Genomic DNA, 132,744 nt, shown 5'->3' with positions numbered 1-132,744 from the left:
CCACAAGCACACTCCAAAACGTTGTGGAAAGCCTTTCCCAAAGACTGGAGGGCTGTACTAACCACAGTAATAGAACTGGATGTGTGACAAGGTCAAAACAATGCATGGTACCACCCCTAAAAAAGGTACATTTTATTATGTGACTCGTGATACCACCATTATGTCAATTTTGTAGTAAATTTTGTACTGAAAATGGTCAGTCACCTAAATAATATCTGACCTGTGATCATTTTCTGAGGAGAAGCATGTCCTGTCCAGCATTGCTGGTCTGTGTCCTCCCTCTAGTGGTGAATTGTGGGTATCTAATTGTAGAGGTTTTACTTAAGCACAACACTTTTTGTACAAGCAAAAGGCTTCCAGACTGTAAACACAAAGAAAATCCAAATGCTTTATTTCTAAGTTACATCATGAATAATGCTGTAATACATTTGAGTGTTTATTGTTTATATTATAAGTATTCTGATTCTGATTCTGATATACAATATTTACTTGCTGAACCTTGTGACTACATAAACTTAAGTCCTACTACCTAACCATAAGTAATATTTAATATTGCCTTTGTAGTGTAAAGCACATTAGCTTTGGACTCTGAAGCAGTGAAACCATTAATCTACCAAACCATCTAGATTCATTAAATGCAATGAAATGTGCATAGTGCCAACTTATGGTTGTTTGGAGGGGAAAAAAATGTCTGTTGTATCCTGGTCAGATTTGCACAACTGGATGCATTTTCTGAGGGATCAAAACAGCTCAGAAACAGGGATCAACACACTCGTTCACTAACACAAGGTGGACATTTTAGGTAGACAGTGACATGTAAAGGAAACTTACGCTGACACTTAGGGAACATGCAAAGCTTCTTACAGACAGTGGGGTGGCATGGGGTCTTAGTGGGTTGTAATGTCACCTCACAGTAAGAAGGTCCTGGGTTTGATTCCCAGGTGGAGCAGTCTGGGTCCTTACTCTGGATTTTGAATGCTCTCTCTGTGTCTGTGTGGGTTTCCTCTGGGAGCTCTGGTTTCCTCCCACGGTCCAAAATGTAAGTTAGGTGAACTGGAGATACAAAAATGCCTCTGACAATAATCTTATAGGCAGTGATATGAGACAGGTTCGAAGCCCTGGTTTACTGCTTCATCCTGAACAAAGTCACAGCTGGTAAGGTTCAACCAAGATACAGTACACTGGTTGCATGGCAGGAACAGCCTAGACAGTGTGTCAACCTATCACAGGGCTTCAGCCACATCACTGTAATTGTGTTGTGTGTCATTCCAAAGGCAACACATGAAACATTGATGTGGAAGTTTAATGAATACATTGTGGACATTCAGACCGTCCTGTCAAAATATGAGACAGATGACAAATTAAAGGAAAAACTTAAACAAATTAAATATAATGAGTGCAGCTACTGTGCTTAGAGGAAATGGTAACACACAGATGTTCATTAAATTCTTTGATAAGTAAGAATTCTAAGCTAACAAAGCCATCAGATCATGTTGCAACTGAACACGTGGAAGATTTTGGAACCATTTCAGTAGTATGGTTCCAGTAGATTGATGCTAAGGTGCATTAAAGTTGTTCTGGTGACTTCAAGCAAAACACAACACTTTATTTTAGTGTCTACTTTAATTTGTCAGCTGTCTATATAACAGAATATACATTATAGAAGAACATAACAAATTGTATTGTATTTTTTAGTCATCATGCTGCTCCAGACAAAGATGCACAAATATTTATAAATAACTTGCCACCTGCTGTCAACTGATAATAGATCTGTGTTTAGTACACAACCAAAAGTAATAAGTCGAAGAACGATTTAGAGCTACAGAAGCAGTTTGGGAGAGCCTATACAGTGCGAAGTGGGAGCAGCTCTTTGTCGTCAAGAGTCAGCAGTACCAAAAAGGCATCCAGAGAAGAGAGCGTAGAGCAGTGCCCATCGCCATGCCAGCCAACAGACCCAGAGCTATCTGCTCACCAACCCCATTATAGCAGGGCTCCCTGTGCACCCAGATATGCTGTACACCTAGAGAACAGGACAAATTAGAGAATGCAGTGAGCAATAACTGATTAAAAGTGGGGTTTACCTGAGGGGTGCGAGAGTAGTGTGTTCATTTTATTAATACGCATTTACAAATGGAATGCTGGAAAAAACCATAGGCCATCTTTTCTTTTTTAAAAGAAGTTTTAAAAGAAATTCCTACAACTAACAAACTCTCACCATTACCCATTATTTGAGGTTACAGTTTTGTATTGCTTACTTTTATGTACGGAATTATACTACTAAAATATGTTTAAATGTATACTACTTAAATGTAATACCTTAATACCTAAAACACTTTACTACACATATTCTAATGGTGTTTTTAAACTGACTTGTTTTATGGTACACTTTATTCCTTGCACTTTTAGATTACACTCATGTTTCATGTTTACAGAATTCATGTTGCAGAATTCCAATTGCTATTTTTTCATGCACACTAGATTTATGCACTTTATACGGTATACTGCACACTTTACAGTTTTATTTGTCTATTTTAAATGTATTATTATTTTAAATATATATTTGTGTATATTTGGTGTCTTCTGTTATTGTGGCCAGACAGCAGTTTACTGCTAGTTCTTCTGTGTATTACTATTTATGAACAAATAATCTTGATTTGATTTGGTAAGCCTTATGTAGATAAACTCATTGTAGTATGGTAGTATGGTAGGGGCAACAATACTGATAAGGCTCCATAAGCCTGTACACTATAGTATCCCAAAATACCCAACTTGTTAATATATATATATATTTTTTGCATTTTCTCCCTTTTTCTCCCGATTTTTAGCACGTCCAATGTTTACCCAATTACATTATGCTTCCTCTCTACAGGTGCTGACCCCCGCCCCTGACACTGACACACGTCCCCTCCGACACGTGAGCAGTAGCCGACTGCATCTTTTCACCTGCACCAGCCGAGTTCATATGCGAATCAGCCCTGTGTTCGGAGAGCCACACCCTGATCAGCATTATTCCTCTACTCTGTGCAGACGCCATCAACCAGCCAGCAGAGGTCGTAATTGCATCAGTTATGAGGTCCCTCTCCGGCTCACGAACCCTGCATGAGCAACAGGGTTGTTCATACCAAACGTTGTTCATATAGACGCCCAGCCCCCCAGCCTAGCCGGATGGCAGAGCTGAGATTTGATACGACGTATTCTAAATCTCAGCTCTGGTGTGCTAGCGTGTTTTACCGCTGCGCCACCTGAGCGGCCAACTAGTTAATAATTAAGCATACACTTCTTGGTGAAAAAATGGGCCACACCCAAAATTACACTCAACTTTAAAGGAAAAATGTTTAAACACTGAGACATGTTAGTTTAATTTTTATATAATAACATTTAAATCTTTTAATAACTTAGTGTACAAGACAAACTAGTGAATTTCCAGAAAATTACCTTGTAAATGCTTCTTAGTAATTGGAGAAGTGTACTTACAGTGTCTCATCCTTACTGTTGGCACACAGAAGTACAGATGAGCCGTTCTTTAGGTAAATCTTAGTGTACAAGAAGAACTAGTGAAGTAAATTTCCATGTCTCCTACTTTTCCGCTAACACTTCACTGCAGCAATAACCAGTGACAAGCAAATAATAACACAGGTCTCAGGAGTGCATTTTCTTACTTCTTGCTTTGCTGACCAATTATTTGTTGTTATGACCTTTAAAAAGGAATTTTGGGTTTGGTCCATTTTACCCAGGAGTGTTTAGAAATGAGTGTAAAACCCATGCATGAATAAACACACTATAAAAATTCTAAACATGTATTGTATTCAGCATTCCATCATGGTTGTATGTCTAAATTTGGTTTGATTTTTACATTTTGTATTATTACCTCCAGTGCTGCTGCCTGGCGCAACATAGACAGCATTGTGTCCATCTACAGTAACAGATTGGTAGGTGTCATCGTATGGATTATAAGTAAAGACCTGAGGAAAAAAAAGTCAGATTCACTACATAACAGCACTATTATGACTGAACCTTAAAGAGCCTTACTGTATGTTTTCACAATACAGTGGTACCTAGAAACTCAACGTCAATTGGTTTTGGGACATGCATTGAGTTTCAAGGTATTTTTTCTCATAAGGATGTATGGGAAACCTGTTAATGCATTGCATGGTCCTGTGGAATTGCATATATTTTGACACTTATACACTGAAAATAACACAAATATAATATAAAAACACTCAAGCAGAGCACTGAACAAAGCAGCTGTTCATTGTTAAATAGAAATTAAATAAAAAATATTTTTTTTAAACAAACTGAACACATTGAGTTTAAGGGAAACGTTGAGTTTAAGGGTACAAATTTCTCGACAAAGGGTGTTGAGTTTCAAAGATTTAGGTTTAGGGGACATTGATTTACAAGGTACCACTCTATACCATTCTTATACTGTATTATCTGATCCTGCAATGCTTTTGCCCCCCTCTCACAGAAAGGAAACCTCTACTATGTTAATTTACTCTCAGTTATAAGATTAAAAGGTCATAAAACTTACAGGATTTTGTTTAGCTTCCATAATTGTGAGCTTCCAAGCCCTGCATTAAGACAAAATGGAAAACCAAGATTAATGAAGATACAGGCTGAGTAAATCACTTTAAAATAGAGCTTTCTTATTGACTTCCTCTTATGCAAAGACTCGTAATTAAAGTAAAGGTCCATTTATTTAAAGCTACTCCCTTATGTCAACTAAAATGTTGTTTTTTTTAGTAGCTCTGCTACTCCGATTTCTCATAAAGCCCCTCTAGGGATTGAATATTCAGTTTGTTCAGATTGTTTATGTGACCTTGTAATATAGGCGGTCAACACTTAATGCTAACTGTTCTTTCTGCTCTACCCATAATCCATCCCTGTGCAATGCACACTTGCACAAATTCATTTAAGTTTATTTTGGAGTAGCTAATTCACCTTATCTATGGTTTTTGTTAGAGTAAGAAAACCAAAATACCTGGCAACCCACATGACCCCTGAAGCAAAACCCTTAAGACACACTAACAGGTGGTGAGGCTCAGGCTAGTAAAAAAAAAATTACCTTGTAAATGCTTCTTAGTAACTGGAGAAGTGTACTTACAGTGTCTCATCCTCACTGTTGGCACACAGAAGTACAGTGGAGCCGTCCTTCAGGTACAAGACTAAAAGATTCTCTCTGGGGTGGCTGTCAGGTGGGGACACACCTGTTTCGAAACAAACACCCACTTTATTGGCTCTGAAATAAACATTTTAATGATATATGAAATACTATAAAACATTTTTTTAAGAAATCGCCAACAAGAAGTCTGAGGGCTAGTCTCTTGGCCATAGTGGGGGTAGTGCAAGCGGCAGAGGACACGTGTGTCCCCACGTGCATCAATGAGCCTTGGTCGCCCATGAACCTGTCGCTGGTTTACCACTGTTCCCTCCTTGGACCACTTTTGATAGATACTGACCACTGCAGACTGGGAACACCCCACAACAATTGCAGTTTTAGAGATGTTATGACCCAGTAGTCTAGCCATTACAATTTGGCCCTTGTTAAACTCGCTCAAATCCTTACACTTGAAATTAAGGTTAAGTCAGTTTAGCTATTTAAACATAGCCAGGCTTGAGGGTTCTCAGGTGTTGCACCTGTAAAGTACACCAGCACACTACTACTGGATTGGCTAATCTCTGAGGGAGAGATGGCACAAACAGCCTAGCCATTAGGGGGGGCACTTGTCAGTGTGCTCCCAGTACTCATCCCAAACCCAGATAAAAATAGAAGGGTTGTGTCAGGACACGTGTAATATCTGTGCCAAGTCTGTGGCACTGTGGTGACCCTTAAATACAGAATTCGCTGTATCAACTTTCAAATGGATTATATTTTATAATTTGTATAATAATTTTAGTCATGTTTGACTAATTGGGATTCAAATATACAAATAATAGTACTTAAATATAGATAGCTAAATCAAGGGAAACATTTCTGGTTTTATGCTGGGCTGGCACACCACAACACTTTATCTGATAGCTCACCTATGCACTCCAGGCCGGACTTTACATTCACACAAGTGCTCTTCACGCTCACTCTGGTCTCATAGTCTTTTCTCGAATCTGTCTTATAGAACATCAGACTGCCATCTATCCAAAGATCACACCAATTCAGCTTCCAGCGCCTGAGCAAGGATGCTGTGGAACAGAGTTAACATAAGAACATCATCATTTACACTGGTGCACAACTTTAAACTGAGTATTTGGTGGTATGTGTTAAGAGCTGATACTGATAACAAACTTGCAAAAATGCTATTGCAGAAAGTCATAGGGAGAACATGCAAACTCCACACAGAAAGGAACCAGACTGCCCCACCTGGGGATTGAACCCAGGACCTTCTTGCTGTGAGGTGACAGTGCTACCCACTTAGCCACCGTGCCACCTGAGTGTGTGAATGTGTGTGTGTACATCTGTCCTGTGACTCACTGCAACCCTGACCAGGATAAAGCAGTGGTAAAACAGAACATAAATGAATGTATGGAACAGTATATTAAATTAATACTTAAGTTTATTGTAAATTTCCTTAGTACAAGTCTTTTGCCACTGGCACCACCCAAATGTTGGCTGTAGAGAGCCACAGACTAGCACATACCCCTTCCAATACATGTAAAGTCGCCAGATGCTTAATTAATCATTTTAAAAATTTGATCCAATACCAGTCATGGAATTTCAAATCAATATCAGCCTTGATATCAATACATAATTTAAAGTAACTGCTATGTGTATGTAAAGTGTTAGAGCAAAGGTTTTTTATAGCACCCTGTTAGCCTATTGGTAATACAGTGATTATATATTTTAAGTGTTTTGACTATTTAATAAACTAAATATTAAGACTTATTGAAATAGACCAACTTTGTATTGATATGTCTGTGCAGTTTAAAGTGAGGTGTATGAACAAGACACTCACACTGCCTCCAAAGCCAGCCAGATTTTAGCAGAGCCATAAATCCAGATTACGATAAATCCCCGATAAGTATCACAGATTTTGTAGTCGAAAAGGGTTCTGTCTTCCCTGACGTGTAAAAAAGAAGTATTAAATATTTAATAAGAAAAGTAGAGAGGAACCTTATGTCTGCGTTGGTGGGCAGCAGGTATATGTGTATAAACTCCAGTGCCTTTACTAATCTGATGTCCATGGAACAAGAGAAGGTTAACCTGACAGTAATCTGGGATTACATGCCACATTTGCTCACTTCCTATCTCTGGAATATTCTGCTTTGTTTTTGTGACTAATAAGACTAATAATCTTGGTTCTACTGATTGTCATTTATACCAATTTACCTTGGAATGTGCTATTTGTAGACCATAACAGTTTATTTTGGGATCTGACCTACAATAGTAGGCACTGTAGGAGACTGAGCATGGTTAACTGGGGTCAGGAGTATTGTACATAGATCTAGAACATGATATCCAGGCTTTCTTAAGGGCCGGGTGCCAGAGCTTGGTATGTTTTCTCCCTGTCTGTGTAGGTTTCTTTTAGATAATCTGGTTCTCTCCCACCTCCCAAAATAGGTGTGTGTAAAAAAGTAAATACCCTGCAGTGGATAAGGTCCACTGTTTCTGGGTTAGCTTAGGACCCACTACAATCTGCAGCAGTTACTAAAGATGTATTCATAAACAGAATATTTTAAAATTATAGTTCAAGTTACACCTGTACATAACAAATAGTGGCATGATGGTGCATCTGGTAGTGTAGGTGTTGCACATCTTGGGTCCTGAGGATTTGAATTTTAAAAAGTCACTGTCTGTGAGGAATCATATGTTCTTCCAGAGTTCGCAACCAATAAATAAATTGACTATTATTAATTGCCTTTCAATATGTGTAAAGTAAGAGTGCGATGCCCTGCAATGAATTGGTGCCCTGACCAAGACCAAAGTGATTTTTTGCCCAGTTTTTCTGGGTAGGCTTAAGACCCACCACAATCTGTAAGCAGTTACTTAATATGAATGAATAATTCATTTTATTCCAGTTATTTACAAAATACACACATTTAAATGTAGAGTGGGTGTCACACATCAACATGATTCTGGCGGACCTGTGTTTAATCCTCGTCTTCAGTCAATGCCTGTGACGAGTTTCATATGTTCTCCTTATGTTTGGGTTTGGTTATGTGTGGCTTTTCTCTCTGTACTTTGGTTTTCTCCAACACCCCAAACTGAGCAGAAGGGGAACCGGTTACACAAAATCCCCACTCGGTGTAAGTAAGTGAGTTAATCTATAGTAATGCTTTGACATTCTGTCTAGGGTGGTATTCCCGATTCATGGTCATTGCAGCCCTGACTAAGATTAAGTTAAGTTATTGAAAATTAATGAATGGATGGTTTGTACATTTTATAACTGCTACAATAAGAACATCAATTGTATGTACAGTGCAAAATTACATGCCCGAATTGCACACAAACTGGTAATCCTGCCCAAGGCCTTGTGTTAGTGTTTTCCTGATCTATAGTTTGAACTGTATGAATTTAATACAGTTCTAATGCATTGTCATGGTAACTGTCTATAGCAACACCCTGCAGCCAAGTATGAAGCTGTCAGCCGGTGAGCTTTTTTTAGTTACAGCTGTGTGTGCAGAAATGTAATAGAGGCTTACACAATGGTGTGTGAGCGGAATGTATAATCTCTAATGAAAAGAGATCAATGAATCAGCCATGACACTCCACACCCCTGCACTCATTTGTTCTCTCTATTCAGACATCACAATAATTGCTACAGTATGAAACTTTTTTAAAATATGTCATCTGTGCAATATAGTCACACAGAAAGGGGGTGTTCTTGCCATTTTAAACATTCCTGCCATATCAAAAACTGGTGAAATGGATCCTAACATTACACAAAGTTAGTAAGTGGAATATGTTTATTTATAATTGTTACCGTAATCAGTATATTGGTGGTATTTTGAGCATATATAAATGCAAATAATAAAACAACACAGAGTTTCTTACATTTACTTTGACTTTTATTTGATTGCAGACAGGATGAATCTGAGATATTTCATGTTTTCTCTGCTCAACTTCATTTCATTTATTAATACACATCCATTCCTGCATTTCAGGCCTGCAACACATTCCAAAAAAAGTTGGGACACTAAAGCATTTACCACTTTGTAATGCTGCCATTCCTTTTCACCACACTTAAAAGACGTTTTGGCACCGAGGATACCCAGTGATTTAGTGTTTCAGGTTTTATTTTGCCCCATTCTTCCTGCAAACACATCTTAAGATATGCAACAGTACGAGGTTGTTGTTGCATTTTTAATTTCAAAATTCTCCACACATTCTCTATTGGGGACAGGTCACACTTCCCTGGAAAAGATGACGTCTTGAAGGCAGCATAAGTTGCTCTAAGATTTCAATGTACTTTTCTGCATTAATGCTGCCATCACAGAAGTGTAAATGACCTTTGCCAAGGGCACTGACACAGCCCTATACAATGACAGACCCTGGCTTTTGGACTTTTGGACTAACAGTTTGGATGGTCCTTTTCATCTTTGGTCCGGAGTACACAGCGTCCATTTTTTTCCAAAAAAGACCTGAAATGCTGATTCATTTCACCACAATACATGTTTCCACTGTGTGATGGTCCATCCTAGATGCCTCATGGTTAACATAAGGCTTCTTTTTTGCACAGAAAAGTTTTAAGTGGCATTTGTGCATGTAACTCTGTATTGTAGAGCTTGACAAAAGTTTGCCAAAGTAATCCCTCACCCATGTGTTATATCAGATATTGTTAAGTGGCAGTTCTTGCAGTGTCGTCTGAGTGAATGAAGATCACAGGCATTCAGCTTACTCTTGCATCCTTGGCCTTTACGCACTGAAATTCCCCCAAATTCCTTGAACTGTTTCATGATATTATGCACTGTAGAGGGAGAAATATGCAAATCCCTTCCAATCTTTCTTTAAGGTTCATTGTTTTTAAACATTTCAATCATTTTCTCATTTTGACAAACTGGAGATCCTCTGATCATCTTTGCTCATCAAAGACTCAGCCTTTCCTGGATGATGCTTTTGTACCAAACCATGATTACAATCACGTGTTGACATCAGCTGTATGGAATCACCTCATTACTAGCCCTAAATTGCCCCTGTCCCAACTTTTTTTGGAATGTGTTGCAGGCCTAAAATGCAGGAATGGAGGTATATTAACAAATGAAATGAAGTTAAGCAGACAAAACATGAAATATCTTGGGTTTAAACGGTCTGCAATCAAATAAAAGTCAAAGTATACAGTGCCTTGCAAAAGTATTCAGCCCCCTTGAACTTTTCAACCTTTTGCCACATTTCAGGCTTCAAACATAACGATATGAAATTGTAATTTTTTGTGAAGAATCAACAACAAGTGGGACACAATCGTGAAGTGGAACGAAATTTATTGGATATTTTAAATTTTTTTTAGAAATAAAAAACTGAAAAGTGGGGCGTGCAATATTATTCAGCCCCCTTGCGTTAATACTTTGTAGCGCCACCTTTTGCTGCGATTACAGCTGCAAGTCGCTTGGGGTATGTCTCTATCAGTTTTGCACATCGAGAGACAGAAATTTTTGCCCATTCTTCCTTGCAAAACAGCTCGAGCTCAGTGAGGTTGGATGGAGAGCGTTTGTGAACAGCAGTTTTCAGCTCTTTCCACAGATTCTCGATGGGATTCAGGTCTGGACTTTGACTTGGCCATTCTAACACCTGGATACGTTTATTTGTGAACCATTCCATTGTAGATTTTGCTTTATGTTTTGGATCATTGTCTTGTTGGAAGATAAATCTCCGTCCCAGTCTCAGGTCTTTTGCAGACTGCAACAGGTTTTCTTCCAGAATGGTCCTGTATTTGGCTCCATCCATCTTCCCATCAATTTTAACCATCTTCCCTGTCCCTGCTGAAGAAAAGCAGGCCCAAACCATGATGCTGCCACCACCATGTTTGACAGTGGGGATGGTGTGTTCAGGGTGATGAGCTGTGTTGCTTTTACGCCAAACATAACGTTTTGCATTGTGGCCAAAAAGTTCGATTTTGGTTTCATCTGACCAGAGCACCTTCTTCCACATGTTTGGTGTGTCTCCCAGGTGACTTTTTATAGATATCTTTGAGAAATGGCTTTCTTCTTGCCACTCTTCCATAAAGGCCAGATTTGTGCAGTGTACGACTGATTGTGTCCTATGGACAGAGTCTCCCACCTCAGCTGTAGATCTCTGCAGTTCATTCAGAGTGATCATGGGCCTCTTGGCTGCATCTCTGATCAGTCTTCTCCTTGTTTGAGCTGAAAGTTTAGAGGGACGGCCGGGTCTTGGTAGATTTGCAGTGGTCTGATACTCCTTCCATTTCAATATGATCGCTTGCACAGTGCTCCTTGAGATGTTTAAAGCTTGGGAAATCTTTTTGTATCCAAATCCGGCTTTAAACTTCTCCACAACAGTATCTCGGACCTGCCTGGTGTGTTCCTTGGTCTTCATGATGCTCTCTGCGCTTTAAACAGAACTCTGAGACTGTCACAGAGCAGGTGCATTTATACGGAGACTTGATTACACACAGGTGGATTCTATTTATCACCATCAGTCATTTAGGTCAACATTGGATCATTCAGAGATCCTCACTGAACTTCTGGAGTGAGTTTGCTGCACTGAAAGTAAAGGGGCTGAATAATATTGCACGCCCCACTTTTTAGTTTTTTATTTCTAAAAAAAGTTTAAAATATCCAATAAATTTCGTTCCACTTCACGATTGTGTCCCACTTGTTGTTGATTCTTCACAAAAAATTACAATTTCATATCGTTATGTTTGAAGCCTGAAATGTGGCAAAAGGTTGAAAAGTTCAAGGGGGCTGAATACTTTTGCAAGGCACTGTATGTAAAAAAACACTGCATTTTTATTTTATTTGCATTTTCCATACTGTCTCAACATTTTCTGATTTGGGGTTGTAGATAAATGTTAACCTTAACCCCAACACCAACATGGAAACCTGACCATAAGCTTGTTAACCATCCAATTGCAGAGCTATGGGCATAAATGTGGACCCCCATCTTTGAGATGTGTTTGTGACCATCCATTCAAAAGCGAATTTGTGAGGTCAGGGACTAATATTGGATAACAAGGTCTGGCTGGAAACTTAAGTTCCAATTAATTGCATAGGTGTTCAGTGGACTTGAAGTGCCAGTTCCTGACTGTGTCCACAGTCAAGCATTAACATTGTCAAAATGAATATTTAAAATGTATATTTTGTTAGCAGATTTTCAGCAGAAGGTGCTCTGTGGGTTTTATTTTCTGGGGAACTCATTGCACCACTCTGTAACTCTGCACTTATAGTCTAAGATGCACCATGTGAAATAAAAACGAACGTATGTAAATGAATCGACTCAATTTAAAGCCTTGTTTAAAAGGAACCGATTCATTTTTCTATCACCAACGCTGAATGGGGTTCCTCGGTAACTCTGGTGCCCTCTGCCCATAGACTTAATATTGACTCGTCGTTCTTTTTTTTTTTTTTCTTTTTCTCCTTTCCCATCCCCCACTTGGTTTGAATGCCGATGTCACCAGCAGCTCCGCTTACGGAGCCGAAAGTGCAGAAGGAAATCCATCCATTTAACAAAAGCGGAAGGGCCTGCAATCCCCCCACAACCCAGAGAGACGGAAACAGACTCGGAACAGAAACCATTCAGCTCCGTTTCGGTGAGTCAAAGCTTCTTTTTGTTTAATGCTTTATCCCATGAAACGTTACAATATGTGCGTTTTTTCTGAATGTGCGTTTTAAAGAACGAATGTTGTGTTTATCGTGCACACTGTGTTAATGCGGGCACGTATATATATATATATATATATATATATATATATATATATATATATATATATATATATATATACAGAGAGCTTTATTGAACAATACATTGGAATGGTAGCGCGGAGCAAATAGAAACATAATGCACATTGTAAAGCATGACAGCAGGATGAACTGGACTGACTCCGACCTCTTGTGTTTCTCCGGCCCTTGTGCAAAACCTGCATTGCAAAATGGTGTCGGTAGTGACGGACTGCGAGGCTCATATTGCACAAAAACATAAAGCAGCAGACACGTGATTGAGAGAACGCTTATTGCATATAGCAGCGATGGCGCGAGGAAGCCCAGGCAATGCTTTGTTGCGCGCGCTGCGAAATAAACATAACCTTAGTGTTTGTTGTATTAACACTCAGTATGATTAGTTGTGTAACCCATGCAGCATGCATCTGTGCACAGCTGGACGTGCATGCACTGGCAGCTACTGTTTTCTATCTACAGTTGCAGTCTTGTGGCGTTAATGATTTTTGCAGGTGTTCTTTTGTCTGTGATTACAGCATAATTACAGCATACTGTTTGTCCAAATTAAACTTTAAGATTTTCTTCTCGAATATAAGTTTAATTACAGTGTTTTTAAATAATTTGAATGTGACAAAATGTGCTGGGTCAAGCATACACATACAGCACCTTGAAAAAGCTGCACCAAAATCTGTACCTTAAATTAAGCTTTGTTAAAGTTAATTAAAAACCTGCACTACATAAGATCATGGCAGTGTAAAGCTGGCTTGAAGAAGGTCCTGGGATCAATCCCTAGGTGGGGAAATCCGGTGTCCTTTGTGTGTGTGTGTGTGTGTGTGTGTGGTTTGCATGTTCTCCCTGTGTCTGCGTGGGTTTCCTCCGGGAGCTCCGGTTTCCTTCCACAGTCCAAAGACATGCGAGTGAGGTGAACTGGAGATACAAAATTGTCCATGACTGTGTTTGACATTATCTTGTGTAAGGAGTAACTACCTGTTCTGACATAAATTTAACCAAAGTGTGTAAAACATGATTACATTTTTAATAAATAAAGCTTGCTTGACTCTAAACAGTGTCACCCACTTTAGGCAGCGTTTATTTATTATTTTTATTATTTTATTTATGCATTTTCTCCCATTTTCTCCCAATTTAGCGTAGTCAATTTGTCTTCCGCTGCTGGGGGATCCTTGATTGCAGTCTAGGTGGGTATATTGCTGCTCACGCCTCCTCCGACCCACGCGCAGCCCTCAGCGGAACCCTTTTCCACCTATGCACTCTGCACAGGCGCCGCTCTATCTGCCAAACAGGGTCCTTACACAGCGTTTGAAGACCCCACCCACATAGTCCGGTCATCCCACCCTAGCAGAACAGTGTCTGCTGCAGGCACTGCCGATTATGCCAGCTAGATGGCGCCCAGCCGAGGAGTTCAGAATCTCGGCGCTGGTGTGCTAGCGAAATATCCTGCTGCGCCACCTAGGCGCTTTAGGCAGCTTTTATGACCTTTTTTCATGTCAGACCTGTTATTTGGTGGCTCTTGGAAAGCATGGCTATATCGACAATTGTTTTATGTTCTTTTTAATAGGTGCAGTCAAAGTAGCCTTAGTTATATGAGCACAGTGACAAATGTTCTACTCCACCTTAATTAATCCAACCTATGTAAAATCAAAGCCAACCAAATGTTGACTGATGTCTGAACAGGGTCAAATTAACATTTAGTGATTGTGTCCGGCTGTGGGTGTTTTATTCTACACTGCAGGGAGTTTGCTGCTGACCAGACTGGCTAAATATTTATAATCCAGTTAGCAGTGGGTGATCTTTAATTTTCTATTACAAATACTGTACAATATTATATTGTGTTATGCACTGAGAAGCGTACAGACCACTGATTAGGAGTCAGGACTTTCCGTCCAACATTAGTGACTAATCTTACAAATGCTCTTGTATATTTAATTTAATAATTAATTGGTTCTGGTTGAAATACAGATTTATTAATTTCACATTTTTAACCAGTGTTGGCGATTGTTAGTTACATTTCTCAGTGCAGTCACTTACTTATTAAAAACACTGACCTAAATGCATCTATTTCATCCTTAAACGAAACAGTCATACTAGTAAACAACTTCATTGTCTTAAACACATGTATTTTGAAGCCTTTTAATGAACGTGATGTGGCTACAAGCCTGCACGGGCATGTTTGTTTAGCAAAACAACGTTCTTCACTGCTACAGGATGATGTGCGTAAGCATGTGTGTGTGCGTTTGTGTGTCCAGCGACATTTAATAACTCTTGTCTGCCCTATAGGGGAATCGAAATCAAAAGAAAAACAACAATGAGAATTGTTTCAGCGTTTTGAGTAATCGTAAGCTTGGCATAAATTCTGCGAAGCTGTATTGAAGATTCTTGGTGTTCTTAGCCTGGAACCCTAAATCTGTATTAGACTGGGTTTTCCAGTTTTTCCAATCCTTGCTCCATATCCTCCTTACACTTCTCTAGTTTTGCATTGTGTAGTGTCCATATTGCTACTGGTAGCATGAAACGGTACTTGCAGCCCATTCAGGTTGCACAGGTAGTCCAGCTTCTCCAGGATGGCACATCCATATGTTCCGCCATAAGAGGGTTTGCTGTGTCTCCCAGCACAGTCTCAAGAACATGGAGGAGAGCTGGACAGGGCCGTAGACGGCAATCAAGCCAGCAGCAGGAACAGCCCTACAAAATGATCTCCAGTGGCCTACTGGTGTGCATGTTTTTTTACCAAGTGTAAGAAAGAATCACCATTAGGGTGGTATAAGGGCCTAACATCATCTAGCGGGACCTGTGCTCACAGCCCAGCAGTGTGCAGTGCGACTGGCATTAGCCAGTGAACACCAGAATTGGTGCCCTGTTTTCTTCACAGAGCACATGTGACATGCCATGGTGAATGTTATGCTGCCTGTAACATCATCTAGCATGGTTGGTTTGGTGGTGGATCAGTCATGGTCTGGGGAGGCATATCCTTAAAGGGTTACACTAGTGCAGTGGGCCCTGGGTTCCACCATCAGATCCAGAATGACGAAGGCATTTTTTCAGACCTGAATCCAATTGAGAACCTCTGGTACGTTATGTATCAGTGCATTCGATGCCTACAAGCAGCGCCACAGACTGTTCAGGAGCTCACTGATGCCCTGATCCAGGTCTCAGAGAAGATCCCCCGAGACAACATCTGCTGTCTCATCAGGAACATGAGGAGCTCATACATGTCACTAAATCATATAATGATGTGAAATGAATCAGCCTGTAATTAATTGTATTTATTAATGTATGTATATATAATTGACACCATCCACTCATACCAGCACAACACACACTAACACACCACCACCATGTCAGTGTCACTGCAGTGCTGAGAATGATCCACCACCTAAATAATACCTGCTCTGTGGTGGTCCTGGGAGAGTCCTGACCATTGAAGAACAGCATGAAAGGGGGCTAACAAAGCATGCAGAGAAACAGATGGACTACAGTCAGTAATTGTAGAACTACAAAGTGCTCCTATATGGTAAGTGGAGCTGATAAAATGGACAGTGAGTGTAGAAACAAGGAGGTGGTTTTAACTTTATGGCTGATCGGTGTATATGCATACTCATCTTCAGTATTTTTACTTGACAAAAAATATTTCTAGCAATGTAGGTTTTTCTCCCATATTTTTTCCAGTCTAGTCATTGCCAATTGCTTCATTGCATGCTGCATGTACCACCCTCACGCTAGCTGAGGAGAGTTGAGACGAGCACACCACCCCCTTCAACATGTGCAGTCACCGGCTGCATCCTTTCACCTGTCACTGGCAGTCTTTTATTTTGTCTACAAGATTGTATAGCCTTGAATCAGACTGCCCAACCTAGATTGGGCATTTACTAAAAATAATTGAATAACTAAGTAAATATCAGTAGAAAAAACAAGAACATTGTTATTTTTCTGATGCTGCTGCTTTGCTTTTGCTTTGCTACATTTTGTTTCTTGCTCACTGTGATCATCTTTTACTGTTTTGATTGTTTCAGATTTGCACTCGCTTTTCCGCTTCATCTAAACTTGCCTGATCAGACCATGGCAAGTGGGCATCCCATTAACTCATTTGCTTTCATGTACAGACCAGAAAGTTCTCAGAACTCAAAGAGGTTAGTGTTGCTACCCAAAATCCTCCCCATTGTCTTTTTTGCCTCCCTGTTTTCAACTTTCCAGCATAACTAACTTCATCTTAATTCTGTTTTTGCACCAAACAGGCGTTCTGCAGTGAAAAGTTGTACGATGTTGTATGATTAATGAACTGTGAATTCTTCTTTCTTCTTCTCTTATTAGGGATTGTTATTTAATAATTGCTCTGCCTTTGATTTTCTTTTTTGTGGTATTCTGCAGAACATACTGTAGTCCGACATACAGTTAGAAACAGTGAGGCTATATGGTGTGAATTGTTAGTGGTTAGTAGCAGTAAATAAACTTAAAAAGAGCCTCACAGTAAAGATAAACCGGAGCAGCGCACGCGTGTGTGTGTGTTTGTGCCTTTAGAAGATACGCTTTGTTCACAGTATCGCTATAAGTGATTCATTGATTCATGAGTTGATTCGTTTTTATGTGAAGCGTAAGTTTCTCTTCTCGGTTATCTCTCCGTGTTTACTGTTATTAATTAAATGTCGTGGTTTTAAATAAACACCAACTACTACAGAACATTCTGTGTGACTCTCTTACATTAAAAAGCTTCATTAAACTGCTATTACCACAGATCTGTAACCGAGTCAGACTCGTTCCGTCTAAGGAGCTAAAAGTTTTCTAAAAGTTCAGCAGATGATCCTGAACTAACGAATTTGGTAATGAATAAACTTTTGCCTCGGATTGGCTCTGTAACGTTTTCTGTTCTCATCTACATCACAAGTAAGAACCGCTTACGATTTACCAAAGTGAACCAGGAGTTTATATAACGTGCTGATAGAATCGACTCCGATGTGACCGGGTTGAATTATCTTTTTAAAGTAAATATTACAATCAGCAAAATTACATCGTAAGAGCTTTCACGATGGTTTCTGTACGATGGTTGATGAATGGTGATGTGATGGTTGGTGCTTCGTAGCTCAAAGTCTGGATCAATCCACCGAGCTGTTAACTTAACGTGATCTTTATATATCACACGATCGGATCGGCTACTTTTAGGAAATATCGCCGATCGCCGATAGCATATTTTGATTAAAAATCGGCCGATACCGATTCGTAGCCGATCGATCGTCCCATCTCTAGTTTCTATGAATGTGCTCAAAACAAGGTCCATGAAGAAAAACCTATTAAACACCTTTGTGATGAATTGGAACACTAATTGTAAGCCAGACATTTTCATCCAACACTGGTGCCTGATGATTGTTTTTTGTTTTTTTTATGAAATGTTTGGAGTTTGCATGTTCTCCCTGTGTTCGCGTGGGTTTCCTCTTCTTCTCCGGAGTGCTTCGGTGTCCTCCTACAGTCCAAAGACATGCAGTCAGGTTAATTGGAGCTACTTAATTGCCCTAGGTGTGTGTGTGTGTGTGTGTCCTGTAATGGCGACTGGTGACCTGTCTGGGGTGTTTTACCCACCATGTCCCTGAATAGGTAAAGCGACAAAACAGACAATGAATAAATGTACAATGATCAGCCATAACATTAAAACCACCTCCTTATTTCTACACTCACTGTCCAATTTATCAGCTCCACTTACCATATAGGAGCACTTTGTAGTTCTACAATTACTGACTGTAGTCCATCTGTTTCTCTACATACTTTTTTTTAGTCTGCTTTCACCCTGTTCTTCAATGGTCAGGAGCACCACAGAGCAGGTATTATTTAGGTGGTGGATCATTTTCAGCACTGCAGTGACTATGACATGGTGGTGGTGTGTTAGTGTGTGTTGTGCGCTGTTGGCTGGATATATTTTTGTTAGGTGGACTATTCTCAGTCCAGCAGTGACAGTGAGGTGTTTAAAAAGTCCAGCAGCATTGCTGTGTCTTATCCACTCATACCAGCACAACACACACTAACACACCTCCACCATGTCATTGTCACTGCAGTGCTGAGAATAATACCTACTCTGTAGTGGTCCTGTGGGGGTCCTGACCATTGAAGAACAGCATGAAAGGGGGCTAACAAAGCATGCAGAGAAACAGATAGACTACAGTCAGTAATTGTAGAACTACAAAGTGCTTTTATAGGGTAAGTGGAGCTGATAAAATGGACAGTGAGTGTAGAAACAAGGCGGTGGTTTTAATGTTATGGCTGATCGTTGTATATCATGGCAGTTTTAGGGATATTTATGATTTCTGCAACTTTTATTTTTATTTTATTCTGTTTTTAAAGGTGAACTAATTCAGAAGTGTAACAACATTTAACACATTTAAATCCCAAAACTGACATGACCTGCCTGTTCCTTACAACGATATTCCCCCACTCACAGATCTATTTCAGATCACTTGGAAACACTGCCTCCCAACATCCTTACAGCGCAGGAGAATGAACACTCATCCTATTCTTATGTGACAGGTTTATAGCTACAGTTTACATTGTGCCATCAGCCTCACTATGATATGTCCCTTAGTTATGTTCTCTGAGAGACTTTATTTACTCTGTGTCATATACTAGCAGCACATCTATTTATCATGTCCCCCCTTTCACATCTTTCTATTCTCGTTCATCCAAGCAAGTCATCTACTTTGCCCGTGTCCTCTGCTTAACTTTGTTGTGTTACTGTGCCAACTAATTTGAATACCACTCTACTCTGTTTTAGGTCCTCTCAGGTAAATAAGAGCTTTTTCCTAGTTTTTAGTCTCAGTGGTGCCACCAACCTGGTTGGGTATTGTTCAGTCATAAATGTCAGATCCTTGCTGCTGAGACAGCGACTCATGCTATCTGTTGAGATGCTGTGACTAGTGATGAATGAATAAAGAGTCTGTTGTGTTGCCGCTCAGGTGGCGCAGCGGTAAAAACACACGCTGGAACACCAGAGCTGGGATCTCGAATACATCGTATGGCCTGTTCAGACAGGGGTGGGATATTGAAGCCGGATGGGGACTCTATCATAACTAATGTAATTACGACCTCTGCTGGCTGCCTGCACAGAGATGGGAAAAGAGTGCTGTCAGGGTGTGTCTCTCCGTACACAGTGCTGATCCGCAATTCACTCGTCAAAGTGTAGGTAACAAAATACATATGGCTGCTGCCTACATGTCGGATGGGGTCGTTCTCCTCAATCAGTGCGGTGACATGCTGAAAAAAGGGGAGAAAATGCATAAAGAAAATATTTTTAAAAAAAGATTCTGTTGTGTTCCCATTTGCTAAGGAGCTATCTGTAAGCAATTGGCAGGTTTACACATGTTGGAAAGTACGTGTGCTAGTCTGTGGCCCTCCTCGACCAGCCTTATTGTAGTGCACACTATGGAGAAGATTGGAAGATTGTGCAAATCCAGGCTCTGTTATGCAGCCACTGTTGGGCCCTTGAGCAAGGCTCTTAACCTTGTCTGCTCCAGGTGTACCGTACAATGGCTGACCCTGTGCTGTGACCCTAGCTTCCAACAAGCTGGGATATGCAGAATAAGAATTTTATTGTACTGTACACGTGTATATGTATATATATGACAAATAAAAAAACACCCTAGCACTGCTCCTGTGATTTTACATAAAACAATTTAAATATATATATAAAACTGTTCTATTTAAACTGGTTAAACTAACCTTTAACACTTTCCTTTTGTTTCTGTACTCTTTCTTTCTTCCAGTAACGGTCAACCGTCTTCCAGCATGAATCCTGTTTATAGTCCTGTTCAGCCAGGCACAGCATATGGAAACCCCAAGACCATGACGTACCCAGGTAAGGCATTCTTCATCTGAGATTTGCAGGGATGCTGGGGAATGAAGACAGATCATCTTTGTGCAGCTCTCTAGTAGTAAAAGGATTTTTTTGCTCCACAGTGAATACTGACTCGCTCGCTCTGTTCTTTTGTTCGTGTTCTGACATTGTGATCTCTATGTGTCTGTCCTCAGGCTATTCTGCAGGTTATCCCAGTACAGCTCCTGCATACACGCCTAACATCTACCAGACGGGAACACCGGGATACCCTCCAGGTAAAGCACTTGCTTCTGTACGCACAGGACTGGCAAATATAAAATAAAACCTCACGTATGGATGCAAATTAATCAAATCAGTTTAGCTCAAAATTTACCTTATTAGCTACCAATTGATCGGAAACTGCTAAGCTTATAGAGACTTATAAAATATCAAACAAATCAATTTGATTTAATAAAAACAGCATTAAATTTTATAAAACAAGAAAACAATACACTATTAACTTACTTTTGAACTGCCATGACTAGAGTTAAATGCAAATCTTTTAGCCATTGACTGACTTAATAGGCTTAATAGGCTCATCTTATTCTGCAGTGAAGCAAAGCAATTTTCAACCTTTTTTGTTTTTGTTATTTAATACAGTGGTCCCCAACCATCGGTCCGTGGGTCATTTATTACCGGGCCACGCAGAAAGAATAAATAACTAGAGATCGCTACATCAGCAATGAAAACACTACTTCTTTATTGATGTAATTGTCTCCAGTCACCCCTAGGTGGGAGCAGCGTCTCGTTGCAGCGAAAAAAAGCTAATTTATGAGTAGTACAGTTATTCTATTTTAAATCCCCTCGCCCCTGCCTGCCCGTGAAATTATATCTTATAAGAAAACAGTCCCTGGTGCAAAAAAGGTTGGGGACCGCTGATTTAATAGACCTCCGGTGCATACATCCACTTCATCTTAACACCCAGAATGTTTTTTGGCTTTGTACCTGTAAATATGGGTGTGATGGTGGCTCAGTGAGTAGCACTGTCACCTTACAGTAAGAAGGTCCTGGGTTCGATCCCCAGGTGAGGTGGTCCGGGTCCTTTCTGTGTGGAGTTTGCATGTTTTTTTTTTAACTCCGGGAGCTTCGATTTCCTCCCACAGTCCAAAGACATGTGAGTGAGGTGAATTAGAAATACAAAATTGTCCATGACTGTGTTTGACATTAAACTTCTGAACTGATGAATCTTGTGTAACGAGTAACTACCTGTTCTGTCATGAATGTAACCAAAGTGTGTACACACATGACATTAAAATCCTAATAAATAAATAGTACGTTTAAATATAAATGCAAAATTCACAATCCATCAATTAGTTATGCTAATGAACAGTTGAACACTACTGAACTGTTAATTCTCAGGACACTTGTACATCTAACACTAATGTATATAATGGCACACAACATTGCATACACAGGTATTTCACGTTCACTTCCATTTCTTATTTATATGTTTTTCTATTTTTCTATAGTTTTTATATTGCACAAAACACTGCACCTTTTAAACCCATAATGTGAACTGCACATGCCAATGTTTACTACATTTACAGTTATGAATGTGTGTGTTAAGGAAAGAGTGAGCTGTGTGAATAAGATTGTCTTTATTGTATTTTTCATGCACTGCAAGCATCTGTGTAACCAAAAACAAATTCCTTGTATGTGTGAGCATACTTGGCCAATAAAGCCTGATTTTAATTCTGATTCTGAAACGAAGAATAGTGTTAAAACAGCGAAAATGAATAACATTCATACTTTACTGCAAAAGTAGATGTTGGCATTTGCAGCACTGTGGTTTCATTTTGATTCATTCCATGTACTTTTGGCATGTTGTCTTCAATTTACCAGGATCATAAGAATTTCTCTGATAAACTGGCAGTTCAAATTCTCCATACTTTTAAGAAGATTGGCTGGGTTTTATCATATTTTTTTAGAAACCATTTTTGGTTTATGTATGTGGTTGTTGACTTAATTTATTTGACCTATTGGATTGAGATCTCTTCTAATTTGCATATCACTCCATTATTATTATTTTTTTTAAATAATGTGTAATGTGCTCTAGTACTGTTTACATATGAGCAGGCCAATGCTATCATACTATTTCCAATTCCATAATTCTCTGACGATATGGTGTTCTTGGGCTCATGAATGCAACTTTTTGTTTACACATGAAAAGCTGAATTATTAACTGTTCTATTTTTGTTTCATCTGACAGTTCTGATTTATTTCAATACTTATGTAAATATATTGGACACACTGCTTTTTTTTCAGCATCGTTTTTGTGTAACTGTTGTTTCTGCTCACTGTCGCCTCACGGCAAGAAGGTCCGGGGTTCAATCCCCAGGCAGGGCTTTCTGTGCAGAGTTTGCATGTTCTCTCAGTGTCTGCGTGGGTCCTCCCACAGTCCAAAAACATGCAGTCAGGTTAATTGGAGACACTGAATTGCCCTTTAGGTGAATGGTTGTGTGTATGTGTGTGTATGTGTGTCTGCCTTGCGATGGACTGGCGCCCCGTCCAGGGTGTTACTGTGTGCCTTGTGCCCATTGAAAAGCTGGGATAGGCTTCAGCACCCCGCGCGGCCCAAATTGGATAAGCGGTTAAGAGAGTGAGTGAGTGGGTGTTGTTTCTGCTGCTTTCCGGTTGTCCTGCAATGCTTTTTAAGTGACTGTAGGCTTTTTCCTTTGTTTGCTTATGCTTTTTCTGAGAGCTTGTGAAATCTTACCCCAAAAAAAAACCTTTGTCTATTGTCAGTATTATATTTTTGATATAGTACCAATACTTTGTTTTTTCATATATTTGTTTTATGAATGAAATAGTTTTACACTAAATGCATACTTTTAGTTCATATTTACATTTCGATATTTGTTTTTCCACACTGTATCAAAAACATAACCTTTTATAACACAAAATCAACATTAACTTATATAAGATGGCCAGTGGTGTATCACATCAGTGTTGCAACATTTTGTCATACCAACAAATAAAAACATACTATGCAGATGTTTGACCATTAGGGGAGTCAAATTTTGTGTCACTAAAGCTTATGTCTGATGGAAACGTCAGTTTTCGCTCCACGTTCAATGTAACTATCAGATGTTAGTTCTTTGATCGGTTAATATGATAATAAATAAACATGCCCAATTTCATGGTTATGTGACACTGTACTTTTGTTGCCTTTTTTACGCAGGATATACTACAGGAACTCCTTACAAGGTGCCCCCAGCGCAGACGAACAGCGCCCCTCCTCCATACTCAGCATCTCCGAGTCCCTACTCCACGGCCATGTACCCGATCAGAAGTGCCTACCCTCAGCAAAATCTCTACACTCAGGTTGGCCATTTTCTGCATGGCAAGCTTAGACGATAATGTTTTTGTTTTTTTATATGATGATTGTCCTAGTAATTATAATGATAAATTATATCAGCATTATAGAAACTCATTATACTGCATTCTGGCTGAGCATAACAAGTGCTTTCACTACGGCTTTGATTGTAATATAGTTATAATCTAGACTAGATTCTACAGTCAGTTAGGGATAAATGAAATTAATCAAAGCAGACGAAGTCTGATTTACATAATAGGGTCATTTAAAATAAATACTGCCCATCACCATTACAATAACGTTTAATTGCTTTGTTCATCTTTATGTTTCCTGCAGGGTGCGTATTATTCACAGCCAGTGTTTGCTCAGCCGTATGTAATCAATCACACCACTGTGGTGCAGCCCAACAGCCTGCAGTCAGCCATCTACCCAGCAACGGTGCCTGCTGCCCGTACTAACAGTGTCCCTGTTGGCATGCTGAGCGGCTCCACTATGGCCATGTCTGCAGGTATTTAGCTAAACCCAATGTGTCTTGACACACAGAGATCAAGAAGAATAGTTTAAAACCATAGTCTGCTGTTCTAAATACTGTGTAATTGTTAGTATACTGACAATAGCAATGTTGATATTTAGGCACAATGTATATTTAGTAGAGAGTGGTTTTAAACACAACCCTTCAGCCTAGTGGCTGCAGCAGTGTCGCCCTACATGGGCTCTACATGAACTTTCACAAGTTTTGGAAATATTCCCAAATATTTTTTATAAATTACTAAATGCATACCTGTCAGCTGGGTGCGTAATTGGCGATGCATGCAGCAAACAAAAATACAGCCATTAATGTCTGCTGGGTGGGAAAAAGACTGGACTGAAAAGAGGCCGGGGTTTTCTATGCTGTGTAAGATTCCTGGTTAGTAGCCCGAGATGCCTGTACAGACAGTGGAGGAGCATGAAGATCAGTGTGTGGCTTTACACACACGAATACTGGCCTCACACGTGAACTCACCAAATGTGAAGGGGTCGCTGGACTGCGCACACGTCAGAGGGAGCATGAGGCTGGCAAAAATTACCCTCCTCGGTCATAACCGGAGTCTCCAGCAGCGGAAGATGACTTGACTACGCTAAATTGGGAGAAAAGGGGAAAAATAACAAAAAAACTATTATTAAATGCATACTCAAATTAAGTGCACTACTTTTTGATCACATGTCTAATGAAAGTCAGCCATGTAGTGTCCACTGGCTATGTAAAATTTTAAAATTTGGTGTCTAGTATTAAAAACCACCCTAATACAGACTAAAGATTAAAACATTCTGTATGCTCACCTTGTTCTAAGGGTCAAAATTAACCTCACTTAAACCCCTAAAATAAAGCAGCTAGATTGTCATGCTTGTCATTCATCACAAACTTTTGAATTACCCTTTTTCAACCTAAATTTGTTTACTTTTCCTAGCGTGATGCTAGGAAAAGTAAACAAATTTAGGTTGAAAAAGGGTAATTCAAAAGGTTTCTGTGCTGGCAAGGCATTTTTGACCCTTTGGACAACACAAGGGTAAAAATGTAGCATGTTTATCTTATTTCTGAAGAACAAACAGAAGATAGCACATCAGCTCTGTCTAATTTATCCTTTTTGCCGGTGCTCAAGTGCTTATATTATGCTGAATGTGAGTTTGGTTTAATTTTTATTGTTATTTCATAATTCATCAATTTACTTATTGCACCTTGTGTCTGTGTTCACAGGACCGCTGCTATCCACACCACAGCACACGCAACACATTGGCACGCACCCAGTCACTGTGCCAACGTACAGGCCACAAGGGTACAGCTACATACCTCCACACTGGTAGACCTGCCAGTCCACTGCATGTGAGTGGTATCATCTTTCTCTATTTAGACTTAACACTTAAAACACAGCCTGAATATACGAGGGCTCTTCAAAAAGTTTCTGCACTTTTTAAAGTCTGTTTATTAACAATTTCAAAACCAAAGTACATCACTTTTCTACCTAGTCAACTTTTTAATGCCATCAGCAAAAAATGCTTTGAGTTGAGAGTGTAGCCACTGATTCACCGCTGCTTTCACGTGAAAATCCTCTTCCCCTTAAAGCTTCTTAGAGTGGTCCAAAAAGGTGGAAATCAGATGGTGCTAAATCCAGACTATAAGCTCTCTCTGAGTCTCTTAGACATGACCAATTACTACTTATCCCGCCCTCACCGTTTCCAATCAAAACATAAAAGTGTGGAAACTGTTTGTTTTTCTCGTATATACTCACTTATTCAAGCAGTACATCTATCCGGTACAAGCATTAATTGATTATTTTATAACCTACACACATATGATATCTAACGGCTGTAGTGCAGAGAACATAAACCCACTACTTTAAAATTTAACGCTGTTTTGCTTTACCGTCTGGATTACTCATAACATTGTGCATGATGAACTTAGGCTTATGTGCAGACTCACAAACCATAAAGCTACTGTTAAACAGAATTTGGACAGAATTGCCTTCAGAAATTGTTTGCCTTTTTGATCTGTAGTAAGGACACTTCATGACACTCTGCTGTTCTGTTCTATGAGATTCTGTGAGCAACTACTTTGCAGTTGAACAATAACAGCACTTGTACTTGACCCTGGGCAGCTCTAGCAGGACAAACAAGGTGATCAAATGACTTGCTAAATAATGGCATCCAAAGAGAATGTCAAATTTAAAATCTTCAAGCTCTAGACCCATTTTACTATCAGTGTGTTTGAAAATTACATTAATTCATGATAAAGAAGTGTTTACATTCATGTCATCATAAAGTGAATGTGTTTGTGAGCTCAAGGAAGACACGCATCAAGGCTTTTCTCTGTACTAGCACTCAAGTGGTGGAATGAGCTTCCCTCTGTATGGACAGCTGAGTCTCTCGCCGTCTTCAAAAAACGATTAAAAACCCACTTCTTTGCTAAGCATTTAGGCTGACATATACTTATGATCTTTTTAATTTATTGCATAAAAGAACATTTGGTTGTAACAGGGTCTTAGCAGATTTGTATGACTTGAACTGTTGTCTACTTAGACTTAGAGTACGGTAATGTTGGTACTATGTAGGTACTATGGAAGCACTTCTGTAAGTTGCTCTGGATAAGAGCTAAATGCAGAAAATGTAAATGATTTTGAACTTTTATTGTAGGTCTTGTAATTAAATGTGTACTTACTGTATTTCTCCTCTGTATGTCTTTCTAGACCAGAATTTCTTCACCGTTCACATTTCGAGACTTGGAGAGTGCAGCAGCAGGAAGCACTGGCAGCACAGAGTCCCTCTGCGAGTACAAATACTGAAGGAGCAATGGTCACTTTGTGTTCTTGGCAATTTTGTTAAAGCTGCTCATACGATTTCATATTTTTTTATGTAACATTAGAATTTCTGACCATTAGTACCAGTAGTTATAACACAATTACACTGACCAGCTGTTATCATTGGGCCCTGTGCTACACTGTCGTCTGTGCTTCATTGTGTTCTGTGCTGTAATAGGGTCCTGTGCTGTACTGGGTCCTGTGTAACACTGGTTTCCGTGTGTAACACTTACCTGTGAAACACTGGGTCTTGTACACCTGGTACTGTGCTACATTGGATCTTGTGCAACACTGGGTCCCTAGCATTACTGAATCCTGTGCAATACTGGGTTCCGTGCAGTACTAAGCCCTTTGCAACAATAGATCCTGTGCAACACTGAGTTCTGTGCATTGCTAGGCCCCAAACTATTTTGTTCTAACAGTCTGAATGTGCACATTCACTTATACTATAACATTTTAAGTTTTTGTTTGGTTGTGTTGGTTTTTTCTGCCTGCACAGTGCTCTTAAAAAGGGCTGTCTGTTACAATGAACCTTTCAGAAAAGGTAAAGGCTCTTGCATGTCCCAGCACACATTATGTGTCTTTATTAGCAGAATTGAGGGACATATGAGGGCTGTTTGTATCATATTCACTGAAGCTCTATTAGTTGCACAATTAATAGGAGACATTTCAGTTGGTTATTTATCTTGGGTGGGTGTTGTTGAAGGTTAAACAGCTTTGCTGAGTGCTTAAGTGGGTTTATCAAATTAATTGGACATTTTAATGGCTTAACCAGCCTTAATAGTGAGTTCAAGTGTTTTAACCAGCATTAGTTGGCACTTAGAATGGATTAGCCAGTTCTAAAGGACATTTAAGTGGGTTTACCAACCTCAGTTGACATTCTAAGTTGGTTAGCCAGCTTTGGTGAAAACTTGAAATAGGCTAACCAGCCTTATTTAGTACCTCAAATGAGTTTACCAAATTTAGACACTTAATTTGGTAAACCAGCATTACAATTTACATTTCAAATAGGTTTAACCAATTTCATTATATAGTTCAATGATTTAACCAGTGAAAAAGACCCATTAGTTGGGTTAGTCAGCTTTAATGGTTACTTTCATGTTGGTCAGCAAGTTTTAGTGGACATTTCAAAGAGGTTTACCAGTTTTACATTGCATTTTAAATGGTATACCAGCTTCAGTTGACATTTCAGTCAGGTAACTTGCTTTGGTGAACAATTTAAGTCAGTTAAGCAGTTTTAGCAAACAGTTTTACATATTACTTGCAAGGTTCATTACTTTTACTTGACACTTTGTAATATATGATCCAGTTTTTAATCAACATTTTAATGAGTTTGCTTTTTTTAGTCGGTAAACCAGGTGTGCTAAGCGCGTTAAGTGTGCTAGCCAGTTTAAGTAGACATTTTAAGCAGGTAGTGGACACTTTCAGTGAAATTAGGTTCGTAGATTATTAAGCAGCTTTTGCTTTGAATTTTAAATAGAATAACTAGTTTCTGTGGATATTTCGGTGAGCTAGCCTGCATAATAAACCAGCTTATGATGGTTTGTTGGACTTAAATGTTTTGGGCTGGTTTAGAAGATCTCCCAGCCTTGAAAAGCTGGCTAATCTAGATTGTTATCCAGCTGGTCTTTTAACCATAAGTCTCGAAAACTAAACAACCAGAACCCAGCCTAACAAGCAAAAGCGGATTAGCAACTAAAACCATCTTGTTTGCCCAGGCTGTTTAAAGCAGGAATTTCAGTAGGACTTCTCAAGTTGCTTACCTTCAACTTTTTGGTAGGTTTGCCGAGTTGACATATCAGTGGTTTAGCCGGCATAATTGGTTATTTTAGTGGATCAACCATTTTCATTTCTTACCAAGCTGTGAAGCAATGTTGACTTTTTAATTAATGCAGTATATAAATATGAACGTAATAAGCAGAGAACCTGCTGGAGTAGGATTTACATGCACATGCTTTTTGATCATGCACTCACTTGATTGCATTAATATGAATATGCAGGTAGAGAAGGTATTTAATAAGTCAAGCAGTGCAGCTGGTCTTCTAAAAGGCTTAGAGGATAAAGCGGATGTAACTGATATTAGCAATGAAGTGTGTGGACATAATAGGACTATTTGAGCTCTAAGAACTTTAACTATTTGAACTTTTACACCAGTGTGCACTCATTTCATTCTGCTTGACATGTTTTATTCAAAATTATATAGATTAATAGTAGGAAGCTGCTAGCAGGTCACCATTTAGACTTAGATGTTAAGATGAAGATGTTCCACTGCCTAGAACACCATGGGATTTGGAGGTTTTTGTCACTCTGTATATGCTAATGTAGATGTCGGACCAACACAAATAAAATCTGCGTAGCAAAACAAAAAATTGCCTGGGTAAATTTATTTAAATGGAAGAAATTTACATTTGGTGGTTTTTATTAATTATATTTTGAGTTTATCCAGGTAAACTCCAAAAATTTTAATTAAAATTACTTGCAAACCTTGGTGATCCAATCCAAGTTAATTCTTTTCAAATAAACTTTTTCTTTAGTCAACATAGGGTTGCAAATGAATTAAAATACTTCTAAGCTGGTTCATTTGAACAGTTTTCTGAACCACACCACACTGAGGCCACCCGTAATCTTTAGCACAACCATAGTGAGAAAAATTCCAATAAAATCACTGATCAATGTGAGATTTAGGGCTCAGTGACACTAGAAATGTGGTTTACATGCAGCTTTGTAGGGCTCTGTCTCTTTTACCCATTACTCAGGGTCAGTGATCCCAAAATGGTGCAAGCCAGGCAGCTGAAAACAAAAACACTATCCCTGCATTTTACTGCAGTTTTTAATAAATCCTTTGTGAATTTTTCCTTCTAGGACTAAAACAACATAGTTAAAACCATTTCATAGTTATGTATGGTTTATTTACTTTTAGGTACATACAGAATTTTCCTAATGCTTTAGTGTCCCACATATCTGGCAGGCTAATGTGCTAGCATGTTGTCATGTGTTGATATAGAAGGTTACATAACATGGTTTAGTGGATAAGAGATTTAGCACTGTCTGGTTTAATAGCTTGTAAACAAGTTAAACTGAATAATAAAGAAATGATAACATGTTTGCAGTCATGTACCCATGTCTGTTATGTAAAAACCAGCTAGCTGTTATTAAGCAAATTCACATTCAAATACACAGCTGATGGCTTAGCTAGGGTGCTAATTGGCTAGCATATGTTTTTATTAGTTAAGATCTATGACAATTAGTTGTCTGAATGGACTGCCAATAAATTAGTAAAATAAATAAATGAGATAGTTACACAGTTATTGGAACAGTTGTTTAGAATTAATTAACATGTCAGTTACTTGATTGTTTAACTAGCATGTGTGCTTATTAGTACTAAAGTAACGTAATGAAGTCAAACCTGCTGTCAAGTATGCTTCACAAGCTTTTTTAACATTTATTTTAAAATTATTTAGCTGAAAAAGCATCCTTCAACATCGATTAATCAACTGCAAGTAATAAAATTATGATACGAGTATCATATCAGTATTGAGTATTAGAGAATGCTTATAATTATATTACTGGTATCTGATCAAACAAGGGCTTCTTAAACAGATTTGATCTGTCAAAAAAAGATAAATATTAGATCAGCCTTTCAGTATAGTAAAATATAGTTAATTAATTGAAAATGTTACGAAAAAGTTCACAATGGCACGTTGAAACAGCATGGAAATGCAGGGAATTGTTTTCCCATCTCATCATACATGATAGTTTCTTACATTTGGAGAAGATAAAATAGTGCAGTTTTTTTAGAGTAGCGGTAAGGAAATTAAAAGCAGTTTTATCCTGCATTAGGTTCTCATGAGTGGCCGTAGAAGGCTATTGAATTCATGTGAAAGTACATGTTTTTAGAACATCATGACAATATGTATGTCTAATAAGAAATATTGCACTCTACTTATTAACTATCTATGCTCGTAGTCAGTACAGTACATTAATAACAACAACATTGTACATTACAATTGTGGTACTCTAGTCTTCCAGAAAAGTATAATGAACAGATCCATGCAAAATGTTATATAATCATTGCAGTATTCTTAACCTCTTTATAAAAACAAGTCTGTGTTTTATTGAATAGCATTTGCAGGCTGTATTTCAGGCGCTGGTTTATGATCACGCTAATGTAGTTGCGTGTCTGTGTCCGTGTTGAGGGAGGTGTTGCCCTGGGTTGTGCAGTGTCAGTCTGTCTGTGTTGAGATTTGCATCATTTTTGTAACCTGTATCTTAATTGTTGGTTTTTATGTAGTTTTACATCAGCGAATAATATATGATGCAGTATACTATTGACAGCTTGCGGTTGTGGCTCAAATCTTGAAAGCACAGAGTTCGGCTTTAAAATTCACTAATGGTCAACACACCACATTAAAATAGGAGAGTTTTGCTTGGTAGTAACATTTCCTATATAGCTCTATTTAAGCATCTCTAGGACTGAAAGCAATTGGTGCTAGAATTGCAGATCATGTCATGTTCTTGTAACCAATATTTAACTCTCATTAGCTGGCAACTGACTGGCTCTCCAGATACTGATGTACCAGTACTTTGAGTTGCCAGCCATACAGTCTAAGCATAAGTCTTTGGGAGGTACCTTTTACTTCAACACCAACCAGACATTAACAGAATTTGGATGCATCAAATCGTAGGATGTTAAGCAAATATAATTATCACTGATGTTTATGAGAGACTTAACAGCTTTTCAAGTTATAAACTCAAGAACAAATAATATCTTGTTCACTTATTATGGATAACTGCTCTTGTAGAAATGTCAGCAGCACAGACCTTAACAAAATTGAACTTCTAAGACTTGTAAGTAATTATCTCTTGCTGTAGTGAAGAATAATGTGTCTATAAGCGGATTTGTTGGGGGACACTTCCTCAAGTGTCCCAATTTACCTGAATAACAGAACTTTTTATAGCACCCACTGTCCTACATTGGCTGTTAAGCATTGGCAACCCACCTGTACTGTTTTGCATATGTGAATGCCCACATAGAAGAGCTAGATTTTGCTGAAAGGTTTTGCATTCCATGTTTATTTTGTTAGTTTAGTGCTCAGCTGTTCTGCTTTCAGTAAAAATATCAGATGTCATCAGTTGAAAATGACAGTTTCTTTAATAGAAATATTTGATCATTCATTCATTAATCTTTAGGTGGTTCTGTTTTATCTAGTAATCTATTATGCAGCCTGTAGTATGTAAACAGATCTTAACTATCGTCAGATCAAATATGTGAACTCTCGCAATGCTGAACTCTTGACCAAGAGCAATTAATAGGCACTGAGTTTCATACAACAGGTCAGAATCGTGGTAATGCTTACCTCAAGACTTGCTATTGGCCACAGTGCAGCCCAAATCAAAATAGATCCACAGTTTTGGGGCTCCAAGTGACGCAGAAATTCGGTCTAAAATAGTAACACTTACGTAACAGCAATTTTATTGTCAAGTAATGAATAAAAAAGCTTTATGAACCGTTAGCATTTAAAAATGCTTGTAAAACATTTTATTATGTTGTAGAGCATGATACTTTTGTTCTAGTTGCTAATTCAGCAAATTTTCACTTATATAATGACATCATTTTAGTGTTAATTATATTAATGTAAAAACTGTCAGAGTTTGATGAAAAAATGGCTTAGCAAATATCAAATGAACACCGACTAGGCATAACATTATGGCGAAGTGAATAACACTGATTATCTCTTCATCACGGCACCTGTTAGTGGGTGGGATATATTAGGCAGCAAGTGAACATTTTATCCTCAAAGTTGTTGTGTTAGAAGCAGGAAAAATGGGCGAGCGTAAGAATTTGAGCGATTTTGACAAGGGCTAAATTGTGATGGCTAGACGACTGGGTCAGAGCATCTCCAAAACTCCAAAAGTGGTCCAAGGAAGGAACAGTGGTAAACCGGTCCGATCCAACAGACGAGCTACTGTAGCTCAGATTGCTGAAGAAGTTAATGCTGGTTCTGATAGAAATGTGTCAGACTCCATGCCTCAACGGGTCAGGGCTGTTTTGGCAGCAAAAGGGGGACCAACACAATATTAGGAAGGTGGTCATATTGTTATGCCTGATCGATGTATATCAAATGTATGTCACAAGAACTGTAATATTAAGTCTCCAGCATTTTTAGGCCATTAAAATATTAATACAGTTGCAGTATATATATACTATAGTATATATATCAAACCCTCTTCTTTGTGCTGTTGCTTATTATATACTTGTAAATGACTTTTTGCTAATCGCTGCTTTCTGTTTTAATTTCAGTCTTTTTTTGCAACTTTGTTGAATAGGGTCCCATAACAAAAAATATTGTATTGCTACAGCATAGTGCTGGGTAATCGTGTTCACAATATTAGGTGTGTATTTGATAAAACGCATGCCTAGAAGTTGGCCAACTTGGAGAAACAAGCAAATATTCTGCACTGCAGTGGTTGCAATGTTTACTCTGTACTTAGAAGGCACAAATTACCACCTAGTGGACTGTCATCGAAAAGTTTATTCATCCTGTTGCTGTCAGATGAGAGACAGAGCTAATTAAACTACCATAACTCAAAACTTTAGAACCTGCTCTACTTAATTAACCAATAAGTAGATACTTAGGGGCCTGCAGACACCAGAAAGCAAGATAGGAAAGAGAAAAAAAAACAGTCACTTGTTAATTATGTATTTTAAAATTAACGTATGCATCTAGAGATAAAAAAGAGACAAAGCTAAATGATAATATCATTTTTGTAGTGTTAACATAAAATTATTACTTAGGGCCCTCAAATGACTAATATAAATGATTGATTTCAAACAAAAATTATCATCCTTAAATCACCCTGGCCTAAAGAAAATAAGTAATCCAAAAAAAGTAAAAATAAAGTGTATTTATGTGATGTAATTTCAAGTAATTTTCAACTAAAGAGGGCACAGATCATAATGATGTGTATTTTGTCTAGTTCTGCCAGAAAAGGGGACTTTTGTTTGTTGTAGAAAACAAATCATTTTCCACTTCTCACATCTGAGGTTTTATAGTCCTTATACAAGCATGTAATGCAGACACTAAGCATTTGATGTAGGCTGACACACCATGTCTGTGTCTTCCAAAATGTCATTTTCATTTAGGGTTGTAGTTGTATCAAGCAGGATGTAAAACCAATAAGAAGCAAACTAGTTTTTCCTCAATGCAATTCACTCATGACGTGGCAATAGTAATCACAAAAGGTTTGTTTGTGTAAATGAAGTGAAATTCTATTGTTTTATGTTTTTTATGTAATAATGATCTGTTAGATAATCTTGGTAGATTAAAGACCAAGGTTGTAATATTATTATATTTGCTGTATATGTAAAATGTAGACCATTCTATAACTATTAAAATCTTTCAAAACAAACCAATTGTCTTGCCCTGTCTTTATCTTTGTAATTGCCTCTGGAAAAGTAATAGCAGTCCTTATGTTTATTTTCTGGGATCGATCATTATTTTTCTGTAAGGTTGTTGCTAAGCCTTTAAAGAATTTGACCAGTCTGGCCTATCTTGGGTATTTTTACCACTGTTCCAAGTTTTTGTCCATTCAGAATTATTGGCTTTTACTAGTCTAATGGCTTATAGTCCTAGCAGTTAAATGTTGTCAAGTAGCTGATGCAGTAAACAAGAAATTTAGAAATTGATGCCAGCAACACTCTAAAAAGCTGGGACGATGAATTGTTTACAACTGGGTCACATCACTTTTTCTTTTATTTATTTATTGGGATTTTAATGTCATGTTTTACACACTTTGGTTACATTCATGACAAAAAACGGTAGTTAAACGTTACACAAGATTCATCAGTTCACAAGTTTAATGTCAAACACAGTCATGGACAATTTTGTATCTCCAATTAACCTGACTGCATGTCTTTGGACTGTAGGAGGAAACCAGAGCTCCCAGAGAAAACCCACACGGACAAGGGGAGAACATGCAAACTCCACACAGAAAGGACCACAAAACCTGGGGATTGAACTCAGGACCTTCTTGGGTATTTTTACCACTGTTCCAAGTTTTGTCCATTTAGAGTTAATGGCTTTTACTTTAATTCTAGCTTTGTAACCTTTTCCAGACTGATATGTCAATAACCTTTGATGGTAAGATTAAAAAAGTTGAATTTATGTGTCTATTTAGCTTAAATGTTGTCAAGTAGTTTACAAGAAAACAAGAAGTTTAGAAATTGATGCCAGCACACACTATAAAAAGCTGGGACAATGGCATGTTTACAACTGGGTCGCATCACCTTTCCTTTAATTATATATTTTAATAGTTTGGGAATTGAATATACTAACTTCTGCTGTTTTGCAAAAGGTTTTTGCCCATTCTTGCTGTATTCAAGACTTGAACTACTTAACAGTCTGTGGTGGTTGTTGTCTGATTTTTCTCTTCATGATGCGCCATACATTTTCAACAGGAAACAGAGCGCACTCTATGTCTGCGAATCCATGCTGTTGTAACTCATGCCGAATGAGGCCTGGGATTGTCCTGCTGAATCAGACATGGAGTTCCTGGTAACAGATGTCGTCTTGACGGCAGCATTTGTCTTTCCAAAATACCAATATAAGCCTTCGCATTACATATATGCAGATCGCCCATGCCATGGGCAGTGATGCATCCCCGTGTCATCACAGATGCTTATTTTTGCTTTTTTGTTGGTAACAGTCTGGATGGTCTTAGAATCCAATGTCTGTTTTTGTTCATAAAACAACGTGACTGAAATGAACGGATCACAGAACATGTTCCCACTGTCTTTTGGTCCATCTCACAAGACTTTGGTTCAAGAGAACTCTGGTGAAAAATTCCAAACTACCTCTGAGCCCATGTGGCTATGTCCATCATGGTAGCATCATGATTTCATAAAAAATACTGTCTGAAGGCTCAATGGTCATGCACATTTAGCAGTGGTTTCCACTTTTGGCCTTTACTTACCAATATTTCCCCTGATGTCCTGAATCTTTTCAAAATATTATGAACTGCAGAGGATTATAGACCTAAATTCTTTGCAATCTTGTGTTGAGAAACATTGTCTTTGAACAAAGTAGTGAACTATGACCCATCATTTCTTGAAGAGACTAAACCTGGTGGATGCCCCTTTTATACTTGATGACCTCAACTGTTACCAGTTAAACTGCTAATTGTGGAACCAGAACAGTGTTATTTGTATAACTTCAGTCTTATTTTGCCCCGTCTCAACATTTTTGAGTGTGTTGCATGTGTTACATTCTATTGTTTTATATATTTACAAAATACAATTAGGTTTATCAGTGAAAACACTGAAAATGTTTTCTTTGTACTTTTATCAGTTAAATAAACGTTCAAATTTCAACAAATTACAAAGTTTTTTATTGCAAATAAAAAAAACTCAAATTAAACAGACTTGTTAGGACAATTTCTACTAAAGCCAGAGTATCAACATTCTAAACAAAGACACCAAGCCTGATCTATGTGCCAGTAGTTGTCGTACTAGATCCATTATATACAAGGCTACAACTGTAAGGCAGGAATAAAGTAAGGCAACTGTAAGGCAGTTGTAGCCTAGCGGTTAAGGTACAGCACTAGTAATCAGAAGGTTGCCTGTTCAAACCCACAGATTATTGCTGTTGGGCCCTTAACCCTCAATTGCTCAGATTGTATACAGTGCTGTAAGTCGCTTTGGATAAAGGCGTCTGCTAAATGCTGAAAATGTAAATGTAATATACACATGCCCCCAAGAGCCCTATACTCCACCACAAACCTTCCATTTCCTTTGTAATTGTTATGCATCTTACTCTGTAGTGGCGGATAAAAACACATCTGGTGCTGTAGTTCACCTTCTAACCACCAGAGCCAAACTTCTATTTCATGGATCTTAAGCACCGTTAAACAAATACACGAAATTACATTGAATGTAGGACGATTTGACCAACGGCCACTGGAGGGCGACATTTCACAACGTAAATAAACAAAGGTTGGATCCAAAATCCCTCCTTAATCCGTCGCTTTGTGTGCTATGTAGGGGGTGTAATAAGCGATTATACGTTACACGTAGTAAACTTTCGTGTAAAACGAAGTCGTATTGGGATGTGTCCCAATCAAGACTCTCCTCCGACGTGTCTCCATGGAGTTTTAACCCCCCCTCCGTATTTCCCCCGGCCGGAAACTCTGCTCCATTTCTATATGGGACTCGCTCGTCCGGCTGCGGATCTTTTACACTTTGCAGCAGCAGAAAGTAACACTTTGTGAGACGCACAAACTTCAGCACATAGGCGCTAAAAGCGTGCAGCAGTATTTAATCCCGTTATGTGAGAGCAGAGAGAGTTTTATACACAAGTGCAGATGTGTGCGGATCCGCGCTCCACTTTTCTTCTTTCACTGTTATTCTCGGGACTCGTGTAAACATGCAGCCGCCGCCGAGGAAGGTAGGTTTCATTTCTCATTCACTCCTAAATACAACTTTACTCTCATAATCATTCTGTTCTTCTGTGTGTTTGTTCTATTTATTCCTAATGTAAAGAGGTTTAGCTACATAGAACATTCTGCGGTGAAGTAGAGAGAAGTTATTGGGGAGGGGAGTGTTGCTAACTTTACATGTAGCCTCATTTACTATTCACAACAGTCTCAATTCCATTACAGTTCACTGCTTTTAACAACAGAGTTCACTTCTGTTTCATACACATTACACTAGAACTCATTCACATCACATTATAGCACGTTTAATTATAGCTCTGTTATAGTTATTCTCACTTATTATAGTTCTGTTACATTCAGTTTTATTATAGAAGGGTTATATTACAGTTCTGTTACACTCAGTTACAGGTCAGTTCCATTCATTTATATGATATAAGGTTTATATTACAGATCGATTATATTATAATTCTGTTACATTCAGTTATGTTATAGATTGGTTATATTATAGTTCTGTTACATTCAGTTATATTATAGATCGATTATATTATAGTTCTGTTACATTCAGTTATATTATAGATCGATTATATTATAGTTCTGTTACATTCAGTTATATTATAGATCGATTATATTATAGTTCTGTTACATTCAGTTATATTATAGATCGGTTATATTATAGTTTTGTTACGTTCAGTTATGTTATAGATTGGTTATATTATAGTTCTGTTACATTCAGTTATATTATAGATCAATTATATTATAGTTCTGTTACATTCAGTTATATTATAGATTGGTTATATTATAGTTCTGTTACATTCAGTTATATTATAGATTGGTTATATTATAGTTCTGTTACATTCAGTTATATTATAGATTGGTTATATTATAGTTCTGTTACATTCAGTTATATTATAGATCGATTATATTATAATTCTGTTACATTCAGTTATATTATAGATTGGTTATATTATAGTTCTGTTACGTTCAGTTATGTTATAGATAGGTTATATAATAGTTCTGTTACATTCAGTTATATTATAGATCGGTTATATTATAGTTCTGTTACGTTCAGTTATGTTATAGATAGGTTATATAATAGTTCTGTTACATTCAGTTATTATAGTTCTGTTACATTCATTTTTATTATAGAAGGATTATATTATAGTTCTGTTACATTCAGTTATATTATAGATTGGTTATATTATAGTTCTGTTACATTCATTTTTATTATAGAAGGGTTATATTATAGTTCTGTTACATTCAGTTATATTATAGTTCTGTTACATTCAGTTATATTATAGAAGGGTTATATTATAGTTCTGTTACATTCATTTTTATTATAGAAGGGTTATATTATAGTTCTGTTACATTCAGTTATATTATAGTTCTGTTACATTCAGTTATATTATAGATCAGTTATATTATAGTTCTGTTACATTCAGTTATTATAGTTCTGTTACATTCATTTTTATTATAGAAGGATTATATTATAGTTCTGTTACATTCAGTTATATTATAGAAGGGTTATATTATAGTTCTGTTACATTCATTTTTATTATAGAAGGGTTATATTATAGTTCTGTTACATTCAGTTATATTATAGTTCTGTTACATTCAGTTATATTATAGATCAGTTATATTATAGTTCTGTTACATTCAGTTATTATAGTTCTGTTACATTCATTTTTATTATAGAAGGATTATATTATAGTTCTGTTACATTCAGTTATATTATAGATCGGTTATATTATAGTTTTGTTACGTTCAGTTATGTTATAGATAGGTTATATAATAGTTCTGTTACATTCAGTTATTATAGTTCTGTTACATTCATTTTTATTATAGAAGGATTATATTATAGTTCTGTTACATTCAGTTATATTATAGAAGGGTTATATTATAGTTCTGTTACATTCATTTTTATGTTAGAAGGGTTATATTATAGTTCAGTTACATTCAGTTATATTATAGATTGGTTATATTATAGTTCTGTTACATTCATTTTTATTATAGATTGGTTATATTATAGTTTTGTTACACATTCAGTTATATTATAGTTCTGTTACATTCAGTTATATTATAGATTGGTTATATAATAGTTCTGTTACATTCAGTTATATTATAGATTGGTTATATAATAGTTCTGTTACATTCAGTTATATTATAGATTGGTTATATAATAGTTCTGTTACATTCAGTTATTATAGATTGGTTATATAATAGTTCTGTTACATTCAGTTATATTATAGATTGGTTATATAATAGTTCTGTTACATTCAGTTATATTATAGATCGGTTATATTATAGTTCTGTTACATTCAGTTATATTATAGATCGGTTATATTATAGTTCTGTTACATTCAGTTATATTATAAATCAGTTATATTATAAATCGGTTATATTATAGTTCTGTTACATTCAGTTATATTATAGATCGGTTATATTATAGTTCTGTTACATTCAGTTATATTATAATTCTGTTACATTCAGTTATATTATAGATCAGTTATATAGTAGTTCTGTTACATTCAGTTATATTATAGATCGGTTATATAGTAGTTCTGTTACATTCAGTTATATTATAGATTGGTTATATAATAGTTCTGTTACATTCAGTTATATTATAGATCCGTTATATTATAGTTCTGTTACATTCAGTTATATTATAGATCAGTTATATAGTAGTTCTGTTACATTCAGTTATATTATAGATCGGTTATATAGTAGTTCTGTTACATTCAGTTATATTATAGATCGGTTATATAGTAGTTCTGTTACATTCAGTTACATTATAGTTCTGTTACATTGTTATATTATAGATCGGTTATATTATAGTTCTGTTACATTGTTATATTATAGATCGGTTATATAGTAGTTCTGTTACATTCAGTTATATTATAGTTCTGTTACATTGTTATATTATAGATCGGTTATATTATAGTTCTGTTACATTCAGTTATATTATAGATCGGTTATATAGTAGTTCTGTTACATTCAGTTATATTATAGTTCTGTTACATTGTTATATTATAGATCGGTTATATTATAGTTCTGTTACATTCAGTTATATTATAGATCGGTTATATAGTAGTTCTGTTACATTCAGTTATATTATAGTTCTGTTACATTGTTATATTATAGATCGGTTATATTATAGTTCTGTTACATTCAGTTATATTATAGATCGGTTATATAGTAGTTCTGTTACATTCAGTTATATTATAGATCGGTTATATAGTAGTTCTGTCTGTTACATTCAGTTATATTATAGTTCTGTTACATTGTTATATTATAGATCGGTTATATTATAGTTCTGTTACATTCAGTTATATTATAGATCGGTTATATAGCAGTTCTGTTACATTCAGTTATATTATAGATCGGTTATATAGTAGTTCTGTTACATTCAGTTATATTATAGATCGGTTATATAGTAGTTCTGTTACATTCAGTTATATTATAGTTCTGTTACGTTCATTTGCATTATATATCAATTACATTATAGTTCTGTTACATTCAGTTACATTATAGATTGGTTATATTATAGTTAAATTACATTCCGTTATATTATAAATCAGTCACATTATAATTAGATTATAAATAGACCTGACACATTTAGTTAAGTTATAGATCAGTTATATTATAGTTCAGTTACATTCATTTATGGTTGGTTGATTGGCTATATTCAGTCACATTGTAGATCAGCAACATTGTTATTCAGTTACATTACAATTACGTTTTTACTTTTAGTTACATTTTAGTTTGCTTACATTATCGTTATAATTAAGTTACATTATATTTCAAATATAGTTTAGTTAGATTACATTTCAGATACATTACATTAAACTTAAGATACTTTATAGTTCAATTACTTTGTAGTTACTTACTATAGTTCAGTTCTACTTAAGTTACATTCAGGCACTTTATAGTTCAGTCACATTTTACATGGGCTACATTGTAGTTCAATTACATTAAGTTACATTATACGCTGTGAGTCAAAATTGGATCCCCAACTTTGACAAATGTTGAGCAATTATTTATTTATTAATGTATTTTATTATTATTATATTGGCCACCATACCTTAAACGTGTAGCTACTGTACCTTGTGAAATGATAATTTTCACAATTATATTTTCATATTAACAATACATGACAACTTTAACTGTAAATAAAAAAAAATAATAATGACAAAATTTAACACTAATAATGGTTTTTTTTGCAATTGCAAGTTACAATGTTTGTGTGAAATAATAAGTTATGGGCAAAGGTACAGAGGTCTGCTTTTGAGTTACAGTGTAGATCAGCAGTTATAGTTGCACTGTGGTTCAGTTAAATTTTTCATAATTCAAGTATAGTAAAGTTACACTGTGTTACACTTAATTACATTATAATTTAGTTTTATACTTGGGTTCTGTTAAGGTATAGTTTAGTTATTGTGGTACTTTTACTTTATTTATTTTTGTTACACTTTGCCACCCACTGTACCCCACTTATCAGTCAAAAGAGGCCCCTATAGGAACTTCACCAGCTAGATATTTTTTGTGTGGTTGACTATTCTCGGCTGCTGTGATACAAATACAGTAATGACATAGTAGTGCATGTTGGGTCTGTGGGTTTATTAGTAGCAACGGTATTGTTGGACTTTTGAGATGCTGTGGGAAAGTCTCTTTATCAGGAATAGTTAACTTGTTAGCACTAGATGTAAATGTACAGCGAGAGTTATCTTGGTTTCTCATGCACAATGTGTGTTAATCTTCCAGTAGTATTTTATCTCTGAACACTTTCTGATCATATGCTTTATATTTTTTTTGGTTGGAGAACCATTTGTTTTTTTTTACCAGCATTGACATTGAGGTGTTTAAAAATCCCAGCAACACTGCTGCACCTGCTACACTTATACAACAAACCACATTAGTGTTATAGCAGTGCTGAGAATAAATGCTTTATTTAACTGACAATTGTAAAAAGAAAAAGCTTTCCATTGTTTTTACTGATCATCTTCATTATAATTTTATAATATAAACACATTTAGAATTTGATGTCTGCAGCACACTCCAAAAGTTGGTACAGGGGCAAAATAATAGTGAATGTTATTAGATTTTTCAAGTTACCAGTGTTCAATAAGCAGGTGAATTGGTGAGGGAATCTAACTGGGTTTAAAAGTAGTCTGTACAAGTAATGATGGGTCATGGTTCCAGACTTAATGAGAGAATTGTCAACGAGAGATTTACTTCATGGTAATAATTGTCACTCTTTCACCAGCTTTTTACATGATTTTGTGAAAAGATTCAGGGAACCTAGAGAATATAATTCTGTGTAGGGCAAGAATAAAAATCATTACTGAATGTGCATGACCTTCAAGCCCTCAGACAACCTTGTGTGAGAAACCGTCAGGGTACTACATGGGCTCAAAAGTACTTCAGAAAGGTGTTGTCAGTCTGTCACTGGATCAAGACATGCAGATCTGAAACTTGAGCCTCAGTTGGACTGAAAGAAGGTGGAAATGTGTTGTGTGGTCAGATGAGTCCATGTTTTAGCCTGTTTTCCGGAAAAATACGAAAAGATGAATTGGTGACGTGCATATATGTGAAGGTACTATTGATGTGGAGATGTATATTTTGTGCTGCTATCAAGGCATGGGAAGTCTGAGGGTATTTCAGCAAGACTTTGCCAGGCCTCATTATGTACTTGCTACATTAGAGTGCCTTTATAGTCACAGAGTGTGTTTGTTTGACTGACCTGCCTGCAGTCTCGATCTGTCTCCTGTTGGAAATGTATGGTTCATCATGAAGTGGATCGTGAGACAATAGTGACTACGGATTGATGAGTAGGAGTCTCTTATCAAGCAAGAATGAAGAAAATATCCACTTGCTAAACTGTTGGTGTCCTTTTTTTCCCAAACCATTTAATTTCTCATTAATACTAAAGGTGATGGAACACAGCACTTAACACTCCCCTGTCTTAACTTTTAAGTGTGTTGCAGGCATCAGATTTTACATTTACATTTTCGGCATTTATCCAAAGCGAATTACAGTATATTTTAGGGCCTTAAACCAACGACCTTTAGATTACTAGTCCAGTACCTTAACCACTAGGCTACAACTGCCTTATATTAACAAAATATAATGATCATTACATACATTGGAAGTCTTTTCTTTATACTTTTGTCAGATAAATAAACATTCAATTGAATCAATGCATCACAGTTTCTTCTTTTTATTGCATTTTTTGAAATGCCCCAACTTTTTTAGAAATGGGGTTTGTAATAAAATTATTTCAGTGAATATTTACATTTTTTGTTTCATTATAGTTCAATTACGTTGCATTGTAGGTACAGGAACATTGTTGTAAACTACCATTATAGTTGAGCTCCTTTATAATTTATCACCTATCTTCTATGCTGGATACTTGGATAGGGTGGTGATCAGGACTTTAGGTAGACCATTTGAAATTTAGCTGGCTTTGTTACTTAAAACTTGTCTTGGCACGTTTTGGATTTGTTCTGCTGGAACGCCCAGTTGCATCCTTAGGAAATTTGAAGTGATCTTTTATTTTTATTTTGTTATTCACTCTGCAATGCATCAGTTACACTGGCAGTAAGACAGCAGAAGCACTTAACTCTCCCACCACCAGTACCATGTTTGACAGTGAGCAGATTTGTTGGGTTTGAATGGCCAAGGTTTTTCTCCAGACATATCATTCAGTCATCGTAGCTATGTGTACTATTTTGTTTTTATCTGACCACAAAACGTTACCTCAGAATGAGTTTTTTTTGTCCATCAAATAATCAACAAATTTGAGGTTTTTTTGGTGATGCAGTGTCATACCTCATGGCAGTGTAATGCTTGTGTTTCCGCAATTTATAATTTTTGGTGGTTCTTGGATTAAATCTGACCATATGGGCACATTTTCTGTTATCAAAAAGTGTTTTCTGCCCTTGTCAAAAGTGTAAGTGTGGCCTGTCTGGCCACAGAGCTCAGAAGCCTAGTACACTGCACTAGCACATATTATTATTATTATTATTATTATTATTATTATTATGAGACACGTAGTTATTGAGTAAGTAAAGAAATCCCAAAAGTAATGTGTCCTGAACTGTCCCACTGACTGAGTGTTTAATCCACTGTATTCTGCAGGTGAAAGTAAGCCAGGAGCTGAAGCACTCGCACACTGAACAGCTGAACAAACTTCACGTCAAACATCAGACTGACTGTGACCTTCTGGAGGACCTGAGGTTAGAACACTGTCATCAAAGGCTTTCTGTTGAGCATACATCATTCCACAGATGTTGATGATATATTTGAAACGGCACCATGTAATATAGGGAATTGGTAGCACGTCAGGCTGCACTTAATGATAAGAAGGTTGGAAGTTTAGCTCCTCAGACTCCTTCTGCTTCTCCTGTTGTGGTACTGGGTATCACTTCTGGTTCACGCAACACAGCACACTTAATACTAGCAGAGATTATGATTGTCACTGCTATGAGTTACACTATGGCATTACATTTAGCACTCTCAAGAATTAGTTAGCCATATGACAATATACACTCGTCAGCCATAACATTAAAACCACCTCCTTGTTTCTACACTGACTGTCCATTTTATCAGCTCCACTTACCATATAGAAGCACTTTGTAGTTCTACAATTACTGACTGTAGTCCATCTGTTTCTCTACATACCTTTTTAACCTGCTTTCACCCTGTTCTTCAATGGTCAGGACCCCCACAGGACCACGACAGAGCAGGTATTATTTGGGTGGTGGATCATTCTCAGCACTGCAGTGACACTGACATGGTGGTGGTGTGTTAGTGTGTGTTGTGCTGGTATGAGTGGATAAGACACAGCAGCGCTGCTGGAGTTTTTAAACACCGTGTCCACTCACTGTCCACTCTATTAGACACTCCTACCTAGTTGGTCCATCTTGTAGATGTAAAGTCAGAGACGATCGCTCATCTATTGCTGCTGTTTGAGTTTGTCATCTTCTAGACCTTCATCAGTGATCACAGGACGCTGTCCACAGGGTGCTGGTGGCTGGGTATATTTTTGGTTGGTGGACTATTCTCAGTCCAGCAGTGACAGTGAGGTGTTTTAAAACTCCATCAGCGCTGCTGTGTCTTATCCACTCATACCAGCACAACACACACTAACACACCACCACCATGTCAGTGTCACTGCAGTGCTGAGAATCATCCACCACCCAAATAATACCTGCTCTGTAGTGGTCCTGGGAGAGTCCTGACCATGAAAGAGGAACAGATGGACTACAGTCAGTAATTGTAGAACTACAAAGTGCTCCTATATGGTAAGTGGAGCTGATAAAATGGACAGTGAGTGTAGAAACAAGGAGGTGGTTTTAATGTTATGGCTGATCGGTGTATACAGTCTGACGTTAGACGCTAAAGTGATGCTGGAGTGTTGTTTGTTTTATTTAATAAACATCCAGTGTCTAATTCTGCTTAAATTCACAAACATTCTAATTAGAATTCTAATTCACAGATTATAAAGCATGATGCTAATATGCTGTCTGTAAGATTTTATACAGCTGTTAACAATCAAGCTGTAGCACTTTCTAACATTTCTAAAAGGCACAAAACCACAGTAAACACCATTAACATCCCTGACTGGTGTGGAGAGGGTTGCAAATTTTTTTGTATGTGCTGAGGCTTTCTGTTAAAATCCATTGCTGGCTGGTGTAAAGATGCAGCTGGTGGTTTTGCGCAAGCCAAATCAGGACTGTGCTAGGTTTGGCCAGCTTGGGTGTCTGGCAACCGGTAAAAGGTCACCAGAATGCACAGAGAGATTGAGGATATCCAAATTGCATCAGTGTAATGACAACAAACTCAAAATAGACCCCCTTAAAAACCTGACTCTTCATGTAACATTTGTTTATTAATCTTTATTTTGTTTGTTAAAGTTTTATTTAATTGTATTTGTATCTACGACTTTATCCTGGTCAGGATTGTGTCAGGTCTGGTTTCACTGGAAAACACTGAGCGCAAGGCGGGAATACCCTGGTCAGAGGATCTGTCCATTGCAGGGCTTTAGCCATTGTCCCATCCTTCAGGTATAGCCAATCACGTCTATTTAGATGGCTGGGCTGGCAGATAGCGATAGTGAGCTAATGTAATAGTCTCACCTATTCCCACTAGGGCTGCAACTAACGATTATTTTAGTAGTCGATTAATCTGACGATTATTTTTTCGATTAGTCAACTAGTCAGCGATTATTTATGTCATACCCTCCATCTCTGCCTTAACATTAATACACAATCACAATAAAAAGAATTCAATGAAATAAGAAAGCTTTGGACAGCATTAGAAACTGTTATGTTTCAGAAGTTATCACTCTGGAAGTCAAAAACATTTATAACATGTGGTTGAGAAACGTGAATGCTGTCTGTGAAGACCTCAGCCATCTGAGGGGTGCATGAACCTCTTCTCTTCTCATCCACACACCATTGCTTAGTGCTATTAATAGAAAGCACAAAAGAGAAAGCTGTATTAATTATCACAAACTGAAGGCTATGTATCATAGTTTATTACAAATAGTGTACTGGCTATGCCAACTAAACCATAACAGGTTAAATATCTTAACTGAATTATCTGCTGAGCTAACTAGCTATCATTAAGTGGAGGAGGCTTATTATTATGAATGAATGCTCTCATTAACGAGAGCAAAAATATGGAAGACGAGACAGGGTAACGTTAGGCTATAATGTTAAGTTATATAACGTTACTCATATAAATGACTGATTAACTATAGCACTTAATGAGTTAGCTAGCAAACAAACCCGAAAAATAGCGAACTCTTAGATAGTTTTCCGACAAGTACTCTAGCATTAACAAACATTAACTACGTTGGTTAAAGCACAAAGCGGTGTAAAAACTTACCGTAATAACGCTGCTCATCACGGCTGCAAGGCGTTTCACCGTGTTGCTGGTGTGAAACCACGACTCTGCTCTGTAGTGTCTGCGTTCAGCTCGTTTCTTTGGGTTATTTTGGCTGAAATACTTTAGAAAGTTTCGGTCTCTTTATCTTTGCCTCTCTGTCTTCATAAACTCCCCGCTGCGCCATGGAAGCGATGCTGCGCCCCCTGCAGTCCCTTTAGTGCGTTGCATCAATAACGACTAGTCGACAATGAAATTCCACGTCGACAAACTTTTATAGTCGACGTTATCGATTACGTCGACTAATCGTCGCAGCCCTAATTCCCACCAACGGAACTGTTTGTAGAACCACGATTGGTTCCCAGACAGGTGTGCCTTTTCATGGGATGAATTAAAGCCCTGACTACAAGTGGACCTGCTGTAGCTAAATGGAAGCAAAGTTACCCAGTCATGTTCTAATCTAATCATAAGTAGTAAACCTTTTTAGGAGATTAGAGACTATTCTAAACAGCACAGGATGGTAGCATACTGGTGCAGCAGGTAGTGTGGGTACTGCACTTTTCCAGGGTCCTGGAAGCTGGGTTTAAATCTTACCCTCCTATCATTTTCATCCTGTGTCCAGAGAGGTTACCTTCTTGTACAGGTTTCCTCCCACCTCCGAAAGACATGCAAAAGGTGCGTTGGCCACTCTTAAATGGTCTTAGTTGTGTATAGGAAAGTGAGTGGGCAAGTGTGTGATGCTCCACGATGTATTCTCACCTTGCAGCCTATTGATTCTTTGACTCTGATCAAGATTCACAAACTTTTTGCATCTAAACACTTTTGGACATTTATCTTATACAAGTTTTTCACATCAGGCCTTCACTGAAGGCCTTTAGTTATACAGTCAGAATAAAAGTATGTGTTTTAGATCTAAATATGTGTTTTATGCGTTTGTACTCTGTGTTTAATACAAAGGTGTGACAGCAGTTAGTGTGGGTGACTCAGACAAGCCTATTCAGTGCCCTTCAGTTCTAAATACACCCTCAGCTCTATTGGAAGTACAATGCTCAGTGTGTGAAATGTTTCGGAATCACACCCACCCACTGCTAAAGATACAAACGTGTTTATGCTGGCAGGATGGAAAAAAGCTGCATGATAGTTTGGGGTAGGATGTTGATTTGATTTTGACACTGTATTGTCAATGACATGCAGAACATAAAGATACGCATCATTTATGATTCAATCCCCTGTCCATACAACTGACTTAGGATCAACACTTTATTTATAGAATGGAGCCACTTGCAAGTACAGTGCTGACGTACAGTGAGATCATATTGAGTTGGGGTGGGCAGTACAGCCAAAATCCCTCGTCTGTGTACATAGTGTTACATCCTGACCTATTATTTCAGAAGTGGAACTACTTGATTTAAAAAGCACCAGTAACCGGCATCTATGACAAAAAGGAAACTGGGCAACACTGTGTCAAGCAGGGTGTACCGTGTTCCCCAGACTTCTTATTTTACTATCAAATCATGGATCTTGTAGCTTTTGGCACTACGTTTATTCATGAAAGGTGAATTGGATGTCACACAGTGATGTAATCTGCCTATTTTATCTGGCTGCTTTTCACAAATGAAGGAGGAGAATTATTATAAATAAATAATAAATTAAAAAGCTTACACTTTTACTTTAAATTGCTTCTTTTAGCCACTCAGGTGGTGCAGCAGTAAAATACACCAGCACACCAGAGCTGGGATCTCTGATACATCGTATCGAATCTCAGCTCTGCCTTTCGGCTGGGCTGGGCGGCTACATGAACAACGATTGGCTGTTGTTCATAGGGGTGGGACAAGCCGGACCAGGGTTCCTCATAACTGGTGCAATTACGACCTTTGCTGGCTGATTCATGGCGCCCGCGCAGAGTTGGGAAATAATGCTGATCAGGGTGTGGCTCTCCGTGCACAAGGCTGATCTGCATATGAACTCGCCTCGTGCAGTCATAACATTATGACCACTGACAAGAGAAGTGAATAACACTGATTATCTCTTCATCACAGCACTGTTAGTGGGTGGGATATATTAGGCAGCAAGTGAACATTTTATCCCCAAATTTATGTGTTAGAAGCAGAAAAAATGGGCAGGTGTAAGGATTTGAGCGAGTTTGACAAGGACCAAATTGTGATGGCTAGACGACTGGGTCAAAGCATCTCCAAAACTGCAGCTCTTGTGGGGTGTTCATGGTCTGCAGTGGTCAGTATCTATCAAAGAGGGTCCAAGGAAGGAACAGTGATAAACCGGCAACAGGGTCATGGGCGGCCAAGGCTAATGTGGGGAGCGAAGGCTGGCCCGTGTCCAACAGACTGTACTGTAGCTCAGATTGCTGAAGAAGTTAATGCTAGTTGTGATAGAAAGGTGTCAGAATACACAGTGCATAGCAGTTTGTTGCCCATGCTGATCACTGTCCCCCAATGGGCACGTGAGCATTGGAACTGGACCAGGGAGCAATGGAAGAAGGTGGCCTGGTCTGATGAATCTTTTACATCACGTGGATGGCCAGGTGCGTGTGCGTTGCTTACCTGGGGAACACATGGCACCAGGATGCACTATGGGAAGAAGGCAGGCCGGCGGAGGCAGTGTGATGCTTTGGGCAATGTTCTGCTGGGAAATCCTGCCATCCATGTGGATGTTACTTTGACACGTACCACCTACCTTTCATGGAAACAGTATTCCCTGATGGCTGTGGCCTCTTTCAGCAGGATAATGCTCCCTGCCACAAAGCAAAAATGGTTCAGGAATAATTTGAGGAGCACAACAACGAGGTGTTGACTTGGCCTCCAAATTCCCCAGATCTCAATCCAATCGAGCATCTGTGGGATGTGCTGGACAAACAAGTCAGATCCATGGAGGCCCCACCTCACAACTTAGGAGTTAAAGGATCTGCTGCTAACATCTTGGTGCCAGATACCACAGCACACCTTCAGGGGTCTAGTGGAGTCCATGCCTCGACGGGTCAGGGCTGTTTTGGCAGCAAAAGAGGGACCAACACAATATTAGGAAGGTGTTCATAATGTTATGCCTGATAGGTGTATATTCACATTACTATGAACTTTTTATTAGTTGGGTGCAGTCCTGTGGGAATCATTAAGCCAGACTGCTTCTGGTTTGTGAACTGCCTATTGATTAGCTCTGTTCTTTACTTTCATACCAACCAGTTCTGTAGTTCTGAGTAAATAAATGCTGCTGAAGGTAGTGTAATTTTAGCTAGTCGTCTGGAAAATGTGGTTCTAATGGAAATTTCTGTGTGTGTGCAGGACGTACAGTCAGAAGAAGGCGGTTATAGAGAAGGACTATGCACAGGTACGTCTGTATGCACCAGCATGAGAAGCACAAGTGTGCTATAATTAGCCCAGACAATTACCATATCATTTGCACATGTTTTTGACTGCACTGGTTTTGTCATGGGTTGTTTTCTTCTGCTTGCTTAAACACTGTAATGGAAATGGATGTAGAAAAAGGAAATTCTGTATACGTGGCAGACCTAATTGAAATGAATTGGCTTTCCAGAGGTATGTACTCGAGAGGAAAAAATTAGTGGTGTAAAATCTTTTAAAGTATAAATTGAAACTAGCACTCATGTTGTCTGAAGAAGGAATGCCTGTTTTTTTGCAATTTTGCAGCCTAATACAAGCCAAATGTTTTCAGGTTTATTTATCCTTTAAATATGTTGTGGACCAATCTGGAAACCACATGATGATGGGGACTCGCACACACAGCGACTTCAGACTCGACTCGGACTCGTAAAAAAAAAGACTTGAAACAACAAGAGTCCCTAGCGTCAGCATGTGTTAACATTAGTCATGTGTGACAATTATATATATACAGTGTATCACAAAAGTGAGTACACCCCTCACATTTCTGCAAATATTTCATTATATCTTTTCATGGGACAACACTATAGACATGAAACTTGGATATAACTTAGAGTAGTCAGTGTACAACTTGTATAGCAGTGTAGATTTACTGTCTTCTGAAAATAACTCAACACACAGCCATTAATGTCTAAATGGCTGGCAACATAAGTGAGTACACCCCACAGTGAACATGTCCAAATTGTGCCCAAAGTGTCAATATTTTGTGTGACCACCATTATTATCCAGCACTGCCTTAACCCTCCTGGGTGTGGAATTCACCAGAGCTGCACAGGTTGCTACTGGAATCCTCTTCCACTCCTCCATGATGACATCACGGAGCTGGTGGATGTTAGACACCTTGAACTCCTCCACCTTCCACTTGAGGATGCGCCACAGGTGCTCAATTGGGTTTAGTCCATCACCTTTACCTTCAGCTTCCTCAGCAAGGCAGTTGTCATCTTGGAGGTTGTGTTTGGGGTCGTTATCCTGTTGGAAAACTGCCATGAGGCCCAGTTTTCGAAGGGAGGGGATCATGCTCTGTTTCAGAATGTCACAGTACATGTTGGAATTCATGTTTCCCTCAATGAACTGCAGCTCCCCAGTGCCAGCAACACTCATGCAGCCCAAGACCATGATGCTACCACCACCATGCTTGACTGTAGGCAAGATACAGTTGTCTTGGTACTTCTCACCAGGGCGCCGCCACACATGCTGGACACCATCTGAGCCAAACAAGTTTATCTTGGTCTCGTCAGACCACAGGGCATTCCAGTAATCCATGTTCTTGGACTGCTTGTCTTCAGCAAACTGTTTGCGGGCTTTCTTGTGCGTCAGCTTCCTTCTGGGATGACGACCATGCAGACCGAGTTGATGCAGTGTGCGGCATATGGTCTGAGCACTGACAGGCTGACCTCCCACGTCTTCAACCTCTGCAGCAATGCTGGCAGCACTCATGTGTCTATTTTTTAAAGCCAACCTCTGGATATGACGCCGAACACGTGGACTCAACTTCTTTGGTCGACCCTGGCGAAGCCTGTTCCGAGTGGAACCTGTCCTGGAAAACCGCTGTATGACCTTGGCCACCATGCTGTAGCTCAGTTTCAGGGTGTTAGCAATCTTCTTATAGCCCAGGCCATCTTTGTGGAGAGCAACAATTCTATTTCTCACATCCTCAGAGAGTTCTTTGCCATGAGGTGCCATGTTGAATATCCAGTGGCCAGTATGAGAGAATTGTACCCAAAACACCAAATTAAACAGCCCTGCTCCCCATTTACACCTGGGACCTTGACACATGACACCAGGGAGGGACAACGACACATTTGGGCACAATTTGGACATGTTCACTGTGGGGTGTACTCACTTATGTTGCCAGCTATTTAGACATTAATGGCTGTGTGTTGAGTTATTTTCAGAAGACAGTAAATCTACACTGCTATACAAGCTGTACACTGACTACTCTAAGTTATATCCAAGTTTCATGTCTATAGTGTTGTCCCATGAAAAGATATAATGAAATATTTGCAGAAATGTGAGGGGTGTACTCACTTTTGTGATACACTGTATATCTAATTATTATTATTATAAATATTCTGCTCTCTAAAAACACTCCGGCCATCTTAACCCGCAACGCACGCAATGGGTAAATGTCACAGCCGGCTTCCGGCGTAGTGATGAAGCGTCGCTCCCTACTCCCTACACAGTTTGAAGTTCACTTCATTTGAACATTTTCGTTACCTTTGGATTGGAATCTCACTTAACATGGTGGAATGCCCTACGTAGTGTACTTCACAGTAACAACTTTGGTGAATGGAACACTACAGAATTGGCGCTAATGGTTGAAAGACCGCTCTCTGAACCAATCAGACCTTCTGATTTTAATTTTTAGTAAGAAATGCTGTTATTTGCATTTGTTCAATTTGCGTCACAGAGATGATGGTCAATGAAACGCTTGATTGGCTTTCTAACGAGTTCGTGTTTTACTTCACAACCGGGAAAAGTTTGAAGGTTTTTAATCATAAGCACATTTACAAAATAACGGATTATATTCCTAATGGGACACACGGTTATAAATTTAATAGCATCTGGAAGAACATAAGCTAAGGTAAGCAGTGGTTATGGTTTTTTTTGCTGTGTTTTGGATTTTGGCCGCTGTGCCGTGATTTATCGCGTGCTTTTGTTTTGCAATAAAAACAAAACATATCAGTTTAAGCTTTTAACTGGTACCTTCTTGTTACGGAAATTACATTCATTTGCACAATGACTAGGAAAGTAAAACGGCAAAATACAGTTGATAATCTGTTGTTGTTTTTTTATCTGAACTTACATATTATTTGTTTTTCTACGCTACATTTCCAATATATGTTTTGTGTATATTATATTGACTCATGACTTGACTCAGACTCTAGCCTAAAGACTCGTGACTTGACTCGGACTCGTATTTTGTGACTCATGAACATCTCTGGTACTTGCTCAAAAATATATTTCTGTTTTGGAAATGAGATATAAAATCATGCTGTTAGATTTTATATTTTAAAGAAGGAATTAAACAGGGCAGTGGTAGCTCTGTGGTTAGGGTACTAGACTGAATTGTAGAAGGTTGCCGGTTCAAGCCCCACCACCAACAAGTTTCCACTGTTGGGCCTCTGAGCATAGAAAATACTTATTCGCTTACATTTATGGCAAAATGCCATAAATGTAAATATAAAAATGGAATTAACATGGAATTAACACTTCTATTTTAGAATGACAAATTTTAATTACATGTTTCTATCAAAGCTTGTGTAAACCCAAGTTGTACCACCATGTTTAACTAAGTCTGTGGCTGCATTTGACTACATAACTAAACAGTATGTACTAAATTCGAGGCAGTGTGCTCTGCTTGGCAAATATCTGGATCTGAGTCACCCAACTGCCAATGAGTGCTATGTCGAACAGCCAATGAGAACGCAAGATACTGGGTGAGGGGAAACGCAGGGGAGGAGTTGTAAAAAGGTGGGACAGGGGCATTATATAGTTTCTATCAGAATACATCGGCACACACACAAGTTTTACAGTATTTCTGACCTTATCGTTCTCTACAAAACGTAACACCAACGTTGCATTGCAAAAATATTTATTAACCTCCAACTCACTATAGAACAATCCCTGCTGGCCACATTGCCAAATCCTCTCAGATTCATTTATTTTTTCTCGTTGATTTTAAACTGCACATAAGCGCACAAACTTTGATCGCTTGCTACTTTTTGACGTGCATTTTTGGACATCATTAAACCTTTCGTCATCTCTCTCATTTGTTTTTGTGACAAAACATAGTTCGGGCGACCAGAGAAGCTCGCCTGCGATTCCAGTTGGTGATAGATGGTGTAGTGTGAAACCCCCTATCGCCGATCAGTCGTGTAGTGTTAAAGCCACACCGACTTGAAAGACTCCCGATTACAAGAGATCCATTTGAGTAGTGTGAACTGTACAGCGACCTGATGACTTGGAAAGTCGTGTAGTGTGAACTTGGCATAAGTGTGCATCATCTGCATACTCAAAAATGGCTGGCCGGGCAGTAGCTTATCCGGGTACTTTTTGCATACTGTTTAATGAATACTACGTATTCGGAGACGCACTACCCACTCTCGCGTACTGTTCAGTAGGAAGTATGCGACTGTGGTTGCAGCATGTGTCTTGGATAGATGTGCACCAATCATGAATGTTAATAAAAAATTCTGATTTCTTTAAATCCAAAGTAAGAGGCTATTCAGCACTATAAAAAATCATAACTGCAGCATTCATGAAATTGCAACACGTCTTGGCTAATATAAAGATTAATAAATATCCCAACTGCCAGTGTCTGAAGTCTCTGAAGCTGAAATATTTCCAGTGCCTGTAGTGTCCAATTTTGATCCCTAATCAGTATCAAGAGACACAACATGAGTAATAAAAATGTTTTATTAATACTTTTATTTAATAAGTACTGTTCTTTGTTAGTGCAGACTTTTGTTTTGTTTGCTTTTTCATTTGAACATCTTTTTTAACTATAAAATAAATTACCCTATTCTTTATGCAGTAGCCCACAAACCAGTTCATTGGCAAATGCTGCGGGCTGTGATCCCACAGCATTTGTGTTTTTAGTATTGCGAACTTTGGAAGGCTTTGTCACTCAGAATCTTGTAATAGCAGTAGTAATATCTTCCAGTGATTATTTTGAGCCCTTATTACCTGCCTTTGTAAGAAAAAAAAAAACCTGCTCAGACTGGTTATGAACTTGAGGTAAACTTTCTGCCTTCTTCTTTAACAAAAAAATTCTTAAGAAACATTTGTCTTAAGAATGGTTGGTGCGAGATCCTAGGTTTTATTCTTTTTTAAACATCTGGCGCCAACCCCCAATCCCCAGATTCCAAACATAGCTTAGCTGTGTGACTATATTTTGCCAAACAATCAATAAAAAGTCAAAGCATTCAGCAGTGACGGTTCTCTATTATGTCTAATTTGGCTATGTAATTACCTTATAAAATATAATGGGGCACAGAGAAGTCGTAATGACTAACAGGATAGAAGGAGGCCATGCCACAAAGTTAGATGTACTCCACCAAAGAAGTTGCTATACATACACCGATCAGCCATAACATTAAAACCACCTCCTTGTTTTTACACTCACTGTCCATTTTATCGGCTTCACTTACCATATAGAAGCACTTTGTAGTTCTACAATTACTGACTGTAGTCCATCTGTTTCTCTGCATGCCCCCTTTCATGCTGTTCTTCAATGGTCAGGACTCTCCCAGGACCAGGTATTATTTAGGTGGTGGATCATTCTCAGCACTGCAGTGACACCGACATGGTGTTGGTGTGTTAGTGTGTGTTGTGCTGGTATGAGTGGATCGGACACAGCAGCACTGCTGGAGTTTTTAAAATACCGTGTCCACTCACTGTCCATTCTATTAGACACGCATACCTAGTTGGTCCACCTTGTAGATGTAAAGTCAGAGATGATCGCTCATCTATTGCTGCTGTTTGAGTTGGTCATCTTTGAGATCTTCATCATTGGTCACAGGACGCTGCCCACAGAGCACTGTTGGCTGGATATTTTTGGTTGGTGGACTATTCTCAGTCCAGCAGTGACAGTGAGGTGTTTAAAAACTCCACTCATACCAGCACAAAACACACTAACAGACCATCACCAAGTCAGTGTCACTGTAGTGCTGAGAATGACCCACCACCAAAATAATACCTGCTCAGTAGTGGTCCTGGGAGAGTCCTGACCATTGAAGAACAGCATGAAAGGGGGCTAACAAAGCATGCAGAGAAACAGATGGACCCACATAAATCCACATTAAACTAATAAAAGAAATGAATGGACAGAAATGTATGTCTCAGTCATTCAGTCACAGGAATGGAACTGTTTCAGAAATCAGAAATCTTTAGACTGCCATAAAATACTCTCTCTTACAAGTATACGTTTAACATATTATTCCTGTTGGAATGAGATTGTAATATTTTATTAACTGCAATGATATTAAATTCATGTTGGATATAACGGCTGTGGTCAGCTATGCATGGATGCTGTTGAGTTTTCATGTTCGTGTCCTTTTGGCAGTGGTTTTGTCTTGATTTGTTATCCCAGTGGAATGTACATCTGTGACTGAACAGTGCAGACCATTTGGTCCTTCACAGGCCTGGCATGCTTTCTCTTGAACATCCTGATGTTCTGTGCGTGACTGCAGTCCCTGTTGCTTTGTTTATGATGGCCCTGTTTATACGCTGTAAACAGTTAGACCATGACCACAGAAAATCTTGTGTCTATGTATTTGTGTTTGCATTTTGCTATGGTGCCGGTAAAGGAGAAAAAAATAAAGTTAATGTGAGATTCATTCTGTTTGATCAAGCACAAAGTCTCAGAAGAATTAAAACCCGGAGTTGCACTAGAGAAAAAAAAAAGCCACGATGAGACTAAGTGGCAGCATGAATAATATAGAGTAGCAGAAGCTCAGTAACCTTGTCATCCTTTTGTGTAATAAAATAATGGCAATTTACAGTTAAATTGTTATTAATTACACTTAACAGCTACAGGAGTGGAAATTAAAGGTAATGTGAATGTGTTATAAAGCTTTATAAAGATGTTGAAGTATAAAAATAGCAATCAAAATGTACAGGCAGTGGAGGTGGGGAAGTTCAAAGCCAACGCTTTAAATATCATTCAGTTATGGGAATGCAAAACATCTTAAAGAACACAAAAAAACAAAGTCATGATTTTTTTTTTTTACCATAGTTTATCATAGGTTTTTCTGAAAACATCAACTTCAAATTATTCCTTTGGTGGAAATGTCCATTATGTATTGTTATCATTTATCTTAGTTGCATGTGGCTTTTTTTTTACTACAGCTGGTGACTTCTCTGTGCCCATATAATAAGGGCTGGTTTGACTACACCCAATTACAAACTATTTAGAAATCACTGTAGATGTACAGTCAAATACTAGAGCTATTCTTTAGTAAATATTCTATTAGTGGACACTTTCTAATCACAAGACACTGTTGTTTGGAACACTGTTTTTCTCCCAGCATTGACATTTAAAAAAAAAATCCCAACAACACTGTTGCACCTGAAACACACACATCAGTACAACACACTACAGTGATATCATCATGTTAGTGTCATAAAAGTGCAAAGAATGGCTCACCACCCAAATAACATCTGGTCAGTTAGGGGTCCTGGTGGCATGGGGGGGGGGGGGGGGGGGGGCTTATAAAATAAGGAATGTACATACCAGATAGGTGTACCTAATGAAGTGCTCACTAAGAGCATTTAATACGGTTTATTGTTACTATTATAGACCAGCAGTGAACAGCGCACTAGAACAGAAAGGCACTCGATCACAGGAAAGCTTAAAATCCTGTTGTTTTAAGCTTGTAGGAGAGAATGTGGTTTTGTTCAGACCATGTCATCCTGTTCAAACTGCTGAATGTGCATTATGTGGAATTACTGGAATGAGGCTGATGAATTGAGAGTGAAAGGAAGGAAAGGGAACCTTGGCCAAAAAGGCCTTTGTTGAAATTTAAACAGCACAATAGTTCTCTACCTGCCGCACATATATTATTGTGTTTTAATCTTAAATATGGCCATGTATTAGTCATAAAATATAAACATAAAAATGTTTTTAAATAGTATTGAAGGAAAACCTCTTTGGACACCATAACTTAATAAGTTATTAATTGTTGCTAGGGCCGCCACTAATGACTACTTTTCTATTGATTGATCTATAGATTATTTTATTGATTAGTCGATTAATCTAAACAATTAATTTTCCTCCAAAAATCTTAATTCAGAATCTCATTTAAGATTCTTTAATTTTAACAACAAACTGTATGGCATAATAATATGGCACAAAACTAAATTTAAACAGGGTTTAAGTCCATAATATCAAATGATTAAGTGCTCCATATTAAACAAAGTGCAACATGTTTATGGCATTTAAGTACCAAAAGCAAAGTGCTTAAACTTATAGCAGAAATAAAATAGTTAGAGGTAAGCCACGTCTCATTAAGTCCAACGTACAGTAACGACAGTAATGAATTCTACACATTCACTCAAAACTTACTTTACATTCTAAGCGATGTAAACATAGTGTTTCACATGAGAAGCTTTTTGCACTTTGAGCGCCGCAGCAACCACAAAAATCGCGAGCCCAACGCAGCAAAGTGCTGAACTCGCTAAGAAATACGGCATTCCAAAATCTCCGCAATTAAGAAGCTTAATGAAACAATATAGAAGTAAAAGTTTGACAGCATTTTTTAAGACTGCGCTTAATGCCACCAACCAGTGACTGGACCAAATACGACTTAGGTCATGCACGCAGCAAGTAGTGCTCAGGGAAATCATATGAACGGTTATATGAATGGAAACATGGTAGAAATTAAAAGGGATCATTTTTAAACATAGTTTTAAATACGATGCTTCGACTAGGTTGACCAATTGCGGCAGCCTTAATCGTTGCAAAGCAGATGTTGGCAAGAAATAATTAGTCTTTTGCATCATTGTGGCTAATTTTGACTTACTCTTTTGTGGAAAAGCTGTCAGTTCCTCTTATAGACTCACCTGTCTGGGGATGATTTGTGGTTCCACAAATTTTTCACTTCCACAGTTTTACTGATTGAATGTTTGTGTGTCACTGAGAAAATCCCCTGATGTTTTGTAAAACCTAGTGAGTTAAAACAAATGCAGTACAGTTTGGATATTCATGGCTGTGCTTTTGTAGGCAGATGTTGCCTCAAAATCATTTTCAATTTTACTCTCACAGGCTGAGTAAAGGGGTGAAGATATGATAAAACCTACATTTATAAAGTCTTAATTTAGACTTCTACCATTATATCGCCAATATTATGCAACCTAACATTCATTCATTTGATCCTGGGTTGGATCCCCAGGTGGGGCGGTCTGGGTCCTTTCTGTGTGGAGTTTGCATGTTCTCCCAGAGTCTGCGTGGGTTTCCTCCGGGAGCTCCGGTTTCCTCCCACGGTCCAAAGACATGCAAGTGAGGTAAATTGGAGATTCAAAATTGTCCATGACTGTGTTTGACATTAAAACTTGTGTTTTGAGTAAAAAAAAACATTGTGTAATGAGTAACTACTTTGACTTCACTTATGACTGAAACACCCTTGTTCAAGGTATTTTCTTGGCAGCTTGGTAGAGCAGGAATCTGGGTTGTATCACACTGTTCTGTTACTCTGGTTTGTACCCAGGACCGATTCTGGACTTGTTTTAGGAAAGGTGACATCACTGCAGGATTGTATTTACACAGACACAGTCCATCCATTTTAAACCTCATTTTAGTCAAAGTCTCATTTCTTGTTTCACATGTAACTATAACTCATCTTTTATTGAGTAATGTCAAAAATGTGTATTTGCTCTCTGTGATTTACTGGCTGATCAGAGCGTCCTGTTTCCCACCAGCGTGAAACTTAAAACATAATGTAACGTAACACCTTTACCTTCACTCTGGGTGAACGGATCATATTCAGCCACAGTGTGGTCAGTACCAAAGCTTACACTAAGCAAACCCAAGACCTTTGTTATTAGGTGGATCAGTGTACCAAACTCTGGAACTAAATAGACTTTGGTCCAGAAAAGTCTTGCAGATATGATTTTTTTTTTGATGCAGCAGAAACCTTATGTGTCCTTTTTAATATCTGAACCTATTATTCATATCAGCCATAGCAGCTGAAATGGCGTTATAAATCAATCAAACAAACAAACGTGTCCTTGTCCAGTGTCTGTAGACTTTTTACTTTAACGGCTGATGGTTCTATATGGTGTTGTATGACTATACCCAGAAATTGTGTGGGAGGTGGGAGTTTAGGCCCATTTTTGTTGTTGCAAGTCTATTTTTGCCTTGCTATAAAAACCTATACAAGTCAAGATGTCTTGAGAGTAATTTGTTTGTTTGCGTTTTTACATGTTAAATTTTTCATGTGATTATAAATGGTACTTTGTTTATACTTTTATAATTTTATGCCTTTTACTTTTTAAAAACCCTATTTGTTTGTTTAAATCCTTAGTATTTGTTTTCAGTAGGCCCTAAATTCTTAAGTATTGTACCATCGTTGATGTCTTTAATTATTCTGTAGCTTAAAAGTGTCACTGAAGGGCCGCTCAGGTGGCGCAGCAGTAAAAACACATGCTGGAACCAGAGCTGGGATCTCGAATACATCGTATCGAATCTCAGCTCTGCCGGCTAGGCTGAGCGGCCACATGAACAACGATTGGCCTGTTGTTCAGATATGGGCGGGACTAAGCTGGATCGGGTCTCTCTCTCTCTCATGACTGGTGCAATTACGACCTCTGCTGGCTGATTGATGGCGCCTGCACAGAGATGAGAAAAGAGTGCTCTCAGGGTGTGTCTCTCCGTACACAACACTGAGCTGCACTGCACTCGTCAAAGTGTAGGTGATAAGATGCATATGGCATGCTGCCCACGTGTCGGAGGGGGCGTGGGTTAGCTTCGTTCTCCTCAATCGGAGCAGGGATCGGCATTGGTGGAGAGGAAGCATGATGCAATTGGACAAGCTAAAAAGGGAGAAAAAGGTGAGAAAATGCATAAATAAAATAATATTTAAAAAAAGCATCACTGAACATTTTGGTAAAAATATCACTGACGTTTTTGGAGGATATGGGGACCGGGGTCTTTGTTAACCAGATAATGTAACCAGTTTTCATGTCAGTTTTCAGGAATGAGGTTATGTGGCCATGTGAATACTCCTGACCATGATAGTGTAAATCACATAGTCATTAGTCTCTGGAGCAGGGGAAACATTGTCTGCACTGATGATTCATGCATTCTGTTGCTACTTGTTCAAATGCATTGGAATAACTCCTGTATTAACACCTTGTCATGCAATATTATAGAGATTTTTTTGGAGTATTTGCTTCTACACTTGTATCAAGGTTAGGAAATTCCTGCAGTCATGTTTACAAGTTTATTAGGGGCTGACATAGCCATATAGTATATTAGAATCATTTCATTCATCATGTTTATGGTTATGAATTAAGTGTTGTAATAGTGCATTTAGTGTTATAGTGTAATTCTGAAGTGCATATGTAGTCACACACACACACACACACACACAGTGTTTGCTCATCCAAAAGCATGCCTCTCTTGTTAAACTGTGCTCTTTGAACCATGACAAGCACAAAACTGTTTTATTGCAATGGCTCGGCTAGTCCATGTAGCAACATGCAGATAACCAATGATATGACATGGAACTGATAATACTGATAGTGTGCTCATTTATGATCCGTCTCATTAAGATCCATTAGAGGCGCTCAGGTGGCACAACAGTCTATTACATTAGCATGGGTTTAAATCTCAGCAAGTGCTGTCGGCTGTCTGGGTACCTACACAGACATGATTGGCTATGTCTGGTGGGGTGGTTGGCGAAGCTCTGCAGTGCATTGGTTCCCTGTCTGGGGTGTATTCCTGCCTTGCATCCAGTGTTTCCAAGGAAACTGACTCATTATGACTCTTAAGTGGTGAAAGCGAAAGTTAAAAAAAATTAAATAAAAGACTCTTTAGTGCTGGGTGGATCTAATTGGTTATAGATCAAAATCAAATGATAGCCTTTTTACACACACACACACACATTCATACATACATACACACATACACACACAGAATGCCTAACGGCAGCTAAAAAAACAAATGTAACATTTACTTAATTAATGCAAACATTATACAGTGGGGGAAATAAGTATTTGATCCCCTGCTGATTTTGTAAGTTTACCCCCTTACAAAGACTTGAACAGTCTATAATTTTTATGGAAGGTTTATTTTAACAGAGAGAGACAGAACATCAACAAAAAATCCAGAAAAAAAACATTAAATAAAAGTTATAAATTAATTTGTATTTAATTAAGGGAAATAAGTATTTGATCCCCTACCAACCAGCAAGAATTCTGACCCCCACAGACCGGTTATGTGCCCATGAGGCACACAAATTAGTCCTGTCCCTGTATAAAAGACTCCAGTCACAGAATCAGTTTCTTCCGTTCAAATCTCTCGACCACCATGGGCAAGACCAAAGAGCTATCAAAGGACGTCCGGGACAAGATTGTAGACCTGCACAAGGCTGGAATGGGCTACAAGACCATCAGCAAGAAGCTTGGTGAGAAAGAGACCACTGTTGGTGCGATAATTCGAAAATGGAAGAAATACAAGATCACAATCACCCTCACTCTGGAACTCCATGCAAGATCTCACCTGGTGGGGTAAGAATGATTCTGAGAAAGGTGAGGTCAGTCCAGAATTACACGGGAGGAGCTTGTCAATGATCTCAAGGGAGCTGGGAGCAGAGAAATGCTGGATATGACCCCAAGAACACCATCCCCACCGGGCATTTCTTTGCCTCCAAACACGGCGAGTGGAGTTGATGCCAAAGAGCTCAATTTTGGTCTCATCTGACCATATCACATTCTCCCAAGCTTTCTCTGAAACATTCAGGTGTTCATTGGCAAACTTCAGACGGGCCTGTACATGAGCCTTCTTGAGCAGAGGGACTTTGCGGGCACTGCAGGATCTCAATCCATTACGGTGAAGTGTGTTACTAATGGTTTTCTTGGTGACTGTGCTCCCAGCTCCCCTGAGATCATTGACAAGCTCCTCCCGTGTAATTCTGGACTGACCTCACCTTTCTCAGAATCATTCTTACCCCACCAGGTGAGATCTTGCATGGAGCTCCAGAGTGAGGGTGATTGACTGCGATCTTGTATTTCTTCCATTTTCGAATGATCGCACCAACAGTGGTCTCTTTCTCACCAAGCTTCTTGCTGATGGTCTTGTAGCCCATTCCAGCCTTGTGCAGGTCTGCAATCTTGTCCCTGACGTCCTTTGATAGCTCTTTGGTCTTGCCCATGGTGGTCGAGAGATTTGAACGGAAGAAACTGATTCTGTGACAGGAGTCTTTTATACAGGGACAGGACTAATTTGTGTGCCTCATGGGCACATAACCGGTCTGTGGGGGTCAGAATTCTTGCTGGTTGGTAGGGGATCAAATACTTATTTCCCTTAATTAAATACAAATTAATTTATAACTTTTATTTAATGTTTTTTTTCTGGATTTTTTGTTGATATTCTGTCTCTCTCTGTTAAAATAAACCTTCCATAAAAATTATAGACTGTTCAAGTGTTTGTAAGGGGGTAAACTTACAAAATCAGCAGGGTATCAAATACTTATTTCCCCCACTGTATAAATCAATCTTTACAGCTTTCTCCCCATTTGCTTCCAATCTTGTCACTTCTACCCAAAACCCACTCCCCCCACACTGGCTAAGGTTGGCTTGGACTATTACGCGCCCCTTGACACACGCTGTCGCCAGACATTGGTGGAATCTCATTGAGCTGCTTTATGTTTGGAGAGACATGCTAAGTGCTCCAGATCATCCATCACCAGCGCAGACACCTCGACCAGACAGCAGAGACAACAAATGTGTAGTGGCAATGTATTGAACCTCCCTCTCTAAGGCAAAGCCAATCATGCCTGTGTGGGCACCTGGCCAGGTTGAGTCAAACCTTTGCGACAATCAGTATAAGGGAGATATTTGCGCTCGGGTGGTGTAGCCATCTAGTAGTTCAGTTCTCACTGGTGCCATTGGCCTGGTCAGCTACTTAACAGAGACAGTTGGTTATTGGGTGTGAGAAAGCTGGATAGGGAGTCACGTCCTTATGATTGCTACAGTGAGTTTAAATGTTTAGTTGAGAGACATACGAAAGGGGCAAAATGGCAAAAAATAGAGAATTAATATGAAAAGAGGATAATGAATGAATCTCTCCTATTCATTTCTTCCTCTGTTCTTGTGAAAACACACATTTCATTACAAGACATTAAAAATTCCTTATTAATTAACACAGTTAGGTAAGAATCTAATGTATTAGGTAAGGTCATTGGGAATGTTTCTAATACGCCTTTTGGATCATTAATATGTGGTACATGTATGATTCTCAGTTTTCTTATTCAGCATCCAGGTGTCTTAGCCTTTCTGTTAATTCTGAAGCACATAAAAGACCCAGTGTGTCTAGGTCTGAATTAGATTCCCCAGATGCACCACCTGGCTGTCCTGAATGGCCCCTGATTGAAGGAGACCCTCTCTTTCGCATCCTCTACACTCTTACAGCCTATTTAGTTGAGACCGGGGAGCTGCTACAGTCCTGGCACGGCCTCGTGATGCCAGCTTGTGGTGTCCGGTCTTGGCACTGACTTCAGGGATGAGTTGAGTCTGGAAGCTAATCAGTGCATGGTGGTTTCTTTATTGCTTTTGTTTTAGGAGAGGGAAGCACACTGCAGTCTCTGTGTTTTTTACATGCTTCTTGTCTGAGGGTCTTTTTTATTATATTTACTTCTTAATTTAGTTGTATCCCATTACCCCATTTGTATTTTCGTCTGTACTGCTTTCTCCCTTCCACACATGGGCAGTAGCTTGCACGAGGCGGGTTCGAATGGGGGTATGTATCACACATGGAGAGTCACACGTTATCACCCGTTTTATTGTGCCGGTGCCATCGATTAGCCATCACAGGTACTAACTGCAGCAGTTATGTGGAATCCCTTCGGGCCTCACTCTCTCATACCGGCAAATTATTGTCAGCCTACCAGCCGTTACCAGGTCTGAGGGCTTTCGCTTGGTCTGGCAGTTTATTTTATTGTATAGTTTTAGGACACGCTCAGGCTAATTAGCTGTTTTATGTAATTCTCAGATAGATTATTTTACCTTTGAGTTCAGTGTATTGCATATATTAATTTCATCTCAAAGTGGGAGCTTGGGCAGCGGAGCGGTAAATCACACTAGTCCACTTCCGCTGAGATCTGGGCTTTGGCCATAAATAATAGTCAAGTGAAAAAGCTTAGTAAAATGTATTTGTATAGCACTTTTACTATAAACATTGCTTCAAATCAATTTTACAGCTTCCAGGACCAAAAAAAAAAAACAATTGAATGTCAACACTGCAGAACATGGCATGAGACCCCTGTACTCATAATTATCAGATTTGGATCAGTTTTTCAGCGTGATTGACATCAAGTATATTTCTTATTTTAGACACATTACTCGGATGAAAAAAAGCAGCTCTAGTAATATTTCTAATGTGGGCATCAAAGGTGAGGTCTTAGTCTATTGTGACACCCAAGTTGTTTTACAACTGAGCTGGGTGTTACAGAGAAAGCATTAAGCCTTGAGTCTGACAAGTAATACCTCAGTTTTATCTGAATTTAATAGGAGAACGTTACATGACATCCAGTCTGTTATTTCATTTACACAATCCTCAATCTTACTGTGTGAATATTCTTGGATTTGACTAATACATACAACATGTGCGTGTAACAGCGTGTCTGCATAACAGTGGAAATGTCATGTTTATAAATAATAATAATTTTTCCTAATGGTAGCATGTGGTGTGGAAGCAGTAGAGATCCCAGTACTGACCCTTGTGGAACACCATACTTTGCTTTTTTTTTATTTCCAAGCGTTTATTATTGAGATAATAATTAAGACAAATTAAGAGTGGTCAGTCAGTTTGGAATTTAACCAAGATGGTTCCAGTGCTACTGTACACCTACTGTCATTTTTAGCCTACCAGTAAAATATTATGATCTACAGTAGGGCTGGGCGATATATCGAGATTTTATAAAATATCGATATATTTTCATACGCGATATAAGATAAGACAATATCGCATATATCGATATAGATGTTGCGCTCCAGTTACATCAGACAGTTCGTCTTTCTCTTCTCCCAGTTTGTCTCTGCACATGTTCACCTGCCCCGCCCCTCTCCCTCACTGAACACAACTCACCCCGCCCCACCGCTTCACCAGTAATTCCTGCAGGCAGCGATAGCATGGAGACGGATAAAGACATGACAGAAGCTATCGAAGAGGAGCTGCTTACTAAAAAGAAAAATAATGACTAATTTTGGAATTATTTGGAGACGGTTCGAATTCAAAGTGTCAGATGAGCAGCAGAATAATGTATTCTGTAGAGAACGCCGAAAACAAGTCCAGACTAAAGGTTCCAGCTCCGTGTACCTTCATTCGTTTTTCACTTCAGATCCCAAAGTTAAAAAACAAGAAAACGAGTCGTTATTCGTTTTAAAAACCAACACAAGCGCATGCACGCGCTGACATGCATGTATTTACTTCACATTAAGTGTTGAGAAAGTAATAATAACGTAGCGGTGCGTCTCCTGTTGTTCTGACTCGTGTGTTTGTATATGTGATGTGCAGATATTTGCTCTATCTGTAAAAACAAACATTATGGGGAGTGATTTCTGTACTGGATGTTGTACGTGGTCGTGTTAGTTTATACTGGACGATCGCCCGACGTCCGACACGTCATTTATTTATTTATCTTCTATTATAGTATTTCTTGTTGTCGGCCAGTAAACAACCAAACATTATTAAATTGCATGAACTAACTCTGCAGTAAACAAGGAGCAAACAGCAATTAAACAACAAATAAGATGCATACGGCATGCTGCCCACGTGTCGGAGGGGGCGTGGGTTAGCTTCGTTCTCCTCAATTAGAGCAGGGATCGGCATTGGTGGAGAGGAAGCATGACAATCGGGCAATTGGACGCGCTACAAGGGAGAAAAAGGGGACATTCATGTACGTTCACAGTTTTAGACACAAACTATCTAATGTTTAGTAGTCCTAAGTTTAATCTTACTTTATTTCTGTTATTGAAACATACTTTTTGACAATGTTTGCATTTAATTACATAGTTTCAATAGTTTTGGCCCCAAGTTATTTTGTGCAGTATTTATGCATAATGTGTAACATGTGGTCTGCTAAAATCTGTGTGCCTAGGTTACTGTGAATTCCAACATACCTAGAAGGAAGATGGACGATTCCAAAAAAGATAAAATTTATTAATAAAAACTAGCTTACGTGAGAAACATGAGTCCTGTAGCCAGCTGTGCAGACTCAATGTGCGATTAAAATGACCAATTTCTCTTCCCAATGTTAGAATAACTGTTTTCACAGGACTTAAGAAAACGAAACATTTCACACATTTAATGTTCAGAGTATATAAATTATGCCCCCTTGCCATGGGCGGCTCGTTCCTTAGGGCAATCGGGCGACGCACCACCAAAGGGCGAAAGGGAAGAAATTTTCCTATCATATTCAACCAGTGTTAAACTGTCTTGCCTGTGAATATCGTAGTCCAATCAGCGTCGAGTTGTGTTCTGTACAGTACCACCCCTTTTTGGGCGATTTCAGTCTGACTGAAAATCGCCCCGGATCGCTCTCATAGACTCATGTTAAGGCTCTTTTTTTTTAACTGTAGGCACTGCAATACAATCTGAATGGGTTCCGGGAGGGCTCGCACTTACGTGCTTGCGTCACACGTAACCTGGTGTAGCGATAATTGGAACAGCTCGCGTTCTCGTCACCATGACTACCATTACCTCAGTTCGGAGCAACTCTGTGTCATTAAGGGAAATGCCATTCAGTCGTCGTAGTAATCAGGATAAATTAGCAACTTAAGAATTAGGGCCACCCAGAACAAATGTAAACATCAAGTATCTACAAAGGGGGGGAAATCATATAAGTTACAAGTAAATTACAAGTAAGTCATGTCATTTTTAAATTGTGAATTGTGATTGCACTTATTGTATCTCCCCAATTGTTTAATTGTACTTCTTTATTCATTGCACATCAGCCCCGATGCCGATCTTTATTCTGGATCTGCTGCACCTAAAATAAAATGCTATCTGATGAAGACTGAATTAAATTGTTAGTGTGAAGGCTTTACTTCATTTTATGATTAATGGTAAAGCTGTTCTCTCTCTATGTTCAAAGTTATTTGTGAGGGCAAACTGACAGATGACTTACGATGTTAATTATTTAAGCTTTAATTTACCCATTGAACGGGTCACCTTGGCCATCATCGCAACAATTGCCCCCCCCCTGAGAGATTTGGCAGGAGCCGCCACTGCCCCTTGCTTTGAAACAGAAAAAATGAAGCAAGGTCTTTCCATAATTAATTACCCCCAGACATGTAGAGGTGTATGTAAGTATGTTATTTGTTATTTTATATGTTGAATGTATATATAAAACTTTGGAATGTATAAAAGCTATTGCACCATTAATTATCATTTTAACTAGAACACAGCCTTTGTATTACTTAGCCACAGACGCCCATGTGCTGCAAATTTTTTATGTATAGACTGAATGTCCTTAGTGACTTCTGCCTTTACTCAACCTCCTCACGGTTCACCGACCACAGAGAATAAATCTAAAATATTATTGCTCTCACAACACTCCCAATGTTATTTTTACTTTTAAGCTATTTGCCATGCTGAGCCCTTTCAGTTTCTCTGCCAGTGCTTTAATGTTGTTCAGGGGCTGGGAGGTGTTCAAAAAGCTTCTTTTACACAAATGTACTTGCATATCATGGCCAAAAATATATAAAGTGTTTTATTTACTATTTTAAATACCATTGTTTCTGTTTAAAACTGCATTCCAGTGTTACTCTCAGCATGTATTATAATAATGTGAAATGTTTATTCAAGATAAAAACTGCAGTTCATACAGGCTTAATAATAATGTGTTTTATTGATGAATCAAACAAACCAAATAGAGATTGATATTTCCTTTAGGATCGTACACTGATTAGCCATAACTTTAAAACCACCTCCTTGTTTCTACACTCACTGTTCATTTTATCAGCTCCACTTACCATGTAGAAGCAATTTGTAGTTCTACAATTACTGACTGTAGTCCATCTGTTTCTCTGCATGCTTTGTTAGCCCCTTTTCATGCTGTTCTTCAATGGTCAGGACTCTCCCAGGACCACTACAGAGCAGGTATTATTTAGGTGGTGGATCATTCTCAGCATTGCAGTGACAATGACATGGTGGTGGTGTGTTAGTGTGTGTTGTGCTGGTATGAGTGGATAAGATACAGCAGCACTGCTCGGGTTTCTAAATAACGTGTCCACTCTATTAGACACTCCTACCTAGTTGGTCCACCTTGTAGATGTAAAGTCAGAGACAGTCACTTATCTCTTGCTGCTGTTTGAGTTGGTCATCTTCTAGACCTTCATCAGTGGTCACAGGATGCTGCCCACAGAGCGCTGTTGGCTGGATATTTTTGGTTGGTGGACTATTCTCAGTCTAGCAGTGACAGTGAGGTGTTTGAAAACTCCATCAACATTGCTGTGTCTTACCCACTCATACCAGCACAACACACACTAACACACCACCACCATGTCAGTGTTACTGCAGTGCTGAGAATGATCCACCACCTAAATAATACCTGGTCCTGGGAGAGTCCTGACCATTGAAGAACAGCATGAAAGGGGGCTAACAAAGCATGCAGAGAAACAGATGGACTACAGTCAGTAATTGTAGAACCACAAATTGCTTCTATATGGTAAGTGGAGCTGATAAAATGGACAGTGAGTGTAGAAACAAGTATCAGTGTATAGTATTCAGTCTAGTGATTTAGACAAACTGCACTGAACCCAGTGTTTTCGGGGGATCAGACTCTCCGCAACTCTGACCAGATTAAAATGTTGGTAAAACTTGAAATCTAGTTGGAGGGGTGGGATTATATGACTGAATCCCTGTTTTTTGTGATAATAGTGTGCACACATTTTTAACACTGTACCATATTTTGAAATGTTGACATTTTTCATTAATAATCTTTTTAAATGTTGTAAATGGATATATATGGATATAAGTACAAATGGATAAATACAAAATCATTGGACTTATAGAACATAATACAGTTCAGCGCCAGTACGTATGAATTCCTAATTCATGCCATTTTAAAAATGTCTTCTTCACAGGCTCTGCAGAAATTGGCTTCTCAGTATTTGAAGAGGGAATGGCCTGGGGTCCAGTCAGAAGATCAGCTGGACTTCAGGTAAATAAGGTTTCTTTGAGTTTACCTGCAAAGTCATGTCGAGTGTTGGAATGTTTTCCCTGAGAGTTTGCGTTCCTTCTTCCTCTTCAGGATTTTTCCTCACTGGTGTAATGTTTTCTTTAAAAAGCTACTTTCACGTTTTGCCTGCTCGCAGGAATGTTTGCACAGTATGGAGGGCGTATCTGGACGGGGTAGTGAAAGTGACCCAGTCTCGGATCAGTGGCTGTGACAGCTACAGGAGTCAAGTCTCCGAGCCTATCAAAACTTTCCGAGTGCACAAAGAGCAGCAGCTAAAGAAAGTATGTACTGTAAATATTCTAAATATGTTCAATGAGCCAAAACTGTCTCAGTATTGTTATTATTCTATTTAGCACTGGCTGGCATGAGCATTGATCTTATTGAATAGGTGTTATATAACCACATAATTTATCAGTAAAGTAATACTTGACTTTGCCAAACTGTTTTGCTTTGGCCTCAAAGGAACCAAAAGTGGTCTTTAGCTTGGACTGCATATACTGCTGTAGATTCGAACACTGGATCCTGGCGATAGCTGGTCAGCACAATTTACTGCTGTGCCACACCTCTTTCACTTCAATAATAGATCATAATTTTCTATGGATAATTTATGGACCAGTCAACAGAAACAAGTCCGCACCCTTTGCGCATGCTTAGTTTATCTTTGGTTTAGTTAAATCACATTAGTTTTGCTAATTGATCTGAACTGAAATTAATAAAGTACCTGGTCGGCCGCTCAGGTGGCGCAGCGGTAAAGTACGCTAGCGCACCAGAGTTGGGGTTTCGATTACATCGTTTCGAATCTCAGCTCTGCCTTTCCGACTGGGCTGGGCGGCAGCATGAACAACGATTGGCTGTTGTTCAGGGTTAGAGGGTAAAAGAGTCGGATCATAGGTCCTCATAACTGGTGCGACTGCGGCCCCTGCCGGCTGACTGATGGAGCCTGCACAGGGCTGAGGAATAATGCTGATGGGGGTGTGGCCCTCGATACACAGTGCCCGTCAAGTGTATGAATTCGACTCGTGCAGGTGAAAAATGCAGTCTGTACTGTACGTGCCGGAGGGGGCGTATGTCAGTTGAGAGGCGTCCTCGGTCAGCGGTGAAGGGTCGAATCAGTATAGAGGACGTAATCAGGGTAATTGTACACGACTAGATTAGGGGAGAAAAAGTGGGGGAAAATAGAAAATTCAAAAAATAAATAAAGTACCTGGTCATATTTAGCTATCTATATTACAGGGGATCTTCAATAAGTTTCCGCACTTTTAAATTTTCTGTGGAAAAGGAATAGTAATTGGTCGTGTCTGAGAGAGTGAGAGAGAGTTTATAGTCCAGATTTAGTGCCATCTGATTTCCACCGTTTTGGACCGCTCAAATAAGCTTTAAGGGGAAGAAGATGTTCATGTGATGATGACGTGAAAGCAGCAGTGCATCAGTTGCTACGCGCTCAACCAAAAACATTTTTTGCTGATGGCATTAAAAAGTTAGTACGACGCTGGAAAAACAATGAATGGGAAGGTAACTGTGTAGAAAAGTGATGTAATTTGTTTTTTAAAATTCTTAATAAAAGGTTGCTCAGGTGGCGCAGCGGTAAAAACACACGCTGGAACCAGAGCTGGGATCTCGAATACATTGTATTGAATCTCAGCTCTGCCTGCCGGCTGGGCTGAGCAGCCACATTAACAACGATTGGCCTGTTGTTCAGATAGGGGTGGGGTTAAGCCGGATAGGGTCTGTCTCATAACTAATGAAATGACGAACTCTGCTGGCTGATTGATGACGCCTGCACAAAGATGAGAAAAGAGTGCTCTCAGGGTGTGTCTCTCTGTACACAGTGCTGAGCTGCACTGCACTCTTCAAAGTGTAGGTGAGAAGATGCATACGGCATGCTGCCCACGTGTCGGAGGGGGCGTGGGCTAGCTTCGTTCTGCTCAATCAGAGCGGGGATCGCCATTGGTGGAGAGAAAGCATGATGTAATCGGGCAGTTGAACGCGCTGCATAAACAAAACATATTTTTTTAAAAATCTTAATAAACAGAGTTAAAAAAGTGTGGAAACTTTTTGAAGAACTCTTGTATATCCAGTATTGTCCATGCTACTGGCTTAAACATGACCATGGAAGATCTGACCACTCTAAATTGCCCCTTGGTCTGTGTATTAATGACTGTAAGACCTTGCCCTTGTACTTTGCCCAACAGGATTGCATTTACATTTGTAGAAAACAAGGCAAGTAGCAGCCTTGTGGTTGTTGGGCTTGAACCAGCAACGTTTGGATTACTAGGCCAGTACCTTAACCACTGAGCCGTTGCATAAAGGGTAAAGCATAAAGAATAATGCCGGCCTGTATTTTCAGTAAAACTAATTAACATATTTTGAATTCTTGACTGTAAAATGACTCAAAATGTTCATTGCTAGTGCAAACACGCTCTAAAATTCTCTTTACTTGTTTCTTTATCTCAGTGTATCGAGCAGCTGACGCGGATTCAAGCCGAGCTGCAAGACACAGTGAAGGATGTGACCAAGTCCAGGAAGAAGTACCAGGAAGCAGAGCAGATGGCTCAGGCTGTGCGAGAGAAAGCAGACATGGAAGCCAAGTAGGTTTGCTGAGAATTGCTGATCGTCTCTGTGATATTAGCTCAGTCTGTTTGTTCCGTAGGGGCAAGTGCATGACCTTTGACACCAGCCTGCCCATTTCTTGTAAAGTTAGGGAAATCTAATCTCCTACTGTTGGTGGTCTACATGTTAAAGGGGTTGATCAGTATCTACTAGGGGTGGTAATTTTAATTCATTACCAAGAGTTCACACGGCTGATCTGAAATGTACACTAACTAACCACAAGTGCTGCCACTTGAACAGAAAAAGCCTTTCATGCATTTATACTATTTTAAATGATGAGTGAGACTAAGCATAACATTATGACCACTGACAGGTGAAGTGAATAACACTGATTATCTCTTCATCACGGCACCTGTTAGTAGGTGGGATATATTAGGCAGCAGGTAAATATTTTATCCTCAAAGTTGATGTGTTAGAAGCAGGAAAAATGGTCGAGCGTAAGAATTTGAGCGAGTTTGACAAGGGCCAAATTGTGATGGCTAGACGACTGGGTCAGAGCATCTCCAAAACTGCAGCTCTTGTGGGGTGTTCCCGGTCTGCAGTGGTCAGTATCTATCAAAAGTGGTCCAAGGAAGGAACAGTGGTACACCGGCGACAGGGTCATGGGCGGCCAAGGCTCATTGATGCACGTGGGGAGCGAAGGCTGGCCCGTGTGGTCTCATCCAACAGACAAGCTACTGTAGCTCAAACTGCTGAAGAAGTTAATGCTGGTTCTGATAGAAAGGTGTTAGAATACACAGTGCATCACAGTTGCAGGGCTATTTTGGTAGCAAAAGGGGGACCAACACAATATTAGGATGGTGGTCATAATGTCATAACAAATCCCAAATGAAGGAGAGTTTGTGCCAGTATGGATTCTGGTACAGACCAACAGAAGAGCTACTGTAGCTCAAATTGCTGATCATTGTAATCCTGGTGATGAGGTGTCACGTATCATAACATAGTGCATCAAATCCTTCTGTGTATGGGTCGGTGTTATCACAGGCCTGAATTATACACTGTATTATAATACGCCTGCATTATACACTGTATTATAATATGTCTATATTATACACTGTATTATAATAAGCCTGTATTATACACTGTATTATAATAAGCCTATATTATACACTGTATTATAATAAGCATGTATTATAATAATGTTAAATGTTCAATCGGAGAACAAACCTGTTAAGGTTTGTTGGGTAATTTGATATGATGTGGTACTGTTCAGTAGCTACAGTTCATACAGGTTTGATAGTGGTGTGTTTTATCTATTAATCTGACAATCAAGCACCAGCCAACCTTGTTTTTCAGCAGTTGCCAATTTAATCATGTCAAAATTAATCTTTATTTACATTTTTAAAACAATCACATTGCCCAAATAATTATTTGTAACTAAACTAAGCTAAGACTCTTTAGTCAGTAGTATGAAGAATGCTAGAAATGATCATATCAGAAAATAATATTTCATATAGGAGCATATAGAGGAGCTACTGTGGCTCAAATTGCAGATCATTGTAATCCTGGCGATAAGGTGTCACATGTCACTACACAGTGCATTAAACCCTTTTGTGTATGGGACAGTGTTGTCACAGGCCAGCCACAGTGCTTATGCTAACTTCTGTCCACTGTCAAAAACATCTATAATGGGCACGCAGGCATCTGAACTTGACATTAGAGTAATGGAAGAAGTGACGGACTGGTCAGATGAATCCTGTTTGCTCCAAGATCATATGGACAAGTCAGAGCTGTCTTAAGAGAATATTAGACAAGTGACCCTAACGTTTTGGCTCATCTGTGTATTTTTGTTTGTAATTATTCGAGATGATACTTCCGCTTGGCAGTAGGCATGAATTATATTGTGGTCTGCCAAAGGTTAAAGGTTTTATAACCAATGTGCAGAATTTGTTAACCTAGTGTCACCCTTCCCAACACAAATGCACACTCAGACATGTGCACACAGGTCTAATACATGACATTTGAGAAGGGGCAGAGAGGGGAGGGAAAGGTGGAACCATAGTAGCTTGTTATTGTCCTGTCAGAATTGGAGGAAGTCACACCTGTGCAGGAAGGCAGCTGACTGCCCATTCGACTGCTCTGATGAAAGACACATTTGCCATTGTTTACTTGAGCATTGTGACTTTTATTTAAAGATCTAAATATACTTTTTCTGTTTTCTTTATGTCCTCGTGTGGCCAGGTCCAAGCTCAGTCTGTTTCAGTCCAGATCCAGTTTAAAAAGAGCAAGCGTAAAGGTGAGTAATGGTTAAGGCACAACCTGACATGTGGTTTCATTGGAATTGAATTAAAAACCAACAAACAGGCAACAGTTATTTTTATTCACTGGTTTTGGGGCGGCTCGGTGGGTAGCACTGTTGCCTCACAGCAAGAAGGTCCTGGGTTTGATTTCCAGGTAAAGTGGTCTGGGTCCTTTCTGTGTGGAGTTTGCATGTTCTCCCTGTGTCTGTGTGGATTTCCTGCGGGAGCTCCGGTTTCCTCCCACAGTCCTAAGACATGCAAGTGAGGTAAATTGGAGATACAAAATTGTCCAAGACTGTGTTTGAGATTAAACTTGTGAACTGATGATTCTTGTGTAACCAGTAATTACCTTGTAACCGAAGTGTGTAAAACATGACATTAAAATCCTAACAAATAAATGAAGAAATATTCACTGGTTTTGAGTTTGGTAACTCATATCATCTTAATTCTGTATGAAACTGTGCATAACATTAGGCCTAAATAAAAATCAAACCTGTTATATGAGATCTGTAGTTTCACGTTTTACTTATTAACAAAACGGCACTTGGGCGCTCGACTGGCGCTACCACACCACTGCTGTGTGTTCGAATTCACGAATCTCAGAGCCACCGTCCTGGCCGTCCACACAAACACGATATTGGCCATGTTTTTTTTTTGAGGGAAGGTTGGACTGGGTCTCTTCCCGCTGCCATTGCAATATGTCATATCCGGGACTGCTTGTGTGGGTGGGGGCAGTCACAAGGAGCATAGCATGGCTCTCTGTACACTATACGGCTCAGTGTGGGAACCCAACAGTGGCAGGTAATAAGAAGCGATCGCAGATTGGACATGTGTTTGAGGGGGCATGTGGTGATCCAGTGGATTCACAATCGGGAATCGGAAATGATTGGCAGATAGAGGGGGGAATAAAGCCCACTGTTATTGGGTTTGACTCCCCAGCGGTGTTATCCAGACGGGGATGGCCGAGGCCCAGCGATGGATTCCTGGCCATAGAACAGAAAGTTCTATTTTATTTGTTTTGTATTCATGAATAACATTTCATTTTGTTTAATATTTTAGATTTGGCTGCTTCCAGGCATTATATCTGGATAAAAATGATCCTCAATCATATTAAATTATATTATATATAATTAACAGTTTATAGTCATAACTACCCTGAACAAAAAGCATGGTTTGGCTTACTGCCAAAAAATGTATAACATAATTAAAACATAAAACATAATGAAACATAAACATAACACAAATAAAAATATTTCTTCTTTTTTTAATAATTAGTTTATTTTATTTATTTTTTAGTTGAAAGCCAAGAAAAATGAGTGTAACTCCAAAGCCACCCACGCCAGGAACGACTACCTGCTTACACTGGCAGCAGCCAATACCCACCAGGGCCGTTACTACGAGACTGATCTGATCCGCTCCATTAAGGTAAAGTACCCCCCCCACCCCCCCCCCCGCCGTATTTGCCTACAGGAAAAAGTCACAACAAAAACAAAGTAACCTGGTCAACATGTGAAATAGGGGTAGCAGGTATAGTGGTAGAAATGTTATAAAACCATTTTATTAAGCAACAGTTTGGTCAGTCCTGACCAGATAGTCAGTCCCTGCTAAAAGCATCACATAACATGATGCTACCACCATCATCTTTTATAGCCAAGACATGTGATGAATTGGTGTCTGGTCCAGGGTATGAATACAGGATAAAATTGTGGTAGTGATTTAAGATAAAGGAGGAAAATGATTTAAAAATGCATCTTATCTATAATTATATACTTTTAAATAAATTATGAGCACACATTCCCTTGGAATAAGTCAAAGCTTAGTGAGAAGCCTTCTCAGTGGAGTTGTTATAGCTTGAAAAGATCACATAGAGGTCAATCTATTTTAATACCAAAATGGGATGTCCAACAAGCTCATGGTCAGCTGTCCAAATACTGTATGGATAAAGTTTATGGGTGTGTGTATACAGTGTATATACAGTATATACAGGGGTTGGACAAAATAACTGAAACACCTGGTTTTAGACCACAATAATTTATTAGTATGGTGTAGGGCCTCCTTTTGCGGCCAATACAGCGTCAATTCGTCTTGGAAATGACATATACAAGTCCTGCACAGTGGTCAGAGGGATTTTAAGCCATTCGTCTTGCAGGATAGTGGCCAGGTCACTACGTGATGCTGGTGGAGGAAAACGTTTTCTGACTCGCTTCTCCAAAACACCCCAAAGTGGCTCAATAATATTTAGATCTGGTGACTGTGCAGGCCATGGGAGATGTTCAACTTCACTTTCATGTTCATCAAACCAATCTTTCACCAGTCTTGCTGTGTGTATTGGTGCATTGTCATCCTGATACACGGCACCGCCATTGGATGCACATGGTCCTCCAGAATGGTTCGGTAGTCCTTGGCAGTGACGCTCCCATCTAGCACAAGTATTGGGCCAAGGGAATGCCATGATATGGCAGCCCAAACCATCACTGATCCACCCCCATGCTTCACTCTGGGCATGCAACAGTCTGGGTGGTACGCTTCTTTGGGGCTTCTCCACACCGTAACTCTCCCGGATGTGGGGAAAACAGTAAAGGTGGACTCATCAGAGAACAATACATGTTTCACATTGTCCACAGCCCAAGATTTGCGCTCCTTGCACCATTGAAACCGACGTTTGGCATCGGCACGAGTGACCAAAGGTTTGGCTATAGCAGCCCGGCCGTGTATATTGACCCTGTGGAGCTCCCGACGGACAGTTCTGGTGGAAACAGGAGAGTTGAGGTGCACATTTAATTCTGCCGTGATTTGGGCAGCCGTGGTTTTATATTTTTTGGATACAATCCGGGTTAGCACCCGAACATCCCTTTCAGACAGCTTCCTCTTGCGTCCACAGTTAATCCTGTTGGATGTGGTTTGTCCTTCTTGGTGGTATGCTGACATTACCCAGGATACCGTGGCTCTTGATACATCACAAAGACTTGCTGTCTTGGTCACAGATGCGCCAGCAAGACGTGCACCAACAATTTGTCCTCTTTTGAACTCTGGTATGTCACCCATAATGTTGTGTGCATTGCAATATTTTGAGCAAAACTGTGCTCTTACCCTGCTAATTGAACCTTCACACTCTGCTCTAACTGGTGCAATGTGCAATTAATGAAGATTGGCCACCAGACTGGTCCAATTTAGCCATGAAACCTCCCACACTAAAATGACAGGTGTTTCAGTTATTTTGTCCAACCCCTGTATATATATACAGTGCCTTGCAAAAGTATTCAGCCCCCTTGAACTTTTCAACCTTTTGCCACATTTCAGGCTTCAAACATAACGATATGAAATTGTAATTTTTTGTGAAGAATCAACAACAAGTGGGACACAATCATGAAGTGGAACGAAATTTATTGGATATTTTAAACTTTTTTTAGAAATAAAAAACTGAAAAGTGGGGCGTGCAATATTATTCAGCCCCCTTGCGTTAATACTTTGTAGCGCCACCTTTTGCTGCGATTACAGCTGCAAGTCGCTTGGGGTATGTCTCTATCAGTTTTGCACATCGAGAGACAGAAATTTTTGCCCATTCTTCCTTGCAAAACAGCTCGAGCTCAGTGAGGTTGGATGGAGAGCGTTTGTGAACAGCAGTTTTCAGCTCTTTCCACAGATTCTCGATGGGATTCAGGTCTGGACTTTGACTTGGCCATTCTAACACCTGGATACGTTTATTTGTGAACCATTCCATTGTAGATTTTGCTTTATGTTTTGGATCATTGTCTTGTTGGAAGATAAATCTCCGTCCCAGTCTCAGGTCTTTTGCAGACTGCAACAGGTTTTCTTCCAGAATGGTCCTGTATTTGGCTCCATCCATCTTCCCATCAATTTTAACCATCTTCCCTGTCCCTGCTGAAGAAAAGCAGGCCTAAACCATGATGCTGCCACCACCATGTTTGACAGTGGGGATGGTGTGTTCAGGGTGATGAGCTGTGTTGCTTTTACGCCAAACATAACGTTTTGCATTGTGGCCAAAAAGTTCGATTTTGGTTTCATCTGACCAGAGCACCTTCTTCCACATGCTTGGTGTGTCTCCCAGGTGACTTTTTATAGATATCTTTGAGAAATGGCTTTCTTCTTGCCACTCTTCCATAAAGGCCAGATTTGTGCAGTGTACGACTGATTGTGTCCTATGAACAGAGTCTCCCACCTCAGCTGTAGATCTCTGCAGTTCATTCAGAGTGATCATGGGCCTCTTGGCTGCATCCCTGATCAGTCTTCTCCTTGTTTGAGCTGAAAGTTTAGAGGGACGGCCGGGTCTTGGTAGATTTGCAGTGGTCTGATACTCCTTCCATTTCAATATGATCGCTTGCACAGTGCTCCTTGAGATGTTTAAAGCTTGGGAAATCTTTTTGTATCCAAATCCGGCTTTAAACTTCTCCACAACAGTATCTCGGACCTGCCTGGTGTGTTCCTTGGTCTTCATGATGCTCTCTGCGCTTTAAACAGAACTCTGAGACTGTCACAGAGCAGGTGCATTTATACGGAGACTTGATTACACACAGGTGGATTCTGTTTATCACCATCAGTCATTTAGGTCAACATTGGATCATTCAGAGATCCTCACTGAACTTCTGGAGTGAGTTTGCTGCACTGAAAGTAAAGGGGCTGAATAATATTGCACGCCCCACTTTTTAGTTTTTTATTTCTAAAAAAAGTTTAAAATATCCAATAAATTTCGTTCCACTTCACGATTGTGTCCCACTTGTTGTTGATTCTTCACAAAAAATTACAATTTCATATAGTTATGTTTGAAGCCTGAAATGTGGCAAAAGGTTGAAAAGTTCAAGGGGGCTGAATACTTTTGCAAGGCACTGTATATATATATATATATACAGTGTATCACAAAAGTGAGTACACCCCTCACATTTCTGCAAATATTTTATTATATCTTTTCATGGGACAACACTATAGACATGAAACTTGGATATAACTTAGAGTAGTCAGTGTACAGCTTGTATAGCAGTGTAGATTTACTGTCTTCTGAAAATAACTCAACACACAGCCATTAATGTCTAAATAGCTGGCAACATAAGTGAGTACACCCCACAGTGAACATGTCCAAATTGTGCCCAAAGTGTCAATATTTTGTGTGACCACCATTATTATCCAGCACTGCCTTAACCCTCCTGGGCATGGAATTCACCAGAGCTGCACAGGTTGCTACTGGAATCCTCTTCCACTCCTCCATGATGACATCATGGAGCTGGTGGATGTTAGACACCTTGAACTCCTCCACCTTCCACTTGAGGATGTGCCACAGGTGCTCAATTGGGTTTAGTCCATCACCTTTACCTTCAGCTTCCTCAGCAAGGCAGTTGTCATCTTGGAGGTTTTGTTTGGGGTCGTTATCCTGTTGGAAAACTGCCATGAGGCCCAGTTTTCGAAGGGAGGGGATCATGCTCTGTTTCAGAATGTCACAGTACATGTTGGAATTCATGTTTCCCTCAATGAACTGCAGCTCCCCAGTGCCAGCAACACTCATGCAGCCCAAGACCATGATGCTACCACCACCATGCTTGACTGTAGGCAAGATACAGTTGTCTTGGTACTTCTCACCAGGGCGCCGCCACACATGCTGGACACCATCTGAGCCAAACAAGTTTATCTTGGTCTCGTCAGACCACAGGGCATTCCAGTAATCCATGTTCTTGGACTGCTTGTCTTCAGCAAACTGTTTGCGGGCTTTCTTGTGCGTCAGCTTCCTTCTGGGATGACGACCATGCAGACCGAGTTGATGCAGTGTGCGGCGTATGGTCTGAGCACTGACAGGCTGACCTCCCACGTCTTCAACCTCTGCAGCAATGCTGGCAGCACTCATGTGTCTATTTTTTAAAGCCAACCTCTGGATATGACGCCGAACACGTGGACTCAACTTCTTTGGTCGACCCTGGCGAAGCCTGTTCCGAGTGGAACCTGTCCTGGAAAACCGCTGTATGACCTTGGCCACCATGCTGTAGCTCAGTTTCAGGGTGTTAGCAATCTTCTTATAGCCCAGGCCATCTTTGTGGAGAGCAACAATTCTATTTCTCACATCCTCAGAGAGTTCTTTGCCATGAGGTGCCATGTTGAATATCCAGTGGCCAGTATGAGAGAATTGTACCCAAAACACCAAATTTAACAGCCCTGCTCCCCATTTACACCTGGGACCTTGACACATGACACCAGGGAGGGACAACGACACATTTGGGCACAATTTGGACATGTTCACTGTGGGGTGTACTCACTTATGTTGCCAGCTATTTAGACATTAATGGCTGTGTGTTGAGTTATTTTCAGAAGACAGTAAATCTACACTGCTATACAAGCTGTACACTGACTACTCTAAGTTATATCCAAGTTTTATTTCTATAGTGTTGTCCCATGAAAAGATATAATGAAATATTTGCAGAAATGTGAGGGGTGTACTCACTTTTGTGATACACTGTATATATATATATACACACACACACACACACACACATACACATACTGTATATACTGATCAGCCATAACATTAAAACCACCTCCTTGTTTCTACACTCACTGTCCATTTTATCAGCTTTACTTACCATATAGAAGCACTTTGTAGTTCTACAATTACTGACTGTAGTCCATCTGTATGGTCAGGACTCTCCCAGGACCACCACAGAGTAGGTATTATTTGGGAGGTGGATCATTCTCAGCATTGCAGTAACACTGACATGGTGGTGGTGTGTTAGTGTGTGTTGTGCTGGTATGAGTGGATAAAGATCTCAAAGATGACCAACTCAAACAGCAGCAATAGATGAGCGATCGTCTCTGACTTTATGTCTACAAGGTGGACCAACTAGGTAGGAGTGTCTAATAGAGTGGACAGTGAGTGGACACGGTATTTAAAAACTCCAGCAGCGCTGCTGCGTCTGATCCACTCATACCAGCACAACACACACTAACACACCACCACCATGTTTTTGTCACTGCAGTGCTGAGAATGATCCACCACCTAAATAATACCTGCTCTGTGGTGGTCCTGTGGGGGTCCTGACCATTGAAGAACAGAAAGAAAGCAGGCTAAAAAGTATGTAGAGAAACAGATGGACTACAGTCAGTAATTGTAGAGCTACAAAGTGCTCATACATGGTAAGTGTAGCTGATAAAATGGACAGTGAGTGTGGAAACAAGGAGGTGGTTTTAATGTTATGGATGATCGGTGTATATGATTTTACATTCAGTAGTTTTTAATCACACAGTGTAGTGCTACTGGTGTTTCTTTTGTTTGTATAAGTGTATGTAAAATAACAGAATTACAGGCTCATTTCATATTGTAATGCATTTAAATACTTTTATCTAAATGCTTTGGTTATTTGATCATCATGACAAATCATGTTGGACTGGCGTAAAATTATTTTTTGCTGTTGTCATGCTAATGAAAAAGCCAAGTCTGTATCACATAAGAAAAAAGATCAGCTTCAAACCACTCTTCCTGCAGTGTAATTGTAGTCTTGGTGTTTTCATATAACGCAGCTGTAGACACTGTGTTGTTTTTTTTTAACCTCAGACTCTGGATGGCAGCGTGTATGATCACATGAAAGGCTATCTGGTTTCACTCTGTCAAACAGAGCTGGATGCGTCCCATGTTGTCCAGGACACCTTCAACTTCCTGCTGGAGAAATCGAGTGAAGTAAGTCTACATACACACACACACACACACACACACACACACACACACACACACACACACACACACACACACACACACACACACACACACACACACTCAGTCTCGTGTCTTGTTAAAGCATGTAGACAGCTCAGTGGCCCCAGGGGAGCTGTACTAAATAGCATTAAAAGCAGCCAGAACCAATTCCAGTGCCTACACAATGGTGGTCTCACATTTATTTTTATACAGCAACTGGGATTTTAACTAAACCAGGATGTGGAATGTTTGGTTTAAAAATAGGGTTTTAAAATTAAATGTATGTTTACATTTGGGGTAAAAAGTAATGGCCAGTTTCCAGTTTGCCAAAAGTAAACAGTTAATTTTAGCAAATTAAACACAGAATGGCCTCCCTGTAATTTTAAATAAAACATTTAAAGGAGTTTTTTCTTCAAAATACAGTATAAAAATAAACATGATCCGGTCTTAACATGGCATGTCTGAGGTGTCTTGTGTTTCTTTAAGGGGCAACAGTCACATTTGGCTAGATTTTAATATAAGAACAGGTCGTGTAAAGCTACAGCTTGTTTCTACACTCACTGTATATTTTATCAGCTCCACTTACCATATAGAAGCACTGTGTAGTTCTACAATTACTGACTGTAGTCCATCTGTTTCTCTACATACTTTTTAGCCTGTTTTCACCCTGTTCTTCAATGGTCAGGACCACCACAGAGTAGGTATTATGGACAAGGACATGGTGGTGGTGTGTTAGTGTGTGTTGTGCTGGTTTGAGCGGATCAGACACAGCAGCGCTGCTGGAGTTTTTAAATACCGTGTCCACTCTATTAGACACTCCTACCTAGTTGGTCCACCTTGTAGATGTAAAGTCAGATACGATCGCTCATCTATTGCTGCTGTTTGAGTTGGTCATCTTCTAGACCTTCATCAGTGGTCACAGGACGCTGCTTATGGGGTGCTGTTGGCTGGATGTTTTGGGTTGGTGGACTATTCTCAGTCCAGCAGTGAGTGAGGTGTGTCTTATCCACTCATACCAGCACAACACACACTAACACATCACCACCATGTCAGCGTTACTGCAGTGCTGAGAATAACCCACCACCCAAATAATACCTGCTCTGGGAGAGTCCTGACTATTGAAGAACAGCATGAAAGGGGGCTAACAAAGCATGCAGAGAATTGTAGAACCACAAATTGCTTCTATATGGCAAGTAAAGCTGATAAGGAGGTGGTTTTAATGTTATGGCTGATCAGCGTATATTTCTCATCATGTATTTGTTCACATTGCCACAATGATTCTTAAAAGTCGAGTTCTCATCTCTTGATGATCCAGACAAAAGGATGTCATTGGTCTATTTTTCTTGAGCATTTCATAAATTGTCACAAAGCTCTTGAAATACAGTCAAACATGATTATTCTCTTATAAATTATTGTAAAGGAAAATAATGGACAGAGAAGATACTTGTTATTGAGTTGTATTTAGAAAGCCAAGCATTCCCTCAGTTCTACTATATTATACTGAGGTACCCTGCTGTGTTGGTCTGATTTGGAGGCTGTCATCTGACACGATGATCCTTTAAGGCTTTTTCCATTCGTCTCAGCGTGACCCTATCATTGGTCTAGTGTGTCTTTTCTGAGGTGTGTGTTCACACAGAGTATAGTTTCAAAACACATACACACACACAACCAGAAGTCATTCCCCACACTACATCAAGATAACGTGCTTAGATAGGATCCATAGATGTTGCTGTGATGGTTGTGTGTAGTTATGATATAGATTCTTGATGATGAATAACTTTGTCTGTTAAAGTTCAAACAGTTTGACACTTCTCACTCTGATAACATCTATCTGAAGCTAAAGGTACAGATAATGAATAATGTTAACTGAAACAATAGTTTGTGGTTTGGAGCAGTTTTGCCCACAACATAAGCTTTATTAATGTAAATGATGAAACTTAATGAACTCACTCACGGGGTGCTGGAGCCTATCCCAGCTTTTCAAAGGGCGCAAGGCACACAGTAACACCCTGGACGGGGCACCGGTCCATCGCAGGGCAGACACACATACACACACCCAGTCACCTATTGGGCAAGTCAGTGTCTCCAATTAACCTGACTGCATGTTTTTTGGACTGTGGGAGGAAACCGGAGCTCCCGGAGGAAACCCACGCAGACAACATGCAAACACACAAAAAGGACCCGGACCGCCCCATCTGGAGATCGAACCCAGGACCTTCTCGCTGTGAGGCAACAGTGCTACCCACCGAGCCACCGTGCAGCCCCTACTTAATAAACATAATAATTTAATAATAAACCTAATAAACTTAATAATAATAATTATTATTATGTTTGTATATCTCCACAATGTGATCACTACTACACTAATGTGGAATACCTTTTACAATGTGATCACTGTACTACACTAATGTGGAATACCTTTTACAATGTGATCACTACTACACTAATGTAGAATACCTTTTACAATGTGATCACTACTACACTAATGTGGAATACCTTTTACAATGTGATCACTACTACACTAATGTGGAATACCTTTTACAATGTGATCACTACTACACTAATGTAGAATACCTTTTACAATGTGATCACTACTACACTAATGTGGAATACCTTTTACAATGTGATCACTACTACACTAATGTGGAATACCTTTTACAATGTGATCGCTGTACTACACTAATGTGGAATACCTTTTACAATGTGATCACTGTACTACACTAATGTGGAATACCTTTTACAATGTGATCACTGTACTACACTAATGTAGAATACCTTTTACAATGTGATCACTACTACACTAATGTGGAATACCTTTTACAATGTGATCACTGTACTACACTAATGTGGAATACCTTTTACAATGTGATCACTACTACACTAATGTGGAATACCTTTTACAATGTGATCACTGTACTACACTAATGTGGAATACCTTTTACAATGTGATCGCTGTACTACACTAATGTGGAATACCTTTTACAATGTGATCACTACTACACTAATGTGGAATACCTTTTACCATGTGATCACTACTACACTAATGTGGAATAAATTTTACAATGTGATCACTACTACACTAATGTGGAATACCTTTTACAATGTGATCACTGTACTACACTAATGTGGAATACCTTTTACAATGTGATCACTGTACTACACTAATGTGGAATACCTTTTACAATGTGATCACTACTACACTAATGTGGAATAAATTTTACAATGTGATCACTACTACACTAATGTGGAATACCTTTTACAATGTGATCACTGTACTACACTAATGTGGAATACCTTTTACAATGTGATCACTGTACTACACTAATGTGGAATACCTTTTACAATGTGATCACTACTACACTAATGTGGAATAAATTTTACAATGTGATCACTACTACACTAATGTGGAATACCTTTTACAATGTGATCACTACTACACTAATGTGGAATACCTTTTACAATGATCACTACTACACTAATGTGGAATACCTTTTACAATGTGATCACTGTACTACACTAATGTGGAATACCTTTTACCATGTGATCACTACTACACTAATGTGGAATACCTTTTACCATGTGATCACTGTACTACACTAATGTGGAATACCTTTTACCATGTGATCACTACTACACTAATGTGGAATACCTTTTACCATGTGATCACTGTACTACACTAATGTGGAATACCTTTTACAATGTGATCACTACTACACTAATGTGGAATACCTTTTACAATGTGATCACTACTACACTAATGTGGAATACCTTTTACAATGTGATCACTACTACACTAATGTGGAATACCTTTTACAATGTGATCACTACTACAATAATGTGGAATACCTTTTACAATGTGATCACTGTACTACACTAATGTGGAATACCTTTTACAATGTGATCACTGTACTACACTAATGTGGAATACCTTTTACAATGTGATCACTACTACACTAATGTGGAATACCTTTTACAATGTGATCACTACTACACTAATGTGGAATACCTTTTACAATGTGATCACTACTACACTAATGTGGAATACCTTTTACAATGTGATCACTACTACACTAATGTGGAATACCTTTTACAATGTGATCACTGTACTACACTAATGTGGAATACCTTTTACAATGTGATCACTACTACACTAATGTGGAATACCTTTTACAATGTGATCACTACTACACTAATGTGGAATACCTTTTACAATGTGATCACTGTACTACACTAATGTGGAATACCTTTTACAATGTGATCACTACTACACTAATGTGGAATACCTTTTACAATGTGATCACTGTACTACACTAATGTGGATTACCTTTTACAATGTGATCACTACTACACTAATGTGGAATACCTTTTACAATGTGATCACTACTACACTAATGTGGAATACCTTTTACAATGTGATCACTACTACACTAATGTGGAATACCTTTTACAATGTGATCACTGTACTACACTAATGTGGAATACATTTTACAATGTGATCACTGTACTACACTAATGGGGAATACCTTTTACAATGTGATCACTACTACACTAATGTGGAATACCTTTTACAATGTGATCACTACTACACTAATGTGGAATACCTTTTACAATGTGATCACTACTACACTAATGTGGAATACCTTTTACAATGTGATCACTGTACTACACTAATGTGGAATACCTTTTACAATGGGATCACTGTACTACACTAATGTGGAATACCTTTTACAATGTGATCACTGTACTACACTAATGTGGAATACCTTTTACAATGTGATCACTACTACACTAATGTGGAATACCTTTTACAATGTGATCACTACTACACTAATGTGGAATACCTTTTACAATGTGATCACTACTACACTAATGTGGAATACCTTTTACAATGTGATCACTACTACACTAATGTGGAATACCTTTTACAATGATCACTACTACACTAATGTGGAATACCTTTTACAATGTGATCACTGTACTACACTAATGTGGAATACCTTTTACCATGTGATCACTACTACACTAATGTGGAATACCTTTTACCATGTGATCACTGTACTACACTAATGTGGAATACCTTTTACCATGTGATCACTACTACACTAATGTGGAATACCTTTTACCATGTGATCACTGTACTACACTAATGTGGAATACCTTTTACAATGTGATCACTACTACACTAATGTGGAATACCTTTTACAATGTGATCACTACTACACTAATGTGGAATACCTTTTACAATGTGATCACTGTACTACACTAATGTGGAATACCTTTTACAATGTGATCACTACTACAATAATGTGGAATACCTTTTACAATGTGATCACTGTACTACACTAATGTGGAATACCTTTTACAATGTGATCACTGTACTACACTAATGTGGAATACCTTTTACAATGTGATCACTACTACACTAATGTGGAATACCTTTTACAATGTGATCACTACTACACTAATGTGGAATACCTTTTACAATGTGATCACTACTACACTAATGTGGAATACCTTTTACAATGTGATCACTACTACACTAATGTGGAATACCTTTTACAATGTGATCACTGTACTACACTAATGTGGAATACCTTTTACAATGTGATCACTACTACACTAATGTGGAATACCTTTTACAATGTGATCACTACTACACTAATGTGGAATACCTTTTACAATGTGATCACTGTACTACACTAATGTGGAATACCTTTTACAATGTGATCACTACTACACTAATGTGGAATACCTTTTACAATGTGATCACTGTACTACACTAATGTGGATTACCTTTTACAATGTGATCACTACTACACTAATGTGGAATACCTTTTACAATGTGATCACTACTACACTAATGTGGAATACCTTTTACAATGTGATCACTACTACACTAATGTGGAATACCTTTTACAATGTGATCACTGTACTACACTAATGTGGAATACATTTTACAATGTGATCACTGTACTACACTAATGGGGAATACCTTTTACAATGTGATCACTACTACACTAATGTGGAATACCTTTTACAATGTGATCACTACTACACTAATGTGGAATACCTTTTACAATGTGATCACTACTACACTAATGTGGAATACCTTTTACAATGTGATCACTGTACTACACTAATGTGGAATACCTTTTACAATGGGATCACTGTACTACACTAATGTGGAATACCTTTTACAATGTGATCACTGTACTACACTAATGTGGAATACCTTTTACAATGTGATCACTACTACACTAATGTGGAATACCTTTTACAATGTGATCACTACTACACTAATGTGGAATACCTTTTACAATGTGATCACTACTACACTAATGTGGAATACCTTTTACAATGTGATCACTGTACTACACTAATGTGGAATACCTTTTACAATGTGATCACTACTACACTAATGTGGAATACCTTTTACAATGTGATCACTACTACACTAATGTGGAATACCTTTTACAATGTGATCACTACTACACTAATGTGGAATACCTTTTACAATGTGATCACTGTACTACACTAATGTGGAATACCTTTTACAATGGGATCACTGTACTACACTAATGTGGAATACCTTTTACAATGTGATCACTGTACTACACTAATGTGGAATACCTTTTACAATGTGATCACTACTACACTAATGTGGAATACCTTTTACAATGTGATCACTACTACACTAATGTGGAATACCTTTTACAATGTGATCACTACTACACTAATGTGGAATACCTTTTACAATGTGATCGCTGTACTACACTAATGTGGAATACCTTTTACAATGTGATCACTGTACTACACTAATGTGGAATACCTTTTACAATGTGATCACTACTACACTAATGTGGAATACCTTTTACAATGTGATCACTACTACACTAATGTGGAATACCTTTTACAATGTGATCACTACTACACTAATGTGGAATACCTTTTACAATGTGATCACTGTACTACACTAATGTGGAATACCTTTTACAATGTGATCACTGTACTACACTAATGTAGAATACCTTTTACAATGTGATCGCTGTACTACACTAATGTGGAATACCTTTTACAATGTGATCACTGTACTACACTAATGTGGAATACCTTTTACAATGTGATCACTACTACACTAATGTGGAATACCTTTTACAATGTGATCACTACTACACTAATGTGGAATACCTTTTACAATGTGATCACTGTACTACACTAATGTGGAATACCTTTTACAATGTGATCACTGTACTACACTAATGTGGAATACCTTTTACAATGTGATCACTGTACTACACTAATGTGGAATACCTTTTACAATGTGATCACTACTACACTAATGTGGAATACCTTTTACAATGTGATCACTACTACACTAATGTGGAATACCTTTTACAATGTGATCACTACTACACTAATGTGGAATACCTTTTACAATGTGATCACTACTACACTAATGTGGAATACCTTTTACAATGTGATCACTACTACACTAATGTGGAATACCTTTTACAATGATCACTACTACACTAATGTGGAATACCTTTTACAATGTGATCACTGTACTACACTAATGGGGAATACCTTTTACAATGTGATCACTGTACTACACTAATGTGGAATACCTTTTACCATGTGATCACTGTACTACACTAATGTGGAATACCTTTTACAATGTGATCACTACTACACTAATGTGGAATACCTTTTACAATGTGATCACTACTACACTAATGTGGAATACCTTTTACAATGTGATCACTACTACACTAATGTGGAATACCTTTTACCATGTGATCACTGTACTACACTAATGTGGAATACCTTGTACAATGTGATCACTACTACACTAATGTGGAATACCTTTTACAATGTGATCACTACTACACTAATGTGGAATACCTTTTACCATGTGATCACTGTACTACACTAATGTGGAATACCTTTTACCATGTGATCACTGTACTACACTAATGTGGAATACCTTTTACCATGTGATCACTACTACACTAATGTGGAATACCTTTTACAATGTGATCACTGTACTACACTAATGTGGAATACCTTTTACAATGTGATCACTGTACTACACTAATGTGGAATACCTTTTACCATGTGATCACTACTACACTAATGTGGAATACCTTTTACAATGTGATCACTGTACTACACTAATGTGGAATACCTTTTACCATGTGATCACTGTACTACACTAATGTGGAATACGTTTTACAATGTGATCACTGTACTACACTAATGTGGAATACGTTTTACAATGTGATCACTACTACACTAATGTGGAATACCTTTTACAATGTGATCACTGTACTACACTAATGTGGAATACCTTTTACCATGTGATCACTGTACTACACTAATGTGGAATACGTTTTACAATGTGATCACTACTACACTAATGTGGAATACCTTTTACAATGTGATCACTGTACTACACTAATGTGGAATACCTTTTACCATGTGATCACTGTACTACACTAATGTGGAATACCTTTTACAATGTGATCACTACTACACTAATGTGGAATACCTTTTACAATGTGATCACTGTACTACACTAATGTGGAATACGTTTTACAATGTGATCACTACTACGCTAATGTGGAATACCTTTTACAATGTGATCACTACTACACTAATGTGGAATACCTTTTACAATGTGATCACTACTACACTAATGTGGAATACCTTTTACAATGTGATCACTACTACACTAATGTGGAATACCTTTTACAATGTGATCACTACTACACTAATGTGGAATACCTTTTACAATGTGATCACTGTACTACACTAATGTGGAATACCTTTTACAATGTGATCACTACTACACTAATGTGGAATACCTTTTACAATGTGATCACTACTACACTAATGTGGAATACCTTTTACAATGTGATCACTGTACTACACTAATGTGGAATACCTTTTACAATGTGATCACTACTACACTAATGTGGAATACCTTTTACAATGTGATCACTACTACACTAATGTGGAATACCTTTTACAATGTGATCACTGTACTACACTAATGTGGAATACCTTTTACAATGTGATCACTGTACTACACTAATGTGGAATACCTTTTACAATGTGATCACTGTACTACACTAATGTGGAATACCTTTTACAATGTGATCACTACTACACTAATGTGGAATACCTTTTACAATGTGATCACTGTACTACACTAATGTGGAATACCTTTTACAATGTCATCACTACTACACTAATGTGGAATACCTTTTACAATGTGATCACTGTACTACACTAATGTGGAATACCTTTTACAATGTGATCACTACTACACTAATGTGGAATACCTTTTACAATGTGATCACTACTACACTAATGTGGAATACCTTTTACAATGTGATCACTACTACACTAATGTGGAATACCTTTTACAATGTGATCACTGTACTACACTAATGTGGAATACCTTTTACAATGTGATCACTACTACACTAATGTGGAATACCTTTTACCATGTGATCACTGTACTACACTAATGTGGAATACCTTTTACAATGTGATCACTGTACTACACTAATGTGGAATACCTTTTACAATGTGATCACTACTACACTAATGTGGAATACCTTTTACAATGTGATCACTACTACACTAATGTGGAATACCTTTTACAATGTGATCACTACTACACTAATGTGGAATACCTTTTACCATGTGATCACTGTACTACACTAATGTGGAATACCTTTTACAATGTGATCACTGTACTACACTAATGTGGAATACCTTTTACAATGTGATCACTGTACTACAGTAATGTGGAATACCTTTTACAATGTGATCACTACTACACTAATGTGGAATACCTTTTACAATGTGATCACTACTACACTAATGTGGAATACCTTTTACAATGTGATCACTGTACTACACTAATGTGGAATACCTTTTACAATGTGATCACTGTACTACACTAATGTGGAATACCTTTTACAATGTGATCACTACTACACTAATGTGGAATACCTTTTACAATGTGATCACTGTACTACACTAATGTGGAATACCTTTTACAATGTGATCACTACTACACTAATGTGGAATACCTTTTACAATGTGATCACTACTACACTAATGTGGAATACCTTTTACAATGTGATCACTACTACACTAATGTGGAATACCTTTTACAATGTGATCACTACACTAATGTGGAATACCTTTTACAATGTGATCACTGTACTACACTAATGTGGAATACCTTTTACAATGTGATCACTACTACACTAATGTGGAATACCTTTTACAATGTGATCACTACTACACTAATGTGGAATACCTTTTACAATGTGATCACTGTACTACACTAATGTGGAATATTTATTGAACTTTTAAAAAAACGCATTTTTTGTAAATTGTTTGTATGTATCTTTTTATATATCTTTACATTTCTTTTTATTATATGTATAAACATTTTATGTCTATATTATTGAAGCTGCTGTAACATTTTCCCCCTGTGGGTTAATAAGAAGCTTATTTCATATAACAATAATAATAATAATAATCTATTCTATTTAGAACCTTAAAACATTAAATATAGTAAATACTTCAAATATATTTAACTTTACTTTTTTACCAAGTGAAGTGCAGTTAATTTGTTTTACACAGCAGCAGTCGCCTGAAGCTATTCAAGAATCAAATGTTGCACTGTATTTTACTAATCATTGTAAATATTTGTAAATCATTTGTAAACTTAATGTTAATTAGAATGGCACCAAGTTAGCAAATGTAGTGTACTTGTTTAGTAATTCATCTGCCTGAATTCTGGTGGTAGAATCCCAATATTGGCTGATAGTATCATCCAACCTAGATATTGGTCAGGCCTGTATATTACCCATACCCAAATGCTAAGTCTTTAGTCATTCACCTTTTTGCTGAGCAAAAGAAACTAATTGCAGGTTTCCACTTTAGTCCAAGGTGCACAATCCAGCTAAAACAGCAGCAATAGTTCACTCTCTCTGTACAGTCCAACGTTTTAGGACTGAGGATTTTGCATGTAGTCTCATTTGCCACCCGAAAATGTAGTCACATTTGGTCAGATCCAGATCATGTGCAGATTGGTCTACTTGTGTAGATTGAAATGCTGATGAGAGTAGGCCAATATTTTAAATGCTTTAGAACTGCTTTTAGAGTTGGTAATGAGCTTTAAACAAATAACTCATCTCTTCTTTAATTACAGGTAATACAGGATTTTCACCAGGAGCTTTTTATCCAGGAGAACTCTGTGTTTCAGAAAGCTGCAACGTTCAGCTTTCATCCCTGTGATAATGATTCGGTAAGTTCTTCTCTTTCAACTCCTTATTAAAGGTACATGTCAAAAAACAGCACCAACACAAGCCACTGTTATCATTGTATACATTTAATGCAGTCTAAAGTAAATGTTTCAATGTTTCATTTGTTTATTGGTTTGGATTTGGTGTTAAATTACAACATGGGAGCAAGAAAATATAGTATAGTCTGTTGTCTGAATGGTATTCTGTGTAATAAAAGTATGAAATACAGGTGGAGTAAAAGGTATTTTATTAGGTGAGGAATCTATTGGCTGGTAATAGTATAACAGAAGACAGATTTACCTTCCTCCCCCATATAATTCAACCTTCCCCATATATTCAAATAATTCACTTCTGATTTTGTTATTTAATATACTTCCAGTCCATACATCCACTATAAATGTACAGTGGGGAGACAAATATATATTTATATTGATCTATTTTTGGTTTATTTTTCATGTCCATTGCTGGTATTTTATTTTGTTTACTTTCTTATGGTGTAAATTTTACCATGGTATTTCAGACCTGCATATGATATCCACTGCCACCCTACTCTGTTAGCCCTTTCTGCCCTGTTCTCCCACCTCTTGAGTTCTTTCCTCCTGGACCCAGTCCTCCACTCAGGCCTGGAACAGCCACACAGCATTATTTATACAAGCATCAAGCCTCTTTTTGTTTTTGATTTTGCTTTTCTTCGCCTCTTCAAACAAGTGCCACTCTGTTCCTAATGAAAATATTAGCGGCGTGGCACTTCCCTCCCCGAAGCGGAGTGGTCCAGAAAAACGTGGTCAGAAAGGAGAGAGGGCATAGCTGCACGGAAGGCTGTAAATGGGGCTTTGTGAGGATGCACTGGGCAGAAAGTGTGTAGTCTATCCTACTCGCCCCCGCCCCACTCACAACACTATGTGGCCAAATGTATGTGGACACTTGACCTTTTCAGTCTAAAACAGCTTTCAATCCTTATCGACTTTTTTGGCAAATTTGGAGCTTGTCTATGAATTTGTGCTAATTTAGTCAAATAAGCATTTGTGAGTTCAGGCACCGATGTTGCAGTTGATGTTCCAATTCATCCCAAAGGTGTTCATTGAGGTTGAGCTCAAGACTCTGTGCAGGCCACTGCAGTTCTTCCACACCGAACTTGTCACACCATGTCTTTGTGCTTTCCCAAACTGTCACATATTTTAAAGAAACTAATATATAATAAATTAAATATGGTTTATAGATATATTCACTGGTGTGTTTTGCTGCGTTGCACCCAGTTATTCAGGTGGGGGTGGGGGCAGGGTGAGAATCAGAACCACCGCAACCATGACCAAGATAAAGCAGTGGTAGAACATGAAATGAAAAATTCACCAATTCACCTGCATAAAAATATTAATCAGAGCTACTGTTAAAATGGGGGTCGGACGAGAGAACACATTGGACGACAAAATCGTAATTTGAGAAATAAAAAAAACACCTGTAGGCGCCCAGGTGATATTCCGTCAGCATACAGCGCTGAGATTCTGAACTCCTCGCTTCGAAACTCGGCGTTGCCACTGGTCGGCTGGGCACCATCTAGCGGGCACAATTGGCAGCAGACATGGTTCTGATAGGGCGGGATGACCGAACTATGCGGGTGGGGTCTTTGGTGCCTGTGCAGAATGCATAGGTGGAAAAGGGTTCCGCTAATGGCTGCGCGCGGGTCGGAGGAGACGTGAGCAGCAATATACCCACCTTGACTGCAATTAGGGATCCCCCAGCTGCGGGAGACAAATTGACTACGCTAAATTGGAGAGAAAATGGGAGAAAATTCATAAAAAACAAAAAAACACCTATATTTAAGTACCTTGTTTGAGTGGGATGATCATGAACCTGGCAGCTCCTTTAGCAACACTGCTGTGGCTGAGCTTCACCTGGTTTTACGAAACACAATATTACTGCTAATTACCCTAGTAAATTAAACAAAGTTTGTAATAGGTTGCACTTTTAGTATTTTCTCCCCTGCATGAAGTTTCTACCTTACGCACCATTAATTCTCATTTGCGGTTCCATTTAGGAGAGAGATGCAATGTGTCATGGCATGTAAACTGACCCACTGGCCCCATATGTTTTATACATATACATATACATATACATATACATATACATATATGTTGCATTATTGACTCGAGTAATTGCTTATATTTACATATTTATTATTATTTGAGTTCAGTTCTTTGTTATTCAATTACTTAATCAGCCCTAACATAATTATCTCCTAATTGAATTGGCTACATTTTAATAAATTATGTACCAACCAAACATATGTTGTAAAAAATTCACAGATGATTTATGTATAATTTGTGATAGATTACAGGTCTAACAAACATTTCCTGAAAAACACAGCTGCCACATTCAGCTTCTGGTCAACAGCAGTTCGTCTGTTCTGTACCGTACACACCCAAAATAAGCAGCAGTATGTGAATGGTGCCGTTCTTCAGCCGATTGCATCACTAAAGTCCATTTAGTTGGTCAATATTTAGATGTCTATCCACAAGCACACACCAGTGCGTATCCTCTCCTCTCTAGCTTTCTCAACGGTTTGTCCACTTTGGTGTGAGCTTTTATTTGCTGTACAACTGTATATTTGTTTAACACACAGACCCTTTTTAATAACCTATAGACATCATACCATCATTAGCTTCGTATTTTTAAAAAGGTCTTTTTTTAACACAGTCTGCTTGAAAATAATATTTTCAAAATTACTCTATACACATAATTATTAAAATACACTCTAATGATGGGAAGAAAAGTGTTTGTGGCTAGTAAGAATAATTTTACACTGACCATATTCAGTAGACGTCAAAGGTTTACAAAGACTTTAATGGTATGTGTGTGTCAAGGACAGTCTTTGGATTTTAATTATTTTTCCAGCTTTTTCCGGTATCTTAATAAAACGTTACTTCTTTGTTAAGAAAAAACTGTGAAGTGAAAAGAGACGTAACCAAATATTAAGCGCTCTTAATATATCTTTTCCAACCCCAGTAGATCTCATAGTAGATAGTCTCATTTTTTATTTATTTATTTTTATTTTTTATGCGTTTTTCTCCCAATTTAGTGTAGTCAATTTGTCTTCCGCTGCTGGGGATCCTCAATTTTTTGCAGTTGAGGAGGGTCTATTGCTGCTCACGCCTCCTCCGACCCGCGCACAGCCCTTAACGGAACCCTTTTCCACCCATGCACTCTGTACAGGCGCCTCTATCTGCCAATCAGGGTCCTTACACAGCGTTTGAAGACCCCGCACACATAGTCCAGTCATCCCTCCTTACAGACGACCTTACAGCCGACCGGTGGCAACGCCGAGTTTCAAACCGAGGAGTTCAGAATGGTCTCATTTTTAAAAACCTAAAATATTTTTTTACAATATTATAACAAAAAATAGTGCATTTCTAAAAAACTAATCCCATGACATGCTTGTTTCTTGTAAAACAAATCAAGCATTTAAATAAAGTACAGATATGATATCAAATTCATATTAATTCCCATAGCTCTTCATAGTTTTAGCCATATAATGTATACACCACAGGACCAAAAGTATGTGGATATCCTTATATACAGTTTGGCTGACAGTGTGTGGGGTCCCTCCTTATTATTGAGTTTGGCTGACATAGTATCATCTGACATATTCTAGTAACTTTGTTACTTAAGCATGAGGTTAAATTTGAACTCCTTATTCCCAGTTCATCCATACAACTAGATTTCCAAAGCGCTCAGCACAGTCAGTGAGACCCATAGGCTGAGTAAGAATCTGGTCCATATCCTGTGGTAGCTCAGTAGTTACGGTACCAGGCCAGTAATCAGAACTTCGCAGGTTCCAGCCTCCCCACCACCACCTCCACTAGTTGCCCAATGTGCAAGGCGCTTAACCATCAATTGCTCAAATTGTATTCATTAATAATTGTAAGTTTCTTTGAATAGAAGCGTCTTCTAAATGCCACAAATGTAAATATTTAAAGTAACAGTTTTCACATGTTTGCTTTTGTAGGTATCACAGCTCCAGAAAGAGAATGGCACAGCTGAGGAGCACAGTCTGAATAAAGAGGCGCGGAAATGGGCGACCCGTGTAGCCAGGGAGCACAAGAACATCATCCACAGTCAGAGGGTCAGAGACTTAAATGCTATTACGAAGGGTTTGATCATTTTAGATTCAGTGTTAACTGTTTTGTGTGGATTATTTCTTTTTGTAGACTCTGTCTGAATGTGAAGGTTCACCTCAGCAAGAGCAAAATTCCTGTGATTCAGAGATTAAGGTGGAGGAGGCAAAAGAAAGCATCCGAAAAGCTGAGGTAAAAATTGTGAGCGTTAAGAGTGATCAGTCACCTTGTAGTGATGCTCCCTGGTGATTAAAACATCACAAGTTTTCTGGCGCCCTCTTCTGGCCAGGAGTCAGATTTTCTTTTTTAATGGCTAAGTTGTTTTTATTAAAAAACATGTGTTTTTAAATCTCTGCAATAATACAGTGGTTATATGTATGATCACCAGGAAAACACTACTATATACTCAATTCTTAAAACTTTGCATCCTAGTAAAAATGTGCAATTTATAGGGACCGTGCAATAACTCTTTTCTTTCTTTCTTTAAAGTTCTTTAAAACCAACACCTGTATTTTTGTATCTACCTACACTCACTGTCGGGCGGCACGGTGGCTTAGTGGGTAGCACTGTCGCCTCACAGCAAGAAGGTCCTGGGTTAGAACCCCAGGTGGGGCGGTCCGGGTCCTTTCTGTGTGGAGTTTGCATGTTCTCCCCGTGTCTGCGTAGGTTTACTCCGGGTGCTCCGGTTTCCTCCCACAGTCCAAAGACATGCAAGTGAGGTGAATTGGAGACACTGAATTGTCCATGACTGTGCTTGGTATAAACTTGTGAACTGATGAACCTTGTGTAATGAGTAACTACTGTTCCTGTCATGAATGTAACCAAGTGTAAGTGTAAAACATGACGTTAAAATCCTAATAAACAAACAAACACTCACTGTCCATTTTATCAGCACCACTTACCATATAGTAGCACTTTGTAGTTCTACAATTACTGACTGTAGTCCATCTGTTTCTCTACATACCTTTTAGCCCTCCTTCATGCTGTTCTTCAATGGTCAGGATCCTCTGACTATACATCTACAAGGTGGACCAACTAGGTAGGAGTGTCTAATAGAGTGGACAGTGAGTGGACACGTTATTGAAAAACTCCAGCAGCGCTGCTGTGTCTGATCCACTCATACCAGCACACACTAACACACCACCACCATGTCAGTGTCACTGCAGTGCTGAGAATGATCCACCACCTAAATAATACCTGCTCTGTGGGGGTCCTGACCATTGAAGAACAGCATGAAAGGGGGCTAACAAAGCATGCAGAGAAATAGATTGACTACAGTCAGTAATTGTAGAACTACAAAGTGCTTCTATATGGTAAGTGGAGCTGATAAAATGGACAGTGTGTGTAGAAACAAGGAGGTGGTTTTAATGTTTTGGCTGATCGGTGTACACGTATAAGCTTTTGTAAAGAATAATTTCAGTCAATTATAGGTGTGGGCGGCACAGTGGCTCGGTGGGTAGCACTGTCGCTTCACAGCAAGAAGGTCCTGGCTTCGATCCCCATGTGGGACCGTCTGGGTCCTTTCTGTGTGGAGTTTGCATGTTCTCTGTGTGCGTTTCCTCCAGGGGCTCCAGTTTTCTTCCCACAGTCCAAAGACGAGCAAGTGAGGTGAATTAGAGATACAAAATTGTCCATGACGGTGTTTGATGTTAAACTTGTGAACTGATGAATCTTTGGTTACATTCATGACACAAGTGGGTAAAACATGATGTTAAAATCCAAACAAATAAATAAATGAACACATTAAAGGTGGGCTGGTGAATATGTAGCATCTAAACATCAGTTCTGTCAGCTAAGACAGTATCATTGCAAGTCTATTTATATTGCAAACAAATAGAAAATGATATAAACTGATTAATAAGACCAAAGCAAATCTTGATCCGCTTACATCCGGCTAAGCTACGTACAAACTGCCTTCTGATTCTCTAACATATTAATTTTTATCAGTTCTGCTTGTCCACTGGGTAATTCTGAAAAGGTCTGTCTGACATTCTAGCATTTAATTGCTTCCAGTTGTCTAAGAAAGCATTAGGATTTGTTTTTGCATTTGCAGGTGAATGTTTGAATCATGCAGCGTTTGATCCAAGTGAACTTGTGTTGTTGTGCGTCATATTTCTCTCTGCAGACGGTGAAGCTGAAAGCAGAAGCTCGTCTAAACTTGCTTAGAGATGTGGGCGTGACGGTAGACACCTGGTTAAAAAGTGCTATGAACCAAGTCATGGAGGAGCTGGAGAACGAGAAATGGGCCACAGTGCCCAATGATGCTTCGCTCTCTGTAAGTCACATGGTTTTAAGATCACCACAAAGAACACTAATAAATAGAATCAAGAGGGTCTTTTAAAACCTGTTTTGAACGTGTTTGCTTGTAGAGCACAGTAGATCTGGAACGAGAGGACGACGAGGAGACTGAGGACACGGAAACTTTGGATGATAGTAGCTCCAGTCCTTCCAGCACTCTGAGGAACTATCCGCTGACCTGCAAAGTGCTATACTCATACCAGGTCAGTTTACCCATCTCAGTTACACACACACACACACACACACACACACACACACTGATAATGCATTAATTCCTCTTAAGCTTTTCATACTACAGCTGGATAATATCTGGTTCCTCTCAATGTCTTTCTGTAATTTTAAGGGAGTTCTTCCTTGCCACTGTCACCCTTGGCTTGCTTTAACAGGGGTTTTTGGTCTGTCGGTCCTGGATTCTGTAAAGTTGCCTTGAGACAATGTCCATTGTAAAAAGCGCTATACAAATACATTTGACTTGACTTGCAATATGTAATATATTACAATAAGTGCAATATAAAATACAGTGGGGCCAAAAAGTATTTAGTCAGCCACTGATTGTGCAAGTTCTCCTACTTAGAAAGATGAGAGAGGTCTGTAATTTTCATCATAGCTACACTTCAACTATGAGAGACAAAATGAGAAAAAAAAAATCCAGGAAATCACATTGTAGGATTTTTAAAGAATTTATTTGTAAATTATGGTGGAAAATAAGTATTTGGTCAATAACAAAAGTTCAACTCAATATTTTGTAACATAATCTTTGTTGGCAATGACAGAGGTCAAACGTTTACTGTAAGTCTTCACCAGGTTTGCACACACTGTAGCTGGTATTTTGGCCCATTCCTCCATGCAGATCTCCTCTAGAGCAGTGATGTTTTGGGGCTGTCGCTGGGCAACACGGACTCCACAAATTTTCTATGGGGTTGAGGTCTGGAGACTGGCTAGGCCACTCCAGGACCTTGAAATGCTTTTTACGGAGCCACTCCTTCATTGCCCGAGCGGTGTGTTTGGGATCATTGTCATGCTGGAAGACCCAGCCACGTTCCATCTTCAATGCTCTCACTGATGGAAGGAGGTTTTGGCTTAAAATCTCACGATACATGGCCCCGTTCATTCTTCCCTTCACACGGAACAGTCGTCCTGTCCCCTTTGCAGAAAAACAGCCCCAAAGCATGATGTTTCCACCCCCATGCTTCACAGTAGGTATGGTGTTTACTCAGCATTCTTCTTCCTCCAAACACGACGAGTTGAGTTTTTACCAAAAAGTTCCATTTTGGTTTCATCTGACCACATGATATTCTCCCAATCCTCTTCTGGATCATCCATATGCTCTCTGGCAAACTTCAGACGGGCCTGGACATGTACTGGCTTAAGCAGGGGGACACGCCTGGCACTGCAGGATTTGAGTCCCTCTCGGCGTAGTGTGTTACTGATGGTAGCCTTTGTTACTTTGGTCCCAGGTCTCTGCAGGTCATTCATCAGGTCCCTCCGTGTAGTTCTGGGATTTTTGCTCACCGTTCTCATGATCATTTTGACCCCATGGGATGAGATCTTGCGTGGGGCCCCAGATCGAGGGAGATTATCAATGGTCTTGTATGTTTTCCATTTTCTTACAATTGTTCCCACAGTTGATTTATTCACACCAACCTGCTTGCCTATTGTAGATTCACTCTTCCCAGCTTGGTGCAGGTCTACAATTTTCTTCCTGGTGTCCTTCGACAGCTCTTTGGTCTTGGCCATGGTTGAGTTTGGAGTCTGACTGTTTGAGGTTGTGGACAGGTGTCTTTTATACAGATAACAAGGTCAAACAGGTGCCATTAATACAGGTAACGAGTGGAGGACAGAAGAGCTTCTTAATGAAGAAGTTACAGGTCTGTGAGAGCCAGAAATCTTGCTTGTTTGTTATTGACCAAATACTTATTTTCCACCATAATTTACAAATAAATTCTTTAAAAATCCTACAATGTGATTTCCTGAATTTTTTTTTCTCATTTTGTCTCTCATAGTTGAAGTGTACCTATGATGAAAATTACAGACCTCTCTCATCTTTCTAAGTAGGAGAACCTGCACAATCAGTGGCTGACTAAATACTTTTTGGCCCCACTGTATATTCTTCATATTTTTAATGTATATATTATATTTTTTCACGATAATATATGGATATCACTGTTCTTAAAGGGAAGGTTTTTTTTAGTAAATAACCACACACTGTGTTCAATATTTTTCACTTAGTTGTATTTTTTCTGGGTTTTTTTTCCTGTTTTCATTTCTGCTGTAACAACTTAATTTCCCCAAGGGGATCAGTAAAGTCTTATCTTATCTCTTATCTCAGAGATGGGGACTTGAGTCTGTGACTCATCTCAGACTCGACTCGGACTCGTTTCAAATGACTCGGACTCGACTCATGACTTGCAAGAAAATGACTGGTACACAACAAGAATCCCTATCGTCAGCATGTGTTAACATTAGTTACGTGTGACAGTTATTATAAATATTCTGCTCTCCAATAACACTCTTAAAATGGTGGAATACCCTACGTAGTGCACTTCACAGGATCAACTGGGGTGAATGGAACGCTCCTACAGAATTGAAAGACTGCTTTCTGAACCAGTCAGACCTTCTGATTTTAATTATTAGTAAGAAATGCTGTTATTTGCATTTATTCAGTTTGCGTCACACAGATATTGATTGGCTTTCTAATGAGTTCGTGTTTTACTTCACACCCGGGAAAAGTTTGAAGGTTTTTAATCATAAGCACATTTACAAAATAACGGATTCTATTCCTAATGGGACACACAGTTATAAATTTAATAGCATCTGGAAGAACATAAGCTAAGGTAAGCAGTGGTTATGATTATTTTTTGGATTTTGGCCGCTGTGCCGTGATTTATCGCTCGCTTTTGTTTTGCAATGAAAACAAAACATCAGTTTAAACTTTTAACTGGTACCTTCTTGTTACGGAAATTACATTCATTTGCACAATGACTAGGAAAGTAAAGGCACTAAGTAAAACAGCAAAATACGGTTGCTAATCTGTTATTGTTGTTGATCTGAACTTACATATTATTTGTTTATTTCTACGCTACATTTCCAATATGTGTTTTGTGTTTATTATATTGACTCGTGACTTGACTCGGATTCTAGCCTAAAGACCCCTGACTTGACTCGGACTTGTATTTTGTGACTTGTGAACATCTCTGCCTCACCTTAAGAAATATATATTCACCTACCAATCTAACAGGCATCACAGCCAGATGAGCTGACTATTGAGGAGCAGGAGGTGCTGGAAGTCATAGATGATGGGGACATGGAAGACTGGGTTAAGGTAAGGTGCACTTAAGAGATTTTACCCTGTCAGCACTCTGTAAGACATCAATTGTTCAGCCACCTCACACTATGTTTGTATTTTGTTTAGGCCAGAAACAGAGCAGGACAGGTGGGCTACGTGCCTGAGAAATACCTGCAGTTACCCTCCTCTAACAGTCTGTTGAGCATGCTTCAGTCGTTGGCAGCACTGGAAACGCGTTCCTATTCATCTAGTAACTCCACCGAGCAGGAGCCTGACTCTGCCTGTGATCATACCCCGACCAGCCCCAACGGAGACAACAGTGGTAAGCAGTCGCTAAACACCTGATAATAAATCCGAGTAGATTACTTCAGAAGATACACATCTAGATTGGTGCATCAGATCAAGCTGGTCGGCACTTTGGCTCGGTGGGTAGCACTGTCGCCTCACAGAAAGAAGGTCCTGGGTTCGATTCCCAAATAGAGCGGTCCAGGTCCTTTCTGTGTGAAGTTTGCATATTCTCCCTGTGTCTGTGGTGTCCTCCCACTGTCCAAAGACATGCAAGGGACATTAAAGACTCGAACTGATGAATCTTGTGTAACCAGTAATTACCTGTCTCTTTGGGTAGCACTGTTGCCTCACAGCTGAAGGTCCTGGTTTGATTCCCAGGTGAAGCAGTCCAGGTCCTTTCTGTGTGAAGTTTGCATGTTCTCCCTGTGTCTGCTTGGGTTTCCTCCAAGACTTTGGTTTCCTCTCACAAACCAGAGACATGTATGTAGGTCAGTGATGGTGTTTTGACGTTATAGTGAACTGATGAATCGTGAGTAAGCTGTAACTACCTACCTTGTCATTAATGTAGTCAAAGTGTTCATCATAACTTTAAATCTTAATAAACAAACAACTGACATTTTGCTTTTTGTGACCTTCCCCTATGAGCTAAATTTACTGCAGTATTAAAAAGCACAGTCTGGTTTCTTTTTAAATACAATTCAAAACAAAATTGTGAACATACTGTTCTGATCAGATTTACATGAAATGTTCTTATTGCAGATTATAGTAACATGAGATGACGGACTGTAGATAACACCAGATTGATAGATCAAGCAGTTATTTCTACAGAACAAAGGCACCTTAAAACACAAGAGCCACGTGTGTGAGACATTCCTCACAATCCACATGCTTTAGACGTTTATTCAGGCTGAACACACCCAACCCAAAGTGCTGATTAGCTGATTAAAAATGTCTAAATACATTGTGCAATGCAGAGATAATGATCATTTTTAAGTCTACTTCCCTCTGAGGGGGGTGGAGAGTCACATGGAGCATAGTGTAGCCCCCACCCCCATGAAAAATGGCGCACACGCACAGAGACCCTGACCAGTCCCGGAGATTGCATATCACTACGGCAGCAGGAAAAGACCCTGTACGATCTCCCTCCCTGTGTTTGTGTGGACACCTGGCCAGGTCGGTGGCTCTGCTGGGGTTCAAACTCTCAAGTTTGCACACACTGCACTGGAGTGCTAGCACGTTAACCACTGCGCCGCCTGAGCGGTGGTACTTCACTAGTGAAACAGATCCTGGTTAATGCTTTTTTGAGATGGTATACAGATCAAGAACGTTAGGGGTTTATGGCCAAACCGGGTCAAGTGATATGGTAAGCTCTGCTATGTAAATACTGTGTTTTTAACAATCCAACACCAAGCAGAAAATATTACTTAAAAACTGTATAACATATAACTATGTACATTGTTACTGTCAAAAACACAAATAAATATATAAAGCATTATAAAGGATGTTTGATACCATGTCCATCAGCTACATGCAGTGTAATGAAAGGGGTTTAATATAGATTTAAAATAAATTGCATTTGTTGTTACATATTAAATATTTATAAGGTGTAATGAATCTTCTTAGTTGACCCTGCTTGTTATGATTTGATATTAAAGCATGCGTGCATACATGATTGACACAACAATACCAAATACTATGAAGATACGTCTTTCTTTTTTGCCATTTTGTTATTAAACATCACTCCCACAGTGCATCAATCTTTTTTGTTACAGATACTGATACCTGACACCAAAGTATCAGTTGATATTTACCTATAAATTCTGTTAATCAGCTTAAATGAATTAATCTTGGATAACTGGTTGGATATCTTCACACGAGCTGTGTAATATTTTGACACAACATTAAAAATGAATATCTTTTTTTTAAAACATGCAGACTAACTTAAACAGATGTGGTGCCTATGTCCACTTTTCCCTAGACTTTGCTGGTCTGCTATTCAAGTCTGTTTATATGTTAACTGCTATCTTTATGGGTTATCTTTTGTTTAGTTTGGTAGTGATGATCAGATGCAAGCTAGATGGTTTGTTTCTATAACTACATCTGTGAAAAACTGAACAAACTGCAGCAGCTCAACGCCACACACTAGCAACAAGATTTACAGACTGAATTTAAACATATTGGTATATTAATTAATAATATAATGACATATTTTAAATTGAGGCTTCTCTTTTAGTACAATAGGAATATTCATTGGGATCAGAAGTTTTTGGCCAATGCTGACCATTGCTGAATGCCAGTGTCGGTGTCAATACCAGTGTGATTTATCTTTAACATTGTGCTTTGTATGCAATTCACAGACAGACAGTACTTTGCCACCCAGTGGTCAAAAAGGGATCCCAGTCATTCTTGTCTGTCTTGCTCCACAGTGCGCTTTGCGAAGGCTCTGTACGATTACCAGGCTCAGACAGAGGATGAACTTTCCTTCCCTGAAGGCGCCATCATTCGCATTCTGAACAAAGACAACCAGGAGGACGACGGCTTCTGGGAGGGAGAGTTTAATGGGAGCGTGGGGGTTTTCCCTGCTGTTTTAGTGGAAGATCTGACTGCACCAAACTGTGAGGATGCTCACACCAGCATGGAAACACAGGTCTGTACATTTACACTACAGTCTACTGGTGAATTTCCAGAACCTTTTAAGAAACTACAGTCTTTTTGCATTTGCATCACACAAGTAACTGTATACATCTCCTGTACAGGGGTCTCCGTGCACTCAGGGTCGTCCTTCTCGTCCCTCATCGATGATTCAGTATCAGCCTCAATCCTGCAGCAGCCCAATTTCCAGTCCTCTTGCCACACCCACTCTGCCCTCTCCTGTCTCCAGCCCAGTAAGCTCCACTGCCTTACCTCTCTCAAGCCCACGCACCCTCAACGGCTTTCACAGACCGGCCCCGGCTCCCCCGAAGACACCTGCTAATAGTAAGAGCCACCAAAACCTTTCAGTTTATAACTAGGTGTTGTTACGGGAACTCTTTTAGTAATCCATCTCCTGCACAGGATGTAGCTGAAGTAGGCTTGAATCACTGTAATTCCAGTACTGTTTTAACAACCATGTTATTTTCCTTCACTGTAGATCATGCCCACAGCTCCACACCACCACCCAAGTACCCTGCAGATGGCAGACCAGGGACCCTGAGACCTGTAAGTACATCAAAATAAAGTTCTACTCCTGACTGAAATAAAAACTGCACATGGCTCATGTGAACGTGTTTTCTTTTTCGTTGTAGGTGCGTGCTGCACCTCCCCCTCCTCCCAAACAGCAGGCCCAGGGCCAAGTGCAGAAAAAGGAAGAGGTGGAGATAACACTAGTGTAAGAGCACTTCTGCCTTGGTGGTCGCAACTTCTTTTGACCGGCTGTCTCCAAGCTCGTTCTGAGGCTTTGGATTTGGTTATGGTTTCTACTGTGGCAGCATGGGAAGGTTGGATGCATCTGGAATGCATTTCTGGAAAGTTAAACCAAGCCAGGAATCTAACAACAGCCTACTTCCCGTGTTATCTAATCCCAGATTATTAGGGGCATGTTTTCTCCCTCTGGTTTGATTTCATGATGAGTCACGAACTAGCAATTACTTTTAAGAAACGAACACGCAAAGGAGTTGATGAATACTGGTGCATCTGCGGTCAATGGGGGGAAAAAAAAACCTTTTTTTACTTGGAGAGCATTTCAAAGGAATTTAACACATGCTGAAGAACTCCCCAGTATGTATTGAGCTGGCTTTCACTTCCTGTGGAGGACAGGACTCGCAGCATGGCGGGAGTGAGCTCACCCAGCCAACAGAACGAGACTTTGGCTGAATAAACTTCTTTAAGGGAAAAGTGGCAATTTTAATGTAGTACATTGTAGATTAAATGTGTGTGTATGAGTGTGCATGTTTAGGGTAAATATGTATCTTTGTAAACATTATTTTAATACAAGTTTAAAATAGGCTGTGTTCACAAGGACATTCCTGGCATCCTTCAGAAAACACATAATGTGCCCATTTGCTTTGTTGGACATGGTTTTGAGTGGAGGTTATCCGGTATTGCTGTAAAACTTTCATCTCAACCAGCTTATTACATAATTGTTGGGGGTTTTTTATATGCATTTTCTCTCCATTTTCCTCCCAGTTTAGCGCAGTCAATTTGTCTTCCGCTGCTGAGGGATACCCGATTACATCAGAGGAGAGTACGTCACCGCCCACGCCTCCTCCAACACGTGCACGGCCCTCTTCTTCTCGCCCCTGCACTCTGCACAGGCGTCTCTTCTGCCAATCAGGGTCCTTACACAGCGTATGAAGATCCCATCCACGCATAGTCCGGTCATCCCGCTCCCTAGCAGATACGGTGGCCAGTTAGTATCTGCTGCAGGCACTGGTGGCAACACCGAGTTTCGAATCTCGGCGCTGGTGTGCTAGCGGAATATCCCGCTGCGCCACCTGGGCGCACTTTATTGTCGGTTTTTGAAATAGCAACACCCATGTGATCTAATTTGTCACACATTTAGTGCAGGAGTGTGTAGTGTTATGAACCGGCAGCCCTTAGACTTTTTTACACTATAAATTTATAGCTACAGTGTATCACGAAAGTGAGTACACCCCTCACATTTCTGCAAATATTTCATTATATCTTTTCATGGGACAACACTATAGACATGAAACTTGGATATAACTTAGAGTAGTCAGTGTACAACTTGTATAGCAGTGTAGATTTACTGTCTTCTGAAAATAACTCAACACACAGCCATTAATGTCTAAATAGCTGCCAACATAAGTGAGTACACCCCACAGTGAACATGTCCAAATTGTGCCTAAAGTGTCAATATTTTGTGTGACCACCATTATTATCACTGCCTTAACCCTCCTGGGCATGGAATTCACCAGAGCTGCACAGGTTGCTACTGGAATCCTCTTCCACTCCTCCATTATGACATCACGGAGCTGGTGGATGTTAGACACCTTAAACTCCTCCACCTTCCACTTGAGGATGCGCCACAGGTGCTCAATTGGGTTTAGTCCATCACCTTTACCTTCAGCTTCCTCAGCAAGGCAGTTGTCATCTTGGAGGTTGTGTTTGGGGTTGTTATCCTGTTGGAAAACTGCCATGTGGCCCTGTTTTCGAAGGAAGGGGATCATGCTCTGTTTCAGAATGTCACAGTACATGTTGGAATTCATGTTTCCCTCAATGAACTGCAGCTCCCCAGTGCCAGCAACACTCATGCAGCCCAAGACCATGATGCTACCACCACCATGCTTGACTGTAGGCAAGATACAATTGTCTTGGTACTTCTCACCAGGGCGCCGCCACACATGCTGGACACCATCTGAGCCAAACAAGTTTATCTTGGTCTCGTCAGACCACAGGGCATTCCAGTAATCCATGTTCTTGGACTGCTTGTCTTCAGCAAACTGTTTGCGGGCTTTCTTGTGCGTCAGCTTCCTTCTGGGATGACGACCATGCAGACCGAGTTGATGCAGTGTGCGGTGTATGGTCTGAGCACTGACAGGCTGACCTCCCACGTCTTCAACCTCTGCAGCAATGCTGGCAGCACTCATGTGTCTATTTTTTAAAGCCAACCTCTGGATATGACGCCGAACACGTGGACTCAACTTCTTTGGTCGACCCTGGCGAAGCCTGTTCCGAGTGGAACCTGTCCTGGAAAACCGCTGTATGACCTTGGCCACCATGCTGTAGCTCAGTTTCAGGGTATTAGCAATCTTCTTATAGCCCAGGCCATCTTTGTGGAGAGCAACAATTCTATTTCTCACATCCTCAGAGAGTTCTTTGCCATGAGGTGCCATGTTGAATATCCAGTGGCCAGTATGAGAGAATTGTACCCAAAACACCAAATTTAACAGCCCTGCTCCCCATTTACACCTGGGACCTTGACACATGACACCAGGGAGGGACAACGACACATTTGGGCACAATTTGGACATGTTCACTGTGGGGTGTACTCACTTATGTTGCCAGCTATTTAGACATTAATGGCTGTGTGTTGAGTTATTTTCAGAAGACAGTAAATCTACACTGCTATACAAGCTGTACACTGACTACTCTAAGTTATATCCAAGTTTCATGTCTATAGTGTTGTCCCATGAAAAGATATAATGAAATATTTGCAGAAATGTGAGGGGTGTACTCACTTTCGTGATACACTGTATCGCTCTCAAGGGGAGATAAACTGCTCTCAAGTTCTAGGGGAGATAAAAAAGATGTTACCTAAAACAGTGTTTTAATATGACCTGGAATTTAGTATTTACCTAAGTGTGCGAATTTAATCCTCTTGAGCCGTATTCATAAAGCTTTTAAGAATCCTCTCATAGCGCTTTTCCAGCAAAAGAACTCTGGAGTGCTTAAAAACTTTTAGCTAGGAATTTCAGCTACCTTGAACATGGCAGACATGGCGTTAAAACACTAAACTAAGGCCGCTCAGGGGGCGCAGCGGGAAAACACGCTAGCACACCAGAGCTGACATTTCGAACTCGTCGGTTTCAAGCTCAGCTCTGCCATTTGGCTAAGCTGGGCAGCTACGTAAACAACGATTGGCTTGTTGTTCGTACAGGGTGGGAGCCGGAGGGGACCTCATAACTGATGCAATTACGACCTCTGCTGGCTAAATGATGGCACTTGCACAAGTCGAGGAATAATGTGATCAGGGTGTGTCTTTCCGTACACAAAGCTGGTCCACATATGAACTCGCCTCGTGTAGGTGAAAAGATGCAGTTGGCTACTGCACACATGTCGTAGCGGGCGTGTGACAGTCTCGCTCTCCTCAATCAGCAGTGGGGATCAGCATCAGTAAAGAGGAAGCATAATGCAATAGGGTGATTGGATACAACTAGATTGGGAGTAAAATTGGGGGAAATTAGGAAAATTTGATATACAGTTTATTTACCATGCTGGTAAACTTTGTAAGTAATCTATTTGATATTTTGCCCAATATATAATGGATCCATCATAGGGCAGTTTTTAGCCCTGTGACTACACAGCCCTGACTGCATGTCTGTAGACTTGTGGGAGGAAACCAAAGCACCTGGAGGATACCCACATGGACACAGAGAACATGCAAACTCCACATAGAAAGGACCCTGGCTGCCCGACTGGAGAATCAAAGCCAGGCCCTTCTTTCTGTGAGGCGAAAGTGCTACCCACTGCACCTCCATGCCGCCCATAATCTATTCATTTATTACATATTTAATGTACAGGGAAATATTGTTGAAACAGTGTTAAATTGTCCAGCTTTGGTTAGGGTGTGACGGTGCTTTTATTGTACATATGAATTCATGCTTTTGCATTTATGCTGACACATGATTATGTTGAGATGTTCTGTCAAAAAAGTACCGTCATCATCACATGTTCTCATTCCAGTCTATGGCAAGTGTGTTTTTGAGAGATGCCACAAGATGTCTTTGTAAATAAAGCCCAAGTTCACAGCTAACACACAGTAAAGATCTTAAATCTTACATTTGCTTTTTTAATTTTCAGTTTTAGTATTGTATTCATTGTATTGTATCAGAACTCTATGACTGACTTGAAATGATGAGGAATTTTTAACCATTTCATAAACAAGGTGACTAAAGTAAATCATGACTTTCAAAGTAGAAGTCATTTAAGTCGTTTTCTGGGGTTAAATGTGTCGAGAAAACAAATCTGGACAACCGGCTGGTCTGGTAATGCTGACTAGCCTTGCTGGTCAAACAGCATTAGCTCCATTGTAACAAGAAAAACGTGTTTTATTACAACCTGCAGTTTCTGTGTCTTTTATTTATTTGTTCATTTGCACTAATGGCTACATTCTGGTTAGGGTTGTGAGAGGCCTATGCTACCTGGAAACAGTGGCCGCAAGGTGTAAAATCACCCTGGATAAGTGGCAACATACTGACTCAGTCACACCTAGGGGCAACAGTTGCTTCTTTTGTCACTCTAAAGCTCCTACTATTGTTCAAAATGCATGAGATCCGGCTGCTGTGGCATGCCATGTCAATTGGGGTGTAAACTCACTTACTTTCTTAACCGCTTATCCAGTTGGGGGGAGGGGGGGGAGAGCCTATCCCAGCTTTTCAATGGGCGCAAGGCACACAGTAACACCCTGGACACTCACGCATTCACCTATAGGGCAATCCAGTGTCTCCAATTAACCTGACTGCATGTTTTTGGACTGTGGGAGGGAACCGGAGCTCCTGCAGCAAACCCACGCAGACACGGGGAGAACATGCAAACTCGGCACCGCCCAGTCTGGGGATCTTCTTGCTTTGAGGCGACAGTGCTACCCACCGTGCCGCCCAGGTGTAAACTCACACAACAAATTTTGTTGGTAGGTCAATTTATTAAAATGGGTTTTGCAGATTGAACTCATTGTTTGCATGTTCTCTGCATTGTACTCCTGACTTCTAAAGTGGGTTTATTACTGAAAGCATGTGGGTGTAGTCTGCACTTGCTTTGACCAGCATTTATTGCTAAGTTTAAAATCGTCCAGGTTTGTATTCTCGTTTGATCATGTTTGACACCCTAAGACTATTTACGACAACAAAATGTCCTTGATAAGGTTTAAAAAGCACTTTAGTTCATGATTAAAGAGCATCTCAGTATTATCACCTTAAGGTTGATCATTCTTGACTCTTCATCATTCACTTCATGCTGCTAGTTTGTATAGTTTCAGATTCTGTCATTTATTTCCAAAATTTACATCATCACCCAATTATTTAGTTTTCTTGTTTTAACGTGATGTTCTTTAAAGTTGATAGTTTACAGAAAGCCTGAGAGTAGAGGAATACTTGTCGTACATGTCGTGTCGAGTTTTGCTTTATTTTGTTTTTATTAATTGCAGATTTAGAGAGACGACGATTATGATGATGATGATGATGATGATTGTGCTAAACTGTAGTTCACATGTAGAGAAAATGTAAAAGTTTATTCTGTTCAGTCCTTTAAGATCAGTTGCATGTTATCGAACACATTTTAGTTTACAGATTTGTGGCAGCGCTTGTATTAGCTCTCATTTATTCCTTTGTGGACTTTCAGTGTTCAGCTGTGTTTTAGTACCAAAATAGTGTTGCTGTAGCAACAGGATCAAAGGACGATGTTTGATATTTATCATGTAAAAATGATAAATAATAAAATGTTAATGATGTGAAGTGATTTGAGCTTTATTTATTTATTTTTATATATATATTCTTTATGCATTTTCTCCCCTTTTTCTCCCCTTTAGCACGTCCAATTGCCCGATTGCGTCATGCTTCCTCTCCACCAATGCCGATCCCCGCTCTGATTGAGGAGAACGAAGCTAACCCACGCCCCCTCCGACAAGTGGGCAGCATGCCGTATGCATCTTATCACCTACACTTTGACGAGTGCAGTGCAGCTCAGCACTGTGTACAGAGAGCAGAGCAGAGCGCTGAACAAAACGGCTGTTCATTGTTAATCTGAAATTAAATAAATAATAAATAATAAATAAAGGCTGAACCTGTCGAATTTAAGGAAAATGTAGAGTTTAAGGGTACAGAGTTCTCCACGGAGGGTGTTGAGTTCCAAATATTTCGAGTTTAGGGGACCTCGAGTTACAAGTACTACTGTATGTGGTAAATTCAGCTCATAGACAGTTATTTCTATTTATCTGGAATAAAAATTAAATAGATTTTTATTCATTTGGACCAAATTTGTTTTAAACTTTTTTTTTTTTCCAGTTAGAAGAAACTACTGTGGTCAGATGTCACGGTCTGTCTGTCTGCATAGATTTACATTCAACAGGCTGTGCTTAGTGAAACTGGAAAGTCCTGTAGGATCAGTACAAGCAGACGCATTAACAGGGTGTCACCAAAATTCCGATCATTAAAAAAAAAAAAAAAGTATTATGAGGAAATTAGCTCAATTATAGACCAGCTGAATGTTCCACATCTGTTTTTGGACACAATGTGTTATTTTGTAAATTAGAGGCTTCTTCAGCCTATTATTACTGATTAGAATAAAAAAATAATAAAAGATAAAGTAAATGTTCACTTAACATTTTTTCCATTTGAACTGATGTGGATTATATGTGGTGTTTTACCTTTAATCCACATATTAATAATCACTTCACAATCTCTAGCTTTAATGTAAAATAGAATAGAACGCTTTTATTTGTCATATATACAGTGTATCACAAAAGTGAGTACACCCCTCACATTTCTGCAAATATTTCATTATATGTTTTCATGGGACAACACTATAGACGTGAAACTTGGATATAACTTAGAGTAGTCAGTGTACAGCTTGTATAGCAGTGTAGATTTACTGTCTTCTGAAAATAACTCAACACACAGCCATTAATGTCTAAATAGCTGGCAACATAAGTGAGTACACCCCACAGTGAACATGTCCAAATTGTGCCCAAATGTGTCGTTGTCCCTCCCTGGTGTCATGTGTCAAGGTCCCAGGTGTAAATGGGGAGCAGGGCTGTTAAATTTGGTGTTTTGGGTACAATTCTCTCATACTGGCCACTGGATATTCAACATGGCACCTCATGGCAAAGAACTCTCTGAGGATGTGAGAAATAGAATTGTTGCGCTCCACAAAGATGGCCTGGGCTATAAGAAGATTGCTAACACCCTGAAACTGAGCTACAGCATGGTGGCCAAGGTCATACAGCGGTTTTCCGGGACAGGTTTCACTGGAACAGGCTTCGCCAGGGTCGACCAAAGAAGTTGAGTCCACGTGTTCGGCGTCATATCCAGAGGTTGACTTTAAAAAATAGACACATGAGTGCTGCCAGCATTGCTGCAGAGGTTGAAGACATGGGAGGTCAGCCTGTCAGTGCTCAGACCATACGCCGCACACTGCATCAACTCGGTCTGCATGGTCGTCATCCCAGAAGGAAGCTGACGCACAAGAAAGCCCGCAAACAGTTTGCTGAAGACAAGCAGTCCAAGAACATGGATTACTGGAATGCCCTGTGGTCTGACGAGACCAAGATAAACTTGTTTGGCTCAGATGGTGTCCAGCATGTGTGGCAGCGCCCTGGTGAGAAGTACCAAGACAACTGTATCTTGCCTACAGTCAAGCATGGTGGTGGTAGCATCATGGTCTTGGGCTGCATGAGTGTTGCTGGCATTGGGGAGCTGCGGTTCATTGAGGGAAACATGAATTCCAACATGTACTGTGACATTCTGAAACGGAGCATGATCCCCTCCCTTCGAAAACTGGGCCTCATGGCAGTTTTCCAACAGGATAACGACCCCAAACACAACCTCCAAGATGACAACTGCCTTGCTGAGGAAGCTGAAGGTAAAGGTGATGGACTAAACCCAATTGAGCACCTGTGGCGCATCCTCAAGTGGAAGGTGGAGGAGTTCAAGGTGTCTAACATCCACCAGCTCCGTGATGTCATCATGGAGGAGTGGAAGAGGATTCCAGTAGCAACCTGTGCAGCTCTGGTGAATTCCATGCCCAGGAGGGTTAAGGCAGTGCTGGATAATAATGGTGGTCACACAAAATATTGACACTTTGGGCACAATTTAGACATGTTCACTGTGGGGTGTACTCACTTATGTTGCCAGCTATTTAGACATTAATGGCTGTGTGTTGAGTTACTTTCAGAAGACAGTAAATCTACACTGCTATACAAGTTGTACACTGACTACTCTAAGTTATATCCAAGTTTTGTTTCTATAGTGTTGTCCCATGAAAAGATATAATAAAATATTTGCAGAAATGTGAGGGGTGTACTCACTTTTGTGATACACTGTACATACTAGGGTTGGGCGGTATGACGGTATTGCGGTATACCGCGGTATTTAAAAATGGTGACGGTATTTTAAAAAATATGAAGCGCCAAATTTCTGCTTCAGGTTTACCTTGAAAACTGAAGCGGCGTCCGAAATCGCATACTTCCATACTCAACAGTACGCGAAATGAGGACGCGAGAGCGGTTAGTATGTCCGAAAACATAGTATACACAAAGAGGTACGCGAGAAGTACCCGGATGACCTACTTATTGAGCAGCCATGTTCGAGTATGCAAGCGATGCACACTTGCGGTCCGCTCATGTATCCCATAATGCAACTGGAGCTGCGTAGGCGTTCGAAGCGTAATAAGAAACAAGAAAGATAGCGACCCTCTGAGTCCTCTGTTTACAAAAAGTGTAAGTGTAAGTAACAAAAAGACGATAAATATCCAAAATTTTGGCGAGCGGGGTTTGTAATGAGTCTGTAACTATGGTGATATTACGTCATCACGTCCCCACGTCATCGTTTGACGTTGGAAGGATGGCGGATGTAGTACGTAGCGGTGTTGTGTGCATACTGCATACTTCTGTACTGAAAGTATGTACTTTTTTTACTGGCAGAGTAGTGCATACTTCCTCCAATCTAGTACGTACTCTGTAAGTATGCGATTTCGGACGCAGCTTGAGACTTTAAGACATTCGCGCATCCACAGTAAGGGAGGGGTGGGAGGGGTAGGCGGTTGGCGCTCACCGATTGGTTGTAGTGATGGGAATTATGGCTCCTTGAAGGGAGCCGGATCTTTTGGCTCGGTTCCTTTTAAAGAGCCGTTCAAAAAAAATGACTCTTCGTTCCCTGGGAAGCGCTACTGGGTAACTATAAGACAGCCCCGATATTAATATCAATGATGAACAATCATGAACATTTTGCTACCTTGCCTTAAATGTAGGCCTAATTCAAACAACACTTAAATGAGAAAAAAAGATTTAAAAGAAGAGAAAAAACTACAGAGAAGAGACATACTGTGGTTGCATCGCATTAAGTTTCAGAACAATCCTCTTTTGTGCAGAGATGTGCCTGTGTTTATTTCTGCTTTATACAACAGTTAGTTCCGACCTTACAATCTGATTGGTTGAGAAGTGTTCTAACCGTGCTGATATTCGTGATAACAGCACGGCCTTTTCACACCACAACTGTATTACTCCGCTGACGCGTTGCCATTAATGACAAGCTTCATGCACACAAACGCACACGCAGACGACACAGCTTTTTTTCCCAGTCGCGTTTTAAATCCGTTATCTGATATACAATCTAGCGCACTGTGTAGGGAACATAAATCAATTGTCTAATTCACTAACTAGTGCACTATGTAGGGAACATATATCCATGATCTGATACACAATCTAGTGCACTATGTAGGGAACATACTGTATATCCGTGTCCTTTGGTGTGTGCGAGAGTTTTTTTTATTTCTTTTTTTCCCTTCGGAGGTTCTTGCCTTCTTCTTCTTCTTGTTCTTACCTCCCTGAAATGAGTTTTTGCAACTTGGGATGTCTGCTTTGTAGTGTTAAACTTTATATTCGTTGTGGAACTACTTTTTGGCGGAAGGTATTGTCAATATTAAAGCATATTTATTATGAAATTCAGGGCTAATTTGATTTATTTTCTTTCTTTATTTTGTGAAAACTGTTGTATAAAAGCAATAAAACACTTGAGGTCGTGTGTTATCGCGAATAACATCACGGCTGTGATTTGGTCGCAGGCACGAGCACGAGCTCTCGTGTTCTATTGCTTAATTAAAACATATGCACCATGAAATAATCAGATTTAACATAATTAAGTTTATTTCTTAGTTATTTGTGCTCGTTTTCTGTATGTTCTCTCTGTAGCTCGGTTACGTCTCTCTCTCTCTGTGTGTGTGCGCGCGCGTCTCGCTCGCTCTCCGCGATATTAAAAGTGTTTTCGGATTTAAATTTCGACAATAAACAGCTATTATTATGACAGACTGATTCCTTCTACTGATGCCAAGCTGAATGGGTGGATTACAGCCGATAAGAACTGCGCAGAAATAAAAAGACACATTTACACTTATGCGTGAAATATTTATTATAGATCAGATAGGATAAGCAATGTTTGACGTTCTGATTGTTTAATTTTTTTAAATAAAACATTTGAATACTGTGATTACACTGTAAAGTTTGTACACTGTAAAGTTTGTTCAACACCACAACCCCCCCCCCCCCCCCCCCCCCATCCCGTAATGCCGTATACCACGGTATTTTCGGAAGACGGTATGACGGCAATACCGCCCAACCCTAATACATACACTGATCAGCCATAACATTAAAACCACCTCCTTGTTTCTAAACTCATTGTCCATTTTATCAGCTCCACTTACCATATACAGTGGTGTTCAAAAAAATAGCAGTGAGGAGTTCAATTGGTGAAGTCGTTCATTCTGCAGAAGAACGGGTGTCAATTTTGGCCCTTATTTAATGTAGGAGGGGGGCAAATGTTGCACAGGTTGGTCATAGCTCATTTCCTTTTGAAATATTGGGTAAAATGGGTTGTTCCAGACATTGTTCTGATGAACAGCGTACTTTTATTAAAAAGTTGATTGTAGATGGAAAAAACATACAGAGAAGTGCAGCAAATTATTGGCTGCTCAGCTAAAATGATCTCAAATGCCTTGAAGTGAAAACCAAAACCTGAAAGACGCAGAAGGAAGCGTGGAACTACTGTTCGAAAGGATTGAAGAATAGTCAAAATGGCAAAGGCTCAGCCAGTGATCACCTCCAGAAAGATCAAGGAACATCTGAAGTTACCAGTGTGTACAGAAGATGATTAAGTGAAGCCAATTTACCAGCAAGAACTCCTGCAAAGTCCAGTTGTTAAGATAAAGACGTCCTGAATGGGTTCAAATCTGCCAAGGAACACATTAACTGGTCCAAAGACAAATGGCTCAACATTTTGTGGACTGGTGAAAGCAAAATTGTTCTTTTTGGGTCTAGTGGCCGTAGACAGTATGTCAGACGACCCTCGAGCACTGAATTCAAGCCACAGTACACTGTGAAGACAGTAAAGCATGGTGGTACAAAATGATGATATGGGGATGTTTTTCATACCATGGTATTACGCCTATTTATCACATACGAGGGATCATGGATCAGTTTAAATATATCAGAATACTTGAGGAGATCATGTTGCCCTATGTCGAAGAAGAAATGTCCTTAAAATGGGTGTTTCAACATGACAATGACCCAAAACATCTTGGTTACAGACAAACAAGATTGAGGTAATAGAGTGACCAGCACAATCTCCTGACTTCAATCCCAGAGAGAACTTGTAGGCTGACGTCTGAAACACGTTCTTTTGAGGCAAAACCCAAAATTGCAGAAGAACTGTGGAATGTCGTCTAATCATCCTGGACTGGAATACCTGTTCAGAGGTACCAGAAGTTGGTCGACTCCATGCAACACAGATCTCGGAAACAATTGTTATGCCACTGAATATTAGTTCAGTAATTTAAAGTGAAACCTCAAACATTTTATCATGTTATAGATACATTTTTTAAGTTTTTAAAGAAAAATGCTGCACTGCAGCCTAATATTCATTTTTCTTAACTTTCTGTAAAGGATTAACACAAACTGGCTAAATTTTGTTAATGTTTTGATTTAGAATTGAAAGTGTAGTATTTTCAGTGCATTTGCATTTATGGAAATAAAAGTTATTATAATGATTTTGTGCTTTATTTGCTTTTTTAAAATCACTGCTATTTTTTTGAACACTACTGTAGAAGCACTTTGTAGTTCTACAATTACTGACAGTAGTCCATCTGTTTCTCTGCATAATTTGTTAGCTCCCTTTTATGCTGTTCTTCAATGGTCAGGACCCCCACAGGACCGCTACAGAGCAGGTATTATTTGGGTGGTGGATCATTCTCAGCACTGCAGTGACAATGACATGGTGGTGGTGTGTTAGTGTGGTAAGTGGAGCTGATAAAATGGACAGTGAGTGTAGAAACAAGGAAATGGAGTTAATGTTATAGCTGATCAGTGTATACACGTGTACAGTACAACAACATTCCTTACATATTCAAACTTGTTTGCAAGCTGGGGTCAGAGCGCAGGGTCAGCCATCGCCCCTGGAGCAGAGAGGGTTAAGGGTTTTGCTCAGGGGCCAAACAGTGGCTGCATGGCAGAGCTGAGATTCGAACACTCAACCTATCAGTTGATAGCCCAAAGCTCTACCCACTAGGCTACCACTGTACCACTTAAATATACTAACTTTATATTAAAAGCCTTGTGTTATCTAATAACATTACAAGCTTTAAATTATAGTTTTTTGTAGGTTTTGGGTTAAAAGCAGATTGCATCCAAGAAGAGCATGTCACGTCACTGTACACACCTCTTCCGATACATGTACAGCCCTCCTCCTCTCAGAATATCCTGCTGCGCCACCTGGGTGCCCTGTCCAATGTTTTCGATCATGATTGACTACTGCTGGTGACTTCTATATGCCTTATAAATAGGGCTAGTTTGACTGCACTTGGCAAAAAGTATATAAACCATAGGTCATAGTTCAGAATGAAAACTCACCCTTTGCGGTCATGAAGTTTGTAATTTAAGATGTAGCTGTAATCTAAGAACCGTGGCTAAAATGTAGTTGTTTGTTTGGATTTTAACATAATTTTTTAAAGTTTTTGGTTACATCCATGAAATCCACAAGATTCATCAGTTCCCAAGGATATATCGAACAGTCATGGATAATTTTGCATTTCCAATTTACCTCACTTGCACGTCTTTGGACTGTGGAAGGAAACCGGAAAGGTTTCAGAAAGGACACGGACTGCCCCACCTGGGGATCGAAGCCAGGACCTTCTTGCTGTGAGGCTACAGTGCAACCCACTTAGCCACTGAAACTGTAGTCGTCACTACCCACAGTTAAAAAGCAAGAGGATTGGCAGCTTATTTTTAGTTGGTTAAAACATAGATAATACTTAGTAATAGTTCACTTTCTAGCTTTGCTACATATACCAATTTTAGGTGGCAAGATGATTGTTCAGTTCTGATTTTGATCTGTACTAATCATTTACACAGGCACATTGCTATTTCTGTTTGAAAATGCTTATTTTAATTCACATCACATATTTTATTACAATTATTTATTATTTCTAAAACAATGTATAAAACATGGAACAGACCTGAAACAAGTATCCAAAATACATTTACATTGTTTCGATATACTTTACAGTCTTTACATGCAGCCTTCAACTTCATCCATCAGATCATTAACAGATTTAAACAAAAAAAATCATGTTTACATTTGATCATAAATCTGACTGATGTCGGTTCATGTTTCATAAGCTGCCACTTCACCCACTTTTAGGGTTTAGTGGGAAAGCCCACATAATTTCTCACTCACTTCCCACAACCTCTTGGCTACAGCATTGTCTTTGGCTTTGGCACCGACTTCCTGCACAGCACAGCAGGAGAAGTAGCGCCCGCTCAGAGGCTCGATGCCCTCCTGTAGCGCACAGTGGAGTGTAGTTTGCGCACCAGTGGTTGGGTCTAGAAACAGCAGCCAGGATACAGGTTCAATGAAAACCTTCTGCCAGAGACTGACGTGACGGGAGAGCTCGGTTTTCACGATGCCTGTTAGGAGGGAAAAAAAAAAGAAGACATTTGACAGTCAGTATTAATAAGAGGTAGCCTGGCAGCCGGGGCTTGGTTAATTAGTATATTAGCATAAAGGTTACCACTGCCCCTTAAAACAGTTCAGATGAATGTGAGAATGCTGTTTCTTAACTACATAATGGTTGAATGTCCTGAGGCTTTAAGAGATCTTGGTGACATTTGTGATGTCACAATGAGCTCAATGCTGAATGAACTCTATTCATCCAAGAGATTTGAAATGCGTGTTATAATAAACTGCTTGTGGTTTTCATGTTTCATGCAGGAGTCACTGAGTCTGCTAGGAACTGAAGCAACCAGATGCCTGTGGCCTACTGATAAAGCCAAATTCATATTTTTGCTCTCCCAATAAACAATCAGAAATTTTGTATGCTTAGAGCCTCTATTTCTGTAGCTTTATAGGACCACATGGTATCCTTGATTTCCCATGTCTGCACAAAGCCCTGCTTTCTTTAATTTAAGACACCCTTGACACGGCTATTTTTATTTTAAATGGTGTTATGTCAATTCTGTTTCTTGGCAAATCAAGGAGAATAAACATTTTGACAAATTAAGCAAATCTGAGATGAACAAAACTTTCACCGTCACATTATTTAGTCCTTTTCAATTGGCAGTTAATTCTGACCAGGGTTGCTGTGATTTCAGATCTTATTGGAACGTATTTGGTGCAAAACAGAAATACTCTCTGGACAGTACGCCAATCTGTCGCAGTCCAGTTACCCCCTGTTCTATGTGTTTAGAAGGTGGGAAAATATTAAGTATCTCAAGAAAAACAGACCAAAGGCAGAATTTCAGGACTATTGTGTTTACCTAAAAGTAAACACTGTTCTGCTCTGCCAATTTTGGAACTTTGTCAAATGATCATTGAACCTAATGTTACATTAGTGGGAACAGCTTCAAATTAAATCTTACTTTTAGAAATGTAGCAAATCTAAGATTTCTTACCGGGGTGAACACTGTAGCAGGTAATATTGGTGCCCTTAAGTCTCTTGGCAAGCTCATGGGTGAAAAGATTGTTACACAACTTGCTGTTGCAGTATGCCTGAAAGAACTGCCAGCTGTATCTCCCAGTACCCAGGTCTTTGTTGGTGACCAGCCCATCGAAGTCTATTTTGCCCCAGCGATGAGCTAAGGAGGACACGGTGATCACACGGGCTCCTGGACTTTCCTTCAGTCTGTCCAGCAACAGACAGGTTAACAGAAAATGCCCAAGATGGTTGACACCAAACTCGATACCAAAACCATCTTCAGTTCGACCGTCTGCTACAAGACCTGGAAAAGAAATTTATATTTTTATTTGATTTAGTACCATATTTGGTCCCCTTTTACTAAATAACGGGCGAGTCAAAATTATGTTAACTCTAATGGATCTATTCCCCACCAAGTGTGTGTCCAGGCTTTAAATGATACTGTTGCTGGTTCTTGTGTATTGAACATGATGGCGAACAGGCTGAGACTGTCCTGTAAATCATCTTACACATACACATATGTTTTGTTTCTGCCATTCAAGTGTTAACATTATTTTGACTCATCCGGTAAATATATACGTTTAAAGTAGGCTTTTGAATATAAACTCAATAAACATGCAGTGATGAGATATAAAGCAAGCAGTTTAAGTCAGGTGCTTACTTTAGCAAATGTCAGACTAGCACGGTCTCTTGGTAAACAGTGGTTTTCACCGTGCAACCTTTCTATGAATCCTATAAAATTGACACTTTCCAAGGGCTTAATTACAGCAGTTAAGCCACACTCATGTACAAAGTTAGCAAGTCAGCCTCTTGTAAAAAGATTCACCACTGTTTTAAGTTTCCCTATTGGGGAGTCATACAGCCTTTTAAATAGCTTTGAATCCATTTGCAGACTGGTGTTTCAAAAACTTGAGATTTTCTTAGACTGTTGCATAATGTGCCTGTATAAAGTTTAAGGTGATCGTTGCCTTTGTTGCCCAATGTGGCACAAATGTTTTATGTACAGGTGTTAACAAAGGTCACTTTCAGTCACTACAGATAATCTACAAAAGTCCTAACTTGTTTGAAACCGGTTCACAGCCACCAAGTTGGTTGATTGGGTTTAACGCCATGTCTACACGAAGTTAATAATCATGGCTGAGAGGTGTTTTGTTACATTTTTGATGTATTCCGTTTTCCATGTTGTCCGTTTTCAGATGTTTGTGATTAGTCCAGTATTGGCAATAAATGTTATTACTTGTTTATAGTTGAAAGCTTCTATTATATTACTTGGGATTCCTAATTGATTCCTTATTGTACTGTATTTGTGACATTCAATAATGGTGTTTTATTGTTATGATAGTATGGCATATTTCACAATGGTGGGGGTCCCACTCTCAATTGGTGCGAATGAGTAAATTGGGTGTCCAATTCAGCATCTAGTCCATATAGATTGCTCCATTCTGTTAGTTGGCATAGATTTGTGGCGTCACAGCCACCAAGTGAGAAATGTGGTTGATAGAACAGTAATTCAGCTACAGCTTTCACATGCACTTATACAAGTCAAAAATGTGTGCTGTTTTGATGCGACAGACGGGCAAATTCTAAACCTACTGGCCCTCTTTGACATAACTGTTGACACTTCACATGAACTCAATTCAGAATCTGAACAACAACTGACCATCCAAATTCATCTTACATGTGTTTATGCAGAACCAGTGTCCCTAAAATTTTTCTCCCTCAGGAAGCTTACATTTTTAACAGAAAATTTGCACTTAATGTACAAAGAGGGGGTCACAATTATGTAAGTTTACAGTTCTGGAATATAAACTCATAACCCTACACAGAATCCTAACCTCTGCACAACAAACAGTATTTATAATTAACTATACTTTGTGATAAATTTCCTTGACATTGACGAAATGGATAAAATCCTGGCTTACCTGCATTGTTAATGAGAAGATCCAGTTTGGATTCAGTTTTAAGGAAGGTCTCAGCGAAGGAACGCACCGATTTTAAACTGCTAAGATCAAGCTGCATGTACACGACATTATTACTCCCAGTAACCTGGTTGGAAAAAGCAAAAATAAAATGTTGCTTGCTCTATTGAGAGATCAAAAAACACCATAACCAGTGGCATTTAATTTACCAAAATCAAATGACTGGCAAAACAGGACAGCAATCCTACATCACTATATAGCATATACTACAAAAGTTCCCCTTTTTGTTCTATAATCTACCTTCATAGCATAAAATAATGGTTTCTAAATGTAGGTGCAGCAAAATCTGCTAACAACTAAAATTTTTATGTCTTCAATACCATAAAATACATTGAAAAAATGAATGGCTTTAAGTATTGACACTATAATAAAATGCAAAGATTATAAAAAAAATAGTAAGTTAAGGTGGTGGTAAAACAAGACAATGAATAAATATATGAATAAAAGCATTATAAATGTACACATACTCAACACACATACAAAACCTGGATAAAGCTATGTTATTATGCTTCCTCCAGCACATCTGCTTAGATGTTTTTTTAGTGACACATTCTTATGCACTCACATTCTGATATTTTCCACCACTCATTGTTCTCTATAACTTTGCACTGATTCTCACTGAACAGAAATTCTCCTGAGCACCGTAAGAGTTAACGTGACAGACAGAAAAAGCAAGTGTCACAGCAAACACTCAACTGGTTTGCTAAAGTGAAACGTTTAAGTTATGCATGAATTCACAACTTTTTATAGACTGAAAGAGAGCAAAGGAGCAGTCAGCATGTCACACGAAAGGAATTGCAAAACAAACTAAAACTGGCAGGAATTCTCTTCTTAACACAGCTACCAATCTCAAATAATCCCAAGAACATCAAACCCACAGTGATATGCACTGCCTCTTCGCAAGTGCTACTAGGGCATTACATGTCATTAAAGGAAAATACCCCACAACATAACGCTTGAAAATGTCCTATCATCAGCCAAAACTACTTGTTTTAAACTGTGTCTCAATAAGAACACAGCTGTAAACATAAAACTAAAATAACTCAGAACCTTTTTCAAGGGAAATTTTATTTAAATTCCATTGAAAAATTATGGGAGATTTTGAAATGCATGTCCATTAGAGGGACCCATGCAACATTGGAGACAATGCACCAAGGGGAATGGACAAAAATTCAACTACATATTTTAAGTGGACATGACAGTGGAAGGTGTGTGTGTGTGTGTGTGTGTGTGTGTGTGTGTGTGTGTGTGTGTGTGTGTGTGTGTGTGTGTGTGTGTGTATATTTAAAATCATTCTTTTTGATAGTTTTTGATAAAGTGGACAGGGTAGCACTTAAGGTACAGGATTAGTAATATAAAATGCTAATTGCTGGTTCAAGCCCAACCACCAACAAGCTGCCACTCTTGGGCCCCTAAGCAGGGCTTTTAACCATGAGTTGCTTGTATGTTTCTTTGGATAAAAGCATCTGCTAATGTTAAAAAAAAAAAAAAAAAAAAAAAAAAAAACCATTTACTGTTGAAACAATAATAGCTTTTAATGTTGTAAAACTAGTAATCATGTTGGCAGTTTTATTTTGTTCTTTCCATTTATTATTATATTTTTATTGCAGACAATCATAATATTAAGACCACTAAAATTGAGGCGCCAGGGCTATAAAAGGTTCGGAAACCACTGACATGAAACCCTATATGTCAGTGGATCAAATAGAAAATATATTCAATCTGATCAAATACAGATTTAGCATTTTAGGTTAGTATCAACCTGACAATGGTCAGAGTCAGACTGGTTAAGTTCTAATACTACTTAACTGACAAGTATGAAAACCAACATGCATAAAATACAAAGTGCATTCACACATCATGCATTAAAAACAGAAAACATTTCTTTCAGTTCAAAACATTAAGTCTGTTATTCTGTGATAGTGTTTAAACCCAGCAAATCATTTAGGGCTGTGCTCTCCAAATCTTCTAATGTTCAGTCTTAAACTTTTTCTTACCGCCACCTCCAAGTTCCATCCACTCTTCTCATAAAGAAAACACAATGTCTCCATACCGTTTTAATATCACTGATGGCAGCCTCTGCTTTTTGACGGTTCCTGCAGGCCAGAATCACACGTGCTCCTCTACCTGCCAGCTCCATTGCTGTGGCTTTTCCAATACCAGTATTTCCACCTAAGAACAGAAGAGAACAGTTAGTCAAGCTACTGTTATACCAAGTAGGCTAATTCAAATGTTCAACTTTAGAATTTATTTTATATAACCGAGCTTGTATTTTTTAGCAGTGGGTGTGATTGAAAACCCACTAAAAAAACATCAGCACTGATGTTACAGTATGAAATTTAAAAGGCAGATTAACAGGCAAAAATATTAAAGTAGCAAGGTTTGGTGATTATATAAACCATCTGATGAGAAAGTGTCCACCTGAAAAGACTGTGCTGTACTGTTTTTACTCCTACACTATACTGTCGTATAGTGCTGTTCTCATAACAGTTCCGGAACAGTACAGTTGATCAAGTCAACTGAACAAAAGTGCTTTGTATCATTTTCATGAGAAAAAAAAATGAGGAAGCATTGTGAATAAAAATGAGATTTCCATTTATGAAAGACTCCAAATTACCAGAACAAACACAGTTTGCATTTAAATAGCACACGAGTGACACAGCAACTTGGGTTCATGCAGACTTGGGTTTAATTGTTTCTTCACCACCCAGCAAGACCCAGACAGTCAGGTCAGTTTTTAAAAACCAGACGGTGAAAAAAAAGGAACATTTTCTACCACATTGTGAAAATATATGGGTCAAAGACGAGACGTAACTTTTTAGTGGTCCCCACTTGATAAATATTATAAAATTATATTAATATAAGTGTATATACCTTCAATCTACTCCATTTGTACATGTTTACTGAAACTTAGTTATTTATACAAAAAATGTATGATTTTTGAAAAAATAACCCTTGAAACCCCCAAAATGTTATTCAGTGCGACTGTCCTACCTCTTCAAGGAATAAAACATTAAGAAAAAACTGATTAATCTTAAGTAAAACTTAAAATGTACTGCTTTGGCATAATTGTAAAAATTTCATGTGTGACAATAAATGATATTCCATCAGATGTGTTTTTTAATATTAATAATATTTAAGACACTTTGTCCCCATTTTCCCAATCTTCAGTTGTCATCCAGTACAACGTTAATAAAGACCCTTATTTTTAAATGCAATCAAGTTACTGCAGTAATGTGACCAATTATAACAACAAAGCAGGACACCTGGGGACCCTTCAGCACACACACAAGGTCAATGAATTTCAACATTATTTGATAAGAATGTCTTTTTACTGACAGTACATTAAAGAACAAAACTGAGTGTCATTCAGTACAACACAGAAAACGTAATATTGCGGTTACTTTTGTAAACAAACAAGGTTATTAAAATTTTAATGTGAATATGTGTAGAAATGTCTTTGAGCTAAGGTCAGTGTTAACTTTGGCTAACCACTGGGATAACTGTAAAATGTGCTAAAGTAAAATATGTCATTCAGTACAACAGTCATTCAGTGCAACAGAATTTCGCCGTTGCACTAAATTGACAATGACATTGTTATACTGACTTTTTAATATTTTAAAATTATTTTTAAATATTAAAACCACTTTATCCCATTCTAGGCTTCCTTAATAAGAGCAGTAATTACAATGAATATTAATAATTATGTTTTTCTTTATAGATACCCTTATCTGTTAAAGAGAGATCAGCTAGGTATAGACAGAAATAGAAGGAAAATCCTGTTCACAGTGAGGAAAAACTAGCAAAGAGAAGAGAAATGTGATTGTAATGTCTTGAAATAAGATGAATAAAGTGAGCAAAGTACATGTAAGATGTAGGATAGGTATGGGAAGAGCTACATCTTAAACAGAAGTAAACGAAGAGAACAGGTTTAAGACAAACGTGATGCTGTTTTGCAAATGTCATATGTATTATATGTATAATATGTGTTTGAAAGGATTGATAAATTATTTTATAATTTATTACATATTCTATGCAACCTACTTTGTCTTACATTGCATGATTCTAATTAGGGATTCTAATTATGAATTCTAATTAATAACTTCAAGGTTAACAACAAAAGACTGGAAAACATTTGTTCAGTTCATGAAATAAAATGTGACTTCAAATGGTTTTCACTGCTGAATGAATTTAGATTTACTGCAGCAACTTTTTCACGTGTTATGACAAATTCCACACATCCACACTGTTCTGGTGCCTTACAAGTTATGATGGCTTTGTTAGCTATGTTTTAATATTAAAATGCTTTATGAATATATTGAAATGCTTTAACAGCAACCATTTTTTCATGCTATGACTGAGGACTTCAAATGATCTCAAGTTACATCACTTTTATGCAAGTTTCTTGTTTTATATTAGAATAAAGATTACGTTTTTTATTGCCTTACTTTTTTCATGATGTAGTAATATCATAACACATACTTGCCACTGGTGTGGCATATTTATATTCTACTACTGCTACTTTAATCAATAGAGAACTAAAAAACAAATTAAGTCATGAATATTCTGATGTAACAGGATAATTTGGAGTATGTCATTCAGTGCAACATAAAATCATCATACAGTGCAACAAAAACATTTGCTTAAAATAACTGTAGCAATTAATTATTATATATTTTTTTATGTGAATGCAAGAGAATCCAGGCCTGCTTCATAGAAAATGGAGTTTAATTGTGTTTTAAATAAAATCCCAAGACGCATTAGAGTCCAAACATGGCACAGAAAATTGAAAACAGAGTAAGTACAGTTTCTTCTGAGGTTTTAAATCTTTTGTAAGAGATATACTAAACATATGAATTTTAAAGATTGTTCCTTGTGTGTATTTTTTCATAAATTAGTCGTTGCACTGAATGACATTTTTGTGCCCTTGTTGTTTGTCAACAACACTAAAAATATGAAATAAGCAAAATGTTGAGGAAAAAAAATACATATTTACATAGGTGACATTTGTGCACAATATTAAATGAAAAAAACTATACAATTTAACCATTTTATTTTTTTGGTACTTGGAACACCCTATTCGTCTTTCACCCATATATACATTGTGTAATTCTGTGATAAACACACATGGGCAAGAAAAGGACCAAATCCAAACTCTTATCTTTCAAGAAAATAAAAACAAGAAAGAAAATATTTAGACAAACATTTAACACAAAGGTGTGTGCGTTTGAGACTTATATTAAACACTTAATAGTCTTTTAATTTTCAGAGATGGGCTCATTAAACAATTTAAGTGAACCACTTTGTTTCCAGCTTTTTACCCCACAAGCTTGTTGCTGCAGCGATGACCAATGGGTAGCACATGTCTCAGGAGTGCATTGTCTTACTTTGTGCTAATTTTGATTTGCTAATTTGTTGTTAGGACCACCAAAAAGAGTTGTGAGTTTGGCTAATTTTTCCCCCAGCAGTGTACACTTACCATTATACAAATGTACTTGTACCATAGAGAATTTTAAATGCATTACCACCCCCCTCCCAATTTAGGAAGCATCTAAAACATATAAAATGTTCATTATTAAGAAATAAGGTCACCACTTTCAAGGTTTGCGTTTGTTCCAAAGCCTACTCCAAGTACACTTAACACAAGGCAAGAATACATTCTATACAGAGTAACACTGAGAAAGGATCAATATAGGGTTCTCTCTGACAAGCTATAATGTAAAGAGGTTCTATGATGAACTATTTAAAGTACAGGCCCAAGCAAAACCTTTTGAGATTTTTGACTTATTATCTTTGGTTAAATATTTATCTTTTAAGTAGATCTTTTGGATCAAGGGTTCTAAACCTATGACTCCTATACTATACGGCTATTGTTCCTACACATTGATGCATGTGTGCAGCCAGAAGACCACCGTTTTGACCACCCATGTGGCACAGCCAATAAACCTGTTTTACAGGTATATATTATTGTATATAATTCTTGTAGAATGCATTCTGTAATTCTGTATAGAATGTATTCTTGTAGTTCTATTTACACAATGTATATTTATCCATTCATCCCTAATGATCAGAAACAAACAAACAAACAAAAAAATCAAAGATTTGATTAAACCTTTCATTATCATTTCACAACTAAAACAGCCAATGTTCCTTGTGCACATGCATTTTTGGAATAGGCCAAACTCAATGTGACCCTGATCTTTTTTCATCTTATTATCTTAGTGATTATAATTTAATAAGTTAATTCTAATGTAAAAAGAGCATAAAATCACCCCCCTGGAATTACACAAAAACCCTTAATGTGAAATTATAGGCCTTTCATTTATATAAAAAAAGGTCCATATTTTAACTTTATTACACTTTGAACCTCAACTTATTAATTATTCCTTAATGATAAAAAAATATTTCTTAGGTACGTGTTGATTCCTTAGCATTTTAGATAGAAAATGTTTTCTTTTTCCATTACAATATTAAATTAAAAAATGAGTGCTATTTTAAGGTGTAGGATTAAGAGATTGTGGTAATTTGTGCCTACAGCTTCAATTAAGTTAAATCACAGGCAGGTGTGTAACAGCAGCAACATTCTAAACGATTACCAATCATTTTACTAAACAATGTTTAATGTTTTTTTAGATTCAGTACTAAACAATAAAATTAAATAGTACAGATTAGAACTACAAATATCCTGCCACCAAACTGTATGGATTCTTCTAAAAGAGGTGAGAATAAAACTTACCAGTAATGATGACGGTTTTATCACTAATTTCTCTCACACCTGAACATTTAGATTTCCTAAATAAACTGTTTACCAAAATTACATAAACAGCCCCGACCAGCACAACTCCAATAGCTAAAGGTAACATCTTGATACTGAGAAGCGCTGAAACAATGAAGAGTTTGAGAGAAACTGACGGGTGTTTTATACTGGTTACACAAACCGAGAAAACAGGTGTCCTGTTAAACTGGTTTTCAACGATGCCACGCGCAAACGAGTCGGTTCTTTAAATCGATTCTTTTGGATCAGGGGTGGCCAGTGAATTTCCCCAAGGGACCACATGAGAAACTGGGACTGTTCTGTAGGGCTGATCTTAATTCAGCAATTTATTAATTCGACCTATTTTTTAACAAGCAGTAAATTGTGTGTTTTTACTGCTTAATGTTACAGGCTATGAAAATGTGAAGCATGCCAACGTTATATTACAAGAAATATCATTCAAGAAAATAACTGTGATTAAAAAGTTCAGATTTTTAAAGAGCAGCATTAAATAAATTTTATATAAAGTGCTGTTACTTTTTTGTTTATAGTCTAATCACCTCACTTGTTGATTTTTGCTCTTTTTTTGTTCAGTGAGTGAAATCTAGTCAGTGTTGGGCTTAAAGAAGCGTCATGTCTTGTTGAAACACATTCTACTGTATATTAATCCTTCTTTTATAATTTATCCTTCTTTTCCCTCATTTTTAAGTGCTAAAAGAAAACTGTCTTTGCTGAGCTCAGTTGAATAAAATCACAGTCACTTCAAACATACATACTTACACCAATCAGCCATAACATTAAAA

General features: G+C 38.8%; 4 protein-coding genes across 5 annotated transcripts; 2 read left to right on the top strand and 2 right to left on the bottom strand.

The window, feature by feature from the left end:
- Nucleotides 1–1,883: 1,883 nt before the first annotated feature.
- plekhb1 (pleckstrin homology domain containing B1) lies at nucleotides 1,884–6,984 on the bottom strand. Its single transcript, XM_063014619.1, has 6 exons — nucleotides 6,948–6,984; nucleotides 6,025–6,177; nucleotides 5,105–5,207; nucleotides 4,532–4,571; nucleotides 3,869–3,962; nucleotides 1,884–2,020 (listed from the first exon to the last, which is right to left on the bottom strand). Exons 1-6 carry the CDS (start codon nucleotides 6,982–6,984, stop codon nucleotides 1,884–1,886), a joined length of 564 nt encoding a protein of 187 aa, XP_062870689.1.
- A 5,570-nt stretch (nucleotides 6,985–12,554) lies between these two features.
- LOC134332614 (protein FAM168A-like) lies at nucleotides 12,555–29,703 on the top strand. Of its 2 annotated transcripts, XM_063014338.1 has the most exons (8): nucleotides 12,555–12,695; nucleotides 16,848–16,964; nucleotides 20,577–20,668; nucleotides 20,842–20,922; nucleotides 23,868–24,010; nucleotides 24,339–24,510; nucleotides 25,738–25,863; nucleotides 27,224–29,703. In XM_063014338.1, exons 2-7 carry the CDS (start codon nucleotides 16,894–16,896, stop codon nucleotides 25,842–25,844), a joined length of 666 nt encoding a protein of 221 aa, XP_062870408.1. In that variant the 5' UTR covers nucleotides 12,555–12,695; nucleotides 16,848–16,893; the 3' UTR covers nucleotides 25,845–25,863; nucleotides 27,224–29,703. The 2 variants fall into 2 exon arrangements, with proteins under 2 accessions (XP_062870408.1, XP_062870410.1); XM_063014340.1 differs by lacking the exon at nucleotides 16,848–16,964.
- Nucleotides 29,704–37,656: 7,953 nt separating this feature from the next.
- On the top strand, nucleotides 37,657–114,254 carry si:ch211-176g13.8 (F-BAR and double SH3 domains protein 2). Its single transcript, XM_063013732.1, has 21 exons — nucleotides 37,657–37,776; nucleotides 44,900–44,997; nucleotides 50,944–50,989; nucleotides 70,870–70,946; nucleotides 71,101–71,245; nucleotides 73,419–73,552; nucleotides 75,756–75,810; nucleotides 77,111–77,239; nucleotides 83,364–83,486; nucleotides 94,738–94,833; nucleotides 98,835–98,951; nucleotides 99,037–99,135; nucleotides 101,069–101,230; nucleotides 101,313–101,444; nucleotides 104,480–104,563; nucleotides 104,654–104,849; nucleotides 107,242–107,462; nucleotides 107,572–107,791; nucleotides 107,946–108,013; nucleotides 108,100–108,182; nucleotides 114,060–114,254. The coding sequence occupies exons 1-21, from the start codon at nucleotides 37,756–37,758 to the stop codon at nucleotides 114,121–114,123; spliced, it is 2,370 nt and encodes a 789-aa protein (XP_062869802.1). The 5' UTR covers nucleotides 37,657–37,755; the 3' UTR covers nucleotides 114,124–114,254.
- Nucleotides 114,255–121,803: 7,549 nt separating this feature from the next.
- Nucleotides 121,804–132,068, bottom strand: dhrs13a.2 (dehydrogenase/reductase (SDR family) member 13a, tandem duplicate 2). The gene is made up of 5 exons (XM_063013709.1): nucleotides 131,924–132,068; nucleotides 127,241–127,359; nucleotides 125,131–125,254; nucleotides 123,186–123,512; nucleotides 121,804–122,201 (listed from the first exon to the last, which is right to left on the bottom strand). Exons 1-5 carry the CDS (start codon nucleotides 132,048–132,050, stop codon nucleotides 121,939–121,941), a joined length of 960 nt encoding a protein of 319 aa, XP_062869779.1. The 5' UTR covers nucleotides 132,051–132,068; the 3' UTR covers nucleotides 121,804–121,938.
- Between the last annotated feature and the right edge of the window lie 676 nt (nucleotides 132,069–132,744).

This window comes from Trichomycterus rosablanca, chromosome 18 (assembly GCF_030014385.1).
Source record: "Trichomycterus rosablanca isolate fTriRos1 chromosome 18, fTriRos1.hap1, whole genome shotgun sequence".
Taxonomy (NCBI): domain Eukaryota; kingdom Metazoa; phylum Chordata; class Actinopteri; order Siluriformes; family Trichomycteridae; genus Trichomycterus; species Trichomycterus rosablanca.
Note: the sequence above shows the minus strand (reverse complement) of the source record. Positions and strands in the feature narration are given on the sequence as shown.

What these genes read in the sequence shown, in the direction of transcription:
- plekhb1 (XM_063014619.1), bottom strand. Translation starts at nt 6,984, where the DNA reads ATGGCTCTGCTAAAATCTGGCTGGCTTTGGAGGCAGT. An exon ending in GTCCGGCCTGGAGTGCATAG is followed by an intron (nt 5,208 to 6,024) that starts GTGAGCTATCAG and finishes GTTTCGAAACAG; the next exon opens with GTGTGTCCCCACCTGACAGC. An exon ending in GCCAGGCAGCAGCACTGGAG is followed by an intron (nt 2,021 to 3,868) that starts GTAATAATACAA and finishes CCTGTTCTCTAG; the next exon opens with GTGTACAGCATATCTGGGTG.
- LOC134332614 (XM_063014338.1), top strand. Translation starts at nt 16,894, where the DNA reads ATGGCAAGTGGGCATCCCATTAACTCATTTGCTTTCATGTACAGACCA. An exon ending in CAAGACCATGACGTACCCAG is followed by an intron (nt 20,669 to 20,841) that starts GTAAGGCATTCT and finishes GTCTGTCCTCAG; the next exon opens with GCTATTCTGCAGGTTATCCC. An exon ending in AGCAAAATCTCTACACTCAG is followed by an intron (nt 24,011 to 24,338) that starts GTTGGCCATTTT and finishes TGTTTCCTGCAG; the next exon opens with GGTGCGTATTATTCACAGCC.
- si:ch211-176g13.8 (XM_063013732.1), top strand. Translation starts at nt 37,756, where the DNA reads ATGCAGCCGCCGCCGAGGAAG. An exon ending in GACCTTCTGGAGGACCTGAG is followed by an intron (nt 44,998 to 50,943) that starts GTTAGAACACTG and finishes GTGTGTGTGCAG; the next exon opens with GACGTACAGTCAGAAGAAGG. An exon ending in ATCTGATCCGCTCCATTAAG is followed by an intron (nt 77,240 to 83,363) that starts GTAAAGTACCCC and finishes TTTTAACCTCAG; the next exon opens with ACTCTGGATGGCAGCGTGTA.
- dhrs13a.2 (XM_063013709.1), bottom strand. Translation starts at nt 132,050, where the DNA reads ATGTTACCTTTAGCTATTGGAGTTGTGCTGGTCGGGGCTGTTTATGTA. An exon ending in CCATCAGTGATATTAAAACG is followed by an intron (nt 125,255 to 127,240) that starts GTATGGAGACAT and finishes TTTTCCAACCAG; the next exon opens with GTTACTGGGAGTAATAATGT. An exon ending in TCTTCTCATTAACAATGCAG is followed by an intron (nt 123,513 to 125,130) that starts GTAAGCCAGGAT and finishes TTTCTTTTCCAG; the next exon opens with GTCTTGTAGCAGACGGTCGA.